This window comes from Chiloscyllium plagiosum, unplaced genomic scaffold (assembly GCF_037043375.1).
Source record: "Chiloscyllium plagiosum isolate Xiang-an unplaced genomic scaffold, Cpla_swu_hap1 HiC_scaffold_17, whole genome shotgun sequence".
In the NCBI taxonomy this organism is placed as follows: Eukaryota; Metazoa; Chordata; class Chondrichthyes; order Orectolobiformes; family Hemiscylliidae; genus Chiloscyllium; species Chiloscyllium plagiosum.
In genome coordinates, this window is record NW_028270155.1 from 64,046,643 (window position 1) to 64,190,821 (window position 144,179).

General features: G+C 45.0%; 3 protein-coding genes across 3 annotated transcripts in view; 1 reads left to right on the top strand and 2 right to left on the bottom strand.

Annotated features, from left to right (window-relative positions):
• Window positions 1–12,330: 12,330 nt before the first annotated feature.
• LOC148147390 (uncharacterized) lies at window positions 12,331–87,506 on the bottom strand. Its single transcript, XM_087995612.1, has 8 exons — window positions 87,422–87,506; window positions 83,076–83,525; window positions 81,951–82,095; window positions 63,648–63,789; window positions 56,500–56,619; window positions 16,317–16,427; window positions 14,419–14,461; window positions 12,331–12,392 (listed from the first exon to the last, which is right to left on the bottom strand). Exons 1-8 carry the CDS (start codon window positions 87,504–87,506, stop codon window positions 12,331–12,333), a joined length of 1,158 nt encoding a protein of 385 aa, XP_087851738.1.
• Window positions 87,507–94,351: 6,845 nt separating this feature from the next.
• On the top strand, window positions 94,352–118,406 carry LOC148147391 (adhesion G protein-coupled receptor G2-like). The gene is made up of 6 exons (XM_087995613.1): window positions 94,352–94,418; window positions 107,420–107,519; window positions 112,188–112,444; window positions 114,251–114,316; window positions 116,202–116,280; window positions 118,112–118,406. Exons 1-5 carry the CDS (start codon window positions 94,352–94,354, stop codon window positions 116,216–116,218), a joined length of 507 nt encoding a protein of 168 aa, XP_087851739.1. The 3' UTR covers window positions 116,219–116,280; window positions 118,112–118,406.
• A 22,739-nt stretch (window positions 118,407–141,145) lies between these two features.
• LOC148147392 (uncharacterized) overlaps window positions 141,146–144,179 on the bottom strand; it is a 78,200-nt gene continuing 75,166 nt past the window's right edge. Inside the window, exons 17-18 of the mRNA XM_087995614.1 lie at window positions 142,676–142,794; window positions 141,146–141,250 (exon numbers count right to left, since the gene is read on the bottom strand). Coding sequence (XP_087851740.1) covers window positions 141,202–141,250; window positions 142,676–142,794 — 168 coding nt within the window. The 3' untranslated portion in view covers window positions 141,146–141,201. The remainder of the gene's footprint in view (window positions 141,251–142,675; window positions 142,795–144,179) is intronic.

A 144,179-nucleotide genomic window follows, 5' to 3' on the forward strand; every position in this document is an offset into this window, starting at 1 on the left:
GACTTTATGAATGAGTCTACCATGGGGAACCTTATCAAATACCTTGCTGAAGTCCATATACACCACATCCACTGCTCGAGAAGGAGGCAAGTATCATCGCCAGCGGCTTAGCAACCTCCTCTCTGGCTTCCCGGAGCAGCCTAGGATAAATCTGGTCTGGCCCTGGGGACTTATCAATCTTCATGTCTTCCAAAATTTCTAGCACATCAACTTCAATAATCTTGATCTGGTCAAGACTGTATCCCAGTTCCACTAAGTTTTCATTTATAACAAGTTCCCTTTCCTTGGTGAAAACCGAAGCAAAAAACTCATTTAGGGCTTCGTAAAAACAAGGACTGCAGATGCTGGAAACCAGATTCTAGATTAGAGCGGTGCTGGAAAAGCACACAGTTCAGGTAGCATCCAAGGAGCAGGAAAATTGACGTTTTGGGCAAAAGCACTTCCTCAGGAATGGAGCTTCCCCTATCTGCTCGGTATCCACACACAAGTTCCCCCTGCTATCCCTGATCGGCCCTACCTTCTCCCTGATCATTCTCTGTTCTTGTGTTCTCCATTCCAAAATCAACAACTTCACATTTTCCCACATTATACACCATTTGCCAACATTTTGCCCACTATTTCACCTGTTGATATAGAGTCAGAGAGTCGCAGAGATGTACCTCATGGAAACAGACCTTTGGGTCCAACTGGTTACATGGCGACCAGATATCCTAAATTAATCTAGTCCCATTTGCCAGCACTTGGCCCATAACCATCTAAACTCTTCCTATTCATGTACCTATCCAGATGCCTTTTAAATGCTGTAATTATACCAGCCTCCAACACTTCCTCTGGCAGCTCATTCCATACATGCAACACCCTGCATGAAAACGTTGCCTCTTTGCTCCCTTTCAAATCTTTCCCCTCTCATCCTAAACCTATGCCCTCTAGTTCTGGACTCTCCCACCCCAGGGAAAAGAGCTTGTCTATTTATCCTATCCCTGCTCATGATTTTATAAACCTCTATAAGGTCACCCCTCAGCCTCAGAGAGGAGGCTGCTGAGCAAGGTGAGGGCCTATGGTTTTCGAGGTGAGCTACTGACATGGGTTGGGCATTGGCTGTCTGACAGAAAGCAGAGAGTTGGGATAAAAGGTCCTTTTTGGGAATGGCAGTGTTGGGGCCACAGCTGTTCACTTTATATATTAATGATCTGGATGAAGGACCTGGGGGCATTCTGGCAAAGTTTGCCGATGATACAAAGTTAGGTGGACTGGCAGTTAGTACTGAGGAGGTGGGGAGGCTGCAGAAAGGTCTAGACAGTTGAGGAGAGTGATCCAGGAAATGGCTGATGAAATTCAACGTGAGCAAATGTGAGGTCTTGCACTTTGGAAAAAAGAATACAGGCATGGACTATTTTTTAAACAGTGAGAAAATTCATAAAGCCAAAGTACAAAAGGATCTGGGAGTGCGAGTCCAGGATTCTCTAAAGGTTGACTTGCAGGTTGAGTCCGTGATTAAGAAAGCAAATGTAATGTTGTCTAGGTTTAGGGTGAGAGGGGAAAGATATAAAAGAGACCTACAGGGCAACCTTTTCACACAGAGAGTGGTACGTGTATGGAATGAGCTGCCAGAAGAAGTGGTGGAGGCTGGTACAATTGCCACATTTAAGAGGTATTTGGATGGGTATATGAATAGGAAGGGTTTGGAGGGATATGGGCTGGGTGCTGGCAGGTGGGACTAGATTGGATGAGATATCTGGTTGGCATGGACGGGTTGGACCGAAGGGTCTGTTTCCATGCTGTACATTTCTAAAAGGGTTGAAATATAAAAGCAGTGATGTGCTACGAAGACTTTATAAAACTCTAGTTAGGCCCCATTTAGAATACTGGGTCTAATTTTGGGCCCCACACCTCAGGAAGGACATACTGGCATTGGAGCATGTCCAGCGGAGATTCACAAGGATGATCCCTGGAATGGTAGGCCTAACATACGATGAATGGCTGAGGATCTTGGGATTGTATTCATTACAGTTTAGAAGATTGAGGGGAGATCTAATAGAAATTTAGAAGATAATACATGGTTTAGAAAGGGTGGAAGCTGGGAAGTTGTATCTGAGAGGCGGGGAGACTAGGACCCGTGGGCAGAGTCTTAAAATTAGAGGGGGTCTATTTAGAACAGAAATGAGGAGACATTTCTTCAGCCAGAGTGTGGCAGGCCTGTGGAATTCATTGCCACAGAGTGCAGTGGAGGCCGGGACGTTGGGTGGCTTCAAGGCAGAGATTGATAAATTCTTGATCTCACAGGGAATTAAGGGCTACGGGGAGAGTGCGGGTAGGTGGAATTGAAACGCCCATCAGCCATGATTAAATGGTGGAGAGGACTTGATGGGCCGAATGGCCTTGCTTCCACTCCTATGTTTTATGATCATATGCCTTAATACAGAGCTCGGAGCAATGTAACCTTATCCGAAAATATGCCACAGAACCACAGTGCTATTTCTAGATTAGGGGAGTGAAATTCAGGCACATACCCGCTGTGATAAAACCCCCATCTAAAAAAGGTCACCCTGAACATCACAGACCATGCCTTTGCACACTTACAGTTCAGAGTGAGAACGTGGCAGTGCTGTCTTCCAGTAACAGGTTGGAAAAGTGACACAGAAATGGCAAACCCAGTGAGGTTACTCAGTTTGCAACTGACATGACAAGGAGGCAGTTGATGCAAACTGCATAATGGAAGAGGACAGTGTCCATGGAGCAGACAATGAAATGATGGTCAGATGGACCTGCCCAAAGGCACAGAGAAGGAGATAACAAGCTATTGTTGCCAGGTAACCGCGGTGACTTTCATGTCAGAAATTGGTGTGATCTGGTTTCTCAGGGACAGAGAGGAGAACTGGAAGCTGCTTACAAATGACATGAGTCTGTCGAATAATGAGATGTAACTGCATTTTAAATAAGGTGGTGACTGCTGATTGAGAGATTGAAAATGCATTATGTAAACTCCAGGGAAAGCTGGAAATATTATCGAGAATCAGATTTTCCCATTCTCCCTATATTTTCCAGTTTTCTTACCTTTTCTCATGCCACTCAATGGAGCAGAAATTTCCACCCAAAAGAATACCCTCCTCAAGTCAAAATGAGAGATGCTGAGAGTGGGAGTGAAGTCTGAAAGCTTATGTTTCCATAGCAACCGCATTGCACTGATTGCTGGAAATGGACCTATAAACCAGGGGTAATAGACAAGCAGCATGTTCTCCCAGAACTTTCCACAGAATGTGTCTTAGAACATTTAAAGGAATTGTTCCTGAAGCTGACCACTGCTAAACGGCATAACTGTCATGTTATGGGGGGTTACTGGTGTTTTATCTCTCAGCAAGAATGATCCTCTTTCTCCTGCTTGAGAAAATTAATTAATGTTTTGACACACTCTGGGCACGTCAGTCTTTGATGGTGGCTGATGTTGTGATTTATGTTGCAGATTATTTGACAAATAAAAAGTATTAATAAAGATTTATGAATCTATTTACTTGCACAAAGTTAACTTACAAAGTGGCTAGGAAGTGGAATTAAATTGTGTAAATTATTCCTGGTTTACTTATTGAAGGGGGAAGAAATGATATTGGATAGTGAGTTGTCCAGCATAGACAGTCACAGAGCAAGGAGTGTGTTGCTGCAGATCCTGATCATGCTGATCTTGCCCAAACTCCACAATGACTGCGGCCAAACCCAAGAAGCCTTTTGCTGATAATCAGACTTTAAGGAAAAACTGAGTAATGTGGAGAACCAACTTCCACGCTCAAATGATGAATTTACTGAAGAAAAATGCAAACAGGTGAGAACACTTCAGCATCGGTCACAGGAACGAAAATACTTGAGTGAGAACTTAAAATGTCTCAATGATAAACACGTGGAAGCAAATTCAATAAAGATTCAGTTTAGAACATCAAATGTCAAAAGTCTCTGTGAGGTGACAAATACTTTGAACAGGAGAAGGAATTTCTGATGCCTCAGAATAGTTGGCTCAGTGCAGAATTAAAAACGAAGACAGACAAAATGCTGACGCAGACTGGAGAATAGGAACGATGAGATGTTCAGTGTGAAAAAAATGAACCAGATTTTTGAACAGATAAAGAGACTTTTAAGGAATGGGCTGAGAAGCAATCAGACACATAGGGAGGAATAGTTCCATAATGTGTGGAATTATCGTGTGAAATGGTGAAACTTGTAGCTGGGTTTTTTTCGACAACTCTGAAACAGAGGCAACTAAACTGACCAGAGTAGTTGTGCGGTTGAATTAAAAAAGTCAACAAATTTGAGAATGAATTATGAACTGAGAGAGAAAACAAAAGTCAGAGGAAATTATGAAAGAAGTGAAAATTAAGTTCCCATTTTTAAAACTTCACAGGGAAGAAAATGATTGGTTACAAAAGGCTGTGCTATGTATCTCAGAGAAACTAGAACATGATCTGAGTAAAGGAACCAAAAGTCCCTTCACGCTGATTGAATAAACTAATATAGACCCACACAATGCAGCCAATTCTGTTCCAAAGGAAGTGATTCAGGGAGATGAGTTTGAAGTTGGTTGTCAGTCAGGAACCCAGCTTCCCACAGCCACCGTCATGGAGCCATGGAATTTCTACCGATAGAGAAGAGGAAAAGCAAAAGGCCAGAGGATGGGAAGGATGTGGTTCATAAATTTCCCAAAAGACTGAAAATATTAGAAAGAGAAACAGAAGAAGGGAACTATTGACATCACTGAGAAAGATTCCAATGAAGCACATTCAAAAGGGGATCAGGAGAAGGTGACAGATCTCAAAGTCTTCAAAGGTCAAAGCCAACAGGAATCCAAAACATTTCAACACAAAATCTCAATAACTTTCTCAAACCAGCTAAAAGGGATATTATTTGGAATAGAGGTGTATTGTTGGAACACAGAGATATCATTTTTACCTCAGTGACTAAAAATAAAAGTCTATTGTATTTAAGTTTGAAGAATAAGGTTAGAGGTTAAGGTAGATCTCCAGTGCATGAATGGATGGATGATGTGTCTGTGTCCTTAACTCAAATATTCAGTGCAGCTTTAAAGGAAGATTATTAAAACAGTGCTGGTACCTTGAAATGCTACGGTGTTTAAATCCTGCTACTTGTTACTGCATTTGGAAGTGTGAAAATTAAGCTGATCTTCATGCTCTGCGAGTGTTGCTACCTTTGCCTGTTCCAATGGTTCCAATCCTACCGAGGAATAAGGATGGGGCTTGTTGAGGGGTTTTGATAAATCATGCAAAACAACTCAAAGGAAACTGAACAGCAGCTGAAGAGTTGCAGTCAGTTTCAGTCAGTAAAGCAATGGCAGAGAGAGAGAAACAGAGTCAGAAACAAGCTCCATGTAGGAACTGACTGAAGTTACAGAGAGGGGCCTGGAACTAGGGATCAGGGAGAAGTCCCAGGAGCGATTTGACAGCTGCAGTTAGTCAGGGTTAAGGAAAGTTCTGGGAGCCAGGAGTTGTAACTGAGAGGAGGCCAGAGCGTAGAATTGCCTTCAGGCAGAGTAAGGCTGTTAGTAGATACCAAGCAGTTACACAGTTAAGATTTAGCAAAAGTACTGAGAGCCATGGTGTGGCTGTGAAGAAGCCTGTGAGACATTAATAGCTCAGGGCAGTATACAGTGAGATCATATAATCCCATGGTAGTGTTTGCTTGGTGCAGCTGAGCAAGCTTGGATCTCAGACTAACCTTGGGAAAGCTTACGTTGTGCTAGAATACACTTCCCAGAATCCAGAGCATGGTCCCAGGAAAAAGGGTGAATCAACAGAACATGAGCATCACTGAAAATGGGGGGCCAACCTGGTGATCCGACAACACAGGACTACTTGCATGTTAAATAGTGTAAGCAGCCTGCAATAGACAGAGCTAAGCAATCCCACAACCAATGGGTCAAATCTCAGCCCTGCAGTCCTGATGCTGAATGGAGGTGGACAATTAGACAATTCTCTGGAGTAGCAGGCTCCACAAATATCCCCCACCTCAATGAGGAGGGAGCTCAGAACATCAGGGAAAAGGACAAGACTGAAGCATTGTCATCATTTTCAGCTCAAACTGCTGAGTGGAAACTCCATCTTGGCCTCCACCTGACATTCCCTGCACTGGAGATGCCAGTCTGTGGGTAAGTGGATTCACTCCATGTCATATCAAGGAGGAATTGAAGGTCCTGGACACTAACCTGGACACAAAGGTTAAGTTATCCAGTGGTAACCACACCCCTGACCAAGCTGTGTGACCAAGTTATCCAGCGGTAACCACACCCCTGACCAAGGTACAGCGCTGCCATTTACAAAGCAGCTTGGAATATCTCATCGACAGTAACCAGGACTGAACCAACCCGATCAATTACAGCTCAAGCTGTCTATTGTTGATAACCATAGCAGGCCTGGTTAATAGGGCTCTCAAATGGCATTTTCAGCAATACGTTGCTAACTGAGTTTGGGTACCACAGCATCCCCAGCTCCTGATATGATTATAGGTTTGGTCCAACTGTTTACAAAGAGCTGCCCTTGACACCAAGGCAGTATTTACCCATGGGTGGGCATCATGGAGCCTCAGGAAAACCTGAATCACTGGGAATCAGGGAAAAAAACTCTCCGCTGGTTAGAGCCATCCCAAACACAAAGGAAGATGGAACCAAAAGAGAAAATACTGGAAAATCTCAGCATGTCTGGCAGCATCTATAAGGAGAGAAAGGAGCTGACATTTCGAGTCTATCTGACCCTTTGTCAAAGCTAAAAAATAGGGAGCAATAGGGAGGTATTTATACGAGGCTGAGAGAAGGTGAGCTGAAAATGTGTTGCTGGAAAAGGGCAGCAGGTCAGGCAGCATCCAAGGAACAGGAGAATCGACGTTTCGGGCATAAGCCCATCTTCAGGAATGAGGAAAGTGTGTCCAGCAGGCTAAGATAAAAGGTAGGGAGGAGGGACTTGGGGGAGGGGCGTTGGAAATGCGATACGTGGAGGGAAGTCAAGGTGAGGGTGATAGGCCGGAGTGAGGTGAGGGGGGGGAGAGGTCAGGAAGAAGATTGCAGATTAGGAAGGCGGTGCTGAGTTCGAGGGATTTGACTGAGACAAGGTGAGGGGGAGAGGAAATGAGGAAACTGGAGAAATCCGAGTTCATCCCTTGTGGTTGGAGGGTTCCCAGGCGGAAGATGAGGCGCTCTTCCTCCAACCGTCGTATTGCCTGACCTTTCCGCCCCCACCCCACTCCGGCCTATCACCCTCACCTTGACCTCCCTCCACCTATCGCATTTCCAATGCCCCTCCCCCAAGTCCCTCCTCCCTACCTTTTATCTTAGCCTGCTGGACACACTTTCCTCATTCCTGAAGATGGGCTTATGCCCAAAATGTTGATTCTCCTGTTCCTTGGATGCTGCCTGACCTGCTGCGCATTTCCAGCAACACATTTTCAGCTCTGATCTCCAGCATCTGCAGTCCTCACTTTCTCCTGAGAGAAGGTGAGCCATGGCTCCAGAAACAAAGGCAGCAATAAAGAGGTGATAATGACAGTGCATAGAGAGATTATAGGGAGATTAGGAGCTGTAAGTGACCAAGGCTGAAGAGAAAATGAGGTCTGCAGATGCTGGAGATCAGAGATGGAAATGTGTTGCTGGAGAAGCGCAGCAGGTCAGGCAGCATCCAAGGAACAGGAGAATCGACGTTTCGGGCATTAGCCCTTCTTCAGGAAGGGCTGAAGCCAGTGCTATGTGACAAAATATGTGGGGGATGGGTGAAGCAGAGGCAAAATGGAAAACAGAGGAGAAGGTTAGCAAAGGGGGAAGAGGAGAGGAAAAAGGTAATGGGAGAGTGGGGAGCGAGAGAAAGAGAGACAATCAAAAAATAAGAGGTACAGAACAGTGAAAAAAATATAAAGCAAGGTAAATAAAATAAATGAAATAAAATTGCGGAGCAGAATGAAAACAGAGGGGTCGAGATGGGATAATCATCTGAAGTTGTTGACTTCAATGTTGAGACCAGCAGGCTGTAACGGGCCCAGTCGGAAGGTGAGATGCTGTTCCTCCAGTTTGTGTTGAGCTTCACTGGAGGAGAAAGTGGGGTCTGCAGATGCTGGAGATCAAAGTTGAAACTTTATTGCTGGAACAGCACAGCAGGTCAGGCAGCATCCAGGGAACAGGAGATTCGACGTTTCGGGCACAGGCCCTTCCTCAGGAATGAGCAGAGAGTGTTCAGCAGGAGAAGATAAAAGGTAGGGAGGAGGGACTTGGAGGAGGGGCGTTGGAAATGTGATAGGTGGAAAGAGGTCAAGGTGAGGGTGATAGGTCGGAGTAGGATGGAGGCGGAGAGGTCAAGAAGAAGACTGCAGGTCAGGAAGGCGGTGCCGGGCTGGAGGGATCCGGCTGAGACAAGGTGGGGGGAGGGGGGGATGAAGAAACTGGTGAAGTCCAAGTTCATCCCCTGCGGTTGGAGGGTTCCCAGTCGGAAGATAAGACGCTCCTCCTCCGACCGTCGGGTTGTTGTGGTTTGGCGGTGGATGAGTCCAATGACCTGCATATCCTCGGTGGAGTGGGAGGGGGAGTTGAAATGCTGTGCTACAGGTTGGTTGGGTTGGTTCGTCCGGGTGGCCCAGAGGTGCTCTCTGAATCGCTCCGCAAGTAGGCGGCCTGTCTCCCCAATATAGAGGAGGCCACACCGGCTGCAGCGGATGCAGTAGATGATGTGGGTGGAGGTGCAGGTGAATCTGTGGCGGATATGGAAGTTTCCTTTGGGGCCTTGGAGAGAAGTGAGGGGGGAGGTGTGGGCACAAGTGTTGCACCTCCTGCGGTTGCAAGGGAAGGTGCCGGGAGTGGAGGTTGGGTCGGTGGGGGGTGTGGATCTGACAAGGGCACAAGGGTACCTATCACATTTCCAACGCCCCTCCTCCAAGTCCCTCCTCCCTACCTTTTATCTTCTCCTGCTGAACACTCTCTGCTCATTCCTGAGGAAGGGCCTGTGCCCGAAACGTCGAATCTCCTGTTCCCTTGAGCTTCACTGGAACCTTGCAGCAGGCCCAGGACAGACATGTGGGTATGGGGGCAGGATTGGGTGCTGAAGTGGCAAGCCACAGGGTAGATCATTATCACCTCTTTATTGCTACCTTTGTTTCTGAAGCCATGACTCACCTTCTCTCAGCCTGGTATAAATAACTCCCTACTTCTCCCTTGTTTTTAGCTTTGACAAGGGTCAGTTAAACTTGAAACATCAGCTCTTTTCTCTCTTTACAGATGCTGCCAGATCTGCTGAGATTTTCCAGCATTTTCTCTTTTGGTTCAGATTCCAGCATCCACAGTAATTTGCTTTTTTACAAAGGAAGATGGTTGTGGTTAGTGGAGATCAATTATCTCAGTCCAGAATATTCGGCAGGACTTCCACAGGGGAGTATCCTAGGCCTAACCTGAATAAGCTGCTTCTTACACAACAATCCCTCCATCATAAGGCCAGAAGTGAGGATGTTCACTCTCAGGACTATGCCTGAGCTACTGAAGCAGTCCATGTGAATATGCAGCAAGATCTGGACAACATGCAGCTTCAGCTACTAAGTGGAAAGTAACCTTCATTCCCAACTACCAGACAGTGGTCATCTCCAACAAGAGGGAATATAACCATCTCCCCCTGACATTCAATAGCATTATCATTGTTGACTTCCCCACTTTTAATGTTATGAGCTTACCACTGCCCAGCTATATCAGCGATATAAATACAGTGGCCAATCAGCAGGCCAACCGCTGGGAATTGGGTTGTGAGTAACTCATCCCTGCATCTGTACGCCTGCCTACGTCACATAACTCAGGACTCTGATGGGATACTCTCCAGTTGTCTTTGTTATGATGCCAGCTGATATTATCCCCGGACAGTTCAGATCCTAGGGAGGAGAAAGTGAGGACTGCACAGCAGGTCAGGCAGCATCCGAGGAGCAGGAGAACTGATGTTTTGGACATAAGCCCTTCATCAGGAATGAGGCTTGTGGGCTGGGGAGCTGAGAGATAAATGGGAGGGGGTTCGGACTGGGGTGGGGGGGGGAAGGGGAAGATAGCTGAGAATGCAACAGGTAGATGAAGGTGGGGAAGAAGGTGATAGATCAGAGAGGAGAGTGGAGTGGATAGATGGGAAAGATAATGGACAGGTCAAGAGGGTGGCGTTGTGTTAGAGGCTTGGGACTGGCATAAGGTGGGGGAGGGGGGGAGGGGAAATGAGAAAACTGGTGAAATCCACATTGATCCCGTGTGGTTGCAGGGTCTCAAGGCGGAAAATGAGGAGTTCTTCCTTCAGGTGTCAGGTGGTTAGCATTTGGTGATGGAGGAGGCCCAGGACCTGCATGTCCTTGGTGGAGTGGAAGAGGAGTTGAAGTGTTCGGCCATGGGCCAGTGTGGTTGGTTGATGCAGATGTCCCAGAGACCTTCTACTAAAGATTCACAAACCTGACTTCCCACTGTCTCAGCCTGCTCTTGTCCCACTGAACTGATCCCTGCCTACCTTCACACCATCCTGTCCCCCTTAGTCCAGGAACTCCCCACCTATGTTTGGGACACCACCCATGCTCTTCACCACCCCCAAGATTTTCATTTCCCTGGCCCCCAACACCTCATCTTCACCGTGGACATCCAGTCCCTGTACACATCGATCCCCCACAACGAAGGTCTCCAAGCCTTCCATTTCTTCCTCTCACGCCGTCCCAACCAGTACCCTTCCACTGACACCTTCAGCTGAACTGGTCCTCACCCTTAACAACTTCTCCTTCCAATCCACCCAATTCCTCCAAAACAAATGGGTAACCATGGACACCCGCATGGGACCCAGCTATGCCTGCCTCTTTGTTGGATACCTGGAGCAGTCTATCTTCTGCAGCTACACCAGCACCACCTCCCACCTGTTCCTCCGCTACATCAATGACTGTATCGGTGCTACCTCGTGCTCCCAGGAGCAGGTTGAACAGTTCATCAACTTCACTAACAGCTTTCACCCCAACCTCAAGTACACCTGGACCATCTTGGACACCTCCCTCCCCTTCCTGGACTCTTCCATCTCCATCTCTGACAACCGACGAACCATGGACATCTTCCAAGCCACGGACTCCCACAGCTACCTGGACTACACTCCTCCCACCCTACCACCTGTAAAAACGCCATCCCTTATTCCCAATTCCTCCGCCTCCACCTCATTTGTTCCCAGGATGGCCAATTCTACCTCAGAAAGTCCCAGATGGCCTCCTTCTTCCACGATCGGAATTTCCCCTCCCATGTGGTCGATGCTGCCCTCCAGCACATCTCCTCCTCTTCCTGTACCTCCGTCCTTGAATCCCACCCCTCCAACAACAACAAGGACAGAACCCCCCGGGTCCTCACCTTCCACCCCACCAACCCCCGCATACATTGCATCATCCTCCGCCATTTCTGTCACCTCCAAACAGACACCACCACGAGGGATATATTTCCCTCCCCACGCTTATCAGCGGTCTGCAGAGGCCATTCCCTCTGCAACTCCCTTGTCAGATCCATGCCACCCCCACCAGACCACACCCTACTCCCGGCACCTTCCCCTGCCAACACAGGGATTGCAAAACCTGTGCCCACACCTCCCCCCTCACCTCTGTCCAAAATCCAAAGGATCCTTCCACATCTGACAGATATTTGCCTATACTTTCCCATACATCATCTATTGTATACGTTGCACCCGATGTGGTCTGCTCTACATCAGGGAGACAGGATGTCAATTTGCGGATCAGTTCAGAGAATATCTCTGGGACAGTCGCACCCACCAACCCCACCGCACCGTGGCTGAACCCTTTAACTCCTCCTCCCACTCCATCAAGGACATGCAGGTCCTGGGCCTCCTCCATCGCCAAAACCTAACCACCCGATGCCTGGAGGAAGAATGCCTCATTTTCCGCCTTGGGACCCTGCAACCACACGGGATCAATGTGGATATCATCAGTTTCCTCATTTCCCCTCCCCGCACCTTAACCTAGTCCCAAACCTCCAACTCGACACCGCCATCTTGACCTGTCCATCATCCTTCCCCCCATCTGCTCCACCCTCCCCTACGACCTATCACCTTCTCCCCCACCTCCACCTACCTATTACATTCCCAGCTACCTTCCCCCCAGCCCTACTCCCTCCCCCCCATTTATGTCTCAGCTCCCCCCGCAGCCCACAAGCCTCATTCCTGATGAAGGGCTTATGCATGGCGATTCTCCTGCTCCTCGGATGCTGCCTGACCTGCTGTGCATTTCCAGCACCACGCTCTTGACAGTTAAGGTCGCAGAATGAAATCTGGATTGTATAAATCATATTTATTTTTAAAGTGAGGCTCATTTACCAAACCACAGATACACAAGGCTGCAGTTCTCTTCAGCAATAAAACAGAAGCTTCCTGGACAAAATAACAAAAAAGCTGTCTAAATAAAGAATATAGATTAGATTACCTACAGTGTTAAAACAGGCCCTTCGGCCCAACAAGTCCACACCGACCCTCCGAAGAGTCACCCACCCACACCCATTTCCCTCTGAACCGAACATTATGGGCAATTTAGCATGGCCAATTCACCTCACCTGCACATCTTTGGACTGTGGGAGGAAACCAGAGCACCTGGAGGAAACCCACGCAGACACGGGGAGAATGTGCAAACTCCACACAGACTGGAATTGAATGTGGAACCCTGGTGCAATGAGGCAGCAGTGCTAACCACTGAGCCACTGTGCCACCATAGATTGACATATGTTAAAACACGGCATAACAAACTCTCATCTAATCCTTGACATTAGCATTTTATAGTGATTCAAATCCAGAGAAATTACCCTTCGATGTCAAATCTTTAAATTCAACTTAACTGCTGCTTCCAGTTTTTTTTAACAGTGCGATGTCAAGCCTCGGACATGAACACTCATGTCACTGAAAGCTTACTCTTCTCAGTCTTTTAATAATCTGCATATTTCGAATCAAACACTCCTGGTCTGGAAGTTTCACAAGTTAATCTCCTACACCAAGATGACTATGCTTTCCTTGAACGTTTTGTCTTTTCAGGTGAGAAAATATATTCCCTTCTTACTCCAGTCGTCTCCTCCTAAACTGTTCAAAAATCAATCCTTGATCATGAAGCAAGTTAATGATTTTCAATATTTATTCCCCGTGTCAAAAACCCCATCATATCAACAACCCTCCATTCACACAGCAGGGGGTTTGCAGGGACCTGCTCTCTAACACCTGCTGCATTCGGTCCCTCTTCCAGACTCTCTGACGATTTTGCAAACACCCGTGACAGTTAATCAACACCCCGATGCCACCAGTTTGAACTCTAAACTCTTAAAATGATATTAACATTTATAAAAATCATGAACCTTACATCACACCTGGATAAGTATAGCTGCAAGAACATTCAGGAAGGTTGACAGCACCCAGGATAAAGGACCCCACTTGAGTGGCACTCCATCCACCACCTTTACCATTCCTTCCTTTCACCACTGGCTGACAGGGGCAGCAGTGAGTACCACATCTCACATTCAGTGCAGCTCCTCAGCAAAGCTCCTTTACAAGTCCCTTTCAAACCTGCTGCATTGACCACATGGCCAGCAGGTTCATGGAAACAACACCAGCCACAAGTTGCTGATCAGGACATACACTACCCGACCTGGAAACACATCATCCTTCGCTCACAATCTCTGGGTAAAGATCAGGGCAATCCCTTCCTCTCTGCATGATGGTGCATCTCCAAGGATTACAGAGGTTCAGGTAGGCAGCACACAACCAGCTTCTCCAGAGCAATGAGGGACAGGGAACTATTGTTGGCCCATCCAGCAACACCTGCATCCTGGGAGAGAATGAAAACAAATGACTGATTTCCCTGGTTTGTCTGCACTAGCGGGAGCTCAGACACTGCAGCAGAGTTGGGAGGCCCATTGAAAATCCATGTATGGGCTTGATATCAAAGTCAGAACAGGATTTCAAGCAGGAGGTTCATCTGAACTGAGAGGCTGAAATATTGTTACATTGCTGGTTTTTAAACAGATTAAAAATAAACATAGAGACTGGGGTGGCAGAGCTACAGAATATTTTGCAGAGGCATGTTCAAGACTTGGGCAGAGCTGTATTGAACTGCAGTAAGAATGTGACAACAGTCTCACTTTCCAGGCCAATTGAACCTTATATTGGAGTTTATTTACAGTGTGGAGATGAGCATGATTCATACCTTCGATTCCAGTGTTAGTACAAAGAAGAGACCCAGACGGTCACATCTGCAAGTGATCGTATCCACTCTGTTCCCTGTTCCGCTCATGAGGGTGTTACATCCATTCTGATCAAAGGGGCCTGTGTTGGAGAATTATTAATCATGAGAATCATTCCCCCATTTACACATTCCAGTATTGAGTGATGTCAGCATTTTAAAACAATCTTCACTTACCATTCCCACCAGAGTCCCGGGCGCTGCATGGTGGAGAATCGGACTAAAATGGAAATGATAAACCAGAACATTAGCTTCACCAACAATAACACAGTTGAAGCAGCTGTGTCGATACAAACACATTGAGACATTTCTCTCTCGCCTGTCTAACAGGGTAAGGCAGGGAAGGAGGAGCAAATGGGATGCCAACTGGGAAATTGTTGGGTTAAATTTTCCCGGATCCTGGGTACGACCTCAGTATTCCCACCAAAGCGACTTTACACAAAGCAGATTCCTAATTGGTCACCTCCCCATTCACCATCTTTAACTTTACCAGGAAGTACAGGGCCCAGTGGGAGGGTCTGGAACAGTGTCCAGGCAGCAGCCTCATTGGGAGAGGAGAACGCTGCTGGACATGGGAGAGATCGAGCAGACACTTTAAATTAGGGGCACTCACAAATGTCTCTCTTCAGTGGTGAGAATGATATAAAGCCCTGTGAGGAGCCTCAGGTTGGACAGTGATCCCTCTGAAAGAGTGTCTGCCCTACTCCAGGACCACTGTGAGCATTGCAGCTCCCTGATGCTGTCAGTTATATCAGTTACCCATGGTCCACTGCCCTCCCAGTGAGAGAGCCCTTCCACCGTGTTACTCAACTCCCGACAGAGCAGGGGCCTGTGTAACACCAGCAGCATTGCAGCACTGGAGGATCATGGTCCCTGACTGGGGCCATATTTGGCCTCACTGCCTGGCCATCTCTGTGGAGGTTGCTGCTGAGTCCTGTGATCGCTCCAGTCCCTTATCATGAGAAAGTCACCCCTGGACAGGGTTAAGGAGTGGCCTGTCAGGGTTTCTGGCTCTTTAACCAGGCCATTCACCCCCAAACTTGTCTCCATGAGATTGGGAAAATGCAGCCCGTGCCGAGTGCCTTTACAGAACTTGTGGAGATCATTTTACTGAAATGGAGATGAGTCGTAATGAAGGAAAGATGACAGCTTCAATCCATAATAGTCTTGGAGAGATTCAAGTGAAGACTCACCTCAATTCCCTGGGGACAGGCAGGACGTGGCTGTTACTGTCAGGGAATTGAGGTGAGATTGTGTAGCTCTGTTCCAGGTGATGCTCCAAGAAGAGTCTCTTGGGCTGTAAAGGGGATGGGGTTTGGATGTTTTGGATGGCCAATGGGGCAGCACCTGTTTACACCGAGTCCCTGTCCTTCTCCTGCTGATCTGAAACTGTGGCCATGGGGGGCTGTGGGTCTATTGATGTAAATGAGGAAAATGTCCCATTGAATTTCTTTCTGCTGTTTATGGTCTCCAGTATGTGGGGTTTTGGGGACATTGTGTGATCAATTACATTTCATGAAGTGACCAAACCGGAACGTGGCCATTTTTAATGAACTTTTCCCCCAAGCTCCACAAACCTGAATAAATCAGGTCACCTGAGCCGAGGGGAACAATGTGTTTTACCAGGAATGTTGTGGGGGGTCCACCTGTAACAGAGAAATCCCTCTGACCATGGGATTTTGGATGGGGCCAGGGCCATATCCATGGGATGGACAATCATTCTGTCCTGTCCCAGACCCTCCTTTCTAAACCCTCCAGAGGAATTTCAGGGCACAAAGTGATGGGAAATATCCCACAAGGCACGGCGATCCTCATTTGTACAGCATCATAACATTCCACACCCTCATCATGATCACAGCTTCTGATGGACATTAAAGAGACAAGGAGATCAGCTCCGAGTCCTCCAAACCTGCCCAGACAGGGCTCCATTCACAGCCTGAGGACTATAGAATTTCGGGGTCATTCAGTTTAACTTGTTCATCAACACTGGAGATGATCCAGACTGTGCTGCACAATCCAGTCAGACCTGGCTGCTCACAGGCTCAGCTCGATGATATTGTGGAGGTTTATCTCACCTGGAAAGGCAGGTCCTGAAATGTAACTGTCAGAGGGCTGGTGAGATCATCAATCATTGAATCCCCCACTTGGACTGTAACATCGGGTGAGACAGGGTTCCTCTCCTGGCCCTGTAACAACACACAGAATGGATGGTTAAACATCTACTCACTGAGGATTTACAGAACACACAGAAACATTTCAATGATCTTCATTTCTGTGGTGAGGGTGAACAGAGGAGGCTTCCTCATTGTAACAAATGTTACCTTAGGGGCTGCAATCCCAGAAGCTCCCTTTGCTGTCAGAAATGTGTGAATGGTAACTCCAGACCCTCCATGAAGCTTTCTGCCCGCCCTGCCCTAGACTGTGGGGATGGGTCATTAACACATCAGTGATGTCCACCCCAGTAGGAGTTCAGAGAGACAGAGCAACCCCTTACACAGGGACAGAAACAGAAATACAGAGACACTCAGTGTTGGGGAGTGAAGGGGTGTGGGCTACAAACCCTGTTCCTATGATTCAGCCCAGTCACCCCCTGATTTTGAGGGCTGGAAGCTCACTCCCACTGTTCACCTTTTTAAGCACCAAGACACCTCACAAAATCGAGAGCTCTCAATGCTGACTGACGCAACAGTACGACACGTTCAGGACAATGTACAGGGAAACACCAGGGGACTGGTTTTGATTTGATTTTGGTTTCCTTGCCACGTGGACTCAAGTACAAACATACAGGAGTACCGAGAAAAATGTTTCATGTCTCCACATAAAGTGCCATCTTCGGTACGAATACCGAGTGACAAAATCCTAAAAACTAGGTAGAAAGGAAGAAAAAAGTCAAGAGGTAAACATTGCAGTAGTTATCGTGTAGTGTAAAACAAATGAAGTAAAGTTAAAAGTTTTAGTTTTCAACAGAAAATAAAAATATAAAACTGCAGGTTCCAACATTACAGTCTTTCTTCAGTGCTTCACCCATCACAGATCTCCATTTAATACCACAAACAAGGAGGGACAGAGACCGGGTCCCATGGTCACAGCTTGAACAAGGAGGGACAGAGACAGTGTCCCATGGTCACAGCTCAAGCAAGGAGGGACAGAGACCTTGTCCCATTGTCACAGCTCAAACAAGGAAGGACAGAGACTGTGTCCTATGGTCACAGCTCAAACAAGGAGGGACAGAGACCTTGTCCCATGGTCACAGCACAAACAAGGAAGGACAGAGACTGTGTCCTATGGTCACAGCTCAAACAAGGAGGAACAGAGACCTTGTCCCATGGTCACAGCTCAAACAAGGAGGGACAGAGACCTTGTCCCATGATCACAGCTCAAACAGGGAAGGACAGAGACTGTGTCCCTTGGTCACAGCTCAAACAGGGAGGGACAGAGACCTTATCCCATGGTCACAGCTCAAACAAGGAGGGACAGAGACCTTGTCCCATGGTCACAGCTCAAACAAGGAGGGACAGAGACCTTATCCCATGGTCACAGCTCAAACAAGGAGGGACAGAGGACAAAGACAAAAAAGAGGCAGATAGTTGGTTAGCCACTGACCTTAAAACATTACAATGAGAAATCCGCCTCTAATGGAGCCTCTGAGAATCAGTGTGACATGTGTTGGCTCACTACAATCTCCTGAAGATCTCTGTACACATTCAAGGAGGTTAATGAAACCATATTGCAAGACTTTCCTGTAAAGTACAGATTTGGGGACAGAAAAAGGCCATTCACCGATCATGTCTCCCCTGGGTCTTCAAATTCGCATCATTCCCTGGTGCCAATCACTTGTTTATCCTCCATATCTTTGTACATTATTTCTGCCCAAATACTGACCCACCGTCCTCTTGAATGTCTCAGTTGAACCTGGCTCCACCACACCTCCGAGGTAACATCATCGGACCCGAACTATTTGCTGAGTGAATGTTTTTGTCTCATATCACATTTGTACCTTTTGTAAATCACTTCAAATGCCTTTGCATTTTTTCTTCCTTCTGCAAGCAGGAATAGTTTCTCCTGGTCTACTCGAGCTCATGCTTTTGAAAACATCAATCAGATCTCCTTTTCACCTTCCTTTCTCCAAAGACAACAGTCACAACTTCTTCAATCCAATCTTATAACCAAAGTTCCTCATCTCTGGATCACTCTTGTAAATCACTTCTGCACTCTCTCCACTGCATTCATGTCCTTCCTACAATGTGCCACCCAGACCTGTACTCACTAACGTGAAAGTATAAATACTGTCAATAGTGTACAGTCAGTCGGGATAAAGATGAGGGATGATGCAGAGCAAAGGTTAACTATGTCCTTATTTTAAGAATAGCTGTTGAGCATGTGTGAAAGGATCCATCTCACAGTAACATCAGGTCAGATGGAATCAAAGAGCTTTGATGAAGAGCTTTGGCCTGAAACGTCAATTATCCTGCTCCTCGGATGCTGCCTGTCCTGCTGTGCTTTTCCAACAACACACTCTCAACTCTGATCTCCAGTACCTGCAGTCCTCACTTTCTCCTTATCCACTTAATGGCAAAGTCCTAGGGAGTGTTGCTGAACTAAGAGATCTTGGAGTGCATGTTCATAGCTCCTTGAAACTTGAGTCATAGTTAGATAGGATATTGAAGAAGGGGTTTTCTTTATTGGTCAGAGTACTGAGTACAGGAGTTGGGAGGTCATGTTGCAGCTGTACAGAACACTAGTTAGGCCACTTTTGGAATATTGCATGCAAATCTGGTTTCCTTCTTATCGGAAGGATGTTGTGAAACTTGAAAGTGTTCAGAAAAGATTTATAAGGAGGTTGCCAGGATTGGAGGATTTGAGCTATAAGGAGAGGCTGAATAGGCTGGGGCTGTTTTCCCTGGAGCGTCGGAGGCTGAGGGGTGATCTTATCGAGGTTTATAAAATTATAAGGGGCATGGCTAGGATAAATAAACCAGGTTTTTTCCTTGGGTAGGGGAGTCCAGAACGAGAGGGCATAGGTTTAGGCTGAGAGGGGGAGAAATATAAAAGAGACCTCAGGGGCAACGTTTTCACACAAAGGGTGATCTGTGTTTGGAATGAGCTACCAGAGGAAGTGATGGAGGGTTGTATGATTTCAACATTTAAAAGGCATTTGGATGGGTATATGAATAAGAAGGGTTTGGAGGGATATGGACCAGGTGCTGGTAGGTGGGACTAGATTGTGTTGGGATATTTGGTAGACATGGTCGATTTGGACTGAAGGATCTGTTTCTGTGCTGTAGATCCCAATGACTCTATGACTCTAAGTATTTCTGACAATCTTCAAAGAACTGTTCATTCAGAGAAACAATGTACTTGAACCTTGCCCCATCATGCATCCATCTGGAAGAAAACACGCCTCCTGAGACTCCCATTGCATTCACAATAGCTTTACTTGCTCACAAGATACAAGGTGATAAGGAACCAGCGACAGAGAACTGCAACTGCAGAGGAAAACTCCGACTGAAACTCCTGAATCCAGAATGAAACCACAGGATAAGGCCATTCAGTCCAGCAAATCTGTAACTGATGGTTTAAAGAGCATGCCCTCCTTTGCTCTGTCCTCATAGAGTCAGACAGCACAGACTCATCTTCTGGCACTCTTTTCTCCTTCAATTATTTATTCAATGCCATTTTAAAATTTAGTGTTGAATATGTACCCAATACACTGTCAGTCACTGAATTTCACAGTCTAACTGGAGATCAAATAAAAATATTTCTCCTCATGTCACCTCTGACAGTTTTTCCCTAAATCTGTGCTCCCTGGTGAACCACCCTTCAGCTGGAGGAAACAGGCTTCATTTCTTTGCTCAATCAAAGCTCTTTATTGTTTTAAATTCCTTTATCAGGTCTCCTCTTGGCTTTCCTTTCCACACTCCTCCGGGTTGCTCTTTCCTCACTCCATTTTGACCTTTCCCTGACTCCATGACTTTGATCTTCTGTTCTTTCCTCCCTCCTTCCCTCCAATCCCCCGGCTCCACTAATCCTCATTCTTCTTGACCTGGTGGGATGATCCAGGGGCTTGAGGACAATTTTTCACATTGTAGTTCTTCCCGAATTTGAAACTGAATTAATTTCCAGTGGGGCCTTGTGATCAGTGATTTTTAAAAAATCAACCGCTGCTAATAAATATTCTCCATCTAAAACTGTAACTAAATCAGGTAACTACTTCCCACCAGGATTTCCTCAATTCACGAGTCATTTCTACTGCAATGATTTCAAATGTAAGAGAATGAATTTCCTCAAGTCAGAGATTCCAACATTACTGTGAAAGATCAGAAACTCTTTAAAATTCAGTCACTGTTTGTATGTGACAGTAGACACATCAAGGACAGTGCCATGTGAATGCTAACTCCCAAAGGGTCATTCTAAGATTTGGTTTTCTTGCAATGCCTAATCCCAGGCTGCCAGGCTCCCACATGGAGGCTGTGGACAAGGTGACAACTCATATTAAACTCAGCCAATCACACAGAATTAAAATCAGCTTGCTCTTTTGAAAACTGCTGTTTTTGACCTCGAGACAGGAGTAGGCCATTCAGCCCATCGAGTAAACCAAATATCACCAAATCTATCATTCTGCATTTAAACACAAATGGATTGAAATGAAAGTGTGTGGAATAAGTTATTGAAAGTTCCTTGCTGCTTTAATCCAGTGTCTTTGCTAAAAATAAATTACAAGCAAATCTTTTCATCAATCTGCTGCAACTTTAACTGGTCTGTTGGCTGTACTAAAGGTTGTGGAGGCACATGAACATACGAATTAGGGACGGGGTAGGTCATTCGGTCCCTGTTGCCTACTCTACCATTTGAAAACAAAATGGCTGACCTGTTTGTGGCCTCACCTCCTCACTCCCACCTCCCATCGATAACCTTTGTAAGTTAAGGAGACACACAAACATTGGGCCCCTCGAGCCTGCATGATTAAGGCTGATCATCCAACTCAGTTCCCTGATCCCTTTCTCTCCCCGTACTGAAGAACAATGTCTCCCTCTTTCTTGAAAGTTGTCAATGTGTTGGTCTCAATGCTTTCTTGTGGCAGAGAATGCCATAGGCCTCCCACTCTATGAGTGAAGAAATTTCTTCTCATCTCTGCCCTAAGAGGCCGAACCTGTTTCCTTCGATAGTGACGGCTGGTCCTGGGCTCCCTGGTTGTGAGGAACATCTTTCCCGAAACTCCCCCATCAACACCTGTTAGAAACTTAAAGGTTTCAAAGAGATTCCCCCTCATTGTTCTGAACTCCAGTTAATATATTCCTGCCACAGCCAGAGAAGCCGGGTTCCAAAACCTATAAAGAAATAATAGGAATCCTCCAGAACCATTTTTCACCAAAATCATTGGGGATTGCTGAAAGGTTCAGATTGCATAAAGATAACCAGCAAGATGGTGAGTCTGTCTCCCAGTTTGTAGCAACTTCAAAGCCATTAGCAGAATGTTGTGAATCTGGAGACAACTTAAATGATGCAATCAGAGACAGACTGGTGTGTAGTTTAAGATTTGATACAATCCAGAAGTCATTACTGACAGAAAGGAACTGAGATTTAAAGAAAGCCCTGGGAATAGCAGTTTCCATGGAACCAGCAGATAAGAAACCTCAACAGCTAAGCCTTTTTGAACATCCATTCACAGAATGAATATGTCACTGGCTAGGCCTGCATTTATTGCCCATCCCTAATTGCCCAGAGGATAGTTAAGAGTTAACCACATTGCTGTGGGTCTGGAGTCACATGTAGGCTAGACCAGGTGAGGATGACAGTTTCCTTCCCTAAAGCACGTTATTGAACCAGATGGGTTTATCCCAAATATCTACAATGATTGCACAGTCATTGACTCTTAATCAAATTTAAATTCCACTAGCTGCTATGGCAGGATTTGAACCCAGGCCCCCAAAATTTTACTTGCAACCCTGGATTAATAGCCCAGCAATAATACCACTAGATCATTGCCACTCAAGCTGAAATATGGGAGCGTGTAAAATGGCGGTTGAGAAAGTTCACAAAATGGTGGGTGAGACACAATCACCAAAACAAACTCAAAACATTACCACCTTCAGGACTCAATCCCAAGGTTAACAATTTTAAACCATGAATATCTTCTTCCTTTTCGATTACCCACTCCCACATTTGCCATTGATGTGGTAAAACAGGTCAGACAGCAGCACCTCGCTGGGATATAGAAACTAAACATTCAAACTGCAGCAAAAAAAGAAACATTTCATGGGTGCAGTTGATTGTATCAATGTGGATGTTCCCTTATACGGTCAGGCTGAAATTTTGCCCTTGCACGTTGTCAAAGGAAATGTTCCAGCTTTATTGTGAAGAATGTAGTTGGAGAAAGTCAAAATCAACTGAACAGAAGTGAATCACTTAGAGTCACAGAGTCACACAGATGTACAGCTCCGGAACAGGCTCCTCAGTCCAGCTCATCCATGCCAACCAGATATCCCAACATAATCTAGTCTAACCTGCCAGCACCCGGCTCATATCCCTCTAAACCCTTCCTATTCATATACCCATCCAGATGCCTTTTAAATGCTGTAACTTTACCAGTCACCACCACTTCCTCTGGCAATTCAAATCATACATGCACCACCCTCTGGGTGAAAACGTTGCCCCTTAGGTCTCTTTCATATCTTTCCCCTCTCACTCTAAACCTATGCTGTCTAGTTCTGGACTCCCCCACCCAGGGAAAAGTCTTTGTCTATTTATTCTATCCATGTCCCCCATGATTTCATAAACCTCTATAAAGTCATCCCTCAGCCTCCAACACTCCAGGGAAAGCAGCCCCAGCCTGTTCAGCCTCTCTCTATATCTCAAACCCTCCAAACCTGGCAATGTCCATGTAAATCTTTTTTGAACTCTTTCAATTTTCACAACATCCTTCCAATTGGAAGAAGACCAGAATTGCATGCAATATTCCAAAAGTGGCCTAACCAATGTCCTGTACAGCCACAACATGACCTCCCAACTCCTATACTCAATACTCTGACCAATAAAGGAAAGTATACCAAATGCATTCTTCACTATCCTATCTACCTGCAACTCTACTTTCAAGGAGCTATGAACCTGCACTCCAAGGTCTCTTTGTTCAGCAACACTCACTAGGACCTTACCATTAAGTGTATAAGTCCTGCTACGATTTGCTTTCCAAAAATGCTGCACCTCGCATTTATCTGAATTAACTCCATCTGCCACTCCTCAGCCCATTGGCCCATCTGATCAAGATCCCATTGTAATCTGAGATGTAGTGACCACTGTCCGCTACACCTCCAATATTGGTGTTATCTGTAAATTTACTAACCACACTTTCAATGTTCAAATCATTTATATAAATGGCAAAAAGTAATGGATCCAACACCGATCCTTATGGCACTCCACTGGTCACAGGCCTCCAGTCTGAAAAACAATCCTCCACCACCACCCTCTGCCTTTGACCTTCAAGCTAATTCTGTATCCAAATGGCTAGTTCTCCCCGTCTTCCTGAGGTCTAACCTTACTAACCAGTCTCTCCTGGGGAACCTTGTCAAACGCCTTACTTGATGTCCATATAGATGACATCCACCACTCTGCCCTCATCAATCCTCTTTGTTACTTCTTCATAAACCTCAGTCAAATTCATCTGACATGATTTCCCACACACAAAGCCATGTTGACTATCACAAATCAGTCCTTGCCTTTCCAAATACATGTACATCCTGTCCCTCAGGATTTCCTCCAACAACTTGCCCACCACTGACGTCAGGCTCACTGGTTTATAGTTCCCTGGCTTGTCCTTACCACCCTTCTTAAACAGTGGCACCACGTTAGCCAACCTCCAGTTTTCTGCCACCTCACCTGTGACTATCGCTGATACAAATATCTCAGCGCAGGTCCCAGCAATCACTTCTCTAGCTTCCCACAGAGTTCTAGGGTACACCTGATCAAGTCCTGGGGCTTTATCCACTTTTATATATTTCAAGACATCCAGCAATTCCTTCTCTATAATATGGACATTTTTCAAGATGTCACCATCTATTTCTGCCATGTCCTTATCCACAGTAAACACTGATGCAAAATACTCATTTATTATCTCCCGCGCTCCACACAAAGGCCGCCTTGCTGATCTTTGAGGGGCCCTATTCTCTCCCTAGTTACCCTTTTGTCCTTAATGTATTTGTAAAAACCCTTCGGATTCTCCTTAACTCTATTTGCCAAAGCTATCTCATGTCCCTTTTTTGCCCTCCTGATTTCCCTCTTCAGTAAACTCCTACTGCCTTCATACGCTTCTAAGGATTCACTCGATCTAGCCTGTCTATTCCTGATATATGCTTCCTTCTTTTTCTTAACCAAACCCTCAATTTCTCTAGTCATCCAGCATTCCCTATACCTACCAGCCTTTCCTTTCACCCTAACAGGAATATACAGTCTCTGGAGTCTCGTTTTCTCATTTCTGAAGACTTCCCAATTTCCAGCCGTCCCTTTACCTGCGAACATCTGGCCCCAGTCAGCTTTTGAAAGTTCTTGCCTAATACCATCAAAACTGGCCTGCCTCTAATTTAGAACTTCCACTTTTAGATTAGACGACTTACAGAGTGGAAACAGGCACTTCAGCCCAACGAGTCCGCACTGACCCTCCAAAGAGCAACCCACCCAGACGTTTTACCCTACGTTTACCCCTTCACCTAACACTATGGACAATTTGGCATGGCCAATTCACCTAACCTGCACATTTTTGGACTGTGGGAGGAAACCCACACAGACACAGGGAGAATGTGCAAACTCCACACCGACAATAGGAGGAGGGCTGAGGATGTTAGGCAGGTTTTCAGGGAGCTAGGTTGGAAGCTCAGAGTTAGAACGAACAGCGTTGTTGTCTCTGGTTTGTTACCCGTGCCACGTGATAGAGAGTCGAGGAATAGGGAGAGAGAACAGTTAAATGCGTGGCTACAGGGATGGTGCAGGAGGGAGGGATTCTGGTATTTGGATAACTGGGGTTCTTTCTGGGGAAGGTGGGACCTCTATAAACAGGATGGTCTACACCTGAACCTGAGGGGCACCAGTATCCTTGCCGGGAGGTTTGCTAGTGCTCTTGGGGGGGGGGTTTAAACTAACTCTGCAGGGGCATGGGAACCTAGACTGTAGCTTTAGGGTGCAGGACCTGGAGTGTAGGGAGGTTAGGAACATGGCATCAATCTTAAAGGAGGGTGCCTGTAAACAGGAAAGTGGCTTGAAGTGTGTATACTTCAATGCAAGAAATATACGAAATAAGGTAGGTGAACTTGCAGCGTGGGTTGGTACCTGGGACTTCGATGTTGTGGCTATTACGGAGACATGGGTAGAACAGGGACAGGATTGGCTGTTGCAGGTTCCAGGGTTTAAATGTTTTAGTAGGGTCAGAGGTGGGGTAAAAGAGGGGGAGGTGTGGCATTGCTTGTCAAAGATAGTATTACAGCAGTGGAAAGGACGATGGATGAAGATTCGCCATCTGAGGTAGTTTGGGCTGAGGTTAGGAATAGGAAAGGTGAGGTCACCCTGTTAGGAGTTTTCTATAGGACTCCTAATAGTCCTAGAAACGTAGAAGAAAGGATTGCGAGGATGATTCAGGAGAAGAGTGAAAGTAATAGGGTGGTTGTTATGGGGGACTTTAATTTTCCTGATATTGATTGGGAAAGCTATAGCTCTAGTTCGTTAGATGGGTCGGTGTTTGTCCAATGTGTGCAGGAGGGTTTCCTGACACAATATGTAGATAGGCCAACAAGAGGTGAGGCCATACTGGATTTGGTTCTGGGTAACGAACCAGGCCAGGTGTTAGAATTAGAGGTAGGTGAGCATTTTGGGGACAGTGACCAGAATTCGGTGACTTTTACTCTAGTGATGGAGAGGGATAAGTATGCACTGCAGGGCAAGAGTTATAGCTGGGGGCAGGGAAATTATGATGCGGTGAGGCATGACTTAGGATGCGTGGCTTGGAAAAGTAGGCTTCAAGGCAAGGGCGTAATTGACATGTGGAGCTTGTTCAAGGAGCAACTATTGAGTGTCCTTGATAAGTATGTACCTGTCAGGCAGGGAGGAAAGGGTCGTGTGATGGAGCCGTGGTTTAATAAGGAATTGGAATCCCTTGTTAAATGGAAGAGGGCAGCCTATGTAAAGATGAGGCGTGAAGGTTCAATTGGGGCGATTGAGAGTTATAAGGTAGCCAGGAAGGACCTGAAGAGAGAGCTAAGAGCAGCAAGGAGGGGACACGAAAAGTCCTTAGTTGGTAGGATTAGGGAAAACCCTAAGGCTTTCTTTTGGTATGTCAGGAATAAAAGAATGACTAGGGTAGGAATAGGTCCAGTCAAGGATAGTAGTGGGAAGTTGCGTGTGGAGGCTGAAGAGATTGGGGAGACACTGAATGAATACTTTTCGTCAGTATTCACTCAGGAACAGGACATTGTTGCCGATGTGAATACTGAGTCACAATTGAATAGAATGAATGGCTTTGAGGTATGTAGGGAAGAGGTGTTGGAAATTCTGGAAAGGGTGAAAATAGATAAGTCCCCTGGGCCTGATGGCATTTATCCTAGGATTCTCTGGGAAGCAAGGGAGGAGATTGCAGAGCCATTGGCCTTGATTTTTATGTCCTCGTTGTCTACAGGAGTAGTGCCAGAAGACTGGAGGCTAGCAAATGTGGTTCCCTTGTTCAAGAAGGGGAGTAGGGATAACCCTAGTAACTATAGGCCGGTGAGTCTCACTTCTGTTGTGGGCAAAGTCTTAGAGAGAATTGTAAGGGATAGGATTTATGAACATTTGGATAGGAATAATGTGATCAAGGATAGTCAGCATGGTTTTGTGAAGGGCAGGTCGTGCCTCACAAACCTTATTGAATTCTTTGAGAAGGTGACTAAGGAGGTGGACGAGGGGAAAGCAGCAGGTGTATATGGATTTTAGTAAGGCGTTTGATAAGGTTCCCCATGGTAGGCTACTTCAAAAAATACGGAGGTATGGCATTGAGGGTGAGTTGGAGGTTTGGATTAGGAATTGGCTGGCTGGAAGAAGATAGAGGGTAGTAGTTGATGGTAAAGGTTCATCTTGGAGTGCTGTTACTAGCGGTGTTCTGCAAGGATCTGTTTTGGGACCATTGCTGTTTGTCATTTTTATAAATGACCTGGAGGAGGGGCTAGAAGGTTGGGTGAGCAAGTTTGCGGATGATATGAAAGTTGGAGGAGTTGTTGACAGTGAGGAAGGATGTGGCAGGTTACAGCGGGATATAGATAAGCTGCAGAACTGGGCAGAAAGGTGGCAAATGGAGTTCAATGTAGCTAAGTGTGAGGTGATTCACTTTGGTAAGAGTAACAAAAAGATGGGGTACTGGGCTAAGGGTCGGATACTTGGTAGTGTGGATAAGCAGAGGGATCTTGGTGTCCATGTACACAGATCTTTGAAAGTTGCCACCCAGATAAATAGTGCGGTGAAGAAGGCATATGGCGTACTGGCTTTTATTGGTAGAGGAATTGAGTTCCGGAGTCCTGAGGTCATGTTGCAGTTGTATAAGACTCTGGTGCGGCCGCATCTGGAGTATTGTGTGCAGTTTTGGTCGCCATACTATAGGAAGGATGTGGAGGCACTGGAACGGGTGCAGAGGAGGTTTACCAGGATGTTGCCTGGTATGTTAGGAAGATCGTATGAGGAAAGGCTGAGGCACTTGGGGTTGTTTTCATTGGAGAAAAGAAGATTTAGGGGTGACTTGATAGAGGTGTACAAGATGATTAGGGGTTTAGATAGGGTTGACCATGAGAACCTTTTTCCACGTATGGAGTCAGCTATTACGAGGGGGCATAGCTTTAAATTAAGGGGTGGTAGGTATAGGACAGATGTTAGGGGTAGGTTCTTTACTCAGCGAGTCGTGAGTTCATGGAATGCCCTGCCAGTAGCAGTGGTGGACTCTCCCTATTTATGGGCATTTTAGCGGGCATTGGATAGGCATATGGAGGATAGTGGGCTAGTGTAGTTTAGGTGGGCTTGGATCGGCGCAACATCGAGGGTCAAAGGGCCTGTACTGCGCTGTATTCTTCTATGTTCTATGTTCTAGTTGCCTGAGGTGGGAATTGAACCCAGGTCTCTGGCGCTGTGAGGCAGCAGTGCTAACCACTGTGCCACCGTGCTGCCCACAGTCTATCCTTTTCCATCACTATTTTAAAACTAATAGAATTATGGTCACTGGCCCCAAAGTGCTCCCCCACGGACACCTCAATCACCTGCCCTGCCTTATTTCCCAAGAGTAGGTCAAGTTTTAAACCTTCCCTAGTAGGTACACCCACATACTGAATCAGAAAATTGTCTTGTACACACTTAACAAATTCCTCTCCATCTAAACCCTGAACACTATGGCAGTCCCAGTCTCCATTTGGAAAGTTAAAATCCCCTACCATAATCACCCTATTATTCTTACAGATAATTGAAATCTCTTTAGAAATTTGCTTCTCAATTTCCTGCTGACTATTATAGGGTCTATAATACAATCACAAGAAGGTAATCATCCCTTTCTTATTTCTCAGTTCCACCCAAATAACTTCCCTGAATGTATTTCCAGGAATATCCTCCCTCAGTACAGCTGTAATGCTATACCTTATCAAAAACACCACTCCCCCTCCTCTCTTGCCTCCCTTTCTGTCCTTCCTGTAGCATTTGTATCCTGGAACATTAAGCTGCCTTCCCTGTTAGGCTCCTTGCATTGAAATAAATGCAGTTAAATTTATCAGTCCTACCTTGTTCTCTGATTTGTTCCTGCCTGCCCTGACTGTTAGACTCGCTTCTTTTCTCAACTGTACCGTCTCAAAATGATCTCTTTCCTCACTATGTTCCTGGGTCCCACCCCTCCTCACCTTACTAGTTTAAATCCTCCCAAGCAGCTCTAGCAAATCTCCCTGCCAGTGTATTAGTCCCCTTCCAATTTAGGTGCAATCCGTCCTTCTTAAACAGGTCACTTCTACCCCAGAAGAGATTCCAATGATCCAAAAATGTGAATCCCTCCTCCATACACCAGCTCCTCAGCCATGCATTCATCTGCTCTATCCTCCTCTTCCTACCCTCACTAGCTCATATCACTGGGAGTAATTCAGATATTACTAGCCTCAAGGACCTCCTTTTTAAATTCCTGCCTAACTTTCTATATTATCCCTTCTGAATCTCATCCTTGTTGTTGGTTCCAATGTTTACAATGACCTCCTGCTTGCTCCTCTCCCCCTGCAGAACATTCTGTACTGTCTCGGAGACATCCTTGATCCTGGCACCACAGAGGCAACACACCATTCTGATTTTCCACTTCTGGCCACACAAATATTTGCCTGTGCCTCTGACTAGAGCGTCTCCTTACACAATTGGTCGCTTGGAAACCGGTGTACCCCTAATTACATTAGAGCCTGCCTTGATACCAGAAACATGGCTGTTCGTGCTACATTCCCCTGAGAATCCATCATCCCCGACATTTTCCAAAACAGCATACCTGTTTGAAATGGGGATAGCCACAGAAGCCTCCTGAACTACCTGCCTACCTCCCTTACCTTTCCTAGAGTTAACCCATTTATGTGACGCTATCTGCAACTTTTCTCCCTTCCTATAACTGCCATCTATCACATCCTTTTGCTCTTGTAAATTCCTCATTGCCTCTAACTGTCGCTTCAACTGATCCATTTGATCTGATAGGATTTGCAACCAATGGCATTTACTGCAAATATACTCCTCAGTAACATGTAAACTCGCCCTAAACTCCTACATCCAACAAGAAGACCATATCACTCTACTAAAGGCCATTTTTGCTTCTTTCAATCTACAGACCCAGAAAATACCAGTCTTATTCCTCTACAAAACATTGCTCCAGGCTAACTTGACACTTATGACTTCAGAGACAGATCTCAATAAAACATATAATCAATAAAGAACCCACTCTACTCACTATTGTAGATCGACAGCAAGGTTATACTTCAAACTATTCACGTATCTGTTTCTGTGCTGTTACCTCTCCCAAACAGGTTCCTTCAAGATTAGGTGTGAATTTCCCTGTTAATTTTCCCATTCGCACTCCGATGTCCAGTGATACATGAATTCAAACAGCAAAGGCCGTAACTGTGCAGGTTCACTGCTGGGTCAGTTAGCAGTCTGGTTTTTTTTTCTCTCTCTCTCTCTGTCTCTCTCTCCTGCACAGATCATGTGCTGCCTATTGTCTGTGTTTCTCTCTTTTAAAAGTGCTGTTGTTTTGACTTTATTTCTCCAAGGTTCCAGTACAATGCAGCAGCTTATAAAACAGTAATTGCTGCTCCTGGAATTCAAGGGAATCACCTCCAACACCTAAAATACCTCAAAAAAGGAGCAGCCTGTTACAGCTGGAAATTCTTCCCGTCCTCCATCTTGGATTACCCATAATCCTTGTTAGATTCTGAGACTGATCTCCGCAAAATGTTTTCAATGGGGATGTGGGAAGCTTTGATATGGTCGATTGTCGAATGAGATGAGATTCAAACAGAATGTTACATTGATGGATCAGCCTCATACAATCAGAGCAAAGGTCGAGGCAGCATGAGAGAGGCTGGTCAAGATGGGAGTCCTTGGACCCTTCAATGTGAGTGATTGGGCCATGGCCATTGTGCCAGTGTGAAAGAAAGATGGATTGTACCCATCTGCGATTAATTTAAGGTCACTATTAACCCAGAACTGTGTGCTGTGCAGTAAAGTATACATTAATCAATGAGCTATTTGCTGGAACAAACTAAACCAAAATTGCTGGAGAAACTCGGCAGAACTGGCAGCATCTGTGGACCAAAAACAGAGATAGCCTTTCGAGTCCCTTGACCCTTCTCCAGAACTGACAGCAGGTGGGAAAGGGTGGTATTTATGCTGGGGACAGGGGTGGTGGAGGGGTGGTGTGGGGAGGAGAGCTTGGAGTTAGTGCATGGGTGGAGACAGGGCCGAGAGAGAGAGAGAGGGAGAGAGAGAGAGAGAGAAAATGTCAGTCAATAGCAGGATTGATTATAGTAAGCCAAGAATAAGAGAAGTAGCAAGTGAGGATTGCAGATGCTGGAGATCAGAGCTGAAAATGTGTTGCTGGAAAAGCGCAGCAGGTCAGGCAGCATCCAGGGAACAGGAGAATCGACGTTTCAGGCATAAGCCCTTCTTCAGGAAGGGCTTATGCCCGAAACGTCGATTCTCCTGTTCCCTGGATGCTGCCTGACCTGCTGCGCTTTTCCAACAACACATTTTCAGCCAAGAATAAGAGAAGCCAGAGAGATGACAGTGGGGACTTTAAGTCGGTGAGAGTGGGTTTGCTGTTTTCCTCTTCCGAGTGTGCTGAAAGCAACCCATTCCATGACAGGATCTGGGGTGTGTGGGACTCAGTAACAGAAAGGGAAGGAGGTGTTCATGCTGTAAAATTATTAAACTGGAGACTGAGTCCTGAAGGCTGGAAGGTCCCCAAGCAGATGATGAGATGCTGTTCCTCCAGTTTGTGTTGAGCCTCACTGTAACAGGCCTGAGACAGAAATGTTAGGATGGGAATGCAGTGGTGTGTTGAAGTGGCAGGCAACTGGAAGCTCAGGGTCACTTTTGCCGACAGCACATCGATGTTCCACAAAGCGGGAACCCAAAGGCTCTTTCAATTATCTTTGCCAAACAAGTTGAATACAAATAGTCATGAGATGGACATCTTTGACATTGAACAAATAGAGAACATTCTGGAAATGGCAGGATACATTAAGAAGTGCACCAGAAATGACCCACTGTTATCAAACGTGACGGATGTGGTATTTTGTGGTAAATTCACAGGAACACCACCAGAACTGAAGCCATATGTCTCACAGGAGCTACAACTATCCATACAAGCAGAATATCTTCTCTGGGGAATGTGGGTCACCATTCCAACACAGTTAGGGAAATGTGTGTTAAATCAACTACATGAAGGCCACTGTGGCATTGTCAGAACAAAGGAGACAACCAGAAACTAATTTTGGGACCAGGGCTCGACTCTGAAATTGAGGAGAAGGTGGGAATATGTGCTGCTTGTACAACAGCCTCAACCGACATCCATTAGTGCCTTACCCCCATGGGAATGGCTGGAAAGGTCATGGGAAAGAATCCATATTGACCACACCCAGACCTTTCGAAGGTCATTTGATTTGCTGGAACCACCCATTACAGAGGACATTGTTGATGGGAAACAGCAGAATCAGGGTTTCTAATGAGAGAACAAGGGCAAACACTGGGTTTTACAAAAAGCTCAACAAGTGTTGATGAGGAATTATACCACTGGTGTGAGGTACATACCGGCCATCACTGTAACACAGACTGGCCCAGTTTCCTGCACTGTACAGACGACAGATGATGTCATATGCAGATCAACACTTGGCAACCTGAACAAATGTGTCAGAGACAACATTGTTTGAAGATCCACAAACAATTTTGCCAAATAAAGACCTGGATATCCCTGAGGACACAGCAGTAACTTAAATATCTGATGGTGACAATACCTGAGTGGAGAGACCACAACATTGTGCAAAACCTCTAAACATTAATTCATCTCAGGAAAAGACAACAACTGATGTTTCTCCTCAGTTATATTAACTACTCTCCAATCCATAGGAACTGTTCCAGAGTTGAGAGGATTATGGGAGATAACCTTGAGCACATCTGTTATTTCCAGGGCCACATTCTAAACCTCTCTGTGATGAAGGTTATCAGGCCCTGGGATTGATCTGCCTTTTCTCCGATCTGCTTCCCCAATACCATTTCCCTGAGAAGACTTCTTCCTTTCAATTCCTCCTTTCCATTTGTCCTTGTGTCCCCCATCTTTTGGGAAGTTGTATGTTTTCTTTCTTTGTGAAGACGCAACTAAAGTATGTCATTAATTGGTCTGCCACTTCTTTGTTTCCTATTATAGGTTCTCTTGTTCCTGACTGCAGGGGACCTATGTTCATGTTAATTAATCCTTTTTCTCTTAACAAACTCATTGAAGCTTCTACTATGAGCTTGTATGTTTCCTTTAAGATTACTCCCATACTCTGTTTTGCCCCTTTAATCGGTCTCTATTTCTCCCGTTGCAAGGGCCAAAGGTCTTCCCAATCCTCTGGTCTTTGCTTTTCTGGCCAATTTGGATGTGCCTTCCTCAGGTTTAATACTCTCCCTAATTTCCCTTGTTAACCAGGGCGTTACACGGTTCCTGTTTTAATTCCATTCCAGAAATTAATACATTTTGTTGTTTGTCTGTTTTAATGTTTGTCATTGCCTAACCACTACCATCCCTTTAAATAACAATCCCCAAATTATCATGGTCAGCTTGTATCTCACACCATCATAGTCTCTTTTATGTAAATTCAGGGCCACAGTCTCAGAAACAACTATATCCCTCTCCATCTTAATGAAGAATTTTACCCTCTTGTCGTCACTCTTTCTGAACGGCCTACATAAAACTAGAGTCACAGAGTCACAGAGATGTAGAGCATGGAAACAGACCCTTCGGTCCAACCCGTCCATGCCAACCAGATATCCCAACCCAATCTAGTCCCACCTGCCAGAACCTGGCCCATATCCCTCCAAACCCTTCCTATTCATATACCCATCCAGATGCCTTTTAAATGTTGCAATTGGACCAGCCTCCACCACTTCCTCTGGCAGCTCATTCCATACACGTACAACCCTCTGTGAGAAAAGGTTGCCCCTTAGGTCTTTTTATATCTTTCTCCTCTCACCCTAAACCGATGCCCTCTAGTTCTGGACTCCCTGACCCCAGGGAAAATACTTTGTCCATTTATCCTATCCATGCCCCTCATGAGTTTGTAAACCTCTATAAGGTCACCCCATAGCCTCTGACACTCCAGGGAAAACAGCCCCAACCTATTCAACCTTGCAACATCCCCGTAAATCTTTTCTGAACCATTTCAAGTTTCACAACATCTTTCCAATAGGAAGGAGACCAGAATTGCATGCAATATTCCAACGGTGGTCAAACCAATGTCCTGTACAGCTGCAACATGACCTCCCAACTCCTGTACTCAATACTCAGACCAATAAAGGAAAGCATACCAAACACCTTCTTCACTATCCTATCTACCTGCAACTCCACTTTCAAGGAGCTATGAACCTGCACTCCAAGGTCTCTTTGTTCAGCAACACTCTCTGGGACCTTACCATTAAGTGTATACCATTAAGATTTGCTTTCCCAAAATGCAGCACCTCACATTTATCTAAATTAAACTCCATCTGCCACTTCTCAGCCCATTGGCCCATCTGATCAAGATCCCATTGTAATCTGAAGAATTCCTGAAGAAGAGTTCATGCGCGAAACATCGATTCTCCTGCTCCTTGGATGCTGCCTGACCTGCTGCGCTTTTCCAGCAACACATTTTCAGCGCATTGTAATCTGAGGTAACCTTCTTCACTGTCCATGATTTCCCACGCACAAAGCCATGTTGACTACCCCTAATCAGTCTTTGCCTTGCCAAATACATGTACATCCTGTCCCACAGGATTTCCTCCAACAACTTGCCCACCATCGACATCAGGCTCACTGGTCTGTAGTTCCCAGGCTTGTCCTTACCACTTCTCTTAAATAGTGGCACCGCATTAATCAACCTCCAGTCTTCCAGCACCTCACCTGTGACTATTGATGATACAAATATCTCAGCAAGAGGCCCAGCAATTTCTTCCCTAGCTTCCTACAGAGTTCTAGGGTACAACTGTTCAGGTTCTGGGGATTTAGCCACTTTTATGCGTTTCAAGACATCCAACACTTCCTCCTCAGTAATATGGACACTTTACAAAATGTCACCACCTATTTCCCTACATTCTATAACTTCCACGTCCTTTTCCACAGTAAACACTGATGCAAAATACTCATTGGGTATCACCCCATCTCCTGCTGCTCCACATAAAGGCTGCCTTGCTGATCTTTGAGGGTCCCTATTCTTTCTCTCGTTACCCTTTTGTCCTTAATGTATCTGTAAAAACCTCTTGGATCCTCCTTAATTTTATTTGCCAAAGCTATCTCATGTTCCCTTTTTTCCCTCCTGATTTCCCTCTTCAGTTTACTCCGACTGCCTTTATACTCTTCTAAGGATTCAATCGATCTATCCTGTCTGTACCTGACATATGCTTCCTTCTTTTTCTTAACCAAACCCTCAATTTCTTTAGTCATCCACCATTCCCTATGCTTACCAGTCTTTCTTTTTACACTAACAGGAATATACATTCTCTGGGCTCTCATTATCTCATTTCTGAAGGCTTCCCATTTTCCAGCCGTCCCGTTACCTGCAAACATCTGCGCACAAACAGTGTTTGAAAGTTCTTTCCTCATACAGTCAAAATTCACCTTCCTCCAACTTGGAACTTCAGCTTTTAGATCTGGTCTATCTCTTTCCATTACTCTTTTAAAATTAATAGAATTATTTTCGCTGGCCCGAAAGTGCTCCCCCACTGACACCTCAGTCACCTGCCCTGTCTTATTTCTCAAGAGTAGGTCAAGTTTTGCACCTTCTCCAGTAGGTACAACCACATACTGAATCAGAAAGTTTTCTTGTACACACTTAACAAATTCCTCTCCATCTAATCCCTTAACCCGATGGCAGTCCCAGTCTCTGTTTGGAAAGTTAAAATCCCCTCCCATAACCACCCTATTATTCTTACAGATAACTAAGATCTCCTTACAAATTTGTTTGTCAAATTCCCTCTGATTATTAAGGGGTTTATAATACAATCCCAAAAAGGTGATCATCCCTTTCTTATTTTTCAGTTCCACCCAAATAACTTCCCTGAATGTATTTCTGGGAATATCCTCCCTCAGTACAGCTGTAATGCTATTCCTTATCAAAAAGGCCACTTTCCCCCTCCTCTCTTACCTCCCTTTCTGTCCTTCCTGTTAGATTTGTATCCTGGAAAATTAAGCTGCCAGTCCTGTCCATCCCTGAGCCATGTTTGTGTAATTACTATGATATCCCAGTCCCATGTTCCTAACCATGTCCTGAGTTCATCTGCTTTTCCTGTTAGGCCTCTTGCATTGAAATAAATGCAGTTCAATTTATCAGTCCTACCTTGTTCTCTGCTTGTTCCTGCCTGCCCTGACTGTTTGACTCACCTTTGTTCTCAACTGTACCAGTCTCAGATTGAAATCTTTCCTCACTATCTCCCTGGGTCCCACCCCTTTACCATACTAGTTTAAATCCTCCCGAGCAGCTCTAGCAAATTTCCCTGCCAGTACATTAGTCCCCTTCCAATTTAGGTGCAATCCGCCCTTCTTGTACAGGTCACCTCTACCCCAAAAGCGCTTCCAATAATCCAAAAATGTGAATCTTTCTCCCATGCACCAGCTCCTCAGCCATGCATTCATCTGCTCTAACCTCCTATTCCTGCCATCACTCGCATGGAGCACTGGGAGTAATCCAGATATTACTACTCTCGAGGACCTTCTTTTTAAATTCCTGCCTAACTCTCTGTAATCTCCCTTCAGAATCTCAACCTTTTCCCTTCCTGTGCCGTTGGTTCCAATGTGTACATTGACCTCCTGCTGTCCCCTCTCCCCCTGCAGAACATTCTGCACCCTCTCCGAGACATCCTTGATCCTGGCACTGGGGAAGCAAAGCACCGTTCTGATTATTTTGCTGCTGGTCACAGAAACGTCTGTCTGTAGCTCGGACTAGCGAGACCCCTAAGACAATCGATGGCTTGGAACCTGACATACCTCCCATTACATTCGAGCCAGTCTCTATACCAGAAACTTGGCTGTTCATGCTACGTTCCCCTGAGAATCCATCAAACTCTACATTTTCCGAAACAGCATACTTGTTTGAATTGGGGATAGCCACAGAAGACTCCTGCACTACCTGCCTACCCCTCTTACCTTTCCTGAACCCATCTATGTGACTGTATCTGAGATTTTTCCCCTTCCTATAACTGCTTCCATCACATCCTCTCGTTCTTGTAAATTCCTCATTGCCTCTAACTGCCTCTCCAACTGATCCATTCGATCTGATAGGATTCACAACCAATGGCTTTTATTGCAGCTATGATCCTCAGTAACCCATCACCTCTCCCTCAACTCCCACATCCGACAAGAAGAGCATATCACTCCACTAAGGGCCATTTTTGCTTCTTTCAAGCTGCAGACTCAGAAAATAGCACTGTCTTATTCCTCTACAAAACACTGCTCCAGGTTAAATTAATACTTATGGCTTATATGTTAAGTTTCATCAAGAGACATAGCTCAATAAAACATATAATCAAGAAATAATCCACTCTACACATTACTGCAGACTTCTTTTAAGGCCACTCTTAAAACATCCCCTTATCTGTTTCTGTACTGTCACCTCTCCCAACAGGTTCCTCCAAAATCAGTTGTGAATTTCACTGTTTTTTTAATTTTCCCAGACACACCTCACTGTCCACGATACACAGATTCATCAGCAAAGGCAGTAACTGCCAACTCTGTCAGTGAGCAATGTGGGTTTCTTTCTTTCTTTCTTTCTCTCTCTCTCTCTCTCTCTCTCTCCTGTACTAACCTCACCATGTGCTTCCTTTCTCTGTTTTTCTCCCTTTTAAAAGTGCTGTAGTTTTGACTTTTCTCCAAAGTTCCAAAACAATGCAACAGCATTTAAAACAGTAATTGCTGCTCCTGGAATTCAAGGAAATCACCTCTAATACCTAAAACACCTCAAAAAAGGAGCAGCTGTTCCAGCCAGATATTTTTCCCATCCTCCATCTTGGATTACCCAGAATCACTAAATTTTCAATTATTCCTTCCTGATTACACAAACCCAGTCAGGGATGGCCTTTTCTCTCGTTGGTACCTCAAAGTATTGATTCATAAAACTAACCCGTACACCACCAAGAGTTCCTCCTCTCTGCTGTTCCTAATGATTTGATTTGCCCAATCTATATGCAGATTGAAATAGCCCATAATTACAGCATTACCTGTATTAGTTGTGTCTCTAATTTCCTTTTTAATGCCTTGCCCAATATTACTACCACAGTTTGGGGGTTGATATTCCAACTCCCACTACCATTCCCTGCCCCCCTGGTGTTTCTAAACCCATGCAGATTCTATTTCACAAGAGCTATTCTCGGGCAGCACGGTGACACAGTGGGGAGGAGAAAGTGAGGTCTGCAGATGCTGGAGATCAGAGCTGAAAATGTGTTGCTGGAAAAGCGCAGCAGGTCAGGCAGCATCCAGGGAACAGGAGAATCGACGTTTCGGGCATAAGCCCTTCTTCAGGAATGAGGAAAGTTTTGTCCTCATTCCTGAAGAAGGGCTTATGCCTGAAACGTCGATTCTCCTGTTCCCTGGATGCTGCCTGACCTGCTGCGCTTTTCCAGCAACACATTTTCAGCTCGACACAGTGGGGAGCACTGCTGCCTTAAAATGTCGGTGAACCGGTTTCAATTCTAGCCTTTGGGTGACTGTCTGGGTGGAGTTTGTATGTTCTCCCAGAGTCTATGTGGGTTTCTGCCAGGCGCTATCCAAGGATGTACAGTTTAGGTGGATTGGCCACGCTAAAAACATTGCCTTACAGTGCCCAGGGATGGGCAGGCTAGGTGGGTTAGCTGTGGCAAATGTGAGCTGACTGGGATAGGGTGCAAAGCTTTTCACGAGGTGAGTGCAGATTTGATGGGCTGAATGGCCTCTATCTGCACTGTGTGGCTCTATTCTAATATCTTTCCTCATAACACAACAATGTCCCTTTTAATCAGCCGCGTCACCACACTTTTTTCTTTTTGTCTGTCCTTTATAAAATCTGAAAACCTGTGGTAATTCAGGTCCTATTCCTGGTCACCCTGCAGCCACATCTTTGTAATACCCGCTATATCATATCCACTCTGATCTATTTGTGTGACAAATTTATCTGTCTTATTGAGAATGATTATACATTAAGGCACAACGCTTTAAGGCTCCCATAGTTCTGTTCGCTGTGGCCCTGCTCAATTCTAGCCCTTGTAATCTGAGCCCAGCATCATTCTAACCTCTCATTCTCTTTTCTGATTTAATCCATATTTCAGTGTCATCTATCTCCCTGTATAGAGTTTCATCCCCTTGGCATATTAGTATAAATCTTCCTGACTGCACTCACCAATATATTCCCGAGTTCCAGTCCTGTCCATGTACTACACATTCAGGTTGTCATTATGACACCTCCCCCAGAAAAGGGCCCAATGCTCCAGCAAACTGAAACCCTCTCCCATGCACCATCTTTCCAATCTGATATAACCTGCTATTTCTACTCTGATATGCACAGAGCATTGGCAGTAATCCTGAGATCACTGTTTTTGAGGTCCTACTTTATAACTTGCTTCCTAAATCCCTGTATTCTGTTTTTAGGACATCATCCCTTGTCTTACCCATGTCATCGGCACCAATGTGTACCACGGCCACTGGCCGTTCACCCTCTCACTTCAGAATGTCCTGCAGCCACACCTAGACATCCTTCACCCGAGCAGCCGGGAGGCAACATACCATCCTGGAGTCTGGTTTACAGCCCCAGGACCATCTATCTGTTCCCCTTATTACTGAATCACCTCTGACAACAACCCTGCTCATTTTCCTCCAGGGGGTAGGCCTCCAAATCCTCAAATCATAGAAACTCGACAGTGTGGAAACAGGCCATTTTGCCCAACAAGTTCACACTGACCCTCCGAAGAGTAACCCAGCCAGACCATTTCCCTCCCTATTGGTCTCCATTTACTCCTCAGTAATGCACCTAACCAACACATCCCTCAACACTTTAGCATGGCCAATTCCCCAAACCTGCATATCTTTGGACTGTGGAGGAAACCAGAGCACCCGAGGGGGACCCACATAGATACAGGGCGAATGTGCAAACTCCACACGGAGAGTCGCCCGAGGCTGGAATTGAATCTGGGGCCCTGGCGCTGTGAGGCAGCAGTGCTAACCACTGAGCCACTGTGCCACTCTGAACTGTGTGAGGGACAGACACTGGGAGTGGAGTCAGCACTGGACCCCGTGGGGGAGGGGCATGGAGCAGTGAGTACAAATGTTGGCCACTGGGATAAAGGTACAGGGCCCAGTGTTGGCTCCACTCCGTGTATCCCTCCCCCACCGGACTCAGTCCTGACTCCCCATACATCCCCCTCCCCAAATGGCCTAGTGCTGACTCCACTCCTTGTCCCCCTCCCCCACATGGCCCAGTGCTGACTCCAACCCCCATGCGCCTCCCACACAGGGGCTGGCACTGACACCCCATGCCATCCTGCTCTAAGGTTGTCACTGGGGTAAAGCAGTCTGAACTGTTTGGTGGAATGCCCAGTGCTATAGGAAGAAGTCAATGATCTTCTCCAGTCTGCCAGCATAAGTCCCCCCATCTTCTCTCGAATACCTCATACTCACGCTGTGCTCACTCTGGGTCCCCAATCAAGTTTCCCTGCCATCGGGCTTGTTGGTGAGTTTGGTGAGATGGCAGTCTGACTGTTAATGAGCTGGTCTGGGTTACGAACCTGATGTTTGACCATCAGTTGGTAACTCCTCGCTGCCTAGTGAGAAACTTGCCATGCTGCTTGTGAAAAGATGGTGTGAGTTGCTCCTGATGTTGAGATGGGCCTCACTGCACGTGTCACCCAATTCTGTCACACAGCTCACCATAACACTCGCTGCTCAGACCCCGATACGATGCTGCCCATTACATTTGGTCCCCATATCCACATCATTGGTTTAGATTGTGAACAGCAGTGATGCAAACACTGATCCTTGTGGGACCTCACTGGACACAGGCTGCCATCTTCAGAGTGACCCATTTATTCCAACTCTGTTTTCTGTCTGGGAACCAATTCCCAATCCCCACAGCAGGACCTTTCTCCCAGTCCCTGGTGCTCGAAGTGTGTTTCCCAACCTCCTGCTTGGGGCTTTATGAAAATCCAAATACATCCCATCCTCCTGTTCTCCATTATCTACGTTACAAGTAATAGCTTCAAAAATCTCCAACAGATTTGTCAAACATGATTTCCCTTTCACACATCCGTGTGGACCCTGTCCAAACTAATGTTATTTTCGAAGTGTTCAGTTATTACATACTTTCAAATCGATTCTCTTATTTTCACTCGTCCTGGTATAACGCTAACAGGTTTGTAGTTTTCTGTTTTCTCTCTTTCTCCCTTCTTCATTGTTGGGGAATATATTTCTGAGTGGTTTCAGCTACTGCTTGGATAACCGTGGTGAGGATTGTGGGAATGATGGTGTCGGGGAAAAGTTACTAGACGAGTCATCCAGAGGTCTCAGTCAATGCAGGATGTGGGTTTAAATCCCAGTGCAGATGTGAAAATTAAATCCAATTAATTAACAAATACATTTGGAATCAAAAACTCGTCCCAGTAATGGTGACCATGGAACTATCAGGTTGTCACTAATGCTGTTCAGGGAAGGAAATCTCCCATCATTCCCCAGTCTGGCTGATATGTGACTCCACATTGGCTCATGTGAAATGGCCCAGTAAGGTGAACCAAACAGCCCCTCCATTGTAATGACTGTGCACAGGAAGGGGAAATGGTGAACCAGGAAGAGCAGTCCATCACACACAATACAGGAAGTTTCCCACAATTTGGACAATGACAGATATGCCCTGACAAAGGACAGAAAGTGCTGGACAAATCCATCCCAACTAATTCCCACCCGATCAGTCTGCTCTCAATCATCTGTGAAAGTGATGGCCAAGGTGTTAATGTCGCTATCAGCCGGCATTTGCAATGGAATAGACAAACAGGCTGGGACAGACAGATTATTAATCAGTCAGGAATCAAGGGTATCAGGGAAAAGGCAGGAAAGTGGAGTTGAGGATTATCAGACCAGCCATGATCACATTGAATAGTGGAACAGACTTGATGGGCTGAATGGCTTCCCTTCGCTCCTCCATCTTATGGTCTTAGTTTAACCACAAAACATGAGTCAAATAAGAGATGAGCCATCACCAACCCAGTGCCAAGGGGCGGCTCCACACGGAAACAGATGAGAACGAGCTGCTCCTTTTTGGCTGGAGAATGGAAGAATGGTGACACCAGAAAAAGTAATGGCAAAACTTTAAGGAGCTGGAGGAAAATACCCCGTGTTTCTGAAACACTGGAAATTGCAAATGGTGGAGCATATCCCAACCCAAATTACTGAGTGCAGTGGGATGTCCAGTGGGCACCCCGCTGTGTACTAAAGTGGAACAGGCCGGATTGTTCAGTTTGTGATGAAAGGTGTGTGATGATGGAGCTTAATCTGTGTAGGTAATGTCTACTCCTCTGCCAAGTTAAAAAATCATGCAACACCAGGTTATAGCCCAACAGGTTTATTTGGAAGCACTAGCTTTTGGAGTGCTGCTCCTTATCAGGTGGTTGTGGAGTATAAGGGATTTTCAGAATGTTTCATGGATTCATGCAGCATTTGAGCAAAGTAAAATGTAATTCTGCTGGTACAAATTACACCACAAATGTATGTGTGTTTGTATGTGTGTGAGTGTGACTGTAAAAGGGTATAAGTCTGTGAGAGGGTGCGTGTGAAGGTGGGAGTGTGGGAATGTGCAGAATTACATTTTACTTTGTAATTTATTAAAATGTTGTTCTGCAAGTACAAATTACCTCACAAACTTACATGTATGTGTGTGTGAGAGTGTGTGTGTGCGAGGCGGTATGAGTGGCTGTGATAGAGAGTGTGTGTATGTGTGGGAGTGTGACTGTAAAGGGATATAAGTCTGTGAGAGGGTGTGCAGGAGGGTGGGAGGGTGGGAATGTGCACAGTTACATTTTATTTTGCTCAAAAACTGCATGAATCCCTGTACGATTCTGTAAATCCCTTTTTAAGAAATAGAACATTGGGCACAGACAGCCTCACACAGGGCACCTCACACCTTCAATGCATTATCTGGGCAAGCATGGCACTTTTGTTAAAGTTCATTTGAGAATATAATTTTTTAAAAGTTCTGGAATTTACATCTGAAAGAACTGAAACCAACAAGTCATTCTAAAATGAGAGACTTAACAAACCATCCAGGTCTTTTTCAATATATAATGTCAGTGACCTCACACTGTAAACTTTTGCTATAAATTCTGTGTCTTACGATCTTATGCTCCACAACCACCTGATGAAGGAGCAGCGCTCCAAAAGCTAGTGCTTCCAAATAAACCTGTTGGACTATAACCTGGTGTTGTGTGACTTATTTAACATGGCAGAGGGGTAGACGTTGACTCCATGGATTTTTAGTGAGGCCTTTGACCAGGTTCCACATGGCAGACCAATTAGTAGAGTCATAGAGTCATAGAGATATACAGCACGGAAACCCATCCTTCAGTCCAACCCGTCCATGCTGACCAGAAATCCCAAACCAATCAAATCTCACATGCCAGCAGCTGGCCCATAACCCTCCAAAACCTTCCTAATCATATACCCATCCAGATGCCTTTTAAATGTTGCAATTGTACTAGCCTCCAACACTTCCTCTGGCAGTTCATTCCATACACGTACCACTCTCTGAGTGAAAAAGTTGCCTCTTAGGTCTCTTTTATATCTTTCTCCTCTCACCCTAAACCTATGCCCTCTAGTTCTGGACTCCCCCAACTTAGGGAAAAGACTTTGTCTATTTCTCCTATCCATGCCCCTCATGATTTTATAAACTTCTATAAGGTCACCCCTCAGCCTCTGACACTCCAGGGAAAACAGCCCTAGCCTATTCAACCTCTCCCTATACCTCAAATCCTCCAACTCTGGCAACATCCTTGTAAATATTTTCTGAACCATTTAAATTTTCACAACATCTTGCTGAGAGGAAGGATACCAGAATTGCACGCAACATTCCAACAGTGGCCCAACCAATGCACTGTACAGCCGCAACATGACCTCCCAACTCCTGTACTCAATACTCTGGCCAATAAAGGAAAGCATACCAGACACCTTCTTCACTATCCTATCTACCTGCGACTCCACTTTCAAGGAGCTATGAACTTGCTCTCCAAGGTCTATTTGTTCAGCAACACTCCCAGGGACTTTACCATAAAGTATATAAGTCCTGCTAAGATTTGCTTTCCCAAAATGCAGCACCTCACATTTATTTAAATTAAACTCCATCTGCCACGTCTCAGCCCATTGGCCTATCTGGTCCAGATCCCTTTGTAATCTGAGGTAACCTTCTTCCCTGTCCACTACACCTCCAATTTGGTGTCATCTACAAACTTACTAACTGTACCTCTTACGCTCACATCCAAATCATTTATATAAATGATGAAGGATAGTGGACCCAACACTGACCCTTATGGTACTCCAATGGTCACAGGCCTCCAATCTGAAAAACAACCCTCCACCAGCACTCTCTGTCTTCTACTTTTGAGCCAGTTCTGTATCCAAATGGTGAGTTCTCCCTGTATTCCATGAGATCTAACCTTGCCAACCAATCTCCCATGGGGAACCTTGTCGAACGCCTTACTGAAGTCCATATAGATCACATCTACTGCTCTGCCCTGATCAATCCTCTTTTTTATTTCCTCAAAAAACTCAATCAAGTTTGCGAGACATGATTTCCCTCGCATAAAGCCATGTTGACTATCCCTAATCAGTCCTTGTGTTTCCAAATACATTTACATCCTGTTCCTCAGGATCCCCTCCAACAACCTGTCCACCACCGACATCAGGCTCACTGATCTATAGTTCCCTGGCTTGTCCTTACCACCCTTCTTAAACAGTGGCACCACGTTAGCCAACTTTCAGTTTTCTGGCACCTCACCTGTGGCTATTGATGGCACAAATATCTCAGTGAGAGGCCCAGTTATCACTTCCCTAGCTTCCCACAGAGTTCTAGGGTACACCTGATCGGGTCCTGGGCATTTATCCACCTTTATACATTTCAAGACATCCAGCACTTCCTCCTCTGTAAAATAGACATTTTTCAAGATATTTCATATATTTCCCTACATTCTATATCTTCCATGTCCTTTTCCACAGTAAATACTGATGCAAAATACTCGTTTAGTATCTCCCTCATCTCCTGTGGCTCCACACAATGGCCGCCTTGATGATCTTTGAGGGGCCCTATTCTCTCCCTAGTTACCCTTTTGTCCTTAATGTATCTGTAAAAACCCATTGGATTCTCCTTAACTCTATTTTCCAAAGCTATCTCATGTTCCCTTTTTGCCCTCCTGATTTCTCTCAAGTTTACTCCTATTGCCTTTATACTTTTCTAAGGATTCACTCGATCTATCCTGTCTATACCTTACATATGCTTCCTTCTTTTCCCTAACCGAACCTTCAATTTCTTTAGTCATCCAGCATTCCCTGCACTTACCAGCCTTTCCTTTTCCCCTAACAGGAATATACTTTCTCTGGACTCTCATTATCTCATTTCTGAAGGCTTCCCATTTTCCAGCCGTCCCTTTACCTGCAAACATCTGCGCACAAACAGCAGAAAGTTCTTGTCTAATACTGTCAAAATTGGCCTTTCTCCAATTTAAAACTTCAGCTTTTAGATCTGGTCTATCTGTTTCCATCACTATTTTAAAACGAATACAATTATGGTCGCTGGCCCCCAAGTGCTCTCCCACTGACACCTCAGTCACCTGCCCTGCCTTATTTCTCAAGAATCGGTCAAGTTTTGTACTTTCTCTAATAGGTGCATCTACATACTGAATCAGAAAATTTTCTTTTACACACTTAACAAATTCCTCTCCATCTAAACCCTTAACACTATGGCAGTCCCAGTCTACATTTGGAAATTGTACCATAACCACCCTATTATTCTTACAGATAACTGATATCTCCTTAAAAAATTATTTTTCAATTTCCCTCTGACTGTTAGGGGATCGATAATACAATCCTAATAAGATGATCATCCCTTTCTTATTTCTCAGTTCCACCCATATAACTTCCCTGGATGTATTTCTGGGAATATCCTCCCTCAGTATAGCTGTAATGCTATCCCTTATCAAAAAAGCCACTCCCCCTCCTCTCTTGCCTCCCTTTCTGGTCTTCCTGTAGCATTTGTATCCCGGAACATTAAGCTGCCAGTCCTGTCCATCCCCGAGCCACATTTCAGTAATTGCCATGATATTCCAGTCCCATGTTCCTAATCATGTCCTGAGTTCATCTGCCTTCCCTGTTAGGCCTCTTGCATTGAAATAAATGTAGTTTAATTAACCAGTCCAACCTTGTTCTCTGCTTTGTTCCTGCCTGTCCTCTCTAATTGACTCTCTTTTGTTCTCAACTGTATCAATCTCAGATTGAAGTCTTTCCTCACTATCTCTCTAGGTCCCAACCCCACCTCAAAATTAGGTCACATGGGATTCAGGGTGAACTTGTCAATTGGATACAAAATTGGCTTCATGGTAGGAGACAGTGAGTGGTGGTGGAGGGTTGTATGTCAGACTGGAGGTCTGTAACCAGCAGTGTTCCACAGGGATCAGCACTAGGCCCACTGTTATTTGTCATTGATATAAATGATTTAGATGAGAATATAAGAGGCAGGGCCAGTAAATTTGCAGATGACACCAAAATTGGTGGTGTTAGAGACAGTGATGACGATTATCTGAGATTATAAATGGATCTTGATCAATTAGGCCAATGGGCTGAGGTGTGGCAGATGGAGTTTAATTTGAATAAATGTCAGGTATTGCATTTTGGTAAAACAAACAGGGGCAGGACCTACACAGTTAATGGTCGGGCCTGAGGGAATGTTGTAGAACAGAGAAACCTCGGGGTTCAGGTACATAGTTCATTGAAAGTTGTGTCACAGGTAGACAGGGTGGGAAAGAAGGTGTTTGGCACCTTTATTGCTGAGACCATTGAGTAAAACAGTTGGGATGTCATGGTGTGATTGTACAGGACATTGGTGAGGCCAATTTTGGAGTACAGTTACACAATCCTTTTTCCAAAATCCTTGGGGCCAGTTGTTTTTCTGAATTAGGAATTTTTCGGATTCGGAATAAATGACATTTTCACAGGGAAATGAGAAAAGTATTACCTAACAGCAGATGCACGTGTGAACAGTACAAGCACTGAAACACAATTGATGCCTGTCAGTGCTGGGCCACACCACCATGTCACATCTGAGTGACGCGAATCGAGTGGGTCACCTGTACACACGCCAAAATGGCGCTCCACACTCCAGAAAAACAATTTCGGATTTTGGAGCTTTTGGAGTTTTGAATTTTGGATAAAGGATTGTGTACCTGTACTGTGTACAGTTCTGGTTGCCATGGTACAGGAAGGATATGGTTGAATTGGAGAGGATGTAGAAAAGGTTCACAAAGATGGCATAAGGAATGGAGGGTTTGAATTATAAGGAGTGGCTGGTAAGCTACAAGGCTTTTTCACTGGAGAGTAGGAGGTTAAAGAGTGACCTTCGAACACAGAACACAGAACAGTACAGCACAGTACAGGCCCTTCAGCTCACGATGTTGTGCTGAGCATTTACTTTAATCTAAGATCAATCTAACCTACACACCCCTCAGTTTACTGCCATCCATGTGCTTGTCCAGCAGTCGCTTAAACATCCCTAATGTCTCTGACTCTACTACCATCACTGGCAGTGCATTCCACGTACGCACCACTCTCTGAGAAAAGAACCTGCCTCTGACATCACCCCAATACCTTCCTCCAATCACCTTAAAATTATGATCCCTTGTGACAGCCATTACTGCCCTGGGGAAAAGTCTCTGGCTAACTACTCTATCTATGTCTCCCATTCCCTTGTACACCTCTATCAAGTCACCTCTCTCTCTTCCTCTCTCCAGTGTGAAAAGCCCAAGCTCACTCAACCTCTCTTCATAATACAAGTCCTCCAATCCAGGCAGCATCCTCGTAAATCTCCTCTGCACCCTCTCTAAAGCATCTACATCCTTCCTCGAATGAGGTGACCAGAACTGAACACAACATTCCAAGTGTGGTCTAACCAGGGTCCTATAGAGCTGCAGCAAAACCTCTTAAACTCAATCCCCCTGTTAATGAAAACCAAAACACTATCCACCTTCTTAACAACCCAATCAAGTTGGCAGCAATTTTGAGGGATCTATGTCCATGGGCCCCAACATCCTGCTGTTCCTCCACTCTGCCAAGAATCCTGTCTTTAAGCCAAAAGCCAATATGACTCGCACTGTCTGTGACCTCATTGCATCCGGTGATCTCCCCTCCACTGCCTCCAAACTCATAGTCCCCCAGCCCCACACTGCCCGGTTCGATCTGCTCTCCAAGGTCCACAAGCCCAACTACCCCGACCGGCCCATCATCTCGGCATGCTCCTGCCCCAATGAACTCATCTCGTCTTACCTCGACTCCATCCTCTGCCCCTCAGTTCAGGCACTTCCCACCTCCATCTGCGACACCAACCACGCTCTCCATCTCTTCAGCAACTTCCAGTTCCCTGGCCCCCAGTGCTATCTCTTCACTATCGACGTGCAGTCCTTATACATGTTAATATCTCACAAGGATGGCCTCCAGGCCCTTTGCTTCTTCCTCTCCAACAGACCCATCCAGTCCCCCTCCACCAATACCCTCCTCCGCCTCGCCAAACTGGTCCTCACCCTCAATAACGTTTCCTTTAACTCCTCCCAATTCCTCCAAATCAGGGGGTGGCCATTGGTACCCACATGGGCCCCAGCTATTCCTGCCTCTTTGTTGGCAAAATCAAACAATCCCTCTTCAGCACCTACACAGGCAATGTACCCCAACTCTTCTGCCGTTATATCAATGACTGCATCGGTGCAGCTTCCTGCCCCCAGACTGAACTGGAGCAGTTCATCGATTTCACCCACAACTTCCATCCTGCTCTCAAATTCACTTGGTCAATCTCGGACACCTCCCTCCCATTTCTTGACCTCACCGTTTCCATCTCCAGTGAGTCACCAGACGGATGTTTACTACAAACCCACAGATTCCCATAACTCCCTGGACCACACCTCCTCCCACACAATATCTTGCAAGAACTCCATCCCATTCTCCCAATTCCTCCACCTCTGCCGCATCTACTCGGACGAGGAAATATTCCACTCGTGAGTATCCCAGATGTCCACCTACTTCGAGCAGCATGATTTTCCTCCGTTTGTCAGCATTCCCCATTCCACTGCTGCAGACCCCCGCCCTTCCCAACGCAATAAAGGCTGGGTCCCCCTTGTACTCACCTACCACCCCAATAGTCTCCGCATCTAACGCATCATCCTTTAATGCTTCCGCCAACTCCAATTAGACCCCACCACCAAGACCATCTTCCAGTCCCCACCCCTTTCTGCCTTCCGCAAGGACTATTCCCTTCGACAATCCTTGGTTTGCGCCACTCTCCCCACCAACCCCTTCGAGCCACCAAGTACCTTCCCCGGTCACCGGAAAAGATGCAGAGCCTGCAGGTACACCAGCCGGTCACCTCCATCCAGGGCCCCAAACAGTCCTTCCAGGTGAGACTGAGGTTCACCTGCCTCTCTTCCAACCTCGTTTACTGCATCAGGTGCTCCCGATGTTGTCTGAGGGAATGGTTCACTGAACATCGCAGCTGGGTCCGCAAGGGCCGACCGGACCTCCCACTCATCTCCCAATTTAATTCCCCTTCCCACTCCCTTTCTGACATGACCATCCTTGGCATCCTCCATTGCCTCAATGAAACACACTGCAAATTGGAGGAACAACACCCCATCTTCCACCTGGGCAGCCTACAGCCCAGATGGCTCAATATTGGGTTCTCCAATTTCAAATAACCTCCCTTTCCATCCCCCAACTCCCTTCCCAGACTCTTCGCCTCCCTCCCAGTGCTCCCTGCCACCAATTGGATTCATTCCACCCATTGACCAACCAGGTCGTCCCCTCTACCTGTCTTGACCTAACCCTACTTTACAACCTTACACCCACCACCCGTTTTATTTGCAGCTCCCCCCCCACACCCAGCCCCAGTCCTGAAGAAGGGTTACACCCAAAACATCAGCTTCTCCACCTCCTGATGCTGCCTGCCTTGCTGTGTTCTACTTCCAGCCTCCTCCTGTCTACCTTGGATTTCAGCATCCAGTATAGCATTTGTTTTGGCTTTAACCCTGTATTCAACATCCAAATTTGACCTTCCTAAATGAATCACTTCTTATTTAACCAGGTTTAACTCCATCTGCCACTTCTCAGCCCAGCTCTGCATCCTGTCAGTGTCTCGTTGTAGTCTGTAACAGCCCTCGCCACGATCCACGACATCACCGACCTTTGTGTCACTGGCAAACTTACTAACCCATCCTTCCACTTCTTCATCCAAGTCACTTATAAAAACTACAAAGAGCAGACGCCCAAAAGCAGATCCTTGTGGGACTCCACTGGTCACCGAGCTCCAGGAGGAATACTTTCCATCCACGACCACTCGCTGTCTTCTTTTGGCCAGCCAATTCTGTATCCAGACAGCCAAAATTCCCGATATCCCATACCTCCTAACATTCTGAATGAGCCTACCATGGGGAACCTTATCAAATGCCTTACTGAAATCCATTTACGGCACATCCACTGCTCAACCTTCATCAACTTGTCTCGTCACATCCTCAGAGATCTCAATAAGGCCAGTGAGACATGACCTGCCCTTCACAAAGCCATGCTGACTGTGTTTAATCAAATAATGTCTTTCCAAATGGTCATAAATCCTATCTCTCAGAATCCTTTCCAGCACCTTGCTTACCACAGACGTAAGACTGACTTGTCTGTAATTCCCAGGGATTTCCCTATTCCCTTTCTTGAACGGAGTAACAGCATTCTCCTCCCTCCAATCAGCCTGTACTACTCCCATGGAGAGTGAGGATGCAAAGATCATCACCAGAGGTGTAGTAATCTCATTCCTCACTTCCTGTAGTAACCTCGGATATATCTGGTCTGGCTCTGGGGACTTATCTAACTTGATGCTTCCCAGAATTTCCAGCACATCCATTTCCTTAATGTCAATCTGTTCAAGCTTATTAACCTGGTCCACAATGTTCTCATTATCAATGAGGTCCCTCTCTCTTGAACATTGAAGCAAAAGCTCATTTAAGGCCTCCCCTACCTCTTCAGACTCAAGGCACAAGATCCCTCCACTATCCCTGATCAGCCCTACCCTCTCGCTGATCATTCTCTTATTCCTCACGTAAGTGTAGACTGTCTCTTGGTTTTCCCTAATCCTTTCCCCCAAGGCTTTTTCATGCCCCCTCCTAGCTCTCCTCAGTCCATTTTTTGAGTTCTTTCCTAGCTATACTGTAATCCTCGAAAGCTGTGCCAGATCCTTGCTTCCAAAACCTTCAGTAAGCTTCCTTCTTCCTCTTGACAAGAAGCTCCTCTTCTCTTGCCATCCAAGGCTCCTTAACCTGACCATTCCTTTGCCTGTCTCAGTGGGACAAAGTTATCCAACACTCACAACCAGTGTTCCTGAAACAGCCTTCACATTTCTGTTGTACAGTTCCCGCAGAAATTTATACTCCACAGCTCCTGTCTAATAGCGATATCATTTCCCCTCCCCCAATTAATTATGGATGTTTATGAAATCATGAGGGGCATGGATAAGGTAAGTAACAAACTCTTTTCCCAAAGAGTGAGGGAATTCAAAACTAGAGCGCATAATTTTAAACTGAGTGGAGAAAGATTTAAAAGGAAGCTGAGGGGAAATGTTCTCACACAGAGGCTGGTTCATATGTGGCATGAACTGTTAGAGGAAGTGGCAGATGCAGGTACAGTTACAACTTGTAAAAGATATTTGGACAGGTACATTAACAGGAGGATCACTGTGTTTCCACATTAAAGTTCCTCATTCAGCTCACACAGGTATAATTGGTCTGTGCTGTTTTCATCTCACTGACCTCCAGGAGATTTTGGAGACAGCTCAACAGACAGTACCTCTTCGATGTGACTGAACCTACAAGTATCCTTTGATTTTCTGTACAATTCTGCCTTTCTGTGTTACTTTAGCCCGGTCAGTAGACAACAGCTGTTTATATTTTAAAAAACTTTATTTCTAATGCACTCAACTGTTCACCTCAAGATCTATTCCAGTCTGTAAACCCGCAGTAAACCAACATTCCAATACCAATAACAAAACTCAAAAGTGAAACTAAAACTGTGTTCCTCCATTCTTAACACACACTTTAGAAATACAAATCAACCTGAAAGCTATCCATGCATCTCCTGCCTGAGAACACAGGTTCCCAAATGATATTAATAACATTTCCTGAACCTTCATCACACTGGGAACCAACTGAGTTTTATGATGTATCAAGATTGCCTCCATTTTGTGTCAGCAGATGTTCACTGAGCAAAGTGATTTGACTTTGTGTCCTTCACCAAGGTCAGTGCTGTTTGCTGTATTGACAGGAATGTGGAATACTGCAGCTCAGTGCATACAGGCAGTGGTCACAGCAATGGTTCCATGGGCCATCGATCTGGTCAGAAGGAAATAATGTCCAATTCTCTGGCCTTGGTTTTCCACTCTAGGGAAACAGGTTATCCTTCCCATAAAGTTATGGAGGTTGTGGGCAGTCACCTTCATATAAGAGATGTAATCTTGTAAAAAAGTTCTTGACTGTGGTGACATGTCCCCCAACTCAAACCAGCCAGTGACCTGCTGGTGTCCAGCAGCTCCCACTGCTGCTGGTGAATTCCTGGCTGGTCATTCTAGGCAGTGGCTTCACCTTCATTGTTGCTGTGGCTGGATGGCAAGTCCTACTGCATCGGAGTTTAATATGGGAAGCCCACAGGCAGAAAGACATCACAGTCTTCGCTGTTCTCTCTCATGGAGGTCTCAGACAGCAGTAGGAGGGAGAGTCTGGACAAATACCTCAGTGAGGCCAGAGGGGTTCGGAGACGTGTCTTGTCAGCTTGGACCAGGAGATGGCCTTTGGAAGAATATCCAACACCTACTTAATCAACTTGCTCTTCAAATGGGGTTAATGCAGGGACTCCACAATTGGATCCATCTGCTCTACACAAACATCAGTGGGACAGTTTAAATAATGGGTGGGAATCGGAAAGCTTTCCGATCAGAGATGGAGCCAGGCAGGACTGTCCTCTCTCCCGTCCTGTTTGTGTGCTGTATTGAACCATTTACTGAGTACAATACGAAGGAGGCAGGTGTAGGAAAAGGGAAAATGCTAGATACTGCAGGCACTGAATTCAAATCATCCCTGCACATGGAAAACATCACTGCTTTCTGCACAGATCCACCGTCAGTGATCAGATTGATGAGAATCTGTGACCAGTTCAAACTGGCTTCAGGACACAAGATCAACTGCAGCAAGAATGGGCTCCTGTTCCTTTTCAGAACTGGGCCAATCAATCCTTTGCCCTTTGCCCTGTCCGAGCAGACTACCTGAAGGTGCTGGGAATGTGATTCAGAGGAGCCGAGGGGTGTCATAGAACCTGGAAGGTGTGGGTCACTGTGATGTGACTGAAACTGGGATGGGGAAGTGACATTCCCTCTCCATTGGAGTTAAGGAGCTGGTCACCAGCTGGGAGATGCTTCTTCATTTCTCAATGTGCTGTCACTTTGGCCCATACTCCACTCCTGGACAGTGGAGGTCACTCAAAACATCTTCCACTTTGTCTGGAGTTCAACCACGGGCCATGTCTGTGGGGACACAGCCGTAGGGAATGTACCCAACACCCGCCTCAGCCCAATAAAAACACAGATCTGTGGATACTGGGAATCGGAAAGAAAACAGGCAAGTGCTGGAGAAACTCAGTAGATCTGGCAACATGGACAGAGAGAAAAACAGAGTTAATGTTTCCAGTCCAGTGATCCTTCTTCAGAATTGCTGAGTTTCTCCAGCACTTTGTGTTGTGTTTCTGATTTCCAGCACCCACCGTTCTTTGTTCCATATTACTGTGGTTTATCAGGTCAGGTTTCACTCTGAGATCTGATGTGTCCAGTATCACCATCAGCTGGGATTGGGACACAATTAAAGTTACCTGGGCCTTGGGCGTTCTGTATATCCAGAAGGTTCCCATTTGGTCTCACTGGAGTTGATCTTGTTCTGATCCCAGCTGGAGGAGAGAGGGTACTCCCTGTCAGACCCACCCTGTCCACCCAGAGTCTCACTGCCTCCGCATGTTGCTCTCACCGTGGTTCAGGTGAGGAACAGACCATCACCAGCTCCTTGTGGGATGTGCCTCAGTGGGAACAGATAAACTCATCGTCCGGGAATGACTTTATCGGCTAACAGCCTGAGGTGGAGCCAAATGTGGACAGGACTGACACCCCCTTCAAGGCCCCTCATTTCCTTACCCTGTCTGACTGTTCCCAGTCTATCTCCACTCCCCATCCCACCTCTGCCCTCCCCTGAATTCCTTGTGTATCCCTCCACCCCCTTGACCCCATTCCCCCAGCTCCCCTCACTGCCACAACCTGGCCATTCCCAATGCTCCATGCCAGCTTCCAGCTTTCTGTCCCTCTCCCTTGTGCCGTAACCAAGAGAAAGTGCTGCCCTCAGACCAAACTGCAGAAACTTGCCTCTGTACATCACCGGGAAACTAACGTGAACCGGGCTCACCAGATTCTCACACACTGCTGACTGGGGCTTCAAGGAGGGACTGGGTTTTTATGTTCATGAATATTCATGGGATCCAAATGTAAACCAAGTAGGAAGCCCCACAGTCTGGTGTAATACCTGACAAACTGTAAACACACGGCTTTATCTCGACACCACAACCTGTCATTGGGAAATACAACAATTCACACCCGGCCTAATTCAGCCACACTCCCAGCACATCTCCTCAGTTCATCAGAAAAGCCAGATTGGACAGATAACATTAACTCTGTTTCTCTCTGCACAGATGCTGCCAGACCTGCTGAGTTTCTCCAGCACTTTCTCATTTCATTCCATTTCCTGCTCTTGCAGGTTTCATGAGATCTCCCCGACATTTCTGCTCTTGCTGTAAACCAGGCAGTCAGTCTGGCCGACTGTCACTCGGGAGGCTGGACAGAATGATGGAAATGGCTCCCTCCAGGGAAGATCATGAGGAGCTCCACCTCCCCAGCCTTGTCAGGTCGGCCTGGGCAGCCTACAGCCCAAAGGACTTAACATTCTGTTCCTGAATTTCCAATAACCTTCCCACCCATCCCCCCACCTCCTTTACAGCCCCACCTTCTCCCTTCCATTCCACCCACTGACCCTTCCTTCCAGCTCCCAACTGGATCCATCCCTCCCATCGACCAAACAGGTCGTACCCACTACCCGTGTTCACCTATCACTGCCTCACCATTCTGCTGCTCTCCCCACCCTTCCCCTTCCCTCTCCTTATCTGCAGCTCCCCCCATCCCTGAAGAATGGCTCATGCCCGAAACGTCGATTCTCCTGCTCCTTGGATGCTGCCTGACCTGCTGTGCTTTTCCAGCAACACACTTTCAGCTCTGATCTCCAGCATCTGCAGTCCTCACTTCCTCCCTGATCACGGGTTAGACCTGATGCATTGACTTCTCCACCTCCTGATGCTGCCGGGCTTGCTGTGTTCTTCCAGCCTCCTGTTTGTCTACTTGGTCAGGTCCTTCACCCCCTGCTGGGCTCCCTGCACCCTCCCCATTTCCCCATTAATATCGAGGCCCCTGTCCCAGCCATTTACACTGAATAACATCCTGATTGTGGACATACTGCTGTCCACAGGTCTGGATCAATAACATCATAGAATCCCGACAGTGTGGAAACAGGCCATTTACCAACAAGGCCACACTGACCCTCCGAAGAATATCCCACTCAGACCCATTCCCCTACCCTATTACTCTACATTTTCCCCGACTACTGCACCTCACCTAGATACACGTGAACACTGTGGGGAATTTAGCTTGGCCAATTCACCTAACCTGCACATCTTTGAGCTGTGGGAGGAAACCGGAGCACCTGGAGGAAACCCACGCAGACACGGGGAGAATGTGCAAGCCCCACACAGACAGTCGCCTGAAGCTGGAATCGAACCCGGGTCCCTGGCGCTGTGAGGCAGCTAGTCACTGAGCCACCGTGTCACCTTAATCTCCTGTAGTTCGATGTTTGGTGAATAAACAGATTTATTCTCGCGGTCTCTAGAAGGAGATTGGGTGGGAAAACTCGGATATACTCAGATGATGTCATGATGATTGTAAATGTAAGATCTTGTTCACCTGAAGCCCAGGAATTAAAGCCTGCCTTTAGCTGAAGTGAGGAGGAGCCATGTCAGAAATACTGGAGACACAGAAGGTTCCAGATAAAGAGAGAATAATCCCCAGATTCATCCACAAAGGGAATAACAAACAGAAACACTGACAGTCTGGAATCCATATCAATACAGATTCAGAGGGAGTGGGTTCCTTCCATTACCTGGACGGAGGGTTCGTTCTTCAACTGAGTGACAACGGCCCTCGGGTTCCCGTTTATAGGTGACGCAAATGGCAAAGAAATCTGAACAGCAGTGACCTCCATCCGACCATCAGGGCCCACCTGCACAATGATAATAAGATTGTTTGTAATAGTTTCCAGTGTCTTTTACTGAACAAGCCAGTGACAATGTAACCTTGTTGTTTAATAATTCCATGGTGACAGGTTGAACGAGGCAGAGAGTGGGTTTTAAGGGAGTTGACGATCTGTCACTTCGACCTTCACTCTGAATGAGGGATATGATTTGGAGGAGCTGGTGTTGGACTGTGGTGGACAAAGTTAAAAATCCCACAACACCTAGTTACAGTCCAACAGGTTTATTTGGAAGCACTAACTTTCGGAGCGCTGCTCCTTCATCAGGTGGTTGTGCTGTAGGATCATAAGACAGATCACAAAATTTTGCTCTTAATCTTGTGTCTTACAATCTTATACTCCACAACCACCTGATGAAGGAGCAGCGCCTCTGAACGTTAGAGCTTCCAAATAAACCTGTTGGATTACCCCAGCACTCCACAGTTCACTCCCATGGGATCACATGTTTAAGAGGCCAAGGGCCTGCTCATGCATTGCTGGGTCACACTGACAGGCCGTGTACCTTTCCCCTGCTATAATGGGAGGGTTGGCCACGTGTCTGTGTCTGCAATGGCCACCCCTTGTCCCTGAGGATCCTTTCCGGAAGGTGCCCAGGAGGAGAGAACAGCTGGAGCATCGGGAACAGGGACAGTGTGTGGATCAGTGACTCCCAAACTTTAGACAAAAATCACTGTGTTCCCAGAGCTGTGAGAGTGTGGGTGGGAAGAGGGAACTGTGACAGCATTGGAGGGACAGGGGGGAGAGTTGTGAAAACTGAGGAGTGCAAAGGGAGCTGTGAGAGTCTAGTCTTGTCGGCTCACTCCCATTTCCCTTGATTTACTCTGTCGGATACAAATTTATTGCTCTCAATTGGGGAAAGTGCAGGGATTGGAACAAGGTCAGGCAGCAGGCCCTCAGAGAATATGCACTCCCTGATTGGGCTATTCACCTGGTTCAACCAACAGGAGAACATCACATGATCCAGGGTTCAAAGGTTGGCTGTTGCTCTGAAATGGAAGTAACACGGTTGAGCTAAAACCTGACAAAAGGTGATTTTGGAAAGACTGTGTTTCGGAGCAATGGCAAGGCTAAGTGTTCCTATGAGAACGGCAAGAAGGGGTAAGATAAAGGAACCTCGGATGAGGAGAGAGGAGGAGCTTCTCGTCAAAAGAAAGAAGGCAGCTTCCGTAAGGTGGAGGAAGCGAGAGTCAAGCTCAGCCCTAAAGGATTACAGGCAGGCGAGGAAGGAGCTCAAAAATGGTCTGAGGAGAGCCAGGAGGGGGCACGAAAAAGGCTTGGCAGGAAGGTTTAGGGAGAATCCAAAGGCATTTTACACGTATGTGAGGAATAAGAGAATGATCAAAGAAAGAGTAGGGTCTATCAGGGATAGCATTGGGAACTTGTGTACAGAGTCTGAGGAGGAAGGGGAAGCCCTAAATGAGTTTTTTGCTTCTGCCTTTACGAAAGAAAAGGACCTTGTAGTGAATGAAACCATGGAGGAGGAGGTAAGCATGCTGGGACAGATAGAGATTGAGGAAGCTGATGTGCTGAAAGTTTGATAAACATTAAGATTGAAAAGTCGCCAGGGCCAGACCAGATTTGTCCTCGGCTGCTTTGGGAAGCGAGAAATGTGATTGCTTCGCCACTTGGGAAGATCTTTGCATCCTCGCTCTCCACCAGAGTCGTACCTGAGGACTGGAGAGAGGCAAATGTAATTCCTCTCTTCAAGACAGGAAATAGGGAAATCCCCGCAAATTACAGACCAGTAAGTCTCACGTCTGTCGTCTGCAAGGTGTTAGAAAGGATTCTGAGGGATAGGATTTATGACCATCTGGAAGAGCATGGCTTGATTAAAGGCAGTCAGCATGGCTTTGTGAGGGGCAGGTCATGCCTCACAAATCTTATTGAGTTCTTTGAGGATGTTACTAGACAAGTTGATGAGGGGCGAGCGGTGGATGTTGTGTATATGGACTTCAGTAAGGCATTTGATAAGGTTCCCCATGCTAGGCTCGTTCAGAAGGTCAGGGGATACAGGGAAAGTTAGCTGTCTGGATACAGAATTGGCTGGTTGACAGAAGACAGCGAGTGGTAGTGGAAGGAAAATATTCTGCCTGGAAGTCAGTGGTGAGTGGTGTTCCACAGGGCTCTGTTCTTGGGCCTCTACTCTTTGTAATTTTTATTAATGACTTGGATGAGGAGATTGAAGGATGAGGTTAGCAAGTTTGCAGATGACACAAAGGTTGGAGGTGTCGTTGACAGTATAGAGGACTGTTGTAGGCTGCAGAGTGACATTGACAGGATGAGAGATGGGCTGAGAGGTGGCAGGTGGAGTTCAACCTGGATAAATGCAAAGTAATGCATTTTGGAAGGTCGAACTTGAAAGTTGAGTACAGGATTAAAGACAGGATTCTTGGCAGTGTGGAGGAACAGAGGGATCTTGGTGTGCAGGTACATAGATCCCTTAAAATTGCCACCCAGGTGGACAGGGTTGTTAAGAAAGCATATGGTGTTTTGGCTTTCATTAACAGGGGGATTGAGTTTAAGAGCCGTGGGCCCACGCTCCTGATCTTTGGGCACCCGGTACGGAGGAAGGAGGGCAGGTCTGAAGATCTCCTCGTGGGTCTGCTCCTGGGCCTGGCCAAACTGGCCATCAACAGGTCCAGGCAGCGGGCCGTGGAGGGGGTCGTTAGGGCCGACTGCCTGCCCCTCTTCCGCGGTTACGTTAGAGCCCGGGTGTCTTTGGAGAAGGAGCACGCGGTGTCCACCAACACCCTGGAGTTGTTCAGGGAGAGGTGGGCGCCACAGGGAGTGGAGTGCATCATTTCTCCCTCCAACTCTATTTTGATTTAGTCCCTACCCTCCCCTTCACTGTTTTGATCACACAGCACTGTCCCTTGCTGTGAAGGGCAGTGTTTGTCACTGGCCACCCGGGTGTTTTCCTATCTTCCTGGTGGTGGAATTTGAATAAAGATTGGTGCACTTTGTGTCTTTCACTAAAAAAAAACAAAAAGAGAAAAATAAAAAAAAAATAAAAAAAAAGAGCCGTGGGATCTTGTTTCAGCTCTATAAAACTTTGGTTAGACCACACTAGGAATACTGTGTCCAGTTCTGGTCGCCCAATGATAGGAAAGATGTGGATGGTTTGGAGAGAGTTCAGAGGAGGTTTACCAGGATGCTGCCTGGAGTGGAGGGCTTATCTTACGAAGAGAGGTTGACTGAGCTTGGACTTTTTTTGCTGGAAAAAAAGAAGGCAGAGAGGGGACCTAATTGAGTTGTACAAGATAATGAGAGGTATAGATAGAGTTGAGAGCCAGAAACGTTTTCCCAGGGCCGAAATTATGAACAAGAGGGGTCATAGTTTTAAGCTGTTGGGCGAAAAGTATGGAGGGGATGTCAGAGGCGGGTTCTTTACGCAGAGAGTTGTGAGAGCATGGAATGCGTTGCCAGCAGCAGTTGTGGAAACCAGGTCATTGGGGATATTTAAGAGACTGCTAGACATGCATATGGTCACAGAAATTTGAGAGTTCGTACATCAGGTTTACCTCACATGAGGATCAATGGTCAGCAATATTCCAACAGTGGCCTAACCAAAGTCATGTACAGCTGTAACATGACCTCCCAACTCCTGTACTCAATACTCTGACCAATAAAGGAAAGCATACCAAACGCCTTCTTCACTATCCTGTCTACCGGTGAGTCTACTTTCAAGAAGCTATGAACCTGCACTCCAAGGTCTCTTTGCTCGGCAACACTCCCTAGGACCTTACTATTAATTGTATAAGTCCTGCTAAGATGTGTTTTCCCAAAAGGCATCACCTCGCATTTTATTCAAACTAAGATGTGACTTCAGCCCTGTTCTGCATGGTTGATTCCTCATACCTTCAGGATCACTAATCAGAGAGATCACTGCTCTCCAGATGAACAAATTAACTGTTGACTCTTCTAGCACAGAGATCTTTTTCACTTTCATCCTTAGCTTTCGAATTGTTTTTCCACGCACACACACAGACACACACACAGACACACACGCACACACACACAGACACATACGCACACACACGCACACACACAGACACACATGCACACACAGACACACACGCACACACACACAGACACATACGCACACACACGCACACACACAGACACATATGCACACGCATACACACACAGACACACATGCACACACACAGACACACACGCACGCACACACACACAGAAACACATGCACACACACACACACACAGAAACACATGCACACACACACACACAGGCACACACACACAGACACACATGCACACACACACACACGCGCACACACACAGACTCACATGCACACGCAGACACACACGCACACACACACACACAGACAGACATGCACACACGCAGACACACACATGCACACACACACACAGGCACACACACGGGCACACAGACATACGCACACACACAGACACACAAGCACGCACACACACATGCGCACACGCACAGACACACACGAACACACACATGCGCACACACACAGACACACACGCACACACACACAGACACACACAGACACACACACACACAGACACACACACACGCACACACACACAGACATACACGCATACACACACAGTCACACAAGCACACACAGACACATGCACACACACAAAGACACACACGCACCCACACAGACACACTCGCACACACAGACACACACACACACACAGACCCACACACACAGACACACACACGGGCACACATGCACAGGCACAGGCACATGCACACACACACAGACACAAACACAGACAGACATACACACATACACACACACAGACACTTACGCACACACACAAACACACATGCATACACACACACACAGACACACACACACACACAAACACACACGCGCACACATGTAGGCAAACACACAGGCACACACACAGACACACACAGACACACGCACACACACACAGACACACATGCACACACAGACACACAGACACACACTTAGACACACACATACACACAGACACACAAACAGACACGCACACACCGACGCACACACACAGACACACACGCACACACACAGAAACACACACTCACACACACACGTGCACACACGCGCACACACAGACACACACGTACACACACACACAGACACACACACACATATATATACACACACACATGCACACACACAGAGACACACACACACACACAGACACGCACACACACACACACACACACACACACACACAGACCAACACACTTCAGCAGACTCAATCACATTTTACAGGAGAAGGTTCTCCATAATAGCTACAGGGCCGACAGAATCAGTGGGGACAGGACCATTTCATTCACGGAGGGACCTCTGGGAATATGCTGAGAATCATGAGGACAGCTGGAACAGAGCCCATGGCTTCATGGGGGACATTAAGATGACGGTGAGTAACTGCCCCTGCTGCTCTCAATCCCCTCCTCACTCTCACCCTGAGATGGGGAATCAAATGAAAGCTGCAGACTGTGGGACCATGGATCTGGTGCTTTCCTCTGCCACTCCCTCCAACATCCCAACCCTCCCGTTCTGATTGGCTGCATTCAGATTCCCAGGAAGTGCCGGCTGGGGACCTCCTCACAGCCATGAGGAGGCGGAAGTTCAAACCCAGGTCACTGGTGAGGGGGCAATGTAACGTGATCTCACAGGTGAGCTGCCAGGGGAAATGGGTACCTAGTGTGCCAACTCCATGGAGGGCACGTTCTGCTGCAGGGAACACAGATGGGGACATTAATGGGAGGCCTACAGAAGGAGGTTGATGGGAATGCACACTGAGATGCTTGGTACATTAGCAGGCCATGTCAGACAGCCTATCAAAGGGCATGGAGAAGCTCAGTCCCAATGTGACAGAGGGCACTGCACAGAGCTTGGATCCCATCATTTCCCCTGTGGCAGTGGGAGCCAGCTCCTTGACTGCAGCAGCTGACAGGGCAGTGATCCAGTATCTGTGCTCACTGTCTCAGCCTCTGCTGAAGCACAGACAGAAGCCAAGAAACCCCTCAATGCTGCAGTGCGAGTTCAGACTGAGGTCGTGCTTGGTCCCATGCAGGCTCAGACCCGCTGTGAACATGACTGTGGATCCCAGTGGGCAAAGGGGTTTACAGGGTCTTGGAGCAGGCCAGCAGCTCATTCTCCAACAGATCACTAGGGATCTGGGGATGCTGCCTGGGGGACTGGCAGAGGTACCATGGGGCATCAACCTGCTGCCCTCTCTCAGGGCGACAGCATTTGTGCTCTCACTGTGGCCACTCCACCAGTCCCCTTGCTGTTGTCCCTTACTCTGTCATTCCAGACAGCTGCTGTCTGTTGTGAGACGGTGCAGTCCGAAGCCAGGCCCAGGGTCTCCCCAGGAAATCCTGCAAAAGCCACCTGCAGTCTCCCCCATTGGAAGTCAGCTGCCTTCCACTAACCATGCAGTAACCAACGGGGTAAAGCTGCACAGGAACACCAGGACAGGCCCTCGGGCACTGCACAAGGATGGTCAGTTCCCATTTGTCCATGTCACTGGCTATGTTCCTGAATAAAGATTCTGTGATGCACATGTTTGTTGCTTGGCCCTGGGTGGTCAAAGTTGGGGAATTCAGTATTACATCAGGCAGGGAGGCTGCTGTGTAAAACCAGGATAACAGCTCATCACCTGGTTCCAGACACACACAGGGCTCAGGGGGCACCTTCTCAAGAGGCTGTACCATGTGGGGTATACTGGAAACAGCTGGCACCACAGCACCCATCTCCAGGGGGGCACAGGGCTCATGTAGTCTCATCACAAGCAACATTACAAAGCTGAGACTTTCCCCCTTGGTCATTGTTCAGATTATCTAGTTAGAAATGATCTGATTCTATTGAATTCTGTTGCAATAAAATGTCTGTGTGATCTTTCATCAGGGGGGCATTTAATACACAAATATTATGAACAGACAGGCAATATAACATTTCCTTACTACACCCTTTTGAATTACTGCATTGTGAAAACACTTACCCATGAGAAATTGGCAGTAACCTTAAACTCAAAATTCGTATCCTCTTTGATCACAGCAGCCTTAACATTTGGAAGTACAAAGGTTTCACTGTCCATTGGAAAATCCATATCCATCAGGACCTTACGTAGATCAGACTCCAGGCTGGAAAATGCACAGACAGTTAGCACTGGACTGGATAAGAAACAGGGATTCACACACTAGGGTCAATATTAACTTATTTATTATAATTCAGTCTATGTCATGAACAAAAACAGTAATTGCTGGTGAAACTCAGCAGGTCTGGTATCTGTGGGGAGAAAGCAGAATGAATGTTCCGAGTCCAGTGACTCTGCATCAGAACCCATCAGCCTTTATCATGATGTCATCACTATGTGTGCTGAGGGACCAATTATTTACATTTGTTTTAAATGTAAATATGTAAATCAGTTTGACACAACCATACCGTAAGTTGACCTTCAATAAAAAGCCCTGCTTTAATTTGAAATGAAATGGCTCACAGTTTGAATCAAATCCTTCCACAAAATGTTCCTATTTCCTCTGTACGTTTCTGTCCAAATTCACCACCATTTTCTGTCCTGGGTCATTTACAGATTTCCGAGGGACAATGGCAGGGATCCGTGTGAGAAAATGTTTAGAATGAGGGCAAACCTTTCCATGCAGTGAGTTTGATGAAGATGTAGAGAGTGATGCTGCTCTGATACCTTCCTGCCATGCTCAGTGTGATCATAAACATACTGTAATAATTGCTATGGTGTCTGATCCACGTTTCTGTTAATCCCCAAAGAAACCACATCACCACCAGATCAAACATAGCAGCTTCAATGGGGGCATCAGTCTCTTCTCAGTTCCTTCTCAGATGAATCTGAAGAACCATGAGGTAAGATTAAACTGGGAGACAAGAGTATTGTCAGACTTCCTGAAGGCAGTGGCTCAATGGCTTACCCAGCGTGAGGTGCAGTTACTGAACACTGTAGTGACTGATACAAGGTCAGTCAGGTGGATCTCAGAGAATATGAGTTCCCTGATTGGGGCTGTTAACCTAGTCCAATCAGGGAGCCCTGGCTGACAGATACAACAGGAGTGTTAGGGGTTCTGCTCCCTCCAGGAGCCAGCTCTGAGCTAACTGGGTCAGTGTTATTGACTACCTTGGTGTAAATAAAGGGTGACTTGGTGATGGGACACCAGCTTTCAGTGAGTTATTTCTGTAATGATGAGAAAAAAGCACGTTCCTGAAGAGATCCACTTGCAACAGGTGTCTTTGAGTTGGGGTCAGCATTTCTGGTATTGTGCTGCTATTTGGGAAGCTTGACTCATTCAATCCTGCCATCGAAGACTGGGCCCAGAATGTGGAAAAATGCACTATTTTTTCCGGCAAATAACATTAGAGCAGATAACAAGCAATGAGTAATTCTACTGACAGCGCATGGCCTCACAACCTTTTTGGTTATTAGGAGCCTGAGTTTCCTTGCAGCACCAGACACTAAAACATTTCAAGAGCTGATGGATTTAGTGAAGGTTTGTTACAGACCCAAGCCTGCTCTCATTCTGAGACACCATCAGTATTACTCGACAGTGTGAGAACCTTTCAGGGAAATCCATATCAGGGTCTGGACGAGGTTAAGACAACTGACAGAGGAATATGATTTTGGTTGGTGTGTGGGCTTTATGAGGTGACCATGCAAAAGCACTGACTAGCTGAAGCCCAACAGGACTTCAAACAGGCACTACAACTGGCTTTGTGGTTGGAAAATGCAGCAAGTGGAGCTGGAGTCACAGGGTATGTTGGTGGAAGTGGACAGCCTCACCAGGCCGACTGAGCTTGGGAACACCACATGAGGGAAGGCCATTGCACAGCCTCACTCAGGACATATCCTGAACAGAGGGACCCTTGGACAGCCCACAGCAAAACCCCAAAACAAAGCCAAGCCTCGGACAACCAGTTAACGTTTTCTTCTTGATCCGGCCTGGTAGACCATTGTAGTCACAGCCAGTATGTGGACCCGAGACGGCAAAGGGGTCCCACTTGGCCTGAATTGAATAAGAACCCTCAGGCCGTTATCCAGGAGAGTGCACACACTGGAAAGTTCACCGACAGCTGGTTAGGAACAGTTAAAATGCTCCATCATCTCCAAATCAGAACCAATCAAAATAAAGGTCTGGTTAAATGGTCACCCAGTTCCAATGGAGGTCCATACCAGCGCGGCTGTATCAGTGATTGTGGAACCAGTCTTTACCAAAATTCCCTCTGGACTCTAACCCTTAAGTCTGTGTAAGGCCTCGGCCAGGCTGAGAGCCTATACTGGGGAGCCTTTCCAGATTAAGGGTACAACTTCAGTTCCGGTCTTTTCTGAGAAGGAGCTGGGTCAGTTCCCACTGATTGTAGTAAAAGGCCCAGGCCCAAGCTTGATAGGACAGAACTGGTTGAGATTCATTGAAAAAAGATCCCGAGGCTCCTTCATCTGTACCGGAGCATAAGCCTTTCCTTGGGTTGGTGGATTATTCCAGAACGTTCCTCCACAACCTGGCCTCCATTCTGGCATCCTTCCATCTTCTATTGAAAAAGGGTGAGCCTTGAGAATGGCCTTGGAGCTCAGATGTAGCCTTTAGGGAAGTAGAGAAGCAGCTGTCATTGTCTCAGGTATTTGCTCACTGCAATCCCAAGCGAGATATGGTGCTGATGTGCGATACCTCCCTGTGGGGTATCAGGGTAGGGTTGGCTCAGTGGAGGGCCAATGGAGAGGAACGCCCGATCGTGCATGCCTCCTGGATTTTGGCTAATGCTGAACGAAGATACGCCCAGATAGAGAAGGAAGGTTTTGCGGTCACGCTTGATGTGAGAAAGTTCCACCTGTGCCTTTCCGTGTGTACATTTGTAATAGGAACAGACCACAATCCCCTGCTAGGGCTACTTAATGAGGACTGGGCCATGCCACCCAGAGCTTCAGGATGAATACAGTGGTGGGCCCTTATTCTGAGGCAGACAGTGACAAGTTGGACCCTTGTCCGGGGGGCCAAGTGGGAAATGCAGATGCCTTGAGGCGCCTCCCACTGGCCAGTGGCCTCCCACTGGCCACCACAAGAAGAGTCTGTTCTGGTTTTAAACTTTCTGGACACCCTTCTGGTCACCACTGAAAATATCAGATTGTCGCCACAAAAACATCCCGTCCTGGCAAAACCAAAACAGCTGGTGGTGAGAGAGGAAAGAAACCATCACCAGAATTGAAACCTTTCTGGACTCAGTGAGACCAGATCACCATAAAGGGTGGCATATTGTTATGGAGAGCAAGAGTGATTGTCCTGAGGAAAGGTCATTGACAGATACTGGCTGAACTCCACCGGGGTCATCCAGGGGATTCCAAAATGAAGATGTTAGTGAGAAGTTACATCTGGTGGCCAGGATTGGATGATGACATAGCTGCATTGGTGGGGCAGTGCCCAGAGTGCCAACGAGGACACAAATTACCACCAGCAGCTCCCCAACATTTGTGGGAATGACTGGGTAAACCCTGAACTCAGTCACATGTCTACAACGCCAGTCCTTTCACACACTCCGTGTTTTCAGTCATTGTGGATGCTCATTTAAAGTGGTTGGATCTGCACAGAATCCATTTGTTCAACACGGGGAAAATGATTGGAAAGGTGCAAGCATCTCATACAATGCATGGACTCGAGGGAATGTTGGTCACAGACAACGGGCCATTATTTCCCCAAGCTGAGTGATATTAGGCAGGAAGGGACAGCCTCATACCATCCACTGTCCAATGGTCTGGTGGAAAGTGCAGGGCAACCTTTGAAGGTCGGATTAAAGAAACAGCCATACAGCTTCACGCGATACCAAACTGTCCCAGTTCCTGTTTGATATCAGACCACCCCTCACCCAGTTCCAGAGCCAGCTCCAGCAGAGTTGCTAATGGGGACAAGATGCTGCACCAGGTTAAACCTGATCTTCCTGGACCTGGGCAGGGAGGAGGGTGAAACAACATCAGGAACACCAATGCTGGACACAAGAGTTCACTAAGTGAGAGAGACATGTGGAATATAAGTGAATTAATGTTATTTCTGCAATTATAAGTTCTGATACAGAGTAAATGAATTCACATTATTTTGGGATTGTTTTGGACGAGAGCTGACTTAGCAAAAATGAGGAAACATATAATCCATTAAAGAAAATGGTATGTTAGCATGAGACGTGATTACAGAACAATGGTGGATGTATAGGCAAACAGGATAAACATCTGTTTCCCCACTTGTACAGAGACACAGGAACAAACCCCAATTAAAAGGGCTTAGTGATAAGATGCTGTGAGGGGCAGCGCAGATGGAGGGAGTAGATAATGGTAAGCAAAGGATGGGATGATGTCAAACACCCTTATGGGAGGCAGAGATAGACATTTGTCACTGACAAGGCCGGATAAACAGAAGTTGTGGGATCAGTCTTAAGGAAATGAATGACGTAAGCGAAGCAGGGAACAAACAATGGAATAAGGAAAACATATGGGAAAAAACTGTATAAATTGCGAGAGTTTGTTGAGGTTTACTGTGCATTTGTCATTGCCTTACCTAGCAATTAGACAAGGCACCCACTTGCAAGTGTACAAATAAACGACTCTGATTCAGATATTTGGTCTCGGACTGAAATTATTAAAGTGAGTGAGCTTTTGTTTCTCACAATTGGGGACTCGTCCGGGATTTTCTTCCATCACCGGGGGGAGTGGCTGGCCTTGGACACTGGGAAGACGCGTCCCGTTCCCCATTGAGGAGCGGTCTCGTGTCCCGGTTTAGTCTGCTCCCTTGGGTGACTGGTGTGAATCCTACAAGAGAGACATCTCAATCAGACAGTGATAGGAGGTTGATAGAAAATACAGCAGAAAGGGGCCAGGCAACTCTGTGCACAGACCAAGGTAAGAAAATTGACTTTTAAGTATTGCCTTGGTGGCCGGGATTGCGTTTTAGTAGTTAATAAGGGACTAACGAAGGAACTCAATATGGATTGTGCTGTGGGTAAGGAAAAAGCCTCCGGGGAAACAAAGTAAGGAAAAGGCAATGGAAATGGAGGCGGGGTCCCTTACAACATTCCTCCGGAAAGTCCTTTGGGCAGGATGTTGTGGAAATTGGCAAAATAATACTTGTACAAGGGAGAAAGATTATTTAATATTGTTGCTTTGTATGGACTAAGGAATCCATTCTTCGTCCCGCTGTCTTCTGGCCAAAGTACAGATCGGACAAAGACTGGGTTTGTAAATATCTGAGTTTATATGTCAATGTGTGAGAGAGAGAGAGAGAGAGAATGTAAAGAGCTGTACAGCTGGTAGGAAGTTTAACCCTTTGTGATTTGGTTTGAGTGAACATTTGTTTGTTGGTGATTGAATGTTTGTGTTTTATTCCCTGGAGCTTGAGTTCCAGGACTGTTTTGAATCTGATTTTTATTATGGAAACTTAACATGATTTCTTTTAAGGTTAGGGATTCTATCGAGATTATGAAGAAAAAAAAGAATGATAACTCCTGTTCTTTTTACAGATCATGACTGCCTTACTATCAGTTTCTAACTAATCTCTTTTATCTTTACATAAAAGCGATTTATGGAGGACAGTTGAAGTTTCAGTTCAACATTAGATTGTAGTAAAAGCAAAATTCTATGGTTAATATCTGTGACCTTGGATTCAGCCATTGTTCATGCATTAGAAGTTTTTTTTTAAAAACTTGAGTGGACAAATTCTTTTAAGGCAGCTCTGATTATTTTACGACCTATAGTATTGTAATTGAGCAATGATCGGTCAGGACTATTTAAGAAAACTAATTTTGGATCTAAATTAAAGGACTAAAACTGGGTAATTACAGTGAATTGCAAAATTGGGAACTGTATGTATTTTGCATTTTAATTATTAAATACTGAAGAAATGAACGTAAATATATAAATATATTTATAAGTTAGGAACAGCCTTTAAAGGTTAGTCAAGCATGAATTGATGAATTGGTGTTTGAAGTTATGGGGAGCTAGAAATATTGCAATATTTCTTTAAAAAAAAGGAAAAAGGGGAAGAACGTAACGACTTATCCCCTTCGGGAGGTACCCATAGGGGACAAAGAGATTGGGTTTGTAAGTGCCCCCCTCACTAGTGGGGAGGTCAGAACATTTAAGAAGGAAATGAAGGTCCTGGTTGAGGATCCGGTGGGGTTGTCTGAACACATTGATCAATTTCTGGGGCCCAGTCTGTATACCTGGGCTGAGTTAATGTCTATTTTGAATATACTATTTACTGGGGAGGAAAGGGGACTTATACGGGGAGCTGCTATTAAAATATGGGACAGGGAACACCTGATTGGAGATGGGGATGCTGGACAGGGAGAGGTGAAGTTTCCCCTCAAAGACCCCCAGTGGGAAAACCAAAACCTGGAGCATAGAGAAGAAATGAGGGAATTGAAAGACCTGATTCTAAAAGGAATAAGAGAGGCAGTTCCAAAGTCACAGAATTTGACTAAAGCCTTTGAAGTTAGACAGGAGAAAGATGAGACTCCCTCAGCTTTCTTGCAAAGATTAAGGGACTCAATGTGGAAATATTCTGGAATGAACCCTGAGGACCCAGTGGCACAGGGTCTGTTGAAAGTACATTTTGTGACAAGAGCATGGCCAGACATACAGAGAAAGATAAAGAAGATAGAAGGATGGAGCGAAAAACCATTAGATGAATTGTTGAGAGAGGCACAGAAAGTGTTTGTAAAAAGGGAGGATGAGAGACAAAAACAGAAGGCGAAAATGATGGTAGCTACAGTAGATGAGGTAATTAAGGGGAGAATGGAACCAATAGTGAGCAACCGGAGCGGCGGGTGGCAGCATGTAGGACAGAGAGGAAGAGGAAGAGGGAGAGGACAAGGGGGAACATTTGATAGAGGGTTCAGGCGACAGGGGCAGAGATGGAAGTCTCCACAGGCAGGATGCTATTATTGTGGAAAGATAGGGCATTTTAAGCACGGGTGTTCTGATCTAAAAAGGGAAGAAAGGGCAATTCCTGTAGGGAAGAGGCAGTCTTCCTAGTAGACACGGGGGCAGCACGGTCATCGCTGAATTTTAAACCAAAGAGGGGAGAAATGTCGACACGGTCAATTATTGTTTCAGGGGTAAAAGGGGAAGGATTTACTGTTCCAGTATTTGAACCTATGATGATAGAAGGTCCTAAGGATAGGGTCACAGGGGAACTACTGTATATCCCTGATATAGGAAGTAACTTACTGGGGAGAGACTTAATTATCCTTTTAGGACTGGAGATTGGAATTCAGGAAAAATAATTAGTTGTACAACTGGCGATGTTGACAGAGGATGCAGAGAGAAAGATAGACCCTATTGTATGGGCTCGAGAAGGGAATCGTGGAAAACTACAGATCCCTCCCCTTTTAATAAATTTAAAACGGAAAGGGGACATTGTCTGTGAACGACAATATCCTATTTCCATAGAAGGTAAACGAGGACTGCAGCCAGTAATTACAGGACAGATTAGAGATGGACTGTTGGAGCCATGTATGTCTCCTTATAATACCCCAATTCTACCAGTGCGGAAATCTGATGGAACTTATCGATTGGTGCAGGATTTGAGAACATTAAATCGGATAGTACAGGTCAGGCACCCAGTGGTGCCAAATCCCTACACGTTATTAAGTGAGATCCCTCATGATCACAAATGGTTTAGTGTGATAGATTTAAAGGATGCCTTTTGGGCTTGTCCCTTGGCGGAGGAAAGATTTGGGACTATCATCCTATGAAATTTTATTTGGATTACCTTATCTGGGAACGAATGGAGGATTGCCAATTCCCGAAACTAAAGATTTGTTTTTAAAGAAGTATATACTGGGCTTGTCCTCCTCTTTGTCTTTCCTCAGGAAACAGGGCCTATTGGCACAGACTCCGCCCCTTGAATTCGCTGTTCACCCCATCCGGCCAGGAGATTGGGTCTTAGTAAAATCATGGACAGAGACTAAATTGCTGCCGGACTGGGAAGGGCCGTACCAGGCTCTTTTGACTACCGAAACGGCAATAAGGACGGCGGAAAAAGGCTGGACTCATTACACTCGGATCAAAGGGCCTGTGGACCCTCCAGTTGAGGAAGAAGTCTGGACAGCCGAATCAACGCAAGACCCGCTGAAACTCAGACTAAAGAGACTTTGAGTAACTGACTATACAGTGGCGACGCGAGCGCGGGATTATTTCTGTAAGATTGTATATTAAGTCTTTTTGTGCTTCAGCATGATTAGAATGCTGGGAATGTTTAGAGTTATGATGCTAGCCCTCTTGGTATTAGGATTTTGTCAAATATCAGTTTCATATGTATTATTAATGGTTCCTGAGTCTGATAATCCACAAGTAATAGACACTGATGCATGCAGCTTAGTAAATTGTGGGAATATAGCTAATCAGAGACAATACTGCAACTCAGAGATACATCTTAAGTCCTATGGGGATGGCCTCGGGGATGGTACTTGGTATTATGGTCTCGTCACAGTACACCGGGCCCCCTTCCGACCAGCTCGCGATTGTCTCGATAAGAAGTGTAACCCCATATACCTAACGATAAGGAAAACCACATGGCACGAAGCAGTTTTGGGGGGGGGGGGCACTTATGAGATACAATTAAATGAAACAGTTGGGATTGAAATGAAAACAAATGGGAAGGAGTTGTTTTCGAATTAGTGTAGGACAGGGAAAACGGGTAGAATTACTGGGTAATGAGATACAACCTTTCACCCCTCCCGATGATCCTAAAGTAGTAAAAATTATAGAGGTAAAAGATTTGAAACAGACCATCGAGATAGAGACTGGGTACGGGGATACAAATGCCTGGGTTGAATGGGTAAAGTATACTGTAAAAAGTCTGAACAAAAGCAATTGCTATGCATGTGCCTCCGGTAGGCCAGGGGCCCAGGTGGTTCCCTTTCCGCTTGGGTGGAAGCGAGACAGGAAGGGCATGAAATGTATGATAGCCCTGTACCAGGATGAGACTGCATGGAATGATAGGAATTGTACCTCCCTATCTCTGATGTTCCCTCCCTTGGAGAAGAAAGATGTAAAAGGTCCCCCCACATTTTCCGCCGCAGTTGGAAATCACATGTCGTGTGTGCGCAGGCGAGATACGAGTCGGTCGAGAGATTTGGGGGAGCTGAAATTATGTACAGAGATTAAGAATGTTACCGAAACGGAGAAGGGAGGGAACTACTCAGCACTAAAGGTTCCCCGAGCGGATCTGTGGTGGTACTGTGGAGGCAAAATATTGAGACCCACACTACCTCCGGATTGGAGAGGGATATGTGCAATTGTACAATTGGCAATTCCATTTACCTTGGCATTTGAGAAGGAAAAGATAGTAGGGAAAAAGGGAAGGGTAAGAGATTACTGTTAGATACTTCTATTGATGACAGGATTTATCTCGACTCGGTAGGAGTCCCTAGGCGAGTACCTGAATTCAAAGCTCGTAGCCAGATTGCAGCAGGCTTTGAGTCAGCTCTCCTTTGGTGGGTAACAATTAATAAAAATGTAGATTGGATAAATTACATTTTCTATAATCAACAGCGATTTATAAATTATACAAGAGAGGCGGTTAAAGGAATATCAGAACAGCTTGATGCGACAAGTAGGATGGCATGGGAAAACAGAATAGCCCTTGATATGATTTTAGCAGAAAAAGGGGGTGGTTTCTATCCTTACTTCCCTGATAGTAGTAGTCAGGGTATTGGTGGCAATTGGCTGTTGTGTCATACCCTGTATACGAGGGCTCACCCAAAGACTGATTGAAACAACCTTGATGAAACAGATGCCCCTAAAAGAGAATCAGGCAGAGGAACTTTATCGGCTAAATAATGAGGAGATGAGTGAAACCAAGATGGATGAAATCTCTGAAATGATGCTTGCGAATTTTGGGAACGATGTTTAAAAGAAAAAAAGACAAAAATGCAGAAGATAACAAATGGCAATCAAAAGAAAAAGGGGAAATTGTGGGATATAGGTGAATTAATGTTATTTCTGCAATTATAAGTTCTGATACAGAGTAAATGAATTCACATTAGTTTGGGATTGTTTCGGACGAGAGCTGACTTAGCAAAAATGAGGAACATATAATCCATTAAAGAAAATGGTATGTTAGCATGAGACATGATTACAGAACAATGGTGGATGTATAGGCAAACAGGATAAACATCTGTTTCCCCACTTGTACAGAGACACAGGAACAAACCCCAATTAAAAGGGCTTAGTGATAAGATGCTGTGAGGGGCAGCGCAGATGGAGGGAGTAGATAATGGTAAGCAAAGGATGGGATGAGGTCAAGCACCCTTATGGGAGCAGAGATAGACATTTATCACTGACAAGGCCGGATAAACAGAAGTTGTGGGATCAGTCTTAAGGAAATGAATGACGTAAGCGAAGCAGGGAACAAACAATGGAATAAGGAAAACATATGGGAAAAAACTGTATAAATTGCGAGAGTTTGTTGGGGTTTACTGTGCATTTGTCATTGCCTTACCTGGCAATTAGACAAGGCACCCACTTGCAAGTGTACAAATAAACGACTCTGATTCAGATATTTGGTCTCGGACTGAAATTATTAAAGGGAGTGAGCTTTTGTTTCTCACAGACAGTTTACCAAAGGGGATGAGGTTGGGTTGTCAAAACCAGGGGAAGGACCCTGCGTGGGTAAGAGGCTTGGTCAATGCAAGGTCAGGTCCCATAAAGTTCAGGAAGGTGAGGCAGTCCGGAACAAACATGTGGATCACATGACAGCTGCAACCATGTAACTGGGGCAGGAGCAAACTGTACCCAGCCCCTCAGAACGTCCAGCAAGGCTGTTAGAACCCATGGGGTTCTCCCCCTTCACCGAGCGTTGAAGAACCCTCTGAGGGTGAGATGGACATGGCAGATGTCACAGCCTTGATGCAGTTACCGTCTGATGAAGATGTAGAATATGAATCGGGGCTGAGACACTCCGGGTACAGTAGGCAGCCGGGTACAGAATGTACATGCTGCCAATATCCGAGGCATTGTCAGAGGAACTGTATCTGAAGCAAAAATATCCCAGGAGAAGGTACAAGAAAAAGAACAGGCCTCCGTCCAGGACTCAGAGGGAAAGGATGTAGTGATTGGAACAAGGTCAGTCAGGTGGATATCCTGGAATATGAGTTCCCTGATTGGGGCTGTTAATCTGGTCCAATCAGGGGGCCCTGGCTGACAGATACAAACAGAGTGTCAGGGGTTCTGCTCCCTCGAGGAGCCAGCTCTGAGCTTGCTAGGTCAGTGTCATGGATTCCGTTTGTGTTGGTAAAGGGTGACTTGATAATGGGATACCAGCCTTGGTGGAGTTATTTCAAAGACGGAGCTGAAATGGGGGGAATTAAGGCATAGTTTCAAGTTCCAACACATTAGTATCTGCCCCACAGTCCAGTGTTGTTGAAGGACCAATGTGAGAAGTTAGATGGGAGGTGTGGACCCGACAGACCCACAGGTACAGAGTCACCAAGCTCTCCATTTGAAACAGAAGCTGCTCCAGGTCAGTCGTTCCTTTTCTGCAGTGGGCCCCATTGCTAAAGAGATCCTCATGAAGCAAGGTATTGGTGAAGCTTCAGCCGGTTCCAGTCAGTGCCAGCAGCCTTTGATGTTTATTGCAGTCCTGGGAATGTCATTGTTGTGTGTGATTGGTCCGGCCAGATGTCCCAGCAAACAGCCACCTTGTCTCTCCCATCAAACATTTATTTAGTGTCACTAATTCATGCTAAGATGCAGCATTGAGAGATAGTTTTGTTTGAACTCTGAATGGTATAATCTCTCAGTTCCTGCAGTCAGAGCAAGGGCTGCCCTTTGTACAGGAGAGCCAGAGTACAAGGCAGGCTGGGCTTGAAGTTAACACCATGATGTTGTGGGTAAATTACCACAAGCTCCCTTTAATCCAGCAACGATTCAGAAATATCACAATCAAATACTGAAATAATTCCTTAAACTTTACTGCATGTAGCGACCAAAATAAGTCCCCTCAAGTAAGCAAGTTCAGCCTCACAACCCAACTTCACTATTACCCGATTAATGATGGAATTTAGCACCGACTCCAACCAACAATGTCTCTCTCTCGAGGTTCAGGATTCCATGTCTGTACAATATTGCTCTTCTGCGACTGAAGAATCCTGGAGATGAAATCTTAAAGCTTTTCCAGTCCTTCAAGTTTCCATCATTGATGATCCTTTAGATTCTCCCATCCACAATACTGACTACTGTGCAGGCTGAACTCTTATCAAAAGTAGCTTCCCTCTTCCTGTTACATTTACCTTTGGCTGTCTGTTTGAAGACACAACTTTCCTGCAATTAACTCCTTCAGTTCTTCTGCAGGACAATCATTTGGCCTTGGGCCAGAAGGCAGCCAGTTACCCAGCAGTTATTCAAATGGGTTTTGTTTTGTCACAAAGATGGGTGCAGGTGTGGGAGAGGGTTGTCACAGGATACAGTGGGAGATCGATCGGTCGCAGATATGAGCGGAGAAATGGCCAATGGAGGTTAATCTGGGTAAGTGTGAGGGGATGTACTTTGGGTGATCAGATGTTAAGGAAAAGTATATGGTTAACAGCAAGACCCTAAACAGCATTGATGCAGAGAAGGATCTTGGGGTTGAAGTCCATAGCTCCCTCAAAGTGGCCACGCAAGTAGCTCGGGTGGTAAAGAAAGCATATGGCCATGTTTGTCTTTATTGCTCACGGAGTGAATACAAGATTCGGGACGTCAAGCTGCAGCTTTACAAGACTTTGATTCAGCCACATTTAGAATGCTGTATTCAGTTCTGGTCAGCACATTGCAGGATGGCAATAATGGAGGCTTGGGACAGGGTGCAGAAGAGGCTTACCAGGATGCTGCCTGGGTTAGAGGGTCTGAGCGAGAGGGAGAGAGTAGACATACTCAGGTTGTTTTCTCTGGAGCAGCAGAGGCTGAGGGGAGACTCGATGGAAGTCTATAAAATGGTGAGATGCAGAGAGACAGTATCACTCAGAATCTTTTTCCTCAGAGTTGAAATGTCTAATACTCATGGGCATGCTCATAAGGTGAGAAGGGGAAAGTTGAAAGGAGATGTGAGAGTCATGTTTTTTTCACAGAGAGTGGGAGGAGTCTGGAACATGCTGCCAGGGGTGGTGGTGGAGGCAGATCCATGGGGCCGTTCAGGGACTTTTAGATAAGCACATGAATAGACAAGGAATGGAGGGAAATGGGACAAGGACAGGCAGGAGGGATTAGTTTAATTTGGCTTCATGTTTGGCAAAACATTGTGGGCTGAAGGGCCTATTCCTGTGTTGTACTGCTCTATGATCTAATATTTCATGAAGTGGGGGGTGTTAGTGTTGGACTGGGGTGGACAAAGTTAAAAATCACACAACACCAGGTTATATCTGATGAAGGAGCAGTGCTCTGAAATCTCGTACTTCCAAATAAATCTGTTTGGCTATAACTTGGTGTTGGGTGATTTTTAAGTAATATTTCATGCTCGTTCTTGCAAGAGGATTGAGCTGAATTGTAATTGGATTCCAGATGGGTGCCCTGACTGAATCAGTGCATTCATGATGAACACTATTGCCCCTGGGAGGGCAACACAATCAAAGAATTAAACTTCATCCCCAAAGTGAAAACCATTTGGTGGCAGTCATTTTGTTTTCTTGTTCAGTGCAGTTTGAATTGAAAATGGCAAGGTTTCATAGAAACATCAAGGATAGGAGCAGAGTAGGCCATTCAGCCCTTTGAGCTTGACCTACCATTCAGTATGATCCTGGCTGTTTGTCCCCTCATCTACAACATGAATATATATTGTGAATAACTGGGACCCAAGCACCACTCCATGTGGTACCCCACTACTTACCGCCTGTCACTAAGAAAAAGACCGATTGATTCCTGCTCTTTGTTTCCTGTCTGCCAACCAGCTCTCTATCGATGACAGTGCACTACCACCAAACCCACACACTTTAATTTCACATTAACCTCTTCTGTGAGAGCTGACCGAAAGCCTTCTAGAAATCCAAGTATACTCATCCACTGGATACCCCTTAACAACTTGACTAGTTAGATTTTTGAAAATGTCCACTGGATTTGCCAAGCATGGCTCCCCTTTCCTTAGTCTACAATGACTCAGTCCAGTCATCTCACTGCTTTCTAAATGCACTGTTATTAAATCTTTCAAAAGGGACTCTCGCATTTTGCTAAATACTGCTGATAGGCTCCCTCCTCTATAAATCCCTGTTTGCTCTCTTTGTAATATAGTGGGTTACATTAATAACCCTCCAATCCATTGGAACTGTTCCAGAGTCGAGAGAATTCTGAAAGATGACCACCAATGCATCCACTATTTCTCAGGCCACTTCCTTAAGTACTCTCGGATGGAGATTGTCAGGCCCTGGGCAGTTATTTATCTTCAATCCCATCAGTTTCTCCAATTGTTTTCCTTCAGTTCCTCCCTCTCACTCGATCCTGGTTCCCTCAACATATTTCAAATGTTATTTATGAAAATCAGACCAAACTATGTATTTAAATGATCTGCCATCTCTTTGTGCCCCTTTATAACTTCCCTCTTTCTGATTATAACTGATATACATTTGTCTTCAATCATCTTTCTCTCAGCAATATCTCCACAAGCTTCTACATTCAGTTTGTATCTTTCCCACTAGCTTACTCTCATATTCTATGTTCCCTCTCTTTATCAATCCCTTTGTCCTCCTTTGTTAAATTCTAAACTGGGCTCCCAATCCTCAGGTCTGCTGTTTACTTTATGCCTGTTCTTTGGATCTAATGATATCTATAATTTCCATTGGGGGCCATGGTCAGGTCACCATTCAGGCCACCATTTTATTGCATTGCCAGGCAGGAATGGAAATTGTTGCAGTTCCTCAGTGTTCTGTAAATGTTTGCCATTGCCTGTACACCATCATTACTTTAGGTAACATTCCCCAATTTGATCATAGACAGCTCATGCTTCATACTATCACTGTTTCCTTTATTTAGATTCAGTACCTGAGTCTCAGAATCAGCTCCGTTACTCTCCATCTGAATGAGGAATTCTATCATGTTATGGTCACTCTTTCCCAAGGAGCCTCTGACATCAACACTTCCAATTATTCCTTCCTCATTACACAATACTCAGTCTTGGATGCCCTATTCTCTATTTCATTCATCAACACATTGATCCAGAAAATCATCTCGTAAACACACTGGAATTCCTCTTCCTACAGCATTGTTACTGACTTGATTTGCCCGATCTACCTGCAGATTAAAGTTACCCTCATTTACCATGTACCTTTATTTCCTGTTTCCATGATTTCCTGTTTAATGCCTACTTTACCATGACATTGTTGTGGTATATACAACTCCCACTATCGTTTTATGCCCTGAGGTGTTTGTAAGCTCCACCCATACAGATTCCATTTCATTGGAGTCATTATCCTTCATTACGATTGTGTAAATTGCTCTTTAACCAGCAAATGCTCCTCTCGCTCCTTTTCCCTTTTTGTCTGTAACATCATTTGTTTTTGTCCTGGTTTCCCTCTCTGTCTCCCTGGATAGGTTCCCATCCCCCTGCTATTTCAGTTTGAATCCTCCCCATCCAGACTGGGAAATACTCCCAGCAGGACATCAGTACCAGTCCCCCACAAGTGTATACCATCCAGACTGTACTAGTCCCACCGCCCCCAGAATTCGCCAATGCCCCAGTAATCTGACACCCTCCCCCTCACACCATCTCTCCAGCCACATATTCATCTGATGTGCCCTGCTATTTCTACTCTGACTTGCACATGGTATTGGGATCAATCCTGAGATCACGGCCTTTGAGAATGTCCTTTGTAACTTGTTTCCTAACTCCCTACATTCTGGTGAGTTTTGAGAAGATTTGTAACTCAGATTGAGGTTCTGGATGGAGGATTGCTCGCTGAGCTGGAAAGTTCATTTTCAGACATTTCGTCACCGTACTAGGTAACATCAACAGTGAACCTCTGGATGAAGCTTCACCTGAAGGCTCACTGATGATGTTACCCAGTACGGTGACGAAACATCTGTAAATGAATCCCAATATTCTGCTTGTAGGACCTTATTCCTTTTTTTAACCCATGAATTTGATACCTGTCCAGTCTACAACCATTGGCTGTTCACCCTTCCACTCCAAACTGTTCCTCCTCTCCACTACACCAAAGCCAATCACAGTGCAACAGATTTTAGAGTCACCACATTCCTCTCAGAGGCCATTACCCCCAGCAGGATCCATTGTGGGTCTATCTGTTTTACAGGGGGATAGCCACAGGGGATTCCTGCACTTGCTGCATCGTTCTGTGACTCTGCCTGGTGATTATCCGTTCACTTTCTCACTTTGAAGATTGAGACAGCGGTGTGACCATCTCTCTGTACATGTTATCCTCGATACCCTCAGCCTCCCAGATGCTCCACAGTGTCCCCAGTCTCTGCTCCAGCTCTGAAACCCAGGCTCCCTTCCAGTAGCTGCAGCTGGAGCCACTTCCTGCACATGTTCTGGTCCCACTTTCCCCACAGAGCAGGAGGAACGCACCACGGCATTGAGATCTACTCCCATGACCTTCTGCTCAATTAGACCCTCAGATCGTCTGTAAAATCAATAATGTGGAATTTATTTCGGTTCTTCCTCTCTGGGCCACAGCAGTACTGCACATGCAAACTATAAACCCAAAATAAAGACCTAAAGTGATAAAGATAAAGTACGTGCTCATCTTGCTCCACTTCACTTTTTGATTCTTCCGAGAGTGCCTCACCATGATGCTGACTGTGGGACACCCTTCCCAGACTGCTTCACTGGGAGGCTGACTGTGTGACATCCTTCCCAGACTGCTTCACTGGGATGCTGACTGTGGGACATCCTTCCCAGATTGCTTCACTGGGATGCTGACTGTGGGACACCCTTCCCTGACTGCTTCACTGGGATGTTGATGATGGGATACTCATACCTGACTATTTCAGCTGAGTGTCCTTGTGAGTGACTTGCAGACTTTGCCTGAGATGAACGATGATCTTCCCTTTGCTTCATGCTCCCTTTCCTGTTGCTGTCCTTGCATCTTCAGTGACCTGTCAGCCTCCACCATTTCTATCCTTCCCCTTTATATAACCATCAATGTTCCCACTTTACCCTCGGAGCCCATGGTTCTGTGAATTGCGATGCCCACGTTGGCCTTACACCTCCTCCATGTTGTGGCCAAAGTGGCAGCACCTTGTGAGAACCATCCCTCCCTTAGCATTCTGTCCCATCCCATGCTCCAGGAAATCCCAGTCTTCCATCTTGACTTCCCTCCTTTCACTCCCACCATTTCCTCATCAACCCAATCCAATGAACCTGATCCTCAGACCTGAGTTTCCTGCTTTCCCCAGGACTCCATGGAAAGGACCCTGAAAAGTCCCTGACCATTAATACCCAAACCTCCAGCTCGGACCATGTCCGAGTCCCCAGAGTAACTTGGGTACGCCAGCCTCAAATGAGAGCCAGCCCAAAGACAGGTGTCCCCACAGCACCCCAGCTGATGTACCTGTGATCTCCAACCTGCTTGAACGTTACCTCAGGGCTGTTCCTGGCTTGGTCCTGGACTGCAGGGATCCCCACATTCTGGAAGACTGTGGCCAAGCCCCTGGACTGGGATTAGATGAGTTCCTTGACACATAGTCCCCTTCACTCCACTAAGGACTGGTCCCTTTGACCTTTAGACAGAGCCATTTGCTTGAAGCCCATGCAATGTGTTGCCACATAAGCTGCTGCCACAAGCTCTCGGTGTGACATTGACAGAGCCCAGTGCTGTACAACAACAACATGTCCAGCCCCTTGTCTGCTCAGTGCTCCCAACCATGGCACGCTGCCTGCCTCTCCCTCTGCTGCTAAAAAGTAATGCAGGCCACAGAGCCTCCAAGTCTGTGCAAAATGTGTCAGTTTGAATGAAATGGCAGAATACAGTGTTCAGGCTCATTTTTACTGGGTCTATGAACTTGAATTAAAACATTTTAACTAAGCACACATCACAATGCATTTTAACATTTCTCATTCTTCGAGGAATTTTACTGACATGAAAAACATCAAGTTTGAAAGAAAGCAGCTTTGCATTATACAGGAGATTTTATTCACTTGTCAGAAACCTTCAAACTTGACGAACACTCCTCACAGACACGTTACTGAAGCAGGAAGGAACCAAAACCTGGCAGTGAATCTGTTTAATCCTTGGATAAAATACGTCCAAAATGTGTCCCTTCACCACATCAACTTTTAAACATTGTTTTCAACTTCAAGTTGTCAGCACTTACCCGACTGAAATGTTCCCATCACATTGTCCCAGGATCCTGTTGGTCAGTAACATTGCATAGCGAGCATCATTTAGTTTCAATTGTCCTTTCCTTGTGAGGTCAGTCAATTTGTTTTTCTGATATAAGCAATCAGCCAATGGTGATTCTAATAGGAAAGATACCGTTAGAAAGAAGAGGGAAACTCAACATCTCAATATCAGGAAAATATTTCAAACTTTGAAATGTTATATACATGTGCTTGCAAATTGCAGTGTAATGTTAAAAAGGCTTTCTGTACACACATCTCCATCTTTGTGTTGAACTCTGTCCTGAACAGTACAATTAAAATTGTGAAACACTGACAGGAAATGCTGGAACTACCCAGCAGGCCTGCAGTATCTGGGGAGAGGGAAACTGCATGTACGTGGCAACTCAATGAGGTCCAGCCAGATCTTTCTCCCGAGTGAAAGGTACTGCATCAGAAACAGGAACAATACAAGGAAAGGAGAAAGGAAGCTTGGGACTGGGAAAGTAAATCACTTGTGGTCCTGATAGAGCATCGGGAACATTAAACTCTTAATGTGGATCCTGATAAATTGCTGAAAACTTCACATCTGCTGTGATTATTATCAATCATCTAATTCATCAAAAACCTTTCAGTTTTATTAGATTACAATTGAATCTGGTTAGAACAGACATTGCCAAATCTAGCTGGACAGGAACTAATATTCCTGTAATACTGGGAGTACTTTACCTGTGAGAAATATACTCTAATGCTTAAAGAAATGCATATTCCACAACCTGGGTTTAAAGCCATCGATGCTTTTCATTAAGCAGGCCATGAAATTAATTGTGTTGTGATGTACAATTAACATTATTGACAGAATCAAGGTGTTGTTTTTAGTGTTCGTCTGGTGCTCCATAATATAGCCCGGGCCTCCCATCTCCCCCTCCCCATTGACTGGGGACATCTCTGAAGACAGGGAGCAGCACACACCCCCCACTGACACTTTCCTCCTCCTGTGGTTGTAGGAGAAACAGAGAAAGCCTGGGCCTATGTTTCTATTTTATTCTTTATCTGTGAGAAATAGAATCATAGAGTCACATATCTGTGATTCACAATGTGTCAGTTATTATTCTACTCACCACATGCTCCTTCAGATCCAGTAAATTCCAAATAAGAAGCATTTTCCATGTGAACTGGACTGAAGTCTGACTGATTTATGTAAATAATGTCTCTCAGCAACGGTGAACTCTTGTGTGAACTGCTATTGGTGAGAGTGAAATGTTGACAACATTTCCCTCCAGTGGACATGGCAGTTGGATACGACTTTCCAATATCACCACGGGTTATGTAGAGTTGGCCAACGGATCCTTTCCAGGTGATGCAGATTTCTGATGAAGCTGCAGGTGTAGGTGCTGCAGGATCTTGTGTCCAGGAAGATGAACCATTCCCAATGAGATGAGCTTCTATTTCTAAGCCTGTTTTCTTTACAGACACTTTCAATGAACATGGGTCTGGGCCAATGTAGTGATGAGATTTATTAATGTGACTGTTCAGGTATCCACAAACTGTAAACTCAGCACCAACTATTACTGCAAATACAATCACAAGGGAAGCATTAATCAACACCTGAGAAATTTTCTCAGAAGCTTATTAAATCAATACTGTGACTTTGCTGGAAAATTGAGGGGAATTCCACACCAATTGCATAATCAGGAATTGATATTCGGCAACAACAACAACTTCTATTTTCATAGCACCTTTAGAGGAATAAAATGGTCCAAGGCCCTTCACAAGAGGGTTCTCAAACAAAACGTTGATGCCGTTGTAAGGTCTCAATAGTATTTGTAAAACACAGGCTAAAATATTAAAACATTTTGCTGGTCAGAATTATATAAGGATGGAGTCAAGAACTGGGTGAAGAATAGACAGTGTCTGTGTCATAAATAATGTTGTAATATGTTGTATAAAGCTGGGAGTTGGCTGTAACCCAGGAGAGTTGATTTTACATTTTATGATGATCAGGTTCGCTGTCCTTGTATACACGTAAAAATATACAACTGTTTGACCTGTTTCCTCAATCCTCCACCAACTTATCAAGTTGTGTGATAAAATAAAGCCACACTCAAAGGCTTTGATCTTGCCAACACTGAGATGGAGAAAGTTATTGCTCTTCCAAAACAGAACCCTGGAAAAGGGATCAGGCAATGTAAAGGCAATAGATATTACCAAACAGCAAAGGGACAGTGTGGGTTTAATCTGTAACTTTGATGAAATGAGCTTGCCTGAGATTTTGCACTGAAAGGGGATCGCATGTTCAGAGAGTTCACAATATTCCCTCCTCCTGCCGTGTCTGTTCCCTTCCTCAGCCTGAGCCTGTCAGCAAGGAAGAAGGTCAGGAACAGAATCTCATGTCACATCCTGCTAACTGAGGAGGCCTTTCACCAAACTGAATGACTTCGCTGCTGGAGAGCTTATTGGACTTTGACTGGAGGAAGGTTTAGGATTCAGGAGGATAAATGTATTTTTCCAATTTTTTATTCTGCTTTTGAACTTGTTGTAACTAGGTGTGTGAAGGGAACCAGCTCCCTGTTTTCTCACTCCTATTAGTCAGCTGCAAAAACATTTTATTTATTTTGTTCAGCATACAGTGATGATCTTTCAACTTCAACCAAGTTCACTACACAATGCAAGAGCCCATTTTCAAGCTTTACTTGAATGAAAAGAGGACTTTTATGACTCACTTGATTCAAGAACCAATGATTAAAATGAACAGACGCACACAGACACAGAGGTAGGAAGTTCAAAATAGACAGTGGTAGAGGCAGTGAGAATAATGTTTATGTGGCCTTTAGACACCTTAGGGTGTTACTTCTTAACCTGAAATCAGAGTTTAGTGACTTTTATCCTCAACAGTTCAGAATCTGTAGATCTTTGAATTCTTGGTGAACAGTTGTTTCTCAAATTTACTTTTTCACTGGGTGCTGTTTCTGAGATAATGTTAGAAACAGAAAGAGGGAGAGAGAATTCCAGCTCTTGCTACACAAATTCACTTTTCATTCTCTCAGTCCTGATGCTGAAAAGCAGCTGTTGAAATACAGTTCAGTGTGTATTCCAGAGTCGCGATACTTTGTTTTTTCAAGTTGTCTGATTGATTGTTAACTCTTGCATCTCCCAAAATATTAAAGCAACACACACAACTGTACTAAGTTGGGGGAGAAAATATCTTAATGGTTACTCATTACATTTCTTCAAATAAAATGGTAATTTCACCGTAGATAGGTTGTTTCATACAAATGGGTCTCATGAATCTTGCTCAACCTTTGGGCAGGTGGCCCCTGCAGCCATTTTAGATTCATTCTTTTCTTTTTTGGCAACCGTGTTACTCTCTGAAAGGTCTCAGGTACAACAATCTGATGTTAGAGGTTAAAATTTGATCACCCATCTTTGTCATTATCATTATGTAAAAGGGATGGCAGGTGGGAGGGTGGGGCCGATCAGGGATAGTAAGGGAACTTGCGCCTGGAATAGGAGGAAATAGGGGAGGTCCTTACTGAATACTTTCCCTCAGGATTACCTACTGCGAGGGACCTTGACATTCATGAGGACAGCGTGAAACAGACTGATATGCTCAAACAGTTTGATTTTGGGAAGGAGGATGTTCTGAAAATTTTGAAAAACATAATGATAGATAAGTCCCCTGGGTCAGACAGAATATATCCAAGGTTACTACAGGAAGTGAGGGAAGAGATTGCTGCACTTTTGGCAATGATCATTGCATTCTCACTGTCCACTGGAATAGTGCCAGTTGATTGGAGGGTGGCAAACATTTTTCCTTTGTTCAAAAAATGAAATAGAGATAATCCTGGGAATTACACTCAGTCCCCAAGCAGTCTTATGATACTGATGGGCAAGTACTGGAGAAGATTCTGAGAGACAGATTTTCTGATTACTTGGAAAACCATAGTTTGAATAGAAATAGTCAGCATGGTCAGCATGCCTCACAAACTTTATTGAATTTTTTGACGATATGACAAAACATGTTGATGAAGGTAGAGCAGTGGATGTGGTGTACATGGGTTTCAGTAAGGCAATTGATAAGATTCCCCATGGTAGGCTCATACAGAAAGTAAGGAGGCATGGGATACAGGGAAACTGTCTGTCTGAATACAGAATTAGCTGGCCCACAGAAGACAGAGAGTGATGGTTGATGGAAAGTATTCGCCTGCAGCTTGGTGAACAGTGGTGTTCTGCTGGGAACAGGTCTGGGACCTCTCTTCTTTGTGATGTTTATAAATGAGTAGGATGAAGAAGTGGAAAGATGGATTAGTAAATTTGTTGATGACACAAAGATTGGTGGAGTTGTGGATAGTGCAGAGGGCTGTTGTGGGTTGCAACAGGACATTGACAGGATGCAGAACTGGGCTGATAAGTGGCAGATGGCGTTCCACCTGGAAACGTGTGAAGCTGTTCTCATTGGAAAGTTGAATTTGAATGCTGAATACAGGATTCAAGGCATGATTCTTGGCAGTGTGGAGGAACAGAGGGGTATTGGGTTCCATGTCCATAGATCCCTCAAAGTTGCCACCCAGGTTGACAGGGTTGTTAAGAAGGTGTATGGAGTGTTAGCTTTCATGAGCAGGGGGATTGAGTTTTCGAGCTACGAGGTTATGCTGCAGCTCAACAGAGCCCTGAAATGTTGTGTTCAGTTCTAGTTGCCTCATTATTGGAAAGCTTTCAAGAAGGTGCAGAGGAGATTTAACAGGACATTACCTGGACTGGAGGGCATGACATCTGAAGAAAGGAGCTAGGGTTTTTCTCATTGGAGCGAAGAAGGATGAGAGGTGACTTGATAGAGGTGTGTAAGATGTTCAGAGGCATAGAAAGAGTGGATTGCCAGAGAGTTTTTCCCATGGCAGAATGTCTATCATGAAGGGGCATAATTTTAAGGTAATTGGTGGAAGATTTAGGGGAGGTATCAGAGGTAGGTTCTTTACTCACAGAGTGGGTTGGGGGAGGGGGGGGGGGTATGTGGAATGCACTACCAGCAGTGGTAGTAGAGTGAGATACATTAGAGACATTTAAGTGAATCTTGGATAGGCACATGGAAGATCGTACAAGGAAGGGTTAATCGGTTAGTCTGATCTTAGAGGAGGATAAAAGACTGGCACAACATCGAGGGCCGAATGGCCTGTACTGTGCTAGACTATTCTATGTTCTGTCAGCAGCATTTGTGTGATAACTTTATCTCTACAATTGTCTTAATTTGTGACTTTACCTTCGACGAACTCTGTATCGTGTTAATTTTCTGTCTCTCTTTTCAACAGTCAATGATGGGAAATGTAAAGAAATCACATTAACACTGGGACCAATGTTCACACTGAGATACATAATCCATACCATTGGATCACCAGCCTCATACAGCATTGAAAATAAACTGGGGAATTTCAAAGAAGTGAAACAAAGGAAGTGCTGAGAAATGAATTACCTTTCCCAATGTGAAAGCTGAAGAAACATAACAGGAGGCATTGACAGTTGATCAGTCTGTGAAAGGAGCTGGTTTTGAGAGGCATCTTCCACTGGGTTCCTCCTCTGGAAAATCAACATTGTGAATATGAGAGCACAGGGTGAGGTTCACACAAATGATGGTTACATCCAAAACATGCAAAATTACATGGAGTTAAATGATGATCTGTCATTGTCCCAACACCCAGTGACACCAATTGACAGGATGTAGCTCCCATTTGAAATCACCGTGATCGGTGAATTTTGGGGGAAATTATTGAGATTTTGTTGGAGAGAAATCCTCAGATGGAGTTGTCAGGCTGCTGGGACTCAGCTGTGAGTGACCAAGAGAAACAGGGACTGATAGAGGCTGAGGGCAGCTCATCTGTCCTTGTTAGTTCATGGTCTGAGGAGACCAGAGACCCCAATCTTCATTCTCCTCAGTTTTTTAATCATTCAGGACCATACATCATGAAAAAGAGTGAATCAAATTACACCATTGCAGAATATTTCGGGCAGGTATCAGACCAGCCACAATTACTGGGCAAAGAAATGAATAATCAATTGAAAACACACATGATTATTCAGACCATAACCAATAGACCTGCTACTGGCAACGTATGGTTTATAGGTTTGGGGGAAGATTTGAAGTGGTTCAAGTGATAAACTGGGGATAGGGTCAGAGGTTATTAGTTCAGATTAGGTGTTCAAGTTGGAAATCAGGATGACTGATGTAAATTGGGTTTTGGGCTGGGGTTTGGGAGTTGGGGTTAATGCTGAGGGGTTTTAGTTAAGGAGTGGGGATGGTACATTGGTGAAAGTTTAACCCAGCAAGACCAGCTGCCTCATTGTGACACCAGTTACTGTTAATCCCACTAATGTCAATGCTGTCGACATCACAAGCATTCTGTAAAGGAATGAACAATAGATAAAAAGGTGTGTAATGGAAGAACTGAACTGGGATGGAGCATTTAGTAAGGGGTTTCAGAATGATACTGAACAAACCAATTTCAATGGTCTGAACAATATGAAAATAATTACTCAATACAGCACAGAATGGTCAGACATAAGAATGTAACTGTTTAAAAGTTTAAAGTGAGGGGTTTATAATACACTGGTCTCATCTTTCTTGGATTTCTGAGTTCGCATCTTGTCACCAAAAACATATACATTCATTCATTAAACAATATTCAAAAGGAGTATATTAATAATATGAAGACTGATCCCTGTTTCAAACATGGAAAGGCTAGAGAAACCCAAACTGTTCAATCGGAAATGGTATTTCCAGGGAGATATTGTTAATGTCCCTCAGGTACGAATCTGTCAGGATGAACACAGAGTACGGCTTCAACTAAATAACTGACTGGATGAAAACTTCCAGTGAGGAAACTTCCATTGTAGAAAACAGGAATTACAATTTATGATGAGTCTACATTTGTTCTCATTGAGACAGGCAGCATGCAAACTACACACTGTCTCCTCACTTCAATAATGTCAGTGTGCAGCCCAGCACTGAATCAGACTGCACAATCAACAGGGGGCCGGTAAAGTGTTTGGATCACCCATCGCTCAGCTAGACCTTCACGTTTAAAGGTTACTACAGGGCATCCACAAACTTTGCAACAACAAAACTCAGTCAAAGCACCTGAGTGCTGAGTGGCCATTGGATGGCTGTCTGTTTAAATGACCTTGTTGGGTGTTGTCTCCTTGTCCACCAGCTCGGAGTGATGAGGAGAGGGCATTGACTGGACCCATGGTCTCCACGTTGGTAGGACATGCACCAAATCAGCCAATGAGGCTGTTTCCATGTCAGAATCTGCTGTATATTTCCAGCTCACCCAGAACATGTCCACACATCTGCCCTGACAGGAATGGGCTGGAGTGGAATTCTACAGCCCCTGTCTCTACCACACCTCAATTAAAATACTCATCAAATAGGCTAAGTAGGACATGGAAATAACTTGTTGATTCAACAAATGATAAACATCAGGAATAATCTGCATAAGCAGCAAAATGAAAACAAAATCTACAGCCGCTGCCAGCCAGGAGCTAATTGTCCAATATGGAGGGTGGGCTTTACACACACATTCAATGTTAAAATTGCACTGACCATCTCACAGATGACACCAGAATTACTGACATGTTCCCCTTACACCAATATCTTCTTGGGGATACTGGGGTTAAAGTACAGTGTGTAAAACCAGCAGCTCCATGAGCAGCACTGCATGGTCAAGAGAAAATTGGCCTGACTGATGTTTGTCTGAATTTGGGCAGTGGGCTAGATAGATCCCTCTGACAACATAGTATTCAATGGAGAGGTCAAAATGTAATGGTGAATCCATGTGAGACCTCAGCAACACGGACAGTTAGACTGCATTCACTTCATGTTCACACCACAGCCTCTAGATCTGTGGAAGAAGCATCCACTGCCCTCTGCCCGAAATCACTCACATTGGGGTGTACTCAGGACCCTCATCATTGTGAGACACAAATATCAGTCTAGTCAGCCGTCCACTAAACAAAACTGTGACCCTGCAATTCTAATTCCAATGATACTGCTTTCTCACTGTCTTGGAAAGTTCACATAGTGACTCAGAACTTATGATGGACAGGGGATAGAAATTTCCGTTCTTCAGAAAGTCATCCTGATCTGGAACCAAGACCCAGCCTTTGTACAGACTGGATGACTGTGTGAGTGAGTCATATCGACACCCACAGAGAGTAGAAGGAGTATTACTGTGTTCATACAGTCCTCATTCCAAATCTTACACAGGGCAGTGTAGGAGCTTCTGAAAACACAGGGACGGCAGGTTCCAGAGTTACACCCAAAGCTGTGCACCAATCCCACCCTCACCAATGTGATACCCTCCTGTAGGTCCCACTAACCCTGGCAGGGTCAGTGTTGGGAGGAACCGTGAGGTATAATAACAGACCAGGAAATTCAGGAACAGTTTGTGCAACTATCCATGAAACAGTGCACAGACAGAGGGTCACAAAATACTTCACACAGAGTGTTCTCCGCCTTCCATTATAAAACCTCGATTGTTTCAATACATTTATGTTCAGAAATTTGCAAAAAACAGAAAAATATACAATTATCCTGAGCATTCCTAACACAACATGTATTATCATTCAGGAAGACTCGGTTAATGACACTATATTAAAACAAGCAGGTTTACATTTCACATTTGACTTTGTCAACCTGGACTTAAATAGGAAACATATTCCGATTAAAAGCATAAATAAAGTAATACCAGCTCCTTACCTGTGGGCTGCGGGTCCTGGACATTGAGAAACTGACACACAATGTGGGAATTCTATATGTGCTAGAAATTTGCCTGTGCAGGTACTTTTGCATTGATAACCAGCGTTATTGATTTCCTGGAACAATCGGAGCTGAGCTCTGTGTGTACCAGTCACGTAAACATGGAAATATGGAAAAATGTGGCATTAATATTCAAATATTGATCTGGAGATAGACCTTCAGGAAATGTTACCCTTTGATGGTTCAAAACAAAAAGGAGGAAATGTTCAGCCAAGTAAGAGGTGAATCCAAATATGTCAAAGGCAGCACCATCTTCTGATGTTATCGATCACTGAGGGAACTCATGCAGTCAGTTACACTTGGGCCAAGCTTCAATGTTGGGGCAGTCTCAGAGGAGATTCCAGTCAGTGAATGTCCTGTGTGGAGGAGGAAAGCGTTGGACACAGAAATAATGAGCAGTTTACCCAAATACAATGTGGATATAAATCTTCATGAAAAGAATATTTCAACAAACAGCCATCTGATTATTTCCACTGCCAGCAATTATCTTTAATTCTGAGGGTACAAAGTATGACTCTGACTGAGAGAGTGGTCACCCTGAGCTACAATCAATGAGACAAGTTTTTTTCCATCTGTTTGCTCCATATTGCGTACTGTCCAAGGCAGAGATCGGATGCTTTGCTGCTGCTGACAACAGGAACAGCAACAAGAGAATGTACAACCTGGTACAGTGCATGGGCAACAGCATGGGGAGCTGGCAACACTACAACAACATGTATTTATATAGCACCTTTAGCAATGAAACATCCCAAAGTGTATCAGGATACTTTGAGGGAGGAGGGAAGGCAGTAATTTGGAGTGAGTGGAGAAATCGATTGTTGGGGGTGAAGAGGACACAGATGAGGAGATACAGCTGTGTAAAGTCACTCCAATTCACTGAGCAGGGTCAGGGATGGACTGGAAATAATCCTGAAGATGAGGAAGGAGGAGGCCAAGGATCGAGGGAAATAATGTAATGACCAACATCCATTACTTACATTGGATGGGGTGAGATACCTGTGCCCATCCTCCACCTCCATCAGAAACACAAAGTCTGACTGTTCTGAGTTGTTTGTGTCCCATCCATGAGAAGATTAAACACTGTGAGGTGGGCAGTGGGAAAGTGACTCAGCTGCTCCTCCCTTGACTGGGACTCAGACTCGAATGTGTCAGATTCAGATTGCAACCTGCCCTTGTGTTGGACTAATGGATCCAAAGTCAATAATGGAGAAGGAGCTGGAAATTAACACTTAGCTCGAATATTTCAAAGGCAGGGAGCCCTGTGGATGTTTGTACCTATTTGAAACTAGGGAGGTATTTGTCATGGTTCTCCTCCAACTAAAATTAGCAAGGAGTTTGGAGAAAGTGAGAGAGGATGAGAATATTCAATGAGTTCAATGTAAAGTCACCACAGGCTCTCTCCATTTGATGGAGAGAGTCAACTGGTCCTGGTTTAACCTGAGGGTCACTCTGCACAGGGGAAGAGAGAGGTTGAGAAGAAGAGCCCTTTATGGGAACCTCAATTCATGCAGGAATTGAACCTACACTGTTGGCATCAGTCTGCACTGTAAACCAGCTCTCCAGCCAACTGAACCCCATTGTCAATGTTCAAGGATGTTTCTGGGAACTTTGAAGAGCACAGGTTCAGGTTCAGTGTTCAGTGGAAAGTCTCATCTATGTCCTTTCCCCATTTCTCTTCCACTGCTGCCTTAAGGACCAGAGAGTGATTCCCCAGTCCAGGGAATACCCGCTGGAAATCTGGCTTCCAGATAAATGTTAGATCCTTCTTTGGACACCATTATTGAATCTCAAGTAGGCTAATGTTGGGAGGCCCACGGAGTGTTTTGCTAGATCCTGAATGATGGGGTTTGTGCATTATTCACCAATGTCCTCATTGGTTTTACAAGATCCATCATTTTTTTATCTTGAAAGGAATACAGTGCAAAATCAATCAAGTTGGAACTTATCAGTATTACTGAACAAGAAACATTTGTGCATTAAAATGGCTGCCAGATACTTGGCTGGTTTTTGAAATGTAGGTTTTCTCTATGATTTCTGGGTCTTGGAATGTGAAGTTTTCTTGGTAACCGGAGTAAAGGATGATGCCACCTGCCAGGCTCGGCCCTCAGTGAAGTTTCCAGAAGGATCTCAGTGGTGTTTGCAATCAACCCACAAATGGCATTTAATTTTTCAAACTGAGTATATGTAGTGGAGTGCAGTACGCGACAGTGTATGTGGAGGGTCCTGATACCATGGAGATACCATGTTAACAGCACACGGAGAGGACTGAGATTAAACAGCTGAGAACAAACCAAGTCAAAGTGGCACTAAAAGGAACAGATGTTAACTGGATGGTGTACATGACTTAAACAGATGCTCTTGCTATCTTGCTGTTGAGCAGCTTTGAAGAGATGCAGAATATCTCTGAGGACCATGAGATGAAAGACCAGCACAGAGTTTAAACAAAAGCACCATCCAATTTAATTCAAAGGAGATCTCACAGGATCCCTGTAGTGTGGAAGCAGGCCATTTGGCCTATCGGCTCTGCACTGACCCGCTGACGAGCATCCCACCCAGACCCAAACCCACAATCCAATCCCTGTAACCCTGCATTTCCCATGGTTACTCCAATTAGCCTGCACATCCCTGCAACTTCTAGCCAAGTTAACATGGCCAGTCCACCTCAGCTGCACATCTTTGGTCTGTGAGAGGAAACCCATGGAGACAGAGTGAGAATAGTCAATTCTTAAGTTATAATTCAGTAAGTTCAAAGGACCGTGAGAACAGATCGGAAACAGTGAACACGACACAGGCTGCATTCTTCACCTTGTATCGAGCTGCAGATTGTAGCCCAAACAAAAGCTCTGTATAACCGAAACACAGTTATGGAATGACGCAAATGATGAATGTGTTTCTGGACTAATTTGTAAGGGAATCAGGAAACAATCTAGCGCGCACCTCTTGCCAAGTCTCAGCCAATCTGCGGCAGTATTTCTCATAAAGGCTGATTATTGTCAGCTCAAGTGATTTTTTTGAGTATTGTTGATTTCTTTTGGTCTCACAAATCCCTGCTAATTAAAATCTGTTTCGACATGAATATCATATCAACCTTTATCCACTGATGAAATCAATGATTCATTCCCCACAAAAAGCACCAGGAGAATTTAAAGGAGAGCTTGGTGAAGAGCTGGATGAAAGGAAAATGATTGCCAGAGTATCAGACCACACAGACTGGGTTCATTCCATTGTGGGCAGGGAGAAGACCAATGAAGGCAGAGAATTTGCCTGGATCCAAAGATCTAATCGATCCATAAAGAGGGATCACTCCCCCATTCCAACACAAGAAGAGATCACACCAGCTGTGGCTGGAGCAGGTGTTTCTTTTCAAAAAATGAGCAAGTTCGTTGCTAGAAATTGTGACTAGAATGTGTACCTAGATGTAGAATCTTTATTTTTGCAACATTCAGCACACCATCTCGATGGTTTGAATGACTTCCTGTGTTTTGCTTAATGTCAGTCGGGAGCTAATCGGGGACAGTCATGGTAACGTGGGGAAAGTGAGCTCCTCATACCTAGGGGTGGATTTCATTGCATAGAATCACTAGGGGAATGCTGATGGGACAGGGGGAAGTTCTAGAGAAGAAGGATGAAATCAGAGGGGGGCTGGCTCTCTCAGGTAATGATCATGCAAAGCCATCAAGGACATTGGAATTTAAAAACTCATTGCCCATGGGACTAAAGTGTGCACATTAATTGTAACCTGAAGGTGCTCAAAGAATCAGGGGGACACTGTAAGGTCATAGGGCACACAGGGTCAGCAACACAAAAAGGAACATGAAAGATGGAGGGAAAATATTCTCACACAGAAGCAGCCTGCAGGTCTCTCACAAGAACATGAAATTGGAACTTTATCACAAAAGCTCAAATATCAATTACACAACAGCAGCAAAAATGGCTGAGACCTGATGAAAAGTGGGTGGAGCAGATATTCCTCTTCTGGGGTGGGTGGAGTGGTTCAGAATCAATTAGCCCTGGTGTTAATGTGAGGGAAGCACAGCCCAATGAAGCTGGGTCAGTGTGTGCGACAAACAGGCTTCCCTTTTCCCACATGAGCAATTAAATTCTTCTCCAGCTTATTCCAGATTTTTTTCCCTGTAGGGAGTGAGGAGCATGATATCCATCACTCCCTTCCTGGCTCAGGCCTCTCAATCAGGTTATTGGCCAATTTGTCCTACAATGAGACAAAAAGAGGAACTGAGCATGTGCAGGAGATGGAAGTGCCAATAGCAGTGATGCAGTGTCACCAGTGAGTAGTAACTACATAATTACTGAAAAGGACAGCGATAGAACAGGAGTTAGAAGAATTCTCAATTGGAGGTGGAAGGTCAGCTGTGCAATGATTTTGCGAAAGTGTGATGGAAACAGGTTCTTGAAGGTAAATCAGTGTCAGTGCGCTGCAAGATATTCAAGTGGGAGATTCGAGGGTTTTAGAATAAATACGTTCCCATAAAGAAAACAGGGGGCAATGGCCAAATCTTGAGACCCACTCTCCCCAAGATATCAAGGAGCTTATGGGGATAACATAAGGCAGAAAGGAGAGCTTCTATCCAATACCGAGGGGTGTTGTGGGAGAGCTGCAGTGTCCTTCCTCAGGGCCAGAATGATCTGGGTGCAAGTCCCACCTGCCCCAAAGGTGTGTCACATCACGTCTAAACAGTGTCTGACTGAAGTAAATAATTATGTCTGATGCTGAGAACTCACACTGGAGAAATGTAAGAGGGGTAGGAGAGTGAAAAGAGAAATCAAAGAGAATACAAGGGAAAGCAAACTGAGGGCAAGAAAGGACCTTGGCAAGCACAATCAAGGTGAATGGGGAGATGGGTTATCAATACATTAAAAGGATCATGGAAGAAAGAGGATGACCCATAAAAGAAACCCAGACATAAGGGTGAAAGATATTGGCAAAGTTCTTCAGGAATATTGTCTCAGTCTTAACAAGAGAGCAGCTGATGCAGACATTGTAGTTGAGGAGGATTGTGAAATGTCAGATGTGATAAACCCAGAGAGAGAGAAGTATGAATGGAATGGGCTGGTCAGCTGGTCAGAAAAGTTCCAAATGGAATTTAACCCAGACCAGTGTGGGACAGTGTGTTTGGTGAGGTCAAGCAAGGGAAAGGAACAGACAACAAATGGGAGAATATTGAGGCACAGAGATGCTGAGAGATCTTGGAGTGGATGACCACAGACCCCTAAAGGGAGCAAGGCAGGTCAACAAGGTGATTAAATAAGTACATGGAAACCTTCTCTTTATTAGTTCGGCCACAGCAGGAATACTGTGCACAGTTCTGACCACATCACAGAAAGGATGATTTTATGAGAAAGGGCACAGAGAAGAGTGAAGGATATTGCCAGGACTGGAAAATACAGCAATGAGGAGGGACTGGATTGTCTAGACTTGTTCTCCTTTGAAGACAAATATTAAGATGAAATTTGATTAAGATGTTCAAAGTCGACAGGCTTGGGTACAGTTGATAGAAAGGGCCTATTTACTAGAAATCAATTAAAAGAGGGCATAGATTTAAAGTGATTGGTACAATGACTTGTAGGGAGATGAGGTAGTTTTTTCATAAAGAGGGTTGGAGTCTGGAAGCCACTGTCTGAAAGAGAGCAGAAGCAATGATCCCTAAATAATGTCTAAGGCATCTCGATATGCATCTCATCCTTAACGTGTAGGGCAATAGAGCAAATGCTGTCAAGTAGGATTATGATTGGTGGCTTGTTTATTTGGCCTTGCAGACACGATGGGCCAGGTGGCCTCTTTCCATGTTAGAAACCTTCCAGATTCCATTTGAACTGATGGGAGCTTCTCCCCCTCATGTTCTTCACAACAACCTTTTGTTTAAACTATAAACTCCTTCCCCTGGTTACCTGCCTTGATTTCACTTATTAAGGAGCCACAACTTATTTGTTTCCTTAGTGAATATAATCCCCAGAGCCAAGCGATCACCTGTCATGTGCTGAGTTTAAGGCAATTAGCCCCCATTCAATCTGTAGAGGGGATGATCCTCAATAATGTCCTCCATTATTCTACATTCCCACATGGAAATCTTTGTGCAACTTACAATTTAACTCCATCCTCCTGTTCGTGATGATCCACGGTCTTTGTGAAATGTTGCTTTTCTTTTCAATTGGTTCTGGCAGTGTTTGTTTCTGCCTTCAAACCTGGGAGAGGTCCTTCCCGCTCACTCACCAATGGCTGAGCTCCTTGCATTGAAAGGACTAACTTGGTTTGACAAAGACTAACAATAAAGCTGAACTTACCCTTTCTCAGCTCCGTTCAGATCTTAACTAACTGTGAGCCTTCAGGAAGTTCCCACTTTCAGAATAATCTGGAGCATGCCTGTGCACTCCTCAGAGATGTAACTCACAGAAATAGACGGAACAAAACTCCAGGCCCGGGGCTGCCATGTTCTTAACCGCCGCTGAGTACAAATCCGACGCGAGGAGATGCACCTGCGCCGGAGACCGGTGTACAGGCCCAGTGAGCATTCGCAATATTTCCCACCCTCATTCGGGGAGGGGGCACAGGAGTTCCAATGTTGTTGTTGTCTCTGAGATAACTGACTTCACCATCAGAATTCACCTCGTGTTGTTGTTCCAATGTTGTTGTCTCTGAGATTACTGACCACTCGTTCAGAATTCACCTCGTGTTGTTGTTCCAATGTTTTTGTTGTCTCTGAGATTACTGACTTCACCATCAGAATTCACCTCTTGTTGTTGTTCCAATGTTTTTGTTGTCTCTGAGATTACTGACCACTCGTTCAGAGTTCACCTTGTGTTGCGTCTTGTTCAGTCTTGTCTCCTCAGGTTTATTTCCTCCACCCAGTGAGTTAAGCAACTTGTTACTTATCCCATTTGCCAGAACTTGACCCATATCCCTCCAAACCCTTTAATTTCTTATTTCCATCCAGATGCCTTTTTATTCTGTAATTGACCCAGTCTCCAACACTTGTTCTGCCAGTGCATTCCATAAACCCACCACCCTGTGCATGAACATGTTCACCCTCAGGTCCTTTTTAAATCTTTCCCTTCTCACCTTAACCCTATGGCATCTCGATTTGGACTCCCCCACCCTCAGATAAAGACCTTGTCTATTTAACCTCTCCATGCCCCTCATGATTTTATAAACGCCTGTGTGGTCACGCCTCAGTGTCTGACACTCCAGGAATAACAGCCTCTCCCTGCATCTCAAACCCTCCAACCCTGGCGACATCCTTCTACATCTTTTCTGTATCCTTTCAAGTTTCACAACATCCTTCTATAGAAGGCAGAACAGAATTGAATGCAGTATCCTAAGCAGCAACATGACGCTGCAACTCCTACCCTCCACACGCTGACCTGTAAAGGCAAACACACCCAATGCCTCTTTCCCATCCTCTCCACCTGCCACTCCACTTTCAAGGAACTATGAAACTGCACCACTAGGTGTCTTTGTTCGGCAACCCGCCCCAGGGCCCTATCATTAAGTTTATAAGTCCTGTCCTAGTTTGCCTTGCAAAATGCAACATCTCATGTTTATCTATATTAAACTCCATCTGTTACTTCTTGACCCAATTGCCCATCTGATCAAGGTCCCATTGTACTCTGAGATAACCTTCTTCACTATGCACCACGCCACCAATTTTGGTGTCATCTTCAAACCTAGTAACCATAGCTCCTTCATTCACATCCAAATCATTTATGTCAATGATGAAAAGCAGTAGACTCAGTACCGAACATTGTGCCACACCACTGGTCACAGGCCTCCAGTGTGAACAACCACCCTCTACCTCCACACTCTATCTCCTACCTTCAAGTGAATTTTGTATCCAAATGGCTAGCTGCCCTTATATTCCATGTGATCTATCGTTGTTAACCAGTCTACCATGAGAAACCTTGTTGTACGCCTTGCTGAAAGACCCTACAGACAACGTTCAGTGCCCTGCCTTCATCAGTCTTCTCTGTCATCTCTTGAACAAACTCAATCAAGCTTGTGAGACACAATTTCTTTGGCCTTGTAGACACGATGGGCCAAGTGGCCTCTTTCCATGTTAGAAACCTTCTAGATTCCATTTGAACTGATGGGAGCTTCTCCCCCTCATGTTCTTCTCACCAACTATGAATTAAACTATAAATTCTTTCCCCTGGTTATCTGTCTTAATTTCACTTATTAAGAAGCCACAATGTATTTGTTACCTTCGTGAATTTAATCCCTACTCAGTCTTTGCCTTCCCAAATACATGTAAATCCTATTCTTCACAATCCCTGCAACCATTTAACCATGACTGACATCAGTCTCACTGATCTGTAGGTCACTAGCTTTTCCTCACCATCTTTCTGAAACAACGGCAACACATTAGTCACTCTCCAGTCTTCCAGCACCTGTCCTATAAGGTGATCAGAGGATTAGATAGGGTGGACAGGAAGAACCTTTTTCCTCAAATGGTGATGGCGAGCATGAGGGGACTAGCTTTCATGGTGAGTTTTAAATTGAGGGGTGATCGATATTGGACAGATGTCAGAGGTAGGTTCTTTCCTCAGAGAGTTGGAAGGGCGGGGAACGTCTTGTCTGAAACAATAGTAGACTCGCCAACATTGAGGGCATTTAAATGGTCATTGGAAAAATACATGGATGATCATGGAATAGTGTAAGTTAGAAGGCTTCAGGTTGCAGCAACATCGAGGGCTGAAGGGCCTGTACTGCACTATAATGTCCTATGTTCTATGTTCTCACCCATGGCCGTCAATGATACAGCCATCTCAGTAAGGGAAGAGAAAGTAAGAACTCCAGATGCTGAAGACTCGAGTCAAGAGTGGTGCTGGAAAAGCACAGCATGTCAGGCAGCATCCAAGGAGCAAGAGAGTCAATGTTTCAGGCATAAGCCCTTCATCAGTCTTCCTGGTGCTTTCCCAACACCACACTCTCGACCACTATCTCTGCAAGGGGCCCAGCAATCACGTTCCTAGCTTCCCATAAAGTTCTGAGATACACCTGATTAGGCCCCTGGGATTTATCTTCCTTTATGTGTTTTAGGCCCTGCAGCACCTTCACTTCTGTAATATAGACACTTTTCAAGACATCACTATTTATATCCCCAAGTTCCCGAGCTTCCATGTCCTCTTCCACAATAAATACCGATGCAACATATTCTTCTATTACCTCCCCCATCTCCTGTGGTTCCACGCATAGACAGCCTTGTTGATCTTTAAGGTTCCCTATTCACTCCCTAGTTACTCCTTTGCTCTTACTGTATCTGTAGAATCTCTTTGGATTCTCCTTAACCCTACTTGACAAAGCTGTCTCACACCCTCTTCTTGTCCTCTTGATTTCCCTCTTAAGTAAACTCTTACTGCCCTTATACTCACCAAGGGATTCACAGAATCCTCCCTGTAGGAAGTGTAGGAATTGAGAGGTCATGTTGTGGCTGTAAATGACACTGATTAGGTCACTTTTGGAATATTGTTTGCAATTCTGGTCTCCCCCCTGTCGGAAGGGTATTATGAAACTTGAAAGGCTTCAGAAAAGATTTACAAGTATGTTGCCACAATTGGAGGATTTGAGCTGTTGGGAGAGGCTGAATAGGCTGGGGCAGCATTCCATGGAGCGTCGGAGGCTGAGGGATGACCTTGTAGAGGTTTATATAATCATCAGGGGCATGGATAGGTAAACAGACAAGTCCAGAACTAGAGGGCATATGTTTAGGGTGAAAGGCGAAACATTTAAAAGAGACCTAAGGGGCAACTTTTTCACGCAGAGTATGGTGCGTGTTTGGAATGAGCTGCCAGAGGAAGTGATGGAGGCTGGTACAATTATAACATTTAAAAGGCGTCTGGATGGTATATGAATAGGAAGGGTTTAGAGGGATATGGGCCAAGTGCTGGCAAATGAGATTAGATTAGATTGTGATATGTGGTCGGCATGGACGAGTTGGACCGAAGGGTCCCCCATGGTTTACATCTCTCTGACTCTCTGACTCTCTGTGAGTCTGGCCCACTGTCATGTGACATAATGTTTATGAGCTCCTGCAGGTTTGCTGTGTATTCTGACGTGTGTGATATGAAACATTTTATGTTTTGTATCAAGGAATCTTCTCACCCCTCCCCTTTTTCATGGGCCGCTATCCTTCAAATAGCCGTTTCTTTCATGGCTCAGCTTGATTCCATCAGGTCATAGAGTCAGAGAGTCATAGAGATGTACAGCATGGAAACAGACCCTTCGGTCCAATCCGTCCATGCCGACCAGATATCCCAACCCAATCTAGTCCCCCTGCCAGCACCTGGCCCATATCCCTCCAAACCCTTCCTATTCATATACCCATCCAAATGCCTCTTAAATGTCGTAATTGTACCACCCTCCACCACATCCTCTGGCAGCTCATTCCATACACGTACCATCCTCGATGTGAAAAAGTTACCCCTTAGGTCTCTTTTACATCTTTCCCCTCTCACCCTAAACCTATGCCTTCTAGTTCTGGACTCCCCCACCCCAGGGAAAAGACTTTGTCTATTTATCCTATCCATGCCCCTCATAATCCATAAACTTCTATAAGGTCACCCCTCAGCCTCCGACGCTCCAGGGAAAACAGCCCCAGCCTGTTCAGCCTCTCCCTGTAGCTCAGATCCTCCAACCCTGGCAAAATCCTTGTAAATCTTTTCTGAATCCTTTCAAATTTCACAATATCTTTCCGAAAGAAAGGAGACCAGAATTGGAATATTCCAACAGTGGCCTGACCAATGTCCTGCACAGCCGCAACATGACCTCCCAACTCCTGTACTCAATACTCTGACCAATAAAGCATACCAAATGCCTTCTTCACTATCCTATCTACCTGCGACTGCACTTTCAAGGAGCTATGAACCTGCACTCCAAGGTCTCTTTGTTCAGCAACACTCCCTAGGACCTTACCATTAAGTGTATAATAGACAATAGGTGCAGGAGTAGGCCATTCTGCCCTTCGAGCCTGCACCACCATGCGATATGATCATGGCTGATCATCCTTAATCAGTATCCTATTCCTACCTTATCTCCATAACCCTTGATTCTACTATCCTTGAGAGCTCTATGCAACTCTTTCTTAAAGGAATCCAGAGACTGGGCCTCCATTGCCCTCTGGGGCAGAGCATTCCACACAGCCACCACTCTCTGGGTGAAGAAGGTTCTCCTCATCGCTGTCCTAAATGGTCTACCCCGTATTTTTAAGCTGTGTCCTCTGGTTCGGCACTCACCCATCAGCGGAAACATGTTTCCTGCCTCCAGAGTGTCCAATCCTTTAATAATCTTATATGTCTCAATCAGATCCCCTCTCAGTCTTCTAAACTCGAGGGTATACAAGCCCAGTCAATCCAGTCTTTCAGTGTAAGGTAATCCCGCTATTCCAGGAATACACCTCGTGAACCTATGCTGTACTCCCTCAATAGCCAGAGTGTCTTTCCTCAAATTTGGAGACCAGAACTGCGCACAATACTCCAGGTGGGGTCTCACCAGGGCCCTGTACAGCTGCAGAAGAACCTCTTTGCTTCTATACTCAATCCCTCTTGTTATGAAGGCCAACATGCTATTCGCCTTCTTCACTACCTGCTGTACCTGCATGCTTACCTTCATTGACTGGTGTACAAGAACACCCAGATCTCTCTGTATTGCCCTTTTACCTAAATTGATTCCATTTAGGTAGTAATCTGCCTTCCTGTTCTTGCCACCAAAGTGGATAACCATACATTTATTCACATTAAACTGCATCTGCCATGCATCTGACCACTCACCTAACTTGTCCAGGTCACCCTATAATCTCCTAACATCCTCATCACATTTCACCCTGCCACCCAGCTTAGCATCATCAGCAAATTTGCTAATGTTATTACTAATACCATCTTCTATATCATTAACATATATTGTAAAAAGCTGCGATCCCAGTACTGATCCCTGTGGTACCCCACTGGTCACTGCCTGCCATTCCAAAATGGAGCTGTTTATCACTACCCTTTGTTTCCTATCCGCCAACCAACTTTCAATCCAAGTTAGTACTTTGCCCCCAGTACCATGCGGCCTAATTTTGCTCACTAACCTCCTATGTGGGACTTTATCAAAAGCTTTCTGAAAGTCCAGGTACACTACATCTACTGGATCTCCCTCATCCATCTTCAGAGTTACATCCTCAAAATTCCAGTAGATTAGTCAAGCATGATTTCCCCTTCATAAATCCATGCTGACTCTGATCTATCCTGTTACTACTATCCAGATGTGTCGTAATTTCATCCTTTATAATAGACTCCAGTATCTTTCCCACCACTGAGGTCAGACTAACTGGTCTATAATTTCCTGCTTTCTCTCTCCCACTTTTCTTAAAAAGTGGTATAACATTAGCCACCCTCCAATCCGCAGGAACTGATCCCGAATCTATCGATCTCTGGAAAATAATCACCAACGCATCCACGATTTCTCAAGCCACCTCCTTCAGTACCCTGGGATGTAGACCATCAGGCCCCGGGGACTTAACAACCTTCAGACCTAACAGTCTCTCCAACACTAATTCCTGGCAAATATAAATTCCCTTCAGTTCAGGTCCTTCAGCCACTGTTACCTCAGGGAGATTGCTTGTGTCTTCCTCAGTGAACACAGATCTGAAGTACCAATTCAATTCTTCTGCCATTTCTTTGTTCCCCATAATATATTCTCCTGTTTCTGTCTTCAAGGGCCCAATTTTAGTCAGAACCATTTTTTTGCCTTTCGCATACCTAAAAAAACTTTCACTATCGTCCTTTATATTACTGGCCAGTTTACCTTCGTACCTCATGTTTTCTCTTTTTTTCTTTCTCCTGCGAAGTCCTGCTAAGATTTGTTTCCCAAAATGCAGCACCTCACATTTATTTGAATTAAACTCCATCTGCCACTTCTCAGCCCATTGGCCCATCTGGTCCAGATCCTGTGGTACTCTGAGGTAACCCTCTTCCCTGTCCACTACACCTCCAATTTTGTTGTCATCTGCAAACTTACTAACTGTACCTCTTATGCTCACATCCAAATCATTTATGTAAATGACAAAAAGTAGAGGGCCCAGCACCGATCCTTGTGGCACTCTACTGGTCACAGGCCTCCAGTCTGAAAAACCACCACCTCCCCACCACCCTCTGTCTTCTACCTTTAAGCCAGTTCTGTATCCAAATGGCTAGTACTCCCTGTATTCCATGAGATCTAACCTTACTAATCAGTCTCCAATGGGGAACCTTGTCGAACACCTTATAGATCACATCTACCGCTCTGCCCTCGTCAATCTTCTTTGTTACTTCTTCAAAAAGCTCAATCAAGTTTGTGAGACATGATTTCTCACACACAAAGCCATGTTGACTATCCCGAATCAGTCCTTGCCTTTCCAAATACATGTACATCCTGTCCCTCAGGATTCCCTCCAACAACCTGCCCACCACCGAGGTCAGGCTCACTGGTCTATAGTTCCCTGGCTTGTCTTTACCACCTTTCTTAAACAGTGGCACCACGTTTGCCAACCTCCAGTCTTCTGGCACCTCACCTATGACTATCGATGATACAAATATCTCAGCAAGAGGCCCAGCAATCATTTCTGTAGCTTCCCACAGAGTTCTCGGGTACACCTGATCAGGTCCTGGGGATTTATCCACCTTTAACCGTTTCAAGACATCCAGCACTTCTCCCTCTGTAATCTGGACATTTCGCAAGATGTCACCATCTTTTTCCCTACAGTCTATATCTTCCATATCCTTTTCCACAGTAAATACTGATGCAAAATATTCATTTGGTATCTCCCCCATTTATGTGGCTCCACACAAAGGCTGCCTTGCTGATCTTTGAGAGGCCCCAATTCTCTTCCTAGTTACCCTTTTGTCCTTAACATATTTGTAAAAACCCTTTGGATTCTCCTTAATTCTATTTGCCAACACGATCTCATGTCCTTATTTTGCCCTCCTATTATCCCTCTTAAGTATACTCCTACTTCCTTTATGCTCTTCTAAGGATTCACTCGATCCATCCTGTCTATACCTGACTTATGCTTCCTTCTTTTTCTTAACCAAACCCTCAATTTCTTTAGTCATCCAGCAATCCCTATACCTACCAGCCTTCCCTTTCATCCTGACAGGAATATACTTTCTCTGGATTCTTGTAATCTCATTTCTGAAGGCTTTCCATTTTCCAGCCATCCCTTTACCTGCGAACATCTGCCTCCAATCAGCTTACGAAAGTTCTTGCCTCATACCGCCAAAATGAGCCTTTCTCCAATTTAGAACTTCAACTTTTAGATCTGGTCTATCCTTTTCCATCACTATTTTAAAATGAATAGAATTATGGTCGCTGGCCCTAAAGTGCTCCCCCGACTGACACCTCAGTCACCTGCCCTGCCTTATTTCCCAAGAGTAGGTCAGGTTTTGCACCTTCTCTAGTAGGTACATCCACATACTGAATCAGAAAATTGTCTTGTACATACTTAAGAAATTCCTCTCCATCTAAACCTAAAACACTATGGCAGTCCCAGTCGATGTTTGGAAAGTTAAAATCCCCTCCCGTGACCACCATATTATTCTTACAGACAGCTGAGATCTCCTTACAAGTTTGTTTCTCAATTTCCCTCTGACTATTGGGGGGTCTATAATACAATCCCAATAAGGTGATCATCCCTTTCTTATTTCACAGTTCCACCCAAATAACTTCCCTGGATGTATTTCCGGGAATATCTTCCCTCAGCACAGCTGTAATGCTATCTCTTATAAAAATGCCACACACCCCTCCTCTCTTGTTTCCCTTTCTATCCTTCCTGTAGCATTTGTATTCTGGAACATTAAGCTGCCAGTCTTGCACATCCCTGAGCCATGTTTGCGTAATTGCTATGATATCCCAGTCCCATGTTCGTCACCATGCCCTGAATTAACAAAACAATGCAACAGCATATAAAACAGTAATTGCTGCTCCTGGAATTCAAGGAAATCACCTCCAACACCTAAAATACCTCAAAAACAGACGCAGCTCTTACAGCCAGAAATTTTTCCCTTCCTCCATCTTGGATTACCCAGAATCCTCTCTGTGTGTATAAACTATTTCAACGATCTGGCATTCTGTCATTTTCAACAGTTAAATTATCTGCATTCTGTATTCCAGCTTTCCTTCAGAAGCATCCTCACTGATTCTTCATTGTTTTTGTTTTCCTTCTTTTATCAGTTTTGGTTTAAAGCTGTGAACTGGGAATTGTGATCTGAAGAGAATGTTTGTCCTTGGAGAAACAGCTTGTAGTAAAAAGAAAAGAACAGGCCAAAAAAGCCTTTCTTTGTTTGAGAGGCCAGCCTGAAGATCAATCACAGGCTGATTCTTGATTAAAGGAGATCCAACAGACACAGTGATCCTGGGAAGAGCGTTGTGTTTGAACAGACAGCAGATGTTAGCTATTAATGAGGTCAGTACCTGGGAATTAGTTCCAGCAAGTCTGAAAGAGACCCAATATTCAAGCAGACCGGAGATGTTGCTGGTAACTGGGCCTTCGAGAAAATACAGTCAGTCTGTCAGGGAGAGATTGGAGTTGGAGTTTTTTTTCTAAACAGTGATTTCTGGAGAGAAGGGTTTCAGCTGCTGATGCTACAGCATGAAAGCTTCCTGCCTAAACTCCCTTCCCAGCTTTTGGTAACCCAGGGATTAGGAAGCTGAATTAGAAATATTACCAGCTGTACCAGAGGAAAGTGTAAAAGTGACCCTGATTGACATTTCCCATAAAGCCACAGCAGGGGCTCTGAGTGAATTCAGCAGCTTGTCACACACTGTCTCAGTTTATATTCTCTGTGGAGTTGACAAATATAACCAAGAGTTTTCATTTCAAGCCAAATAAAACAAATTGAAACAAGGAAACAGGTCTCCAAGAGCAGTTTGAACTCTTGCTCTGCAAGGTTACTTCTAAAATATTGCTTAAAATAAACACAACTTGAATCACTTTCCTCTTGAGTCATCAAGACTGGGATGCAAGGAAATAATGTTCAAAAGGGACCATCAACTCATAGTGTAAGACGAGGGTACTGATTGATCAGACCGTGTTTGGGATGGAGATGCAGCAGTAACTCAAAGCTGTTAGTCTTAGTTAGATGCTTAAACTCGGCCAGGCAAGCATACTTTGTGTAGTCAAAGTTAAACATCACACAACACCAGGTTAGAGTTTATTTGGAGGTGCGAGCTTTCAGACTGCTGCTTCTCCATCAGGTCATCGACCACCTGATGAAGAAACAGTGCTTCAAAAGCTAGTGGCTCCAAGTAAAGCTGTCGGACTATAACCTGGTGTCGTCTGGTTTTTAAGTTTGTCCACCTCAGTCCAACACTGGTCCCTCCAAGTTGCGACGTCAAGGCATTGTCATGGATAAAGCAGCACGGATTGACTGTTTCCATAACCCTTTCCTCAATGAAGAATATACGATGTATGGGCAAATATCTTCTTCCTCCAAAGGATAGGGTCCTGTGTGCGAATAGATATAGCTTCTATCACTTGAAGCTAAATCACACTGTGAGCCTGATTGATAATATTAAATTGGTTTGGAGTGTAATTCTCACTGTAGTCGTAATTATTAATAAATGTTGTCCATTCACAATCACAGAATAATGTCAGTAATCTCTGTAACTGTGCTCATTTGTATTCCCAGGCCTCCCAGCTGGTGTGCTTTTAATCATCATTGGAGTACGCACAGATAATTATGGCCAGTACTCAATCCTTCTCAATGGCGATCATGCCCCTTCTAGCATGTAAGTTTTAATAATTTAACTTTTAAGAAGTTACTGGTAAATAAAATAATGCAATAGAGAAAGAGGCCATTTGGCCGATCAAGTCTGTGCCAGCTCCTTTGGTAAAACTATCCAGTCATCCTTACTCTCCTACTCTTTCCCCATCGCTCCCCAGGTATTGACCCTTTTACCTCTGGAAACAGTTTATCTTTTGTATTGCTGAAGAAAGATGCATCTTGTCAAAGCTTTATTGTCTTACATTCATCAGGACAATTTGTAAGAATACCAATTTGATGGGGGCAACAACATTTATACTTTAAGAGAGAAGAGTGGTCATTGGTGAGCCGGTAAACTCTGATTGGCTGAGGCATTACCACAGAGAAGTTAATGATGACAGTCAGGAAATAGAAGGATGGGCGAAATTGAAGAAAATCCCAGTCACTGGAGAAGTGATCCTGAATAAATTGATGGACCTGGAGGCTGACAGGTGTTTGGGTCCTGATGGACTCCATCCCAGGGTCTGAAAAGAAGTGGCTAATGAAATGATCAATCCATTTTATCTTAAATTTCCAAAATTCCCATATTGGTTAGCTTATTTCAAAAAGGTTGTCAATATATTGGAGGCAATTCAGAGAGGATTTACCGGGACGAATATGTGGAATGAGAGGATTGCTTTGTGAGGAAAGGTTGGACAGGGGAAGTGATGGCCTCGTGGTGTTAGGTGTGAATCCAGAGGCCCAGGTAATGTTCTGGGGACCAGGGTTTGAATCCTGCCCTGGCAGATGGAAGAATTGGAATTCAATAAAAAAAATTCTGGAATAATGACCATGAAACCATTGTTTAGATCAGAGTGGTGCTGGAAAAGCACAGCATGTCAGGCAGCATCCAAGGAGCAAGAGAGTCAACGTTTCAGGCATAAGCCCTTCATCAGGAGAGATTGTTGGGAAAAACCCATCTGGTTCACTAATGTCCTTCAGGGAAAGAAACTGCCAACCTTACCTGGTCTGTCCTACATGTGACTCCAGACTCGGAGCAAGGTGGTTGACTCTTTACTGTCCTCTGGGCAATAATTGCTGGCCGAGCCAATGATACATTTTTTTAAAATAAATCAACTGGCATTTGGAACAGTAAAAAATGACTTGGTTGATAGATACAGGTTCCTGAGAGGTATTGACAGTGTACATACAGAGAGTGTCACAAAGCTGTTTGTTTTTTCTAAAAGCTATTCTGTCCTTGATATTTTTCAGAGGGATAATATACCATGCCAGGCTCTGATCAGACTGGTTTGGGACAGAGATGAAAAGCATTTTGAGAGGCCTTTTGTTTATATGTAAACAGATGAGACTTCAGGCCAAAGTGGTCATGTTTTAGAAGTGACCTGTATAATGAAAGAGGAGTGGTCAGCTCTCAAGCTGAGCTGAGCAGTTTAATTCAGTCCAGAAATGGTTGGGAGTTCAGCGGTGAGCTGTGCGGAAACTCTGTCTCCTTCTAAGTTCAACCTGGAAGCATATGTTCCATTTATACTGGTGTTTAAAGGGAGTTTTTTTATTGGGGCTGTTGTGTATATTCAGAACAGCATAATTAAGTCTAGTTTGGATAGACTGAGTTCTGTAGGGGTTCTTCATTTTGTTTATAAAACCAAGGGCACCCATTTAAAACAGGCTGTTTTTTGCCTTTCGGAAGTTTGAGAGTCTTTGCAATTCTCTCCCAAAAGAGATGGTGGAAGCATTGTCCTTGAATATTGTTAAGGCAATGATAGACGTACTGTTGCTGAGGAGGCAATGAAGGTTATTAGCTGAAGCAGGAATGGCAATTTGGTGTTACAATCAGTCTACCCATGGTCTTATTGAGTGGCACAGCCAGTTTGAGGGGCTGATTGGTCCACTGTTGTTCCTAATTCTTATGTGAGCATGGTTCATGCTAAGCCTTGGTTAAATGTTAATCCAGGCATGGTTGACTCTGTTTGGTCAAGGCACTGCCCTGAGAAATGAACCAAAGAATGGCAATCACCCATTTTGTTGAGTTGAAATGGGCAGTGGGTGTACATGTTCTTTCTGTCTGCAATAAACAGGGCCGATAGGTTCAGGAACACATCATTAGCCCACACTCACCACATAGTGTCCAACATTAGATGTGCTTCTGCAATTGGACAGCTTATACTAAATAATCCAGTGTGCAAAGAATTATGCTAACAACCAATGTAGGATTGTCAGTCAAGCTCAGTGTGGTGTACCTGCTACTGTTACTCTGAATAACTCAATCAAGTTAGTCAAGCACAAGATTTTTATTAAATGACCTTCTAACCTCCATTTGTGAATCCTACACTTCACAAAATGCCAATTCCATTTTGTGTGAATCCTTGTCTCTAAAGATCCCCATCACTGACATTAACTGCTTGGCCTGTAGTTACTGGGTTTATTCAAGCTTCTAGTTTACACAGGGCTGCAACATGAGCAACCCACCAGTATCCTGGCACTGCTCCCATATCCAAGGAGAGGAATGAGATGACAGCCACTGCCAATTTCCACCCTTGATACCATCAATTACCAAAGGTGCCTCCCATCCGGACTGGGCAACTTTTCTTGTGATGATAATTATTTGCCTCCTTTTTATCAAATCCATTCAGCTGCAGCAAGTTCAAAATTACAGGAGGGGTGAAAGAATCTCATCGAGATTTTGTCTATTATCCAGCTCCATGGGATTTCCTTCACTTCACTGCTCTTCCCTACCATGGCCAGAACACTTCTAACAATGGCTTCCCTTACGAGCCTGTACCCTTATCTCTGAATCCAATTGTGGGCCATCCTCTCGAACTAGGAGCTTGCTGACATTATTGTAATAGCAAGTCTCCTTCTCCATCATCATGTGAAACATCTGTAGTTTCCATGCTGCCAGATTGTTTTTCAACATCCACTTCTGAAACTATTTTAACTTCCTTTAACTAAATATTAGGAAGTTTGAAGCTGTTGTTTTGGCCCCATTCACACCCTCTATCCCCTCGCCGTTGATTCTATTCCTGTCCCTGCCCCACAGCCTCAGGCTGATCTTTAAAACTTTGGTCTCTTCTATGACCTCAGGTTCAGCTTCTAGCTGCAAATGTTTCCCATCACAATATTCTGTACATGTCCTTCCCCGAGCTCTTCTCCCCCCCACCCCCCCCACCCACCCCGCCTCCTCAGCCCATCTGCTGCTGAACCCCTCACATACTGGGCTGAATGGCCTGTTTTCACACTCTGGATTCTATGATTCTGTATCTTTGTTTTCTCCAGCCTTGACTATTCCAGTATTCTTTCTCCATCTCTGCGTCCTTCAGCTCATCACAAACTCTGCAGTCATTTCTTCTTCTGCACCAAGTCCTAATTGTCCACTTTCCTTTGTCCTCACTGATCTACACTAACTCCTGATCTTCCTCCTTCTCCGATTTATGGTTCCGATCCTTGCTTTAAAAGCTCCATAACCTTTCCCTTCCCTATATCGTTGGAAATACTTCCCTCCCTACAACTCTCCAGAACGGCCATTTTTAACATTCCTCACTCCTTTTGCCTCATCATTCTCTGGCATTGCCTCCTGAAGACCCTCCAATTCACTCCCTTTCTCCACAAAACACTAAAAACGACCTTGAAATCCAAACTTTTAATCATCCCTCTGAATCCCTCCTTTGGCTTTTTGTCCTCTTCATTCACTTATCTCTGGGAAGCAGCTTTGCTGAAAAATATAAACCACTGAAGACCATTTATAAATCCAACTGATTGTTTTACTTACAAAAATACATTGGAGAGTTAGCAATCCTGTTTAAAATTGTAAATAAGAGATTGCAAATTGTTGTCTCGAGCTTTCTTTCTCATTCCTTCTGTCTTCACTTTCCCAGGATGCCTTGGGAGGCGTTGAATTTATTTAATTTACTTAATTCACTTTGTATTAGCTCCTGACTTTTAACACTATTTTTAGAGCAATTAAAAAGCATTGAGATGTGGATTTCCTCACTGAATATTTTAATCCATGAAGAACTCGAGCTGGAGAATCCTCATTTGTCAACACGGAATGTTTGAAAGGAGACTCGAGGCCAAGAGTCACTCTGAGATAATCACCACAAATGGTTAAGGCACACGCAACGTTCCTCTGTGCACTATTTTACCCTGAAACATTAAACTGTTTCATATAAACCAGTCATTTCTGATGATGAAACAGCAGCCAGCAAAATGTCGCATTCGATCTTTGAATATCTACCTAATGATAATCAACTGTCATTTCTCAGCTTCTGTATAACAGGGACTGCTTGAATGTAGTTGTAAATACAGCTTGTGATCCAATTAAGTCACAGCTTGAATCATTTATCCTTTACTTGGTAAAACTCTTCTTTTTGCCTTGTACAACAGCTAGTGCTTTGAGAGTATTGCTGACTTATTTCCTATTCATGGTAAATTCACACATTATCAGATTCAATTATTCAGTATAAAACATTCTCAAATTGTTTAATTAGTTAATAATTTTGTGAGAAGTCGCATTATCAATGAGCCAGCCAGCCAACTGAGCGAGCCAACCCCTCCTCTCTGTGGCAGCAGGATTGACCAATTGAAATGTGCCCTTCCCCATTTGGATGAATATTACATCATCATCAATTCTACACAAAACTCTTCTTGGGATAATTTTCTGGATCTTAATTAAAGTATTTTTCTGTCCTCTCAACAGGTGTTGGATAAAAAACAAGACAGTGCATTATGTTACAAATATTGCATATTTTGCACTTGTGTTCCTGAGTAACTCAATCGTGCTGCTAATTGTGGGTGTGAAGGTGTTCAGATTGAAAGGGAGAGATAGAAAGAGTGTAATCACTGTACTCGGCTTGACCTGTCTACTGGGCATTACCTATGGCGTAGCTTTCTTCTCATATGGACCTCAGAGTGTAACTGCAATGTACCTGTTCTGCATCCTCAACCCTCTCCAAGGTCAGTCAGACTATTACCGGGACTGTTCATATTGATAAGATTTTAGGTCAAAATAATATTATGTTTTGAGGGTTTCTCATGAGACTTTATTTGGGATTTTGGAGACTGTTTTTCCATTTAAGTTAATCAGAGTAAGTTAGCAAGCAACAAATGGTTTTTGAAAAAAACATACTGGCACATACTCTAATCAAACATCCATTTCCTTAAACATGTTTGCTGTGCTCTGGTGAGGTCTCTGCTAAGTGGGAGCATGATTGTCTCAAACACAGTCACTGCACCTCAGATAATTCACTGCATATGAGATGATTTGAGATAATACATTTTAGGACAACATATAAAAGCAAATCTTTGTGAAATACAGCAGTAATATTGAATTACACAATTAACAGTGAGTTCATTTCACTAGCATTCACCACCTCTTCCCCCATATTGCAGCTCCTGACCTCATGCAGCTTTCTGTTTGCTCCTTATTGCAGCCACTCTCTCCCATTTGCGAAAATCTCTCCTTTGTAGCTCCTTCTATCCTATGCAGTGAATTCTCTCTTTGCTGCCTCTCTCCCCCTTTTCACACCTATTTCTACAGTTGCAGCATTTTTCTCCCACTTGCAACTTTCAGTCCCCAGGCCTCATCCCTACATCTGTCTCTGTCCTCATTTCTCCCTCCCTAGCCTCACAGCACACTCCCCACCCCTCTCCCATCTAACAAACTGGCTCCAGGGCTCCAGTCTCACCCTGACTCTTGTCCCTCCAATAGTCTGCAGCCTCCCGACCTCAAACCTCAGGGCCCCTACTTCCTCCGTCTCAAAAGCCTTGCTCATTGCCGCCACTCACCTTCTCTCAGTTCTGACAATCAGAGGCTGTTTCTATGCCACTGTCACTGCTGATTGGAGATGATTGGAGGAGCAGATCCTTGTAGATTCTGTCCATTCTACCTGCAGGGATGACTTTTCTCTGAGTGATCACCCCTGTGGTTGAACTTTCCTGAGTGTTTTTAGGAAGGGGTTCACCTCTGTCTATTATGAACATTGGACGATTGATCATTTCCCCACTTATCAAGTGCTCAAACTCTCCTAGTGATGGACATTAAGTTGAAGTCTTGTGATCCTGCGCCAGGAGCGTGTAAAACTGGCCAAGCCTGGGCCAGTCAGGACGATTAAGAATTGTTATAAAATTCTAATCGGACTAGACAGATTGATGCAGGAAGGATGTTCCCAATGGTGGGGGAGTCCAGAACCAGGAATCACAGTCTAATGATACGGGGGAAACCATTTCGGACTGAGATGAGGAGAAATAACTTCACCCAGAGAGAGCTGAGGCTGTGGGATTCAGAATCACAGAAAGCAGTCGAGGCCAAAACGTCGTCTAATTTCAAGAAGGAGTTGGATGTATAGCACTTGGGACTAGAGGGAACAGAGGATGTGGGGGAAAAGCAGGAATAGAGCATTGAGTTGGACAATCAGTCATGGTCAGAATGAATGACGGAACAGGTTTGATGGGCCGAATGTCTACTGCTGTTCTAATTTTCTTTGTACGCTGTCATTGATAGAGAGGAAGGAGAAATTCATCAGACCACCATTCTTGGTCTGGAGAATAATAAATCAATTACATGAACACTCAAAATAATCTCCCAATTTACATTCATTCAAGGATCAATATGCCTTGTTCTGGATCATCAAACTAATGTTGGCCATCTCACAATTAAATATCTAGTTCTTCAATGAATAATCTTAAAATATATTTATTAATGTTAACATACTTGATGTAAACACCGAACCAAGTCCCTGAAATAGTTTGTTTTGCTTGCAGGGTTTTTCACCTTCCTGTGGTACTGCATGTTAACACCATCACCCAGCAGCACGGTCAGCGAGACAAGTAAAACTACAACCACCTGATGAAGACGTTGTAATGTGCTGCCATCTGTTTCTGAGTCACAATGTTAAACTTTCATCTCTCATTTCCCAGCGCAGAGCAAATTTCCCAGCACAGAGCAGCACACCAGGGACGTATTCAGGGAATTCTGCGAAGGCCCCATAACTTTCCATCACAGATAGAAAAGGATGTGGCCTCTGTCCCTGAATTCCTGGTGCACCCCTGAAGCTGTGCACTGGAAAGACCAAAGATCAAAGAGAGTCACCCCTTCCATGTGCACAGATTTCCTACCAATTGATTCCAAACTGTATTCAGGCTGTTTCAGCTGAGCCTGATACAGAAGCTGTCCGGCATTGTCCAAGAATGTTGGAGCCATACGCCAAACCAGTTAGAGAAAGATGAAATGAGGGAGGCTCATATGCAGCATAATCAGTGACCCAGCCCCGTTGGGCTGAATGGCCTGTTTTGTGCTGCAGAGTTGATGCCATTCTATTTAGGATTGCAGCTTCTTTTTTGATACGTTCAGAACCCACCAGATATCATTTTCTGTTAGAGTTTCACAAATATTTTAAAGCAAAATAACAAACATACATAAAGAGAATGTCCTTTAAAATGATCTTTCATATCCAAAATCTATTTCTGAGAAATTTGACCTTTATGATGTTGAATCACAGAATGTGATCATTTTGAACATTTACATCTTGCTTTGATTTGATTTGTATTTAATTTTTAATCATGTTTCTTTTTCTCTCGCTGTTACTTGGGACCAATGTCCTGCGAAAACCTTGCAACGTTTTTACTTGGAAGTTTTAGTGTGATTTACTGCCTTGATCATCTATTTGTTTTGAGATCAATTGTCACTGACTGGTTTATCAACTGGAATTGCTATGATAAAACATTGTCTTATTTGATAATATTTAAGAATGCTAATGATTGCAATGATTAGCTTGAAACCTAGCTTATAGTTTTATTTGTTTATGAATAGTTAGTAATGTTCTTGGGTTAATAGGCAACTATTAGCCAGTTAGTTTAACTACAGTGGTGGGATATCTTCCAATAACAATAATATGAGATAAAATTAATAGTCACATGGACAATTGCCTTAATTGAAGAAAGCCAACATGTATTTCTTCAAGGAATATTGGATTTAATAATTTGCTGAATGTTTTGAAGAGATTACAGTGAAGTTTAATGAATACTATGCGGATTGTGTGTTTTACATGGACTTCCAGAAATCATGTGATACAGTGCCGCACACCAGATTTGTGAGCAAAGTTGTCATTTGTGGAATAGCAATGTGCTGTGTGTTGTGACACGGGTTAAACTCTCCCACTTAATTTAAAACCAGCTATACAGAAAAGATTTATCCCATGCAGTAATCTGTGAAGATTCGATAGACTAAGAACTAGTCAAAGTAAACATTAACAACTTTATTTCTGAAAGTATAACAGAGAATAATTAACTAACAACTATTTACAGGTCCTTACTCTAACCTATCTTTTACCTTCCCTTCTATAATACTAGTCCCATAAAACTCCTGATTACGCTTTACAAAACATAACTTCTTACCTCACAACCAGGCAGCTTTTGTTCTTCTCTGTGTTTCGTTTTATTTTCTTTTTAGGGAGTCTGTTTCACAGGTTACTGATCGGTAAAGGTACTTTTATGAGAGCTATTTTTCAGGCAGTCTTTTTACATGCTGGTAGCTTAGCAGTTTCACCTCTCAACTGTTCAATTTTCCCCGGTCTTATAACCCCCAAACCTCAGATTGTCTCTTTGGCTTTCAAAGTTGTCAATGTCCTAAATTTAAACTGGATTGGAGTTTAGTATTTTTTGGGGTAAAATTTAAACTGATTGGCTGAATTTGAATCTGTTTTTTCATTTCCAGGTAACCAGCTACCCTAGCTACCCAGAAACTGGAGCACATGTTACATTGTATCTTTATTCCGAACACTTGGCGCTGTCAGGTAGTTTTTGCTAGCTTTTAACTCTCTTAAAGGTGTAGTACACCCACATCTTCATAACATATGGACTACCTGAATGAAAGGAAACAGGAGTTTCTAATTTAATAGAAAGATTGGAGTGTCCTATTGTTGAGAATTGTCAGGGTTGGCACTCTGGGCTCAATATCTATCAATGACCAAACCTCTGTGTACAGGCCTCAGTTTTAAAGGTTTGTAACTGATAGAAAACTTGGAAGTATGGTGAGCCATAAGTGAGGAGGATAGTAGAGAATTTAAAAAGGACATAGTCTGGTTGTTGGAATGGGTGGACAGATGACAGGAAGTTTGGTGCAGAGAAATGTCAATTGGTTGGATCCCAGATGTCAACAAGAGCAATACAACAGTATAACAACATTCATTGTAGAATGGCTAATGTCTGCTTATTATTGGTCAACGTAAAATACCTCATACATGTGACCATGCAGACATGTTACATTGTATTTTTATTTCAGAATACTTGGTGCTGACAGTTTTTGCTAGCTAAAGAAGCTAACACAGTCTTAAACATTGTCAATAACGCTGGCTCCTCGCTTGTTTGTGGAACAGGATTCAACTTACTTACAATCATTTCAGAGAAAATATTTCTCCCTGTTTTTCTTTTAAATCAAAGACCATGTATTTTTAATCTGTGACTCCGGTTTTAAATTTTACCAGAAAGTAAACTATCCTTTATTTATCCACTATATCAAGCCCCCTCAGGACTTTATCCTTTTCAATAAGATTCCGACTCACTTATCTCAATTTCAATGAATACAAGCCCAATCTGTCCAATCTTTCCCCATAAGACATTCCCTTCATCGCAGGAATCAGTGCTGAATCTGCTCTGAATTGCTTCAAATGCAATCAGATCCTTTCTAAGACATGAGAGCAAAACTGTAGGCAGTACTTCAGGCTCCAGATGTGGACTCACCAATTACTGGTTTCACACTTTAATACTTTTACACTTGACTCCTCTTGCAATAAATGCCAACTTCCATTTGTCCTTCTGATGATTTCCTGTTCCTGAACACCAGCCTTTTATGATTCACATATCAGATCAGCCAAATCCCTCTGTACCACAAAGTTGTTCAATGTATCTGTTTACATTTCTTCCTGCCAAAGTAAACGAGTTCACATTTCCTACATTATACCCCACATGCCACTTTCTTCCCCATTCACTTGCCCTCTCTATATCCCTTTCCATACTCCCTATCTACTCAGCACAGTTTACTCTCTTCACTATCTTTATGTCATCAGTGAAAATACTAACCAGATTCAGTCCCTTTCCTGAATCATTCATAAAGACTGTGACTAATTGAAGCCCCTGTCCTGATCCCTGTGACACCCCAATAATTACAATGGGACAATTGTAAAATGACTCATTTGTCCTGACTCTCCACTTCCTGTGAGCTAACCAGTTCTCTATCCCTGCTAAGATGTTACCCCAGACTGCACACTCTCAGTCTGTCGAGTAATCTTTCATGTGGCATCTGCTATCAAATGCAAACAAGCTCCTTATATAAATGTATGTGGAGTCAATGTGGTGCCACCCTGAAAACCTTGCGATGGTCTGTAAAAACCAGTCGTGTTCCCCACTGCCTTGTATTCTCATCACATGAAAAATCTCACCATATGTCACCGCATCATCTGGGATCAATACTATGCATCAATGAGTCAAGCGATGTTTTTCCTGATCAGAATTGTCTTTGGGATGGAAGGTCAATGATTGTGTTGGAATAGACTTCAATGGAATAAAACCGTAGAGAGGAAGCTCTGATTGCTCAGTTACCGTTCACTCAAAATACCTTTATTTCAGGAGAAAGTGACGACTGCTGAAGAAGGGCTTATGCCCAAAATGTCAATTCTCCTGCTCCTTGGATGCTGCCTGACCTGCTGCGCTTTTCCAGCAACACATTTTTCTACCTTTATTTCAGTAAATCCACAACATTCTGGCTGTTTGTTGTGGGCTCTGCACAAAAATCTGTCTCACCATCATGTAGTAAATGATTATTTTGCAACCACACTATTTTGTGAGAAATACTGACATTTTAATGAAGCTATCGTTGAATCTTGCCTGTCAATTATGTTTGAAGTATTTTGTTGCATTTTGAGATTTGTATGATTTTATTGTTTTATTAATTGCATGTGACAAAGCAGATTAAAACTTGAAATTGCATCATTGCTTTGATTATTTTCAATAACTCAGGAGATTTCTCATTCTAATTTCAAACTCAGTGCTGTTTTTAAACACAGACCATTTGTTTGATTTTTAAATTTTTTTTTACCACCTACCTGACAGCCTCACATATAAACATGCCCATAGTACAGCAAGAAGCATTATAATGGGAATTGCGCTGTAGTGTTTCAGTGTAGATTGTAGAACATTTAAAGTGTATCTTTAGGCTAATAAGACTTTCTGCAGGAAATTTCTAATTAACACTAATAGTTGCGTGGCTGAAAAATGGTTAATTCCAGGGCTATCATTCTGAGTACTATGTTTAGTGATTATTTTTTCTTTCATGTTCTTGAGGTAAAGTGTACAATCTCTTTGATGTTGTTTAATATTGAAATTTCCTAATGATTTAATTTCATTATTTACTGAATGATCAGTAGTGTGCTTCAGAGAGGGAACAGTTTCTCAGTGACAGGTAGACGAAATGCCAAGAGCATGCCATTGCTTAAGGACTGCACAGACCTAAAAAAACGAGATAACTTCGGGCAGAAATTTCTCGTTGCCTTCAGCAATGTAGGCAATGGTGAGAAATCTCAGAAAACGCAGCAAGAATGATCAAAACTGATTTGTGACCCAAGAAAAGAATTTCCAATATTCTTCATAACGGTGAGATCAGAATCTCACTGATGGGTGCTGACTGCCCTCTTTCCATCTCATTTGCATCTCATTAATACCGTAACTCACCTTCTTTACATGCAGCTTACAATTCTCCCCTCCTCTCTCAAGAAACCAGACAGCGATAATTCCCAACTTGATCGGTTATGTGGCAGATGCAAGTTACATTTACTTCTCTGGTGATCCAGATTAATGTCCCTTCAACACGTCCTTCAGTATTTCACGGACAGTGCCTCCTCGGTACACGGTCCATTGTAATCCACATCAGCAAAATACCAACTTCATCACAATGTTCTGACTGATCTTGGACCAACACAGAACCCACTCCAGTCTTTCAAGATTTCCCTCTGGAGCACAGTAACACCTTAACTTCCATGCTCCTGCCATGCTACTTTGTACATAGGGTCACACAGCCATCTCATGCATCTACACAGGACACATTGTAAGGATCTTAGCTTCATTTCTCAGCCCTCACTAACTTTGCACAAACTGGGGCTGCCAGCCTCTGTGGCCTGTATAGTTGTTTTCACCAGAAGGGAGGAAGGGTTAGTGATTGTAGAGGATGAAGTGTCGAGGAGCTCATGACTGGAGATATGTCGTCCAATAGTGAGGTTAGTAATCCATGGCATTGGTTAGTTTTCTGAGAAATAGCAAATTTGGAGTGACTATGAGGTAACAGGGAAAAGAAAGTGGCACTTACCCTTGTGGTTGGGGAAAGAACAGAGGGAAGGTCTTGATAGGGTGGCAGACATGGCAAGAGTTGTTTGTTGGAAAAGTGAAGTGATAAAAGTGTTCTGGAGAAGGTATAAATGACCAGAATTGTTCCAAAAACAATTAAAAATGGACAGGAAAATCAAGGAGAAACAGTAACTGCATAGAAAAACATTATGGGGGATAAAAATGACAGTCTGGAATTGTGAACTCAATGTTGAGCTTGGAACGCTAGAAAGTGCCCAGTGAAAAGATGAGGTGTTGTTCCTCAAAACCTGCATTGAGCTTCTTTGGAACACAGCAGGGCAGACAGCTCAATGCGAGAGCAAGCTGGAGAGTTATAATGACAGGTAACAACTAGTTCAGAAGATCTTCTGAAAAACAATCCATCAATCTTCATTTGGTCTACTCACTAAACTCTAGACTGCTTTATGAGCAGTGAATACAATAACTAGATTAAAACTGATTGTGGTTACATGGGGACAATCATCTCAGCTCCAGGACATCTCTGCAGGAGTTCCTCAGTAAATATTTTCCAATTAGCCTATTCAGAGACGTTGTGGCACACCTTTGGAACTGGTGGGGTTTGAACCCCGGTCTCTTGGCTCAGAGGTAGGGACACAAGTACTGCATCACAAGTTTGTTAGGATCTGGTCTGATTTACTGGGATCCCATTAACGTTCTCCAGGTAAGACTCTTGATTCATAATTGTTCCCAACTTAGTTCCATCCAATATACAATCCTATATATTTAACAGCTCCTGGAGTCTGACTTCCAACTGTAAACTCAGATTTAAACACATGAAAGACATTGTTTTCGAAGTCCCATCTCGCACTCCACAAAAAGCAAATCATCAAGGTGCATCATGGAGACGACTGAAAGGTCCCCCATGATGCCAATAAAACATTACAGGCTCTGCTTTCAACTGGATACTCACCAAATTTAATGCTGAGAAATACCAAGCCCTAGAAGCATCAGTTAGGGTATATGTGTATACCCTTTCATTTAACACCCAGAATGTCCCCACTCCATTTGCTGCCTCTTTCGGAGGGTGAAGAAACCCTTCACTGTTGAACTGATCTCCCCCTGGAAATGCAGCTTTCACATCAGTGGGTCTACAAGTCTGATCTGGCAAACAAGACAAGAAAATATTTAATACTGCTGTGGGTGAATCTACTCTCATATCTTGATCCTCAAGTTTCTCTTAAAAACCACCTGCCACTAGCCTGGCTTCAGGCTGAGATATTCAATCAGAAAGCACCTTTTCATTGTGTATCCATATCTGTGATAGAGCTGGTTGTCCCCAATCTGACCACTCTCTTTCCATCTTGAATTCTGTCCAGCTCTGACTGCTATTAATTTGCCTTCTAGTTTGTGAGAGCTGCCAATCCTATGGGCTTCTGCTCCTGGTCTGTGCTCCATTCCTTGACCCTGTTAAAGGTTACTCTCTGTCTTGCCTCCTATCTCCTTCTAGACTGCTCCTGTTTGACTTCCTCTCTTTCCAGTAGATTCCTTCCAATGGGTCGAGATCAGTTTTTCTGGGTATGTTCATTCCCAGGGTCACTGTCTGAGTTTACACTGCAATTCCCTGCCTTTCAATATTGTAGTTCGATGCTCACAATCTATGGACCTAATCACTTGCCCCTCATTCTCCATATTCAACCAACTGATATCTTGTAATAGTTGTATTTCACCATTGACTAGCCCCTTCGGGTAAATATTTGACTTTTTTACCTACTTATATCTATAGTCCTTATGACTGATGAACATACTGCCCGTCAGACTTGATCTGTCCATGGGACAAACTATCGATTACAACAGTTTGATCTGCATATTTGGGTATGAGTAGTACATGGTTACTCATTACCTTCCATAGCTCCTTTAGAATCTGTAAAGTTCTAAATCAAGTGACTAACACATCTGTCTCCAAAGGGATCCCATGACAGACTTCTGCTTCTCCACTAACAGACTGATCTCCACTGGTAATCCTTTTTGACCCAATACCTTATACAGCAGTCACCTCCTGTTTGGTGAAATGCTCCCTATCACCCTGAAGTACCACAGGGGAGGAAGCAGGCCTTTGCCCTATATTGCTGGCTTCATCACTAAAATGGCATCAACAGTCCGGAACTCTGTTGCTAACACCATCAGGATGGGTGGCAGCCCTTCAAGAAGGCATCTCACCAGGACCCATCCATTGGTAACTGGAGATGGACAGCAAGTGCTGGTCTTGCTCCACGCCCACATCATATGAAATAATGTTTAAAAATATCTCAGTTAAAGGGCCTATCAGAACCGGAGTTAAGGAAAAGGGAGGACAAAACTAAAGGACTGGTTTGGAAGGTGGCATTAGGAGAATGTGGAGAAACTGGAGGCTAGAACAGTGTCCTCGCCAGACATCGGGTGTCAGGAATGGGTTTGTAATAATGTTAGTTTATCGTCTACTCCAGAAATTGAAATGGAGAAAATAAGAAACAGAGAGGAAAAAGTCAGAGGCAGACTGTGTGAAGGTGAGAGCAGAGTGGAAATAGACGTCAAATAAGGATACTGTCCAACTGAGAGCAAGAGCAGTGTACAGCCATCAATGTACTGGAGAAAGTGTTGTGGGACCCAAAAGAGAAAAATGCTGCAAAATCTCAGCATGTATGGCAGCATCTGGAAGGAGACAAAAGAGCTGACGTTTCGAATCTAACTGACCCTTTCTCCATACCCTCCGACCTTCCCCTCTCTGAGGCTGAGCGTGCTGTTCACAGCAAAGGACTCAGCCTTGTACCCTTACGTCCCCACCTCAATGAATTCCGGGCTCGACATGATGCTGAGCTCTTCTTCCATCGCCCTCGCCTTCATGCTCACTTCTCTGGGCAAGAGTCCCTCCCCCTGCTCCACAGATCCTTTCACATCTCTCCAACATTCCTCCTCTAATTGGACACCCCCGCCAGGACAATTTCCTGCCCTCGATCTTTTCATTGACAATTGTCAGCAGGACATTGGACACCTTAATTTCTCTGCCCCTCTTACCCATTCCAACCTCTCTCCATCTGAACTTTCTGCCCTTCGCTCCCTTAGGTCCAAACCTGCTGACAAAGGGGGTGCTGTTGTCATCTGGCGTACTGACCTCTACCTCGCAGAGGCTGAGTGCCAACTCTCAGATTCCTCCTCCTACCTCCCCCTGGAGCATGACCACACCACTGAGCATCAAGCCATTGTTCCCAACACCGTGACTGACCTCATTTCCTCCGGATGTCTCCTCCCCCACCACAGCTTCCAACCTCATAGTCTCCCCACCCCGGACAGCCCGTTTCTACTTACTCCCAAAATCCACAAGAAGGACTGTCCCAGCAGGCCCATTGTGTCAGCATGCTCCTGCCCCACTGAAATTATTTCCTCCTCCCTCGACTCCATCCTCACTTCCCTGGTTCACTCCCTCCCCACCTACACCCGGAGTTCCTCTGATGCCCTGTGACACATTGACAGCTTTCAGTTCGCAGGCACCTTCTATTCACCATGGATGTGCAATCTCTTTACACCTCCATCCCACACCAAGACGGTTTGTAAGCTCTTCACTTCTTTCTCGAAAAGAGGCCTGAACAAACTCCATCCACCACGACTCTCCTCTGCCTGGCTGAACTTGTTCTCTCTCTCAACAACTTCTCCTTCAACTGAGCTTTGCCAAAGCATCTGCAGTAATTTGCTTTTATAAAGTGTTGGGGAAGCATGTCCCCAAGTAGGAATGCAGGGAGGTGTAAGGAGCAGATGATAGCTGGGGATAGAGCCCAAAGTGAGAGAAGAACACGGGTGGCACGGTGGCACAGTGGTTAGCACTGCTGCCTCACAGTGCCAGAGACCCGGGTTCAATTCCCGACTCAGGCGACTAACTGTGTGGAGTTTGCACATTCTCCCCGTGTCTGCGTGGGTTTCCTCCGGGTGCTCCGGTTTCCTCCCACAGTCCAAAGATGTGCAGGTCAGGTGAATTGGCCACGCTAAATTGCCCGTAGTGTTAGGTCAAGGGGTAAAATGTAGGGAATGGGTGGGTTGCGCTTCGGCGGGTCGGTGTGGACTTGTTGGGCCGAAGGGCCTGTTTCCACACTGTAAGTAATCTAATCTAATCTAACAGTTGGACAGAGAAAGGAGTGGGTAATGATCAGGCTGGGAGGGTGAACAGCTGTTAATGGGGACTGTTAGTGGTTAACAATGGGGTAAGACAAACAAATATTTACAAGTAGAGTTTTATTTGCATCACGAATAGTGATGCTCACTAACAGTCCCCAATAACAGCTGGTCAGCCTCCCAGCCAGACCGTTCTCCACTCCTCTGTCTGTCCAACTCCTTTTCTCTCTCTTTGGGCTCTATCCCCACCTATCGTTTACTCCTTACCCCCCTCCCCGCATCCTACCTTCTGAATATAAATAAATATTTTCCGTGCTCCCACCATCAGCTCTGAGGAAGGGCCACTCAACCCGAAATGTTAACTCTGGTTTCTCTCCACAGATATTGCCAGAACAGCTCAGCTTTTCCAGCAATTTCTATTTGTCTCTGATTTATCTGCAGTTCCCTCTATTTTTATTTAAAATTTTGAGCCCAGTGTGACCCTTCTCAGATTATTAAAAATGGTTGATTTTAATTGTTAATGCATTTGCATCACCACACGTGGCCTCTTAAATTTATGTGAAGACACTGTCTGAAGTATATCTATAAGCAGCAAAGTGGTTAGCACTGCTGCCTCACAGCACCAGGGAACTGGCTTCGGTTCTACTCTCGGGTAACTGTCTGTGTGGAGTTTGCATGTTCTCCCTGTGTCAGTGTGGGTTTCCTCTGGGTGCTCCATTTTCCTCTCAGTGTCCAAAGATGAGCATGTTAGGTGGATTGGCTGTGGGAAATTGCCCTGTAGTTTGCAGGGATGTGCAGGTGAGATGGATTAGCCATGGGAAATATAGGGTAGGGGGATGGGTCTGGGTAGGTTGTGTTTTGGAGGGTCAGCAAAGGCTGAATGGCCTGTTTTCATACTGTGCGGATACTGTGATCAGCATTTTTTAAATATTAAAGACTTTGCACATACACTGGCAAAACTCCCCATGCTGTGAAGTCTGATATGTGCTAGAAACCATCCCACACAAAGGTCATTGAAACTCACTGACTCCAACAGCGATGGTTGGATGCAAATAAAACTCTATTTGCAAATATTTGTTTGTGTTGGCCCTGCATTGTTTGCAATGAGCTGCCTCATTTACATTTTCACCCTTTCCCCTGAGCAGGGAGTGAAAGAATATCACCTGAAACCTGGTGTGGTTCCCCCTCCACATTAACAGGCTCTGAAACCTGAACATTTCTGACATCAACTGCAGTTTTAAACAGTGGCTTGAGTGGGAAGTGGGAGTGTGTTTGCAGCGAGATTAACCCAGTGACAAAAGGCACTGGGGTCTGGAAGAGAACCAGACCTGGCAGTTTGGCATTTCTTATATTTCTTATATTATATTGGTCCGTGGGGTCAGGGGTCAGGGGGTGCTGGAGTTCCTTGATCGTGAATCCCTAATGTCTATCTGGCCACTGTCTACTGTCTGTCTGGCTACTGTCTGCTGTCTCTGTGGATACTGCCTGCTGCCTGCTGTCATAGAGTCATGGAGAGTCACAGGGAAATAGACCCTCCGGTCCAACTCACTCCCCTCCTCTCGGTCTATGTTCACTCTCCCCGCGCTGGGCTCACTATCCCCTCGCACTGGGCTCACTCTCCCCTCGCACTGACCTCACTCTCCCCTCGCACTGACCTCACTCTGTTACATCACAGGGGAAACCCTCCTGCTTAATTTAAACAGAGAAAAGGTTTATTCCAAAAATTCAAGAGGCTAAGAAGTATTTCAAGTAAAATTTTTCACAGATTACTCCACGGGATAAATCTTATCTGTGTTGCTGATTTAAAATTAACAGAGGGGCTTTACCGTGTTGTAGCATTCTCCCGTATTGGGCTCGCTCACTCCCCACACTGGGGTCACTCTACCTGCACTGGTATCATTCTCCCCTCACACTGGCCTCACTCTCCCTGCACTGGTATCATTCTCCCCTCACACTGGCCTCACTCTCTCCGCGCTGGGCTCACTCTCCCTGCACTGGGATCATTCTCCCCTCGCACTGGGATCATTCTCCCCTCGCACTGGGATCATTCTCCCCTCACACAGGGCTCACTCTCCCTTTACTGGCCTCACTCTCCTCCCACACTGGCCTCACTCTCCCCACACTGGGCTCACTCCCACCCCACACCGGGCTCACTCTCCCTGCACTGGGCTCACTCCCACCCCACACTGGGCTCACTCTCCCTGCACTGGTCTCACTCTCCCCCCACACTGGCCTCACTCTCCCCCCACACTGGCCTCACTCTCCCCCCACACTGGGCTCACTGTCCCTGCACTGGGCTCACTCTCCTCACACTGGGCTCACTCTCCCTGCACTGGGATCATTCTCCCCTCGCACTGGGATCATTCTCCCCTCACACAGGGCTCACTCTCCCTTTACTGGCCTCACTCTCCTCCCACACTGGCCTCACTCTCCCCACACTGGGCTCACTCCCACCCCACACCGGGCTCACTCTCCCTGCACTGGGCTCACTCCCACCCCACACTGGGCTCACTCTCCTGCACTGGTCTCACTCTCCCCCCACACTGGCCTCACTCTCCCCCCACACTGGGCTCACTGTCCCTGCACTGGGCTCACTCTCCTCACACTGGGCTCACTCTCCCTGTACTGGCCTCACTCTCCCCACATTGGCCTCACTCTCCCTCGCACTGGCCTCACTCTCCCTCGCACTGGCCTCACTCTCCCTCACACTGGGCTCACTCTCCTCACACTAGCCTCACTCTCCCTATGCTGGATTCACTCTCCCTGCACTGGGTTTACTCTTCCTATGCTGGGCTCACTCACCACCCTCCCCAACCCCTCCTCATGAGCCTCATCGCCGCTGATACTGGAAGGAGCTGACTCTGTTGCCGCCGCTACCGCACATACTCAGGAGGCCCGGCCCACTCTCAGCCTGCCAAAGATGTCGAGAAGGGCGTTTAAAGAGAAAGAGAAAGTAAAGAGAAAAGGAGGGAAAAAAGCAAAAGTAGAAAGAGAAAGGAGAAATAAAGAAAGCAGGAGGAAGAGGACAAACCCTGGATCAGGAGCTCGGACACAGTGCTGCTACTCTGCCGCCATCTTGGCCACAACACTCATCCATCCAAACCGTCCATGTTAACATTGACCATGACCCTGCTTCTGTAAACCAGGGTCCCAAACACTTTCCCACCAGGAGCCCATGTCAAAGGTGGAAATATGTAGTGAGGGTGATGAGGTGGGGGAGGGGTGTCAGACATATCAGTGCGGGGTTTTGGGAAGTACAGCTTGCTGTACAAGGAGTACGTGTGGAGCAGAGAGGGTTCTGAAGAGACTGCTTTGTTCCTTAAAAGCACGGAAAGCAGAACAGTTTTATCAGGGAATGTCCACTCACCAGAGAGTCAGAGAGGTGCACAGCAGGGAACCAGACCCTTCGGTCCAACTTGTCCGTGCTGACCAGACATCCCAATCTGACCTAGTCCCATTTGCCAGCATTTGGCCCATATCCCTCTAAACCCTTCCTATTCATATACCCACCCAGTTGCCTTTTAAATGTTGTAATTGTACCAGCCTCCACCAGTTCCTCTGGATGCTCATTCCATACACACACCACTCTCTGCGGGAAAAAGTTACCCGATATGTCCCTTTTATGTCTTTCCCCTCTCACCTTAAAGTCATACCGTCTAATTTAGGACTCTCCATCAAAGGGAAAAGACCATGATCATTTACCTTATCAATGTTCCTCATGATATTATAAACCTCCATAAGGTCACCTTTCAGCGCCCATAATCCCCAGGAAATAACACCCCAGTCTATTCAGCATCTCACTATAACTCAAACCCTCCAGTCCAGGCAACATCTTGGTAAATCTGAACGGCACATTCGCCTGTTTAACAACATCCTTCCTATAACAGTGAGACCAGAATTGTACACAGTATTCTAAAAGTGGCCTCACCAATGTCCTGTACAGCAGCAACATGACATCCCAACCCCTCCATTCAATGTTCTGACCAGCTTTACCAGTGACACTCCCCTCACCAGTTTTACTGAGGAGTGTCTCCTTAGCAGTTTTACTGGGTCATGGCCCCTCGTCACTTTTAACTGGGAAGTGTTCCCTTCCCAGCTTTATTAAGGAGTATCCCCCCCCAGTTTTACTGGGACGTATTCCCTTCCCAGTTTTACTGGGGCGTGTCCCCTCACCACTTTTACTGGGGAATGTAGAACCAGTCAGGGACACTCATTCTATTCCCCACGTGGCCTCATCCTAATCCACGTCACCACCGGAAACAATCGATCTGTACTTCTGTTTCTTTCCTTTACATTTTAATCACTTGCATTCTACCGCCTCAAAACCTGCAGTGATCTGACAGAATAGATGCCTGTCCTGATTCTAACTGGGTAGGCCACAGTTACAGGAGGAGGAACATTTACCCCCTGGAGCTTGCTCTGCCATTGAAAGGAAACAATACTCATTTGTGACTGACTTCCCTGGAGAGAGTTTGACCTTTCCCAGGAATATCACTGGCTCATGAATATCTGTCACTCTCAGTTTAAGATTAAGAATTGATCGTTATTATTTGCAGTGACCAGAAGAAGGTTACAAACTCCTCCCAGACCAGTTACAGATTTGTTTCCTGATGTCACTCCTGAAAGACCAAGCTCCACATTTTGGACGACCAGGCACTAACACCCCAGAGCACGTTCCATGGGCACCAGCCACACGTAGTCCATGTCCGTAGACACTGGCATCTGACATGTGCCAGCCTCTAAGGACATTCATGGTATATCTCCAGTTATTAAGGGGACGCCCACAGAGTTTGCCCTGAGATGTTGGTGCCCCACATGGAGGTCCTTTTGAGCAACTGGTGAGTTGAAATGTCAGGTATTCTCTCTGGTTTACTTATCACGTGTTTCCAATGTCTTAAGTAGGTTTGCCAAGTCAGTGAGGTGGTGGCTTCATATTAATGAGTCGTGTTGTGCCATTAGCAAGACGTTTAACAAGCGCTGATGCCCATCAATTGGCACGGTGCTGATGCCTAGTTAGAATCTCAACACCTGAATCCTGAGCCCAGAGCTGCACCAGCAATTACCACTGCATTCTTGAGCAGGATCACCATGTGCTCAGGGTCACACACCCAGCTCAGGGACTGGGAAAGGTTCATTGCTTGTTGGCACAGCTCTCACTCACTTTGACCTTATCTGCATGTGCACAGCATTCCTGCCTCATATTGCCTTGCCCATTGGTGCTTCTCCCTCACAGTCAGAGACCCCAGCCTCCATGTTACTGCTGTCTTGTCGTGCTGTTTAGTGCAGACACAAAGCCAGGAAGCCTGTCGTAGTTGCCAGCCTGTCAAGGGGAATAGCTTTCTCTGACGGGATTCCAGTCAAGAGCAGACCCAAACACCAGTCCAGGCCCTGCTCAGGGTAGTCTGAGTCAGGATTCACTGCCCATAAAGGGTGAGGAGCTGAATGGGGGGGCGGCCCTCCAGCCATCCTGAATTTTTCTGTATTATTATGGGCTGCTATCCTTCCGGATTGAGAGTGAGGGATTATGGGAGATGAGAGTGGATGGCACAGCATTACTGTTAGTGAAGGTGGCAAGGTGCCCCGTATGATAGAGTAGGCAGTGCAGAGGGTATACAGAGTTAGTGGAGTCAGAGATTGGGGTGGGTGAGGGCAGGTAGGGGAAATATTGCAGGTAATAGAGCGTGAGCCTTGGTGGGAGGTGGGCACAGTAGCAGAGACAGAGTGAGTGTGAGGAAGCAGAGGGAAGATGGTAGCACTTACTCTGACAGAGTGAAGAAGGACATTCACTCTCTCCCTTTCCTGCTAGTTATTTCTCCAGACGGGCTGATACGACTTTCAGCCGAATGGCCACCTGGGCCCAGGCTGGCATGGTTTATGGTGGCATGGCCTCCACCGCTGGTCCTGGGGAGAGGAGGAAGTCCCACCAGCACCATCCTGGCCAGCACCATGACCAGAGCTCTGCCCACACAGCAAGGTGCCAATTCCTCCTGTCTGCTCTGTCTAGGGCAAAGGTCAGCAACTGTGCAGCTCCACACTGACCCGGCTTGTCTGGGTGCACAATGGCCTCTTCAAGGTGGCGCAAGGGATGCTGTGAATTCTGGGATACTCGTTGAGTGGTGACGTTCCGGAAATGGTACCTGGTAAGATGGGGCAGGAATCAGTCATGACAGACCATGGAGGGGTTAGGTAATTAAATATGCGAGTTTGGTGAGATACAATGAGAAAGCTCGCTAGGCCTCGTGGTGAGAAATCCTTCAAAATCACAACACAACTTGGACTTATCCCAAACAACATAAGAATCAGCTCTTGCCTGTCTCATCTCCTTAATATCTCAAACACTTCAACCAAATGACCCTGTATCTTTCTCAATTTCAGGGATTACAGCCCAAGTTTGTGTGATATTTCCTTGTGTTTTAACCTTGGCCGTCCAGGTATGATTCTGCTAAATCTACACTGCACTCCCTTTAAGACCTGTATATCTTTCATAAGGTATGGGGCTCAGAACTGCTCCCAGTGACTCGCAGGTATGGTCTCACCATGGCTTTGCATAACTAAAGCACAATCTCTGTTTGATTGTATTGTAGCCCTCTTGATATAAAGGCCAACATTCCACTAGTATCTGGATTTTTGACATTTTAATGGTTTATACAAATGGACTGGAAAGTCGCTCTGAACCTCCAACCATTTGTAGCTTTCCAAAGTTTACAAAAGATCCTGTTCAATTCTTTTAGAAGTTCATAATGGATGACATCATATTTTCTAACATTGAAATCCACTGGCCACAATTTTGCCAATTCATTTCACCCATCAATACCTCTTTATGATTTATTTATCATTCCCACCTATCCTTATGTCATCAAAAATTTGAATGTGTGGCTTTCTGTTCCATTGTCTATGTTCTGTTATATCCTGTTGATGAGAGTTACCTGGCCATTATCTGATGCTGTTCCCTTTGGTACATCCAGTTTCCTTTTCAGGTCAATAACTTGTTTCCAGATCCATTTGGTTTAGCTTTAGTTCATAGTCTCTTATGATACACTTTGTAAATTGCTTTCTGGAAGTCCATATCAACAACATCCATAAACTTGAATCAGAAGATCTTTGGAAAATTATCCCAAAATCAGCAACTGCTGCAGAAACTCAGCAGGGCCTGGCAGCAAAAGAACATAAGGACTAGGAGCAGGAGGAGGTCGTCTGGCCCTTCCAGCCTGCTCCACCATTCAATATGGTCAGGGCTGATCTTTTCATGGCTTTCACTTACCCGCCCTCTCACTGTAACCCTACATTCCTTTATTGTTCAAAAATTATCTACCTTCACTTTAAAAACATTTACTGAAGTAATGTCATCTCGTTACCTGAGAGAGCCAGTCTCCCTCTGATTTCATCCTTCTCCTCTAGAACTTCCCCCTGTCCCATCAGCATTCCCCTCATGACTAAATGCAATGAAATCCACCCCTAGGCATGAGTAGCTCACTTTCCACAGGTTACCATGAGCTGTCCCCAAATGCCCCTCATTGACATTGAGCAAAATACAGAAACTGAAAGGAGCAACCTTTTGGCCCTTCAAGCCTGTTCATCCATTCATCATGATCCAGGCTGATTGTCCAACTCAAGAGCACAATCCTGCTTTCTTCCCATAACCTCACATCCCATTTGCCCCAAGTGCTATCTCGAACTGCCTCCTGAATACATTCAATGTCTTGGAATCAATTACTTGCTGTGGTAATGAATTCCACAGGCTCACCACTCTTTGGGAGATGAAATGCCTCCTCATCTCCGTCCTAAATGGTCTACCCTGAATCCTCAGACTGTGACTTCTGGTTCTGGACACACCCACCATCAGGAATATCCTCCCTGCATCTACCCTGTCTAGATCTGTTGTAGTTCCTCAGTCTCTCTGAGATCCTCCCTCATTTGTCTGAACTCCAACAAGGACTGAGCTGAGGACTGACAGTGGGCCTCCCTGTGGGTCTGACTTGGAGAGACAGCCGTGACTGAACCTTGCGCGGCCCCGACTGATGTCTCCACTACATCCTGACTGGTCTCCCTGTAACCTGGGGACTGGCAGCCCTTGTCTTTTGGGATTGATGGTGGTCCAGTCCATGGACTGCAAGGAAATGGATCTCCGGACTGACCAGGTTCCACATCCTGGATTGGAATCAGACCGGTCCCTTGACTGATTATGGATGAAGGGTCAAGGAGGGTGATGGCCATGGAGCATGCAGGGATACTATGCTGAAGGCAGAGATGGCTGATGGCTGGGACAAGCAATCGGTGAGGTGCAGTCTTCAGGTTTACACGTTGGAAATTTGTGCTGTCTCGTTTCTCAGTGAAGGGGAGGAGAATTGTCAGTGTCATATAAATGAGGTGAGTTGGACTATTAATAAAATGCAAAAGCATCAAAATGAGAAAGTTACCTCTCAATAGCGAGATGCTGAAGGATTTAAGGTTGAAGTGAAAAATTACAATCAGTGTTGAGATTCTGATGCCTCTCCATTTTGTTCCGTCGTTTTTGCCATTGCTGAGGTCACACCAAGATGAAGTGAATTCTGTCGTATGTTTAATTTGAAAAGCAAAGCAGATTGGAAAATCTTTGGAGATCAGGAAAGGATGATGAAACATCTTGAGGAAGAAATTGGGGCATTGCAAGGGAACGAGCAAGAAATAGTAAAACATAATAAAAACTTCAAAAAATAGTAAGAGTAGCTACAGTGAGCATTCCAGGGTGAAGCTTGAGAATGAGGGATGGGAAAGAAGGTGGTCACAAGGCATTTAGAAGATTACAATACAATCAGGCAGAGTCCAATCTTGGTTTTGTTAGTGGGAAACCTTTGACAAGGTTAGAAGACTTCTTTGATCATGTGACATGCAGGTGGATAAAGGGGAACTAGGAGATGTGGTAGATTTGGATTTCCAAAAAAACATTCAATCAGGTGTCCCATAAAGGTGTACTGCACATTAAATCCTCAAGGTGATGGGGTAATACATTAGCATGAATACACGATTAGCCAACAGGGAACAGAGAGTTGGGATAAACAGATTAGTTACAATCTGGCAAAGTGTAAATAGTGAAGTGCCACAGTGAGTAATGTTGGGCCCTCAAATATATATGATCTGTATCAATTACTTTGATAAATAGATTGACTGTCTTGTCACAAGATTTCCTGACACTACAAAGATAGGTTGGCAAGCAAGTTGAGGCAGCTCCAAGGTGTCTGCAAATGAATATTGATGAGTCAAAGTACAAAGAAAAGGCACTGGAGAATAATGTGGGAAAATGTCTCTTTGGTGGGAAGGCTACCAATTCAGAGAACTTCAGTCCAGAGAGATCAGGATTTCTTAAAACATGAACCATAACATATTTGCATGCAGGTATAGGGAGTAATCAAGGAGCAAATGGGATGTTTAGCTTGTATTTCAAAGCTGAAGAATTGTAAAAACATGGATGTCTTGCTACAGATTATTGATGGGGATTGATGAGACAACATCATGAGAACTGCGTAGAGTTTTGGTCTCCTTCCTTCAGGAGGGAGAGAATAGCATTGGAAACAATTTGAAGAATGTTCACCAAGCTGATCCCTGGGGTGAAAGGATTCGATTATGAGGAAACTTTGTACAGGTTGGAGGCATATGCTCATTGGAATTTGGAGGAATGAGGGGGATCTTATTGAAACAAATAAGGTTCTGAGGGGGACTGAGAGGATTGTTTTCCCATGAAGGGTAATCCACAGCGAGGGGAATCACTAATAAAAGGGGTCTCCCATTTAATATGGAGATGAAGAAGAATTTTCCCTTTTGGAGAATCCTTAATCTTTTGGAACTTATCTGCCTGGATCGTGGTGGAGGCCGGATCATTGAATATGTTGAAGGTTGGGTTGGATTGTTTTTAGACCAAAGAAGTCTCTGCTGAAGGCTCCAGGTAGGAAAGTGGAGCCAAGGCCACAATCAGGTCAGCCAGGATTGTATTCAGTGACGGAGTGGGGTCAATGGGCCAAATGGCCACCTCCTCCTAATTAGTGTATCCTTATGCTGGTTTGGCACCAGTTTGGTCATCATTGCTTTTGAGAGTATTTTTAAATAATCAGATATAACAATGTGAGAACAGCTATTTCATTTTGTTTTATTATTGGCAAGTAAAGCATGAAACACAATAGTGTGTGGACTCTGTCCGAGCAAATTCTCACCAGCCTGAAATAATCAGTCACAACTTGTACATTTGTTTGATACATCAGGTATTCAGATTATTTCAGTGTCTCAACATCCAGCAAGTCTCACACTCAACTCCAATAGAAAATGTCTTCTAATGATTAAAACGTGAAAATGTAATTTCTCCAACAAACATGAAACAATCTTGCTAATGATTTCATAAATTATGTCAATTCTTCTTGGAAATCATTTTTTCGATAGAAAATTACTTTTAATAAATAGAGAAGCACCTCAGCAAATTTGAAATAATTATCGTGTGTAATGACAAACACTGTTAGAATGGTGACCATCAGGAGAGGGAAAGGGAATAGCCAGACAGTGCAGGGACCCCCCTGTGGCCACCCCCCTCATCAATAACTATACCGTTTTGGATACTGTTGGGAGCAGTGACCGATCAGGGGAAAGCCTCAATGGCCAGGTCTCTGTCACTGAGCCTGGCTCTGTGGCTCAGAAGGGAAGGGGGGAAATAGGAGAGCGATAGTGAGAGGAGATTCAATGGTGAGAGGAACAGACAGCAGATTCTGTGGTCGTGAACGACACTCCCGGATGGTATGTTACCTCCCCGCTGCCAAGGTGAGGGATGTCTTTGATCAAATTGACAGGATCCTTAAGGAAGAGGGAGACAAAACAGAAGTTGTGGGATGCATTGGTACCAATGACATAGCTAGGAAAAGGCATGAGGACCTGAAAAGAGTATATGGGGTGTTATTTTGGAAGCTAAAAGGCAGGATGAGCAGAATAGGAATCTCAGGATCAATGCCATGAGCTAGCGAAGCTAGGAACAGAGAGCGAGTGTAGATGATCACATGGCTGCAGGACTGGTGGGGGAGGGAGGCCTTCAGAGATATGGATCATTGGGATACCTTCTGGGGAAGGTGACCTGTACAAGAAGGACGGGTTGCACCTGAACTGCAGGGGCACCAATGTACTGGGCAGGAGGGTGGGTGGGTTTCAACTAGTTTGGCAGAGGGGTGGGAACTGGAGCTACGGATCTGAGGGTGGAGTAGCTAGTGTACAGCCAGATACAGCGCACAGAGAATCTGTGAGGAGGGATAGACAGTTGATAGGGCAAAGTTGCAGTCAGTGTGTTGGGTTGAAGTGTGTCTATTTTAATGCAGGAAATATCAGGAATAAGGGTGATGAACTTGGAACATGGATCAGTAATTGGAACTTTGATGTTGTGGCCATTACAGAGTCTTAGATATCACAGGGGCAGGAATGGTTATTGGCTGTTCCAGGGTTCAGATATTTCAAAAGGAATAGAAGGGGAGGTAAAAGAGATGGGGAAGTGGCATTGCTAATCAGGGACAGTCTCACAGCTGCAGAAAGGGAGGCCATCGATGAGGGTTTGTTTACAGAGACAGTGTGGGTGGGAGTCAGAAACAGGAAAGGAGCAGTCACTTTATTGGGAGTTTTCTACAGACCCCCCAATAGCAACAGAGACATGGAGGAGCAGATTGGAAGGCAGAATTTGGAAAGGTGCAGAAGTAACAGGTTGTTGTCGTGGGTGACCTTAACTTCCCTAATATTGATTGGAACTTCCTTAGTTCAAATAGTTTGGATGGAACAGTGTTTTGACAGGTGTGTCCAGGGAGGATTTCTAACTCAATATGTAGATCGGCCGAATGGAGGGAAGGCCGTATTGGACTTGGTGCTTGGCAATGAACCAGGCCAGGTGTCAGATCTCTTGGTGGGAGAGCATTTCAGTGATAGTCATCAACAACTCCCTGACCTTTACAATAGTCATGGAGAAGGATAGGAGCAGATGGTATGGGAAAGTATTTAATTGGGGTAGGGGGTCTTACAGTGCTATTAGACAGGTACTGAGACACCTAAACTGGGAACAGATGTTCTCAGGAAAATGCATGACAGAAATGTGGAGGTTATTTAAGGAGCACTTGCTGCAAGTGCTGGATAGGTTGTCCCACTGAGGCAAGGAAGGGATGGTCGGGTGAAGGAACCTTGGGTAAGGAGGGATGTGGAACATCTAGTCAAGAGGAAGAAGGAAGCTTACTTAAGGTGAGCTAGAAGGGAGTATCAAAAACGGTTAAGCGGGTAGGATTACAGAAAACCTTCAGGCATTCTTCACTTATGTGAGGAACAAGGGAGTGGCCAGAGTGAGGGTAGGGCTGAAAATGTGTTGCTGGAACAGCGCAGCAGGTCAAGCAGCATCCAGGGAACAGAAGGATCGACGTTTCGGGCATAAGCCCTTCGTCAGGAAGAAGGGCTTATGCCCGAAATGTCGATTCTCCTGGACCCTGGATGCTGCCTGATCTGCTGTGCTGTTCCAGCAAAACATTTTCAGCTCTGATCTCCAGCATCTGCAGACCTCACTTTCTCCCCAGAGTGAGGGTAGGACCAATCAGGGATAGTGGAGGGAACTTGTGCTTTGAGTTGGAAGCGGTAGCGGAGGTCCTTAATGAATACTTTGCTTCAGTATTCACTACTGAGAGGGACCTTGTCTTTTGTGAGGACAGCGTGAAACAGACAGATATGTTTGAACAGGTTGATTTGTTGAAAATGTTGAAAAACAAAAGGATAGATAAATCCCCTGGGCCAGACAAGTATACCCTCAGTTACTAAAGGAAGCAAGGGAAGAGATTGCTGTGCCTTTGGCGATGATCTTTGCCTCCTCACTGTCCATTGGAGTAGTGTCAGTTGATTCGAGGGTGGCAAGTGTTATTCCTTTGTTGAAGAAAGGGAATAGGTATAATCATGGGAATTACAGACCAGTCAGTCTTGCGTAGTGGTGGGCAAAGTATCGGAGAGGATTCTGAGAGACAGGATTTATGATTACTTGGAAAAATAGTTTGATTAGAGAAAGCATGGCTTTGTGAGGGGCAGGTCATACTTCAGACGCCTTATTGAATTCATTCAGAGTGTGACAAAAAACATTGAAAGGAGAGAAGTGGATGTGGTGTACATTGATTTTAGCAAGGAGTTTGATAAGGTTCTCCATAGTAGAATCATTCAGCAAGTAAGGAGGAATGGGATACAGGGAAATTTGGCTGTCTGGATATAGAATTGGCTGGCCAACAAAAGACAGAGGGTGATAGTAGATGGAAAGTATTCAGCCTGGAGCTCGGTGACCAGTGGTGTTCCACAGGGATCTGTTCTGGGACCACTGCTCTTTGTGGCTTTTATAAATGAGTTGGATGATGAAGTGGAAGGCTGGGTTAGAACATAGAACAATACAGCGCAGTAGAGGCCCTTCAGCGCTCGCTGTTACGCCGACCTGTGACACCGATGTGAACCCCACCATAGAGTCATAGAGATGTACAGCATGGAAACATACCCTTCAGTGCAATCCTCAACCCAATCTCATCCCACCTGCCAGCACCTGGCTCAAATCCCTCCAAACCCTTCCTATTCATGGACCCAACCAGATGCCTTTTAAACGTTGTATTTGTACCAGCCTCCACCACTTCCTCTGGCAGCACATTCCATACCCGTACCATCCTCTGTGTGAAAAAGTTGCCCCCTAGGTCTCTTTTATATTTTCCCCTCTCACCCTAAACCTATGCCCTCTAGTTCTGGACTCCCCCACCCCAGAGAAAGGACTTTGTCTATTTATCCTATCCAGCTATACAAAAACTTAGCTTGACCACAGTGTGGCACAAAGAGATTCAACAGTGGCTCTCAGGAGAGAACTGGTAACTAGGTGCAGAAAAAATAAAACTTGTAAGGTACAGGAAAAGGGCGGAAGAGTGGCACTAATCACAGTGCTGTTGGACAGTCAGCGTGGACACGATGGCTTGGATGGTCTCCTTCTGTGCTGAAGTCTTCAAGGGGAGTATTCTCCAAATTGGGATGTGGTTTCGTGAGGAATGGGCAATAACCATGGCTGAAAACCACAACTGAAAATGGAAAGGGAAATGTGTGCACTTCACTTCTGACTGGTCGTTGCATCCCTCTCTCTCACCGACTGCAAAAAGGTGAAAGGATTGACTATTCCATTCTCATCCATATATTCATCCAATGACCATTTAAATGCCCTTAAAGTTGGCAAATCTACTACGGTTTTAGGCATGTCATTCCACGTCCTTAATACTCTCTGAATAATGAAGCTACATCTGACATCCATCCTATAACTATCACCCCTCAGTTTAAAGCTAGTAAGTTTGCCAATGACACCAAGGTCAGTGCAGTGGTGGATAGTGTGGAGGCCTGTTGTAGATTCCAACGAGACATTGACAGGATGCAGAACTGGGCTGATAACTGGCAGATGGAGTTCAACCTGGAAAAGTCTGAAGGGAGTCATTTTGTAAGACTGCATTTGAATTCAGAATACAAGTTTAAAGGCAGGATTCTTGGCAGTGTGGAGGAACAGAGGGATTTTGGGGTCCATGTCCATAGATCCCTCTAAGTTTGCACCCAGGTTGACAGGGCAGATAAGAATGCAATTGGTGTGTTGGCTTTCATTCATAGGGGCATTGAGTTTAAGAGCCAGAAGGTTATGCTGCAGCTCTACAGAGCCCTGGTTAGACCACACTGCTTTCAATTCCGGTCACCTCATTATAGGAAGAATGTGGAAGCTTTAGAGAAGGTGCAGAGGAGATTTACCAGGATGCTGCCTGGACTGGACTGGACTTATAATGAAAGGTTGCAGGAGCTGAGGCTTTTCTTAATGCAGCAAAGAAGGGTGAGAGGTGACTTCATAATGGTGTTCAAGATAATGAGAGACATCGTGTGAATAGTCAGAGACTTTTTCCCAGGGCAGAAATGGAGATCACTAGGGCCATAATATGAGTGTGATTGGAGGAAGTTCTCGGGGAGATGTCAGAGGTCAGTTCTTTACACAGAGAGTTGTGGGTGCATGGACTGCACTGCAGCGGTGGTGGTAGAGTCAGAGACATTAGGGACAGTTAAGTGACTCTTGAAGAGGCACAGGGATGATAGTAAAATGAAGGGGATGGAGGTTAGTTGATCTTAGAGCAGGATAAAAGGTCGGCACAACATTGAGGGCCAAAGGGCCTGTACTGTGCTGTCCTGTTCTATGTTCTATCACCCCACAGAACATCACAACCATTGCACTGTAAAGACACAGTGGGGCTGGATTTTCAAAGAGCTAATTATTGGGACTCAATGTGAGTGAGATATGACAATCACAGTCGTGGTGTTTGTCTCAGGATCCCAGGGTCTCTGTGACAGTTTGCAATTTGCATGGGGCCAGTGGGGGAAGGGAAAGAAATGCCACTCGGCAATAATTAATGGTCCCTTTGTGCCACAAAGAGCTGGCTCAGGTACCTGGCCATTGCAGAACTGACATTTAAATGTTATCTTGGTGGATCTCAACAGTCTGTTAGCACAGAGCTGTCAGGTTCACTGTACAATGATTTAAATATTAACGGTCTTGTTTAATAACATGTTCCTTCCCAACCCACTTGCTACGGTGAAAGCATTAAATTTCCATTTCCCTTTCACAGCACTGTCTAGACCCATTGACTCTGCCAGCCATCTCAGGTATTCTCTATTCCCTTCAGTCTATTCTCTTCAAAGCAGCAGCAATCCCCAACATGGCTGCCACCTGTCTTTGGCATGGACACCAACCTGACAGCTCCCATCTCCTGGAAACACTTGGTACCTCAGGAACTCACCTCCTGACCAATTAAATCATTTGAATTCAAATATAACAACACCAAAGCAATTCTGTTGGGGCTTGGGGTTTGGTTGTGGAGTTCATCTGGATTAGGGTTCTCGAGGCTGGTTTGTAAATCGGCCCAAAATATCACAGAAGCAGAATGTAAGCAAAGCAAAACATTCTTCACATTCACCCGAAATAAAGTTAAAAATCACACAACACCAGGTTATAGTCCGACAGGTTTAATTGGAAGCACACGAGCTTTCGCAGCGACGCTCCTTCATCAGGTGATAATCACCTGTCGGACTATAACCTGGTGTTGTGTGATTTTTAACTTTGTACACCCCAGTCCAAAACCGGCATCTCCAAATCATGACCCGAAATAAAGACAGAGAACAATAAGTGGGGAGCACCGAAACTTTACATTCTGCCTTCTCGCCATGTGCTTTATTATTAGCTTTGTAAAATACCTCAGCAAGGTTTGACAGACAGGGATAGCATTGTGTTTCACTGGTTTGCATCATGAATGACATACACCATCCACGTTTCCCATTGTCCTTATCTCATTGTGGAAAGCCATGGGGCCTGTCAGCTGCCCATTTCAGAATCACAGCAGTTTGCTCCTTGGGTTTCAGCAATGCTGTTTGAGCTGGACAGACATACATCCTGAAAGCAGAACACCGAGACAGTGAATAGGAAGGAGTGTGCACTCCTGGTTCAAGACTGAGAACGAGCTCTCACCATTTTTCGAAACAGTTTGGTGCAGTGTAACACTAAGATCGAGGAATGATTTATTTCCTCCTCTTTCTTCACCCACACTCCAAGCTGAGCAGTCATTAAGGTGAGATTGGAATCCATTGACAGTGATAAACAATTTAACAAGGGAAGACTGGCTTCAGAGACAAACCTGTCACTGGAAGAAGATATTCTGGAGGTTTGTTCCAAGCAGTCATGATGTAGTATGACATAGAAATTACCAGCTCTAGTTACAAGGTTATGTTAGTGTCTCTTCATTAGCAGAAACTTTGGAAATTCTTCAGCTATTTAAAAAGTATTCCAGCCACAGAATGTAATGGCACTCGAGAGGTAAAATCTTCGAGGAGAAAGTGAGGACTGCAGATGCTGGAGATCAGAGCTGAAAATGTGTTGCTGGAAAAGCGCAGCAGGTCAGGCAGCATCCAAGGAACAGGAGAATCGACGTTTCGAGCATAAATGTTATCTTGGTATATCTCAACAGTCTGTTAGCACAGAGCTGTCAGGTTCACTGTGCAGCGATTTAAATATTAACGGTCTTGTTTAATAACATGGTCCTTCCCAACCCACTTTTTCAGGAAGGGCTTATGCCCGAAACGTCGATTCTCCTGTTCCTTGGATGCTGCCTGACCTGCTGCACTTTTCCAGCAACACATTTTCAGCCCGAGAGGAAAAGCCAGGATCATTCTGTTCAAATTGCTTAGAACCGGGAACGTCCTGTAGGTTTTCCTGAAGGCCACATCATCCTGCTGTTGAAGAAAGAGAATATAAATATTCAAAAGGAGCAAACCACTGACAGGATATTTCAGAGCCAATTGTCTTCATTCGCTTGACCTTGACATGACCTTGAAATACTGACACACCTTTACTCATAATGACTTTAAGATACAGGTTTCTGACAATAAAAACAACAATTGGGAGGGAACAAGTTGTGTTAATCTGTGAGAGACAGGAATTTAGATTGTTTGTCCAGAGTTGAGTTTAATCTGAAATCCTGATTGTGAGGGAACAGGCCTACACCTTCAGGCTACATCCTGGACATTGTGGCAGGTTTGAGGCTGTGTCAGAGGTGAGCTGGGAATTCCAGCAAGTGCAGCACTCTTCACATTAACAGACCCTGCCTTGTCTCAAGGCAGCAATGGGGTTGGTAATGGGCCTCACAGATACCCAAGTACAAGAGTATAACCCACTTTGGTCTAGCTCCCCAGCTGTGTTTCAGTAGAGGCCCAGGGGATCTTTTCCATCCACCTGAGAGGGCAGCGAGGCCTTTGATTTAATGCTTCATCTGAAAGACAGCCCCCCTGCCTCTGCAGCACTTCATTTACACTTCACTGAGGTACCAGCCTCGATCAGGTGCACAAGTCTCCAGAATGAAACTTGAAACTACAACCACTGATTTTCCACAATTTCAAACTAAAAACACTTTAACAAAGGCAACATTTCACTTGACACATCATCATAAATTCAAAATAGTCAGTACTATTGGCCACGGGTGAACTGATTGAAGTCCCTCCCAGGAGGGGGGTAAAGTCAAGCATCAGCTCCTACGAAAAGCTAAGACTCGGAAGACAAGTCCATGAGAGGAGCTTTCATGAATAAATGAACAATTTGATAAATAAACCTAAAGATTAATGTTTTAGATTCTTTCAGTGTGTAGGTGCGAACATCCTGTATGGATTTTCCCCTCATACACGCTGTGAATCCATATTCTAATTACTCCTACCCAGCCTGCAGTTTTCCATCTGCCCACATCAAAGAATACAAAGAATTTCAGGCTGGGATTGCAAGTTTTGCAACATGGACCATCACATTGGAATGGTCACTGTGACGTTCAGGAGTTGTTGGCAATTCAAGACAGCAACATTTGATTCAACATTGTCCCTTCTCCTCGTCAAAGGTTTATTAATAGCTGATTATTGCTTTGGGTTTGGGAATATACTGTTCATTGTGTGAAGGAAATCAAATAATCAAAGCATACACTAAAATCATAGTAAAACGTGGAAACTAGTCACTTGATCCATTCAGTTTGTATTAGCGTATGTGCATGTAGCCTGTAATTGATTGAAAGAAATAACAATTCAGAATGAACAATGTGTAAATGTAAAACAGAATGGGTTTGCAGCAGAAATACACTTCAAAAGGAGAATGACAGCCTTGAGAGCAGATTTTCTTACCTGATTGTCTCATAGCAGTGAACTGTAATCACTATGAAAATGATAAAAGTGCCAACAATAATCAATGCAACAGACCGTGTCGATGAAGTAACATCTGAGGCATCGTCACTGTGATAATCCTTTGAGAAAGAAAATTCTAAATGTTATTACATCAAAGCACCATCAGGGATCTAGCCACAGGTCCACCATATTTAAGGGCTGATCACAAAAATCCTGAAAGCCGTTAGAAATGTTCTAAAGGCACTTCCACCAATTCATACCTTAACTCAAGGCTGACAGAGGAGAGGTTGAAGGAATAACACAAAAAAGGAAAACGAAAGGAAACATGAAATATGGACAAGACTAAAGAAGTCCAGTCTCCAGTACAACATGCCTCACTGGTGCAGAGGGAAATTTCCAATACTGGCTGGACCAGCCTTCAACTGCACAGTGGTTGCAGGTGCCCTTGTAATCCACGCTGCCTTTAGCTCCCAGAAGACAGTGTCCCATGGCTGTGAGCAGGTGGAGATGTATGTGGATTGTGCCATCTTGCAGAGTCTGTCAAACCAGCTTTGTTGCCAGTGGGTGACCCTGTTTTCTTTTCACATCAGAATTGAGGCAGTTCAGCCTCAACCAACTATTCTGAATGTTCCTTAAAACTCCAGCTCCCACCCAGCTCCCATTCAATGTGCAGAAGAAACCGAGGTCTAAAGGATCAGAGAAATATCTGTCAATCAAAATGGAGCAGCTGGACAAAACAGCAGAGTATTAGAGACCAGGATTGTTGAAGTCCTTTTTAATTAATTGTCTCTGTTCTATTCTGTTAAATCTACATCAAATGCCGCCTAAATTAAGGACATTTCATACACTGGAGAAAGAGACAGTCAAACCAAAATGGACATGCAGCAATTCAAAACGAACCCTCAGAAACCACGATTTCTGCAAAGGTGACAAACAACTCCAACAATTGGGTCTGCTGTGTAATGGATGACACATTTCCAATCTCATCTGCATCAATGATCATGACATGTTGGACTGTCAGAAAAATGATAGCTCACAGTGGCCTGTTATGTGTGAGAGAAATGTGCACTGGGCATCGAGACTTTGCTTTGGGATTCTCTCTTGCCTGATGTATTTGCAGACATCAACATTTGTGGTGTGTTTTATTTTTGGCGCTGGGTTGGCAAGGGGTTCTGGGAGAAAACAGCCTGCCCTTGGATCATTTGAGCTTGAAATGCCTCGACCTTGACTATTGCCAACTTGCCTCTTTCCTCGGCTCATCAATGACAATGTCTGATCCCACAAGGATGGAGAGAGTCAGGTGAGTGAGGTGGGTCACAGGAGTAATTGCAGTGATTTCAATGGCAGTGTAGCAGAGTAACAGCAAAGGGAGCTGAAGGACACAGCATGAAACAAATAACAAAGTGGCATCACAGAGCAAGGCAGATCAGCGATTCACAGGGAAATGTTTCAGCTCAGTTACTGATAACTTCATTGTGATCAAGAAATCAGGTCGAAACAAATG

Coding starts and splice junctions, on each gene's coding strand:
- LOC148147391 (XM_087995613.1), top strand. CDS start 94,352: ATGCTGATGGGACAGGGGGAAGTTCTAGAGAAGAAGGATGAAATCAGA. Junction 94,419..107,419: donor AGGGGGGCTGGCTCTCTCAG/GTAATGATCATG, acceptor TTGTATTCCCAG/GCCTCCCAGCTGGTGTGCTT. Junction 107,520..112,187: donor GATCATGCCCCTTCTAGCAT/GTAAGTTTTAAT, acceptor TCCTCTCAACAG/GTGTTGGATAAAAAACAAGA.
- LOC148147390 (XM_087995612.1), bottom strand. CDS start 87,506: ATGCCTCTCAAAACCAGCTCCTTTCACAGACTGATCAACTGTCAATGC. Junction 83,526..87,421: donor CAGCTTTCACATTGGGAAAG/GTAATTCATTTC, acceptor TTGTATTTGCAG/TAATAGTTGGTGCTGAGTTT. Junction 14,462..16,316: donor TTCAGGACCTGCCTTTCCAG/GTGAGATAAACC, acceptor TTTCCATTTTAG/TCCGATTCTCCACCATGCAG.